This window comes from Pinus tabuliformis, chromosome Q (assembly GCF_031772625.1).
Source record: "Pinus tabuliformis cultivar Carrire ecotype Pingquan chromosome Q, CPIR1, whole genome shotgun sequence".
Lineage (NCBI taxonomy): Eukaryota > Viridiplantae > Streptophyta > Pinopsida > Pinales > Pinaceae > Pinus > Pinus tabuliformis.
The window spans coordinates 1,021,331,120-1,021,475,298 of record NC_142296.1 but is presented as its reverse complement, the minus strand read 5'-3'; the positions used below and the strand labels follow the sequence as shown (position 1 = coordinate 1,021,475,298).

At 38.9% G+C, this 144,179-nt stretch overlaps 1 pseudogene; it reads left to right on the top strand.

Moving 5' to 3' along the window:
* The first annotated feature begins 7,016 nt into the window (after positions 1 to 7,016).
* Positions 7,017 to 7,124, top strand: LOC149222974 (large ribosomal subunit protein eL39z/eL39x pseudogene; annotated as a pseudogene).
* The last annotated feature ends 137,055 nt before the right edge of the window (positions 7,125 to 144,179 follow it).

Here is a 144,179-nt window from a genome sequence, read left to right as displayed (position 1 = left end):
ATATGAGAAGGACATAAATGAATTTTTAATTTGGTTACCTAGTTATGTCACATTTGAGAAAATAAAGGTTTCCTACATGCACACACAACAAATTAAAACTTATCAATATTCTACCATGTAAAGTCTTAAAAATGGTTTCTTCTAATGCTTATGAAATAGAACTTCCAAGTAACATTAGGATTATCCAATATTTAGTGTTGTATATTTTTATCCTTGGATGGAAGAAACAACTACCAAAGATAGCTTAGAAGGAGATTGAAGCAATATTGGACCAAAAGGTAGAAAAAAGAACCAGAGGCAAAGAATACTTTCAATACTTGGTTAAGTGGAAGAATTAACCATCATAGGATGCTACTTGGATGACAACAATAGAAGTTTCCAAGTATGGTACAAGTATTGAAGAGCTTATGAGTAATTATTTTCTTCCCCAAGAACCTGATGCAGGAGCATCTTATCAATTCAACTCATGAATTAATAAAGGAAGTTGGTTTCCTCAAAATTTCATTTACTAAAGGATGTGGGTTTCCTCAAATTTTCATTTCAATTGTAATATTTAGTGTTTTCCATTTTGTAATAGTTTTATAATTCTCTATGGTTAGGAGGTTTCGATGTATATCAATTAGTTTTCCATGTAATGGAACAAAATAGAAAAACTAGGAGATTGTTAGATAATTTAGGAAAAACAATGAATTTGTTAGTACGAGAGTAATTTATGTATGAATTCTTTAATGTAATCAATTATAGAGATGGGAGAGAGGGAGTGTGTGTGTGTGTGTGTGTGTGGAGATATTAGAGAAAAAGAAATATGAGCAAGATCCTAAAGAAATTGACAGAGCATTTATCAAAACATGTAAGCATTCTTCATTTAATCGATATCTAAATTTATATATTTCCTTTGTATTTCCTGGTTGGTCAATTGAATAGTGTTATTTTAATAAATTGTTTTTATATTTTTAATTGTTTGATTATCAATATTATTGAAAGATATCTGATTTAGAGCAAATAAATAGTCAAGGTTCCAAGTAGAGGTTATGACCATCATCTTCCAACCTATTAGAAACAATATTTTTGGTTAAAGGTTCCCAGTGGGTAAATTGGTGTTATTAAAAAAATCCATAAAACATCATTTTGCCAATTTTTGGTGTGAACCTATAAATTTACATGCTTGAGTGATGGAAATATTATCATCGAATTTCATCTATCTTATCATTGTCCAAACCTTCGGTGATGAGGTTCCACCACAAAGTTCCACATTGGCCTCGACAATTTGCAACAATTTTCTTTGCATTCAACTTTGGTAAAATTTAGGTATGATAATCCTTTCATGCCAACTAATGAAAAGGTTGAACATAAAATTTGGCGACAATTTTCTCCATCATTACCAGACCTCAAACCTCCAATCTCAAGGTTCCAAGGCAAGCAACTAACCTGTCCCTTATTGTTTTGCAAGGAATTCCTTTATTATTTATTTTTCTGAAGTTTTGATATTTGGTGCTTATTTTTTTCAACTAACTAAAATAAGGTGATGGGATTATTCTCGTCAAAAAGCATTTCATCTACCAAGCTGATATCATATTGGTGTTTTATTTATTTGATTCAATAATAATGGCAGAAGTGTCCTCAGACACGTAATTTTATTAATCAGAAAAAAAAAAACAATTACATAATTGATTTTGCAAGAGTTTACACCCGAACAACACAAACACTCTTGCAATGAGCTATATATAAGCTCCATGTCCTAACTACCTCTAATTATGGATCACTTATTAAATAACAAGTGTCCATTTACAATAAATGCTATTCAAACCAACTAGCTAACTAATCTCCTAAGATAGAGCCTAAGATACGACACATTTGGAGAGTCATATCTAGTTACAATAATTTGCTAATTCTAAAAGTCTCCATTAAATAATTAAACATTCTAGAATAATAATTATTAATTTAATATCTTAAATTAATAATTATTTTATTCTAATTTTATAACCTATGATAAAATTGTATTTTTGGATCATCTAACATTCCCCCCTATGATCCAAAGATACATTACAATAGATACCAAGTTCATCCCTGAACTTAGTAAATTTTATTCTGCCAAGCGGTTTCGTGAAAATGTTGGAGATCTGATCTTCGGAAGGACAATAAACTGGCTTGAGGACATCTTTGGCAATGAGAGATCTGATATGATGATACTTGGTGTCCACATGCTTTGTCTTTGAATGAAAAACTGGGTTCTTGGCAAGTTTGATGGCCGACTGGCTGTCAATGAATAACGATGTAGTTTCTGCCTGAGAAATGCCCAAGTCCTGCAAAATTCGGCGCAACCAAACAATTTCACATGCTGCTTCCCATGCTGAAATGTACTCTGCTTCTGCTGAAGAAGTGGCCACTGTAGCTTGTTTCTTACAACTCCAAGATACTGTTGCTAACCCCATGTTCATTAAATAACCTGATGTTGATGCTCAATCATCAATACTCCCAGCAAAGTCGGCATCAGAATATCCACCAAGTAAAAAAAATTTAGTCTTTGTGTAAAGAAGACCAAAATCTTTTGTTCCTTGGATATATCGAAGAACTCTTTTGGCTGCATTCCAGTGGCTGTCTCGTGGTTCCTGCATAAAACGTGAAAGAATACTGACTGCATAAGATAGATCAGGACGAGTATTTGTCAAATAAATCAAGCTGCCAATCAACTGTCTGTAAGTTGTACTATCCACCTTTCCCCCCCTTCAAATTTTGAAAGTTTCAAGTTTTGCTCCATGGGGGTAAGAACGGGCTTGCAATCCTGCATGCCAAAACGCTGAAGAACCTCTGCTGCATACTTACTCTGAGAAATGAAAATATGATGTGGACGTTGGAAGACTTCAACTCCAAGATAGTAGTGAAGTAATCCCAAATCTGTCATCTTAAAACCTGCATGTAACTCCTTTTTCACCTGTGCAATATGATCATCATGGTTGCCAGTAATGATCAAATCATCTACATACATAACAAGAATTACTAGATATTTTCCCTGTTGTCGCACATACAAAGTATCATCAGATTCACTTCGTTGAAAACCAACTTTCTTTAGGTAGTCATCCATCTTTGCATACCAAGCTCAGGGAGCTTGTTTTAATCCATATAAAGCCTTGATCAATTTGCAGACTTTATGTTCTTGTCCTTCAACTTCAAATCCTGGTGGTTGGGTCATATACACTTCCTCCTGTAAATCTCCGTTGAGAAAAGCACTTTTCACATCCATTTGATGAAATTTCCATCCTTTCTGAGCGGCCAATGCAAGTGTTAATAAGATGGTGTTCCATTTAGCTGTAGGAGCAAAAGTTTCCTCATAATCAATGCCTTCCTGCTGCGCAAAACCTTTTGCGACAAGTCGTGCTTTATACTTTTCAAGTTCTCCCTTTTGATTATACTTAATTCTGTAAACCCATTTGCATCCTATGGGTTTAACATTTGCTGGACAATCAACAAGTTTCCAAGTGTTGTTATCAATTACTGCTTGATATTCTTCAACCATAGCCTGTTGCCATTCTTTATGTTTTACTTCTTCTTTGTATGTGGAAGGTTCAGTAAAATCATTTGCTATCAAGGCAAAATTGCCTTCACTTCTATGTGCCCTTCTGGTGCCTGTTTTATTCTGCTCATCAGGCTTTACATCTTTCAAAAGTTGAACTGCCCATTTTGGTAGTTGGTGCTCACTTGTTTGTGCTTCTGTAAAGTCTCCATCATTGTAAAGAGGATTAATATAAACTGATGTTCGTCGTTCAGGTGAAGAATGTGGAGAATCACTGTCAGAAGAACTGCTGCTGCTTGGAGATGCAGATGAACTGCTAGAAGACCCAGATGATGTTGTTGATGTAGATGGACTGGATGACTCATCTTCAGAGGAAGGAAAATCAAGTTCATACCAATTTGGTGAAGTTGGTTGACTTTGCATTTTTCCATTTCTTTTACTTCTCTTAGTTTCTAACTTGTGAAGAAGATTTTCAATTTCTTCAGCACTCTTACTTTCAGTTTCATCAAAAATGGCATCCCTGCTCACAATGAATTTTCCATTGGTCAAAAGTCGATACCCTTTCTTCTCATCAGAATAGCCAATCATTATGCATTTTAAACTTCTTGAGTCAAGCTTAGTTCATTTTTCTTTCGGAACTAAGGCATAACACACTAACCCAAAAACTCTAAGATGTTTAACTCGAGGTTTGAAACCAAACCAAGCTTCATAAGGTGTAATTCCATCTAAAGAAGCAGTTGGAGATCTGTTTCTTAAGTAGACAAATGTATGTATTACTTCTGCCCAATATGTTGGACTTAACCTCTTGAAAGTTAACATGGATCTCGCCATTCCTAACAAAGTACGATTCATTCTTTTGACTACTCCATTTTGCTGTGGAGTGTAAACATTAGTAAGATGTCGTCTTATGCCATTTTCACTGCAATAAGTTTTGAATTCATTTGAAGTGAATTCTCCCCCATTATCTGTCCTGAGAGTACCTATCTTTTCTTTGACTTCATTTTCAACAAGTTGGCGAAAAATTTTAAACTTATCAAATGCTTCTGACTTGTTCTTCAAAAAATAAACCCAAGTCATTCTGCTGAAATCATCAATGAATAGTAAGAAATATTTGCATCCACCAAAGGAAGTTTGTAGTGGTCCACAAACATCACTGTGAACTAGTTGTAGCCGCCTGTTTGCACGCCATGAACTTGTTGGAAAACTTTCTCGATTTTGTTTGCCATAAATGCAAGCTTCACGTTTTGAATTTTCCCTTTTGAAAGTGGGAAGTCCTTTAACCATTCCTTGTTTCGTCAATTGAGAAAGACTCTCAAAATTCAAATGTCCATATCTTACATGCCATAGTCTTATAGGTGAAATACCTGTAGTCACTACCCCTGCAAAATCAGAATGCCTTGGAATAACTGTCCCTTTCATCCGTAACAGTTTTCCATCTTCATAACCTGTCATGACTGTTTTCAAGTTCCGTTTCACTGAATTAATCTTCACTAAACCATCTTCCATAATCACCTGATGTCCCGCTTGTCGAATCGTGACTAAAGAGAGCAAATTTTTCTTAAAACTGGGTACATACCATACATTGGAAATCATTTTTTCTCCAATGCCAGGGAGAAAAAATTTTACTACTCCTTTTCCATAAGGAGTATGTTTTGTATCATCAGAAAGAAAGATGGAATTAAGTTGGCAATCTTGAAAATTCCAGAAAAAATCACGTCGACAAGTCATGTGCTAAGTGGCCCCGGAATCCAAGATCCAGGCATCTTCATAGTCACTTCTAAGATGGGATGAAAGTTGTGATGCTGGTGAGGAAGTAAAAACATATTCTGAGTTATCTTCATCTTGATCATTGGCAAATTGTGCTGAATGTTGCTGAAAATTGGGAATTTTATTAAGTGAAGTTCGATAATCTTCAGCATAATGGCCAACTTTGTTACATCTTCGACACACAATTTGACTTAAGTCTCTTCCTCTTCCTGAAGATTGTCCTCTGCCTCTGCTTTGACTTCTATTTTGAGATTGTCCTCTACCTTGATTATTATATCCTTGTCCTTGAAAATTGCCTCTTCCTTGGTTGTTTCCTCTACCTTGAAAATTATTTCGTCCTCCTCTGTTAAAATTGTTTCCTTTGCTTTGGCTTCGACCTCGATTATGTGCTACTTGATTCTGATTCCATCTGCCTCTTCCTCGAGAACTATCTGCTGATGACTTACTAGTGCTGGCCTCTGTGAGAAAAATATCTTCACCAACTTTCTTCTTCTTCCCAAAAGTTTTATCATGTTGAGTTAACATTTCACAGAGTTCATCAAACTTTAATTTCTCTAATTTCCCAGTTACTTGTAAAGTCTCCAAAAAATGCGTATAGGAAGAAGGAAGCCCAACAATTACAATTGTGACCATAAAGCTAACATCAATTGTGGGAAAACCAGCATTAATAATTTCTTGCCTGATATTCTTAAGTCTTGAGATATATTCAAGAACATCACCGCCTTCAGTTAATTTTTGTTGCAACAATTTTAATTGTAGATCGACTTCCTTTGATTCAGGCTGAGTATCAAAGAGGTCTTTAAAATTTTTCAAAGCAGTCCATGCATCTATAGCATTTTCTATATGGACATACATTTCATCATTCACAGAAAATTTAATAAGAGCTAAGGCTTTAGCATTCTTGATTTCCCATTTTGCTAGTGCAGCTGCATCTGTGGGTTTATTTGGCTTAACATCTCCATCACATATTCCCTGCCATAATTAATGAGTGTGCTTTCGATGAGACGATGCCATGTTTTATAAGATTTGGTGCCTTCTAGTTTGTCGGAATCAGAAAACAAATTAATCAATTTAGACATTGTAGCGTTAAGACTTCACACCACGAATCAAGCTCCAAAAAACTCAAGATGCGCAACACACAACGCAAAAAACACGATCTATCGGGGCTTGGCCATGGACCCTCGAATAGTCGTCAAAACAGGAGAAAATTGACTGAGCTTTGCACTTGGCTCTAGTCAATATCTCAAATTTTTACAAGGCAACTTTCAAAATTTGACTTTTACAATGGTGCTTTTGCACAATCTGGTAAAAAAAAAGTTACCCCCCTCAAAGTAAAATTACTTTGAGTTACACTTATCTCCTTCAAAAAAAATTACAAAAAAAACTCCTTATTGCTCCAAAAAATTACAATTCACCTTATTACTCCACAAACAATAAATAAAAAATCACCAGATCTCTCCAAAATACAAATTTCCTTATTTCTCCACAAAATTAACGAAAAATCCTTATCACTCCATTAACATTACAAAATTAAAAATATCCCTTGTCTCTCCAGCAAAGACTTTTCATATTCACCTTTAAAAAAAAAATCCTGTCAAACGCCGGATCTTTTCACTTGACAAACGCTCGCTGGCTGGCACTGGAGCGCTGGCTACGCTGGAGTGCTGGCTGGATCTTTTACTTGTAAAATGCTGGATCTTTTTACCAAGTATTTCATTTGTTGACGCTGACTGTGAATATGAGGCAAAACAAGCCGTTTCCTCACTGGATCAGGATGAGGACTGACAACATCATCAAGTACAATGCAAAGCGCACGCATTGGCATAGAACAAAACTTGGCCTATGAGGCTGGAACAGTACATGTTACTTGAGTTTTTATTTGGAATGGATGTATTTTGGTACTGTAGAAATGCCAAGCGCAGGCATTAGCATAGAACAGGTTAAAACACCTACAGCGAAATTGTGTAACAGGCGGATCTGACAATCTTATCTAGCTGCCATTTGTACACCTGCGGAAGAGCCTACACATTGAATTTCAGAGCTGTTGATGTTCTCGAATGATGAATTCATGGCCAAAAACCGACCTCACGTCGTTCTCCTGGAGCAATTTGCGTCAATATTTAATTCCAAACAATAAGTTTCCCGTTAAAAAAGACTTTATTAATAATCCCTTGCAATAGAAACCGATATTTTCAAATACTGAGCTCGAAGATTTAATATATTCATATTGTTCCGTAAACACAAGCTCTGTGTGCTTGACGTGCAGAAGTGGAAGACTTTGACTGAAGCTCACGTGAATGTTAAGACAACAGATAACTATGGTTTGCGTATGTTGTGCATTGGATTCACAAAGAGGAGGCCCAATCAAGTCAAGCGAACATGCTATGCCCAAATGAGTCAAATAAGACAGATTGGTATGAAAATTTTCAGTTTCAGGAATCCCAGATCAGCACTTACACAGAAGGGTGATAATATACTCCCCTGGTAGGCCAGCAACATAGCAAGGGTCTATTGGCTCAAATTTGAATGGGAGAAATTCCAAAATATGATTCCTTTGAAGATTATGCTGTGAATTTTGTTAATGGCAGTAAATATGCGTCCGCTGCGCCAGCAAGCGCCTCAGTGAAGTCACCGCCAATAATCTGTTGATCAATTCAATGGAGTTTTCCAAGAACTTGTAGAGCTGGAATCTCCTCTTCACATCAGCTGCATTATTGGAGCTCTGATACCACAATAATGGCAGAAGTGTCCTCAGACACGTAATTTTATTAATCAGAAAAAAAACAATTACATAATTGATTTTGCAAGAGTTTACACCCGAACAACACAAACACTCTTGCAATGAGCTATATATAAGCTCCATGTCCTAACTACCTCTAATTATGGATCACTTATTAAATAACAAGTGTCCATTTACAATAAATGCTATTCAAACCAACTAGCTAACTAATCTCCTAAAATAGAGCCTAAGATACGACACATTTGGAGAGTCATATCTAGTTACAACAATATGCTAATTCTAAAAGTCTCCATTAAATAATTAAACATTCTAGAATAATAATTATTAATTTAATATCTTAAATTAATAATTATTTTATTCTAATTTTATAACCTATGATAAAATTGTATTTTTGGATCATCTAACAAATAATATAAGGTTGACCTCCCATTGATCCATACGATCAATAAAAAATACTATATAGAAAAAAAATCTAGTTTTTTGGTAGTCAATATATGTTAGTGTTGGGTCATGTGGGTTGAATTACATCCAACACCTAGGAGCTAAGGTCAAACGAAATTTTGTATTCATGTGGATTATATTATTGATCGCTCATTAGCACGAGAGTTATAAATTTTAGCATTTTACCAAATTGTCTGCTACAACTCTAGGAAAATAAACTAATAAAATTAAGGAGTTGATCCAAAGAGGGTGTGTTGCTCCAATTTCATCATTACAAAAGTTCAAGACTTCAAAAACTTAAAACAAATGCTAAGATGGATATCATTGTAAGTTAGTGGAAGGTGCGAGTGGCCACCAATATCCACTTGGATCAATCATACTGATTTAGGAAGCAATGATCCTTATTATTTCAAGTGCCTCCATTAGATGGGCCAATTATATTAAATGTAACTCTTGGTGAGCCACTTTCCTTAGTGAAGAAGTTGCCCATCTTTGACAACTCCATAGAGTTGTATGTTCTGCTAATAGGCGCCCTCCTCTTGCCATCAATGACCTAGTCTATTATAGCCTACTTAATGCAGTTATGGTTTAGTTTTATATGAGCCAAATGCTTAGCCAACTTCAAGGTGTCCAGTAGAAGTGGAAAATATGGTCGAGGTAGCTTCACATTAAATATTTATACAATAAGGGAAGGTATAATACTCAATTCAAAAATATTCTTACCCATATCCTTTGTGATGATATAAGACCCATTTTTGAGTGGTATGAGCTTGAGGATTCTCCATTAGAATGAGCTTCCAATGGGAATTTACAAATGCACATTCCAATGGAGAATCCCCATGCCTTTTGAAGGTTTTAATTACATGTAATACCATGGTATCAACACCACAAGCCACGAATATCAGGTGCCCAAAACCACCATCATTGACCTAACAACCTTTACTCTTTCACCAATCAATTTTACCTAACAATCCCCCATTTAAACTTGAGTAGTGAAATTCTCAAGATCCAATCCAAAAAACCTGTATGATCCTCCCCCATATCACCTAGGTCTATGTTAAGACTCTATCGGTAGGGATACGCAAGACTAACCTAGTCTCACAACCATATGCCCATTTACATGTAATTTACAAATTTCTATCTCAAAAAAAACGGTATTGTTGTTTGGGAATTTATGTTTCCATTTTCTCACTTTCACACACTTACTCACGATAGGTGCTCTCCTTATGCCACTTAAGCACAACCAACATCCTAATCTAGTTTGTGTTTATGATAGCCTTGTTCTTTGCCTCTATATCTTCCTGTTGAACCTGTTTTTTGAACTATCAATCTCATGTCATCTCCAAGCAAGTTGTCCATGCAGTTCCCTTTACCCCTTTGTGACTTGACCAAACACTATAGTTATTCCTTCACCAAGTACAAATTTCTCATTTTTTCCCCTTTATTTAGATTTGATAATAATTATATTGATGATCTTATTGGGATAATTAGTTTGTTGTACTAAATTCCTTTTCAGATTATGCCAAATGTGCTTAAGGATTCATGTTGCAAGTTTAAACATGAGTTTTTGAGTGCTTTTATGTAAATTTTATGTGCAAATTAACATAAACAAATAACTGAACATCAACATATAACAGACATAAACATCACCATAAATAGTATCACAACAGCACATGATGAAGGAGTTCACCCCTCCTAGGCTACGTCTCCTTGGTTCAGATTCCAATGGCTTGGCCCTCTCTATTATGCTCAAAAATGTGAATACACTAGTTTACAATGCTCAAAAAGCTCTGAAACTGGTTCCAATGGCTCCAGAATGCCCAAAAATGCTTGTGTAGTGATCTGAAAATGAGATATTAAATCAATATTAAGGTATTACAGACTCATGTGCAAGAATGCCTATATTATTTAGTGCAACAGATCAAAAAGATTGTGAATAATATAGACAATGAACATAATAAACACACACATCAACACAACAAATAATCAAGGAGTTCACCAGACTTCCTCGCTATGTCTCTTGGTCCAGCTTTCAGTGTTGACCTCTATATTATGTCTTCAAGAGCAAATGATTACAAGTGTGAGCTCGAATAGAGTCTCAACACAACAGTGACAAAACAATAGGGATTTACTCGAAATCCTCGAGTCTAAAAGAGTGCACGGACTCTCCCTCTTGCTCTCTGTCTTTTGCTTTCTCTTCCGCTCCTCTTCTCTGTCCCTCTTTGTCTACCCTAGAGTTGCTTTTAAGCCTCTCAACTGTGTCCGTTCATCTACATTCTTGGGCTTTCTAGCTCCCGGCCGCTGTCCGTTCAACTCCCTGTCGAGTGTTAAACCATCATTGTAAAACGCTTAAGGTATGGTGGCCACCTATTTTCAAACGGAAAGATTGGCGTGGTGAAAAATCCCAAAGAATTTCTTCTTTGTTTACATAGAGAAATACACAGGAGAAACTCTAAAATAGAGGAATCAGACGACTGTTATGCCTCGTCTGTTATTGGTCCTTTGGCATCCCACACCATAGATCTGTTCTCATCCGATTGTTCACATCCATCCTAATCATCCAACCTGCTCATGCATTCTGCACCGTTGATCTACGACCATTTGATCTGACAGCTGAAGTGCATTTCAGATGACTTACTTGCATGGAGATCACCCGCCTGAAAAAGCGGTTTTATCTCTCCTTGCTGCGTGCTACGTTTCAGTCAGTGTATGGGATCAGGCGGAGCCTGTCCAATACCACTTACCACCTGAAGCCCACCCAAAATACCATTTAACACGGAACCCAAATAACATAAAGTTGCATTCATAAATCCTTTTGGGTCCGTGTTTTATCACTGTAGCGCCATATGCCATGTCTCCTTTGTATTTCGGTTTTATAACGGAAATACACCAATACACAGAAAAAGCCCGACAAAACACTTTTATCTTGGAAATCAAATTTTATAGAGCCACATTTTTGAACCTTTTCGAGTCCGCCTTGATCGCTATCGTAAATTGCACGGGCTATGGGTCTTCACCCCTTTGTATTGTTGCGATGCGATATATTGCAATTGCATATCTTATGGTCTTCGGGCCTTTGGTAGGTCCTTCCCTTGGAAACCTGTGATGTGATGGTGTAATCGCAGCCATTGATCTGCGCACTCTATCAATGGTTCACGTTGTGTTTCCGATCGCAGTCGCATCTCCCCTCGGGTCGTCCCCAATACACTCCACCGATGCGATATCGCCAAACCCTCCGATGCGATCCGCCGATTTGATCTGGACCATTGATCGGTCCAATCAACCGAATCTGATTCAATGATACTTCAACCTTCACTGAACTCAGTTTTCCGCCATTCTTCATGGTTTTTCTTCTGCGATAATGTTTTTCGATAATATTAAAGACTTAGACTTAGAGGTTTTAGGATCCATTTTGGATCACGGCTTCCCACTGAAAAGCTTTTGGACCACCAAAAGTTTGTTTTTAGGCATCGATCAAGTGAGGATACAGTTCCCTCACTTGTCCAATTTCTATCCATCGTGCCTTGCTTGGATTTGAACCCTTGAGCCCTACTCTCAGGTACTCAACATCCCCTTGACGCATAGTCCTTACCTTCCTGTCCAGAACTGTGTCCTCCTGTAACTCATTGAGATACTCAGGCAACAAATCCTCAATAGAAGGCAACTGACTTTGCTCTTCAGGATCTTCAATCAATGAAGGTTCATACAATCTCAAGTTTTCTGCATTAACGACTGAATAGATCTGCATATAAGCTGGAAAATCAAGGCGAAAAGCATTTTCACCAATTTTATCAAGTATCTTGAAAGGTCCATACTGTATTGGTTTTATCTTCCTACCTTTGCCATGCATTCTGTCTTTGCTGATGTACAACCAAACTTGATCACCAACTTGAAAACTATTCTCAGCTCAATGCTTGTCATGTCTTGCCTTGTACTTGGCTTTACTTTCTTTCCAGCTGTTCCTGTACTTCCTGGTGAATTTCCTGGATTTGTTCAATGAACTTGGTTGCTTTGTCCACATCACTATGTCCATCAACTGCTATGTCTTTACCAAAGACAGAATCCAAGGGAGACTTTGGTATAAAACCAAAACAAGTCTCAAAAGGAGATCTCTGAGTAGATGAGTGCTTGGCATGGTTTTAAGCATGCTGCACATAACACAAATGCTCATCCCAAATCTTGGGATGCTTGCTGCAATAACCTCTAAGCAACTGGATCACTGTCCTATTGAACACTTTTGTCTGACCATTTGTTTGTGGATGAAATGTTGCACTCTTCTTCAACCTGGTGTCCATCAACTCCCATAGATTTGACCAAAACTTCCCAACAAAACGAGAATCTCGATCAGATACAATAGAAGTGGGTAACCCAAAATGAACCCATACATTCTGAAAGAACAACTTTTTTGTTTGTTCAGCTGTAACCTACTTGTTACATGGTATCAAAATACACATTTTACTGAACCTATCCACAACAACATACAAATAATCATGACCTTTCCTAGATTTTGGAAATCCCCCAACAAAATCCATGGAAACACTTTCCCAAGGACGAGAAGGAATTGGAAGTGGAGTGTACAAGCCTAATTTTCTATTATTGGGCTTGCTTGTAGCACACATAGTACACCCTTTGATATATCTAGAAACTGTCTCATGCATTCTTGGCCAATAACAGAGCCTTTGTAAGTGTGCAACTATTTTACTTACACCAAAATGACTTGATATGAGAGAAGTATGTACTCTGATTATGTTAACTCTTTCAGTTTGTGGAATGCATAACTTTCCCAAATGATATAAGAGTTGGTCCTTTACATAGTAATCCAATTCTTCTACTTGCTTGCCATGACTTAAAGTTGCATATACATCTTTAAAATTTACATCTTGAGCATATTGTTCAATGTAAATTTCATGCATTACTAAGTTATGCTTAAGTATAGTAGATGCATTTATGATTGGTCTTGATAACATGTCTGTGACCTTATTGTGTATGCCCTTCTTATATATGATGACAAGATGAAATTGCTGTAGGAAACCCATCCACCTATAATGTCTTGATTGTTGCAATTTAGTTTATGAGTGCAAATATTGAAGTGGTTGATGACATTTATGTATGATTGTTTCTTTACCCATTAGGTAATGTTTCCACTTTTTCACACTTTTTTACTAATGCATACAATTCTTTATCATATGTGGGATAATTAACTACTGCAGAAGTAAATGTCTCAGAATGATAGCATATGGGTTTTCCGTGTTGCATCAACACTGCTCCCATGGCATAGTCACTAGCATCTGTCTCAATCTTAAATGGATGTTGAAGATCTGGCAATGCTAGTACTGGTGCTGTACTGATTTTCTCTTTTAAGGTGTCGAAGGCTTTCTTTTGTTTGCCTCCCCACTGAAACAACTGTTTCGCTCCTGTCAAAGCATGTAATGGAGCTGTAATCAATGAAAATTTAGCAATTAACTTTCTCCAGTATTGTGTTTCCCCTAGGAAACTCCTAACCTCTGTAGCTGAATTAGGCCAGTTCACAATGACTTCAACCTTAGAGGGATCTATCTTCAATTCACCAGCCCCTACAATATAACCCAAATAATTTAAAGATGTTCTGCCAAATTCACATTTTGACAGTTTTACATAGAGATTTTATCTTTTTGAAACATCTAAAGTCTGCTTTACATGGTCTTCCCATGTCTTATTAAAAACAAGAATGTCATCTAAATAAACAATTACAAAATCATCAATAAATGGTCTGAGTACATCATTCATAACACACATAAATGTAGCAGGAGCATTAGTTAAGCCAAAAGACATAACCAACCATTCATATAGTCCTTGCTTTGTCTTGAAAGCAGTCTTCCATGCATCTTGTTCTGCAGCTCTAACCTGATGATAACCACTTTGCAAGTCTAACTTAGAAAAGTAAACTGCTTCTTTCAATTGATCTAATAGATCATCAATATGAGGAAGATGATAACGATTCTTGATCGTTATTTTATTTAGTGCTCTATAATCAATGCACATTCTCCACGAACCATCTTTCTTTCTCACTGGCACGATTGGAGATCCACATGGTGATGTGCTTGGTTGTATAAACCCTTTATCGAGCAACTCCTATACCTGCTTCTTTATCTCTGCATTCTTTAAAGCTAACAATCTGTACATTCCAATGTTAGGTAATGGAGCATCTTGCTGCAAATAAATATCATGTACTATTTCTCACTTGCGTGGCAGACCTTTAGGTTCTTGAAATAGAACATCATACTCTGAAACAACTTTAACTAAATTAGCTTTCTGTTTAGAATCACAACCTTCAAATGCATTGGATTTTTCAGTATCCTTTGCCTTTACAACAATTAGTAAAAACTGCTTACTTGAATTCACAATTCTTTTCATCTGCCCCGAGTTTATGAGAGAATAGTTATCTTTGAGTTTATGAGCTCTTACAAGATATTCTAATCCATCTTTAGTGAGTTGATATTTATTCTCAGCTCTATAGAAAATAACTTTCCTATCATACAAGTATGGACTTCCCAAAACAATACCACATATATCCAATGGAACTATATCTAATTCAACCTCATCTACAAATGTTGATCCAATAGAAAACCTAAGTTTACATTGTCTCATTACTTGTAGCTTTGCTTTATCACACACCCAACCTAATGGATATGGCTTGTCATGAGGTTTTGTTTTTAATCCCAACTTCTTCACAATTGTTTCAGAAATCAAATTTACTTGTGATACACTATCAAACAAAGTATCAATATTATTGTGCTTGGAAATTACTCTGATACAAAAAAGCTCATTTATTTCCCTCTCATTACTTTCATTACCAACAGATTGTGCAAAATTACTTATGGATGCTTCAGAATGTTTACCTTTAATACCCGTGGTTGTAACTGTTGTTTCATCGCTTGAATCTGATCCCAAGTCTCGTTAAATAGCAACAACATTCTTTTTCTTCTTTCCACCGAACTTCTTAGGTCTTTGTTCTGGATGAAAAAACCAGCAGTGTGCCTCATCGTGTCCTTCTTTCTTGCAATGGGTGCATGAAGGTTTATCCTTCTTTACAGTGTTTGCTTTCCTCTCCTTCCATTTCAATTTCTTCTTTTCCTTGCTCTTGCTTACATAATATTTAGATGATTTCCCAACCTCTGGGTTTACATTCTTACCTCTAGCTTCTAGATGTGTGGCTTGAACTGATACATCATCTAATATATTGGGATTAAACATGAGAATAATATGATTTAAATAGCTATGAAGACCACCTATATACTTCAATAAAGTCTCAAGTGAATCTAATGATATACCTAGAGTTAAAGCTCTCTTTCTGAATTCTTGAGTATAACCCTGTACACTCTGACCTTTCAACTGACAAAGAGTTTGCCAACTCATCATTGCCTGCTGCATGTAAGCTAAAGGATAGAATTGATTTTTTATAGCAGAAACAAATTCATTCTAGGTAGAAATGATTTTACCATGTTTTTGCAGATCATCTTGTGTCTTGCCTTCCCACCAAACTAGTGCAGTTCCTCCTAGTCAAAGGCTAGCTAGCTGAATCTTCTTCCTTTCTGAATCAACATTATGTACCCTACAATATACATCAATTTGTCTTATCCAATTATCTAGCTTTTCTACATTGAGTTCTCCATCATAAATTGGCAAATAAAACTTCACATCTAATTTGATTAAGGAAGTTTTCTTCTTCTTCTTAGAAGAGCTAGAAGATGATGAGGATGATGAAGGTGATGATGGAGGAGATGGTGGAGGAGGCATTTCCCCTTTCCCTTTGCCTTCTGGAGGGGCAACTAGAAAAGGTTCCTCTGCTCCTTTGTCTGGTTTGGGTGTTGAAGTGCTTTCACCTCGACCCTTCTTAAACTCCAGATACATCTCTTCCACCATAGCTCAGATTGTCATAAAACTTTCTATAAATTGAGATTCTGATCCCAATGGAGCTTCTTCTACCATTCTCCTCTAAGAATAGACTCTTCCAATCTCTGGATTAGCCTCAACAAGTTCTCCTTCTCCTAGTCTGAGCTTTAATCTAGTTAGCATTCAAAATCCAGCACAAGCTTGTCTAACCTTAACAAAAAAAATAAAAAAATGCAAAACCAAAAGCTATGATACCACTTAATTTGAAAATGAGATCTTAAATCAATATTAAGGTATTACAGACTCATGTGCAGGAATTCCTATATTATTTAGTGCAACGGATCGAAAATATTGCGAATAATATAGACAATGAACATAATAAACGCACACATCAACACAACAAATAATCAAGTAGTTCACCAGAATTCCTGGCTACGTCTCCTGGTCCAGCTTTCAATGTCGACCTCTGTATTATGTCTTCAAGAGTAGATGAATACAAGTGTGAGATCGAATAGAGTCTCAACACAAGAGTGACAAAACAACAGGGATTTACTCGAAATCCTCGAGTCTAAAAGAGTGCACGAACTCTCCCTCTTGTTCTCTGTCTTCTGCTTTCACTTCCGCTCCTCTTCTCTGTCCCTCTTTGCCTGCCCTAGAGTTGCTTTTAAGCCTCTCAACTCTGTCCGTTCATCTACATTCTTGGGATTTTTGGCTCCCATCCGCTGTCCGTTCAACTCCCTGTTAAGAATTAAACAATCATTGTAAAATGCTTAAGGTATGGTGGCCACCTATTTTCAAACGGAAAGACTGGCATGGTGAAAAAATACCAAAGAATTGCTTCTTTGTTTACATAGAGAAATACACAATAGAAACTCTAAAACAGAGGAATCAAACAGTTGTTATGCCTCGTCCGTTATCGGTCCTTTGACATCCCACGCTGTAGATCTGTTCTCATATGATGGTTCACATCCATCCGGTCATCCAACCTGGTTGTGCATTCTCCACCGTTGATCTATCGCCATTTGATCTGATGGCTGATGTGCATTTCGGATGACTTACTTGCGCGAAGATCACTTGCCCGAAAAAAGTGGTTTTCTATCTCCTTGCTGCGTGCTACGTGTCGGTCAGTGTATGGGATTAGGCGGAGCCCGTCTAATACCACTTACCACCTGAAGCCCGCTTGAAATACCATTTACCACGGAACCCAAATAACATAAAGTTGCATTCATAAATCCTTTCAGGTCCGTGTTTTATTGTTGTAGTGCCATATGCCATGGCTCCTTTGTATTTCGGTTTTATAACAAAAATACACCAATACACAGAAAAATATCGACAAAACACTTTTATCTCGGATCTCAAATTTTATAGATCCGCATTTATGAACCCTTTCGGGTCTGCCTTGATGGCTATGGCAAATCTCATGGGCTATGTGTCTTCGCCCCTTTGTATTGTTGCGATGCGATATATCACAATCGCATATCACATGGTCTTCGGGCCTTTGGTAAGTCCTTCCCTTGGAAACCTGCGATGTGATGGTGTAATCGCAACTATTGATCTGAACGCTCGATCAATGGTTTGCGCTGTGTTGCCGATCGCAGTCACATTTCCCCTCAGGTCGTCCCCATACACTCCGTTGATGCGATATTGCCGAACCCTTCGATGCGATCCGCCGATTTGATTTGGACTGTTGATTGGTTCGATCCAACAACTCTGATTAAACGATACTTCAACCTTCGCTTTACTCTATTTTCCACCCTTCTTCATGGTTTTTCTTCTGCGATAGTGTTTTCCGATAGTATTAAAGACTTAGACTTAGAGGTTTTAGGATCCATTTTGGATCATGTAGCCTCCTTCTGCTCTTGATTTGGTAAAAAACTGAAGAAGTTATGGCCTTTCCAAGTTTTATGCTAATCGCACTGCAAATTCCCCAAAATCTGGCACCATACTACAAATTTGCCCCAAAGAGCGTTAACGGAGTGATAATTTCGCTGATTTTCGGGTGAAATTGTCAGACACTTTAAAAGCCCTCTAACGCCTATGATTCAAAAATCATGGCCATATGGGGGCCACATGCCCAGGGCCAAGGCCAACGACCTGCCCCTGCTGGTCGGGCCGTCGCTCCTCTTCACCAGTCGTCGCATCGGTGGTGCATGCCCAAGAACTAGCCCCTCCCTCCGATTGGCATGGATATTGAATTTAAATATAAGTCAAAACCTATATAGGTTAAGACTCATTACAATTGTGAATTGGTGGAAGGCTTTTCTCGTTGCTAGGTGGTCGTGGGTTTGACCCCTCCTACTGCTGCTTGGACTCGACCCAAAATTTTGGTGGCCCTTGGGCTGCCACGTGGCGGCCTCTAGTTGGGCCACGTGTCGGCTCGTGGTTGGCCACCAATCCAACCAATCAAAAATAGTTGAATTGCACCAATGAGAATGTGCCACTTGGCACAACATGATTCACTGAGCCCATTAACCAGTCAAACTACCACATATACTTGCACAGTCAGCGCCATGTTAGCAGTACGGACTGCTAACTGGGCTGTCAAATTTTTACGAAAATTCGCTTGTTTGGGAAAACAAACAGAACATGATTCTGGGAGCATACGGTGTATGTTTCACGCGAAAGTAGTTGCATCATATTCAGGATTACGAGCACTAAGTGGTCATTCAGGTTCCACACTGATCCGATAACTTTAAATTTTGAGCTATTTTTTGAGCACCTGCTCAATCGATGATATAATAAAACAATTAAAAATAAGTGCACATATAGAAACAACACATTTAATTCTTTATGGAAAACCCAAATTGGAAAAAAACAATCGACAATAGATCTATTATCTTATGGCTTAAAAGTAGGCAATCCATCCAAATATCCTCGCCCTCACCAAGTGATCCTTTCACTCAAATCTAGCACATTCCATTGCAGAATCCCCAATCCTTTTAAAGGATTTAACTAGAAGTAATACCATAGGCTTGATACCATGGGCCACCAATACCGAGTGCCTAAAACCACCACTATTGTCCTAACAAACTTGAATATTTCATTGGTCAGGTTTACCTCATAATTTTGACATAGCTTGATAGCCAACTAGGGGTCAAGTTTGTCTCCTTCAACTCTAACTGGAGTTAAATATTTGGCCCTTCTATAGTCTTCGTTGAATTTCCCATGTGGATAACCCCACATGCATGAGTAATGGTGGCTGACATGGCATCCACTCATGCCATGGGGTCAAACATGGCAGCTCAAATTTTGAGTGGCATGATTATTACACCTTTTGGAAAGGTCTATGAGTGTAGAATGGTGTCACGAGGTCCTATGCTTAAGAGAGAAATTTTTACCCAAATAAAAACATCATTAAGGCATCAAAATGGGCCCATAAGGTTACAGATCCCAATTCTCCAAATTGTGTCTCGCTGCTAAAATTGATCCTCTAAGTTTATTCCTCTAATTATTCCATTTTGAAAGCATCAATATATATGACAAATTATTCCACTTTGAAAGCCTCGATATATATGAAAAATTATATAATGATCCAATTTGAAACATACCTCCCCATTTCGGAAAGATTTTGGGTACCAAAATCTTTTACTAAATTAGGTAAGCAAATATTTCCTCCACCTTTACTTAGAGTACCATTGTGCTTTCCTTGGAAGTCATCCCTTCAACCAAATCTTCCAAAGGTCACGATGCCCCTATCTTGTAGTTTTATACAGACTTCTATAAGTTGGCCACCATCTTCCCCACATCAAAATGTGTTACAACTTTAGAGGCATGAGACTCACTTATTAGTTGTAGTTTCTCACCTTTAAGTACAAATGTCTTTCCACCCTATAGAGTGACCCATTATGGAGATAATAGTCAATTGTGTTATCACTATAGTCTACATGAGTTTGGCTCTAGAATTGTTGAAACACCTTCTTGAAATCCTTAACAATTTTATATTATTCTCTATGTGCATCATGAGTGAAAGGATCCATGTGCATAAAAATTCACAAAGCTATGATTTTTTTATGTTGGTGGCCTTGAAAGCATGTCAACCAACTTGTTTGTGCTTCTCTTCTTATATTTGATGACTAAATGAAAATGTTATAAGAAACCCATCAACTTGTAATGTCTAGTCTATTGTAGCTTACTCTAGCCCTGCAAGTACTATAGTGGCCAACGATCTATGTGGATGATGGTCTCATTTCCCATTAATAGTGTTTCCACTTTTTTATAGCTTATACTAGAGCATCGAGTTCCTTATTGTAGGTAAGGTAGTAGAGGACTACCCCATAAAATAATTTGAGTGGTAGTATATAATCCTTCCTCCTTGCATCAAGACTACTCCCATTGCATACCCACTTCCATCCATCTCCACTTTGAAAGGGTGTTTCAAGTTTTCTAATGTAAGAATTGGTGCTTGGCCAATTACTTTTGTCAACTCTTCAAAGGCCTTCCATTTACCCTTCCTCCATTGGAGACTCTTTCCACTAATTTTTATCACATGGAGTGGCATGGCTATTGTTGAAAATGAAGCTATGAATCTCCTTAGTAATTTTCCTACCCTAAAAAGAATCTTGTCTTCTTAGACATTTGTAGGCACTAGCCTCTTCATGACAACATCCATATTTGTAGGATCTATCTTGAGCTCCCTTCCACCAATCATATACCTAAATAAACCAATGATTATTCAAATTATCGTTTCTTGAGATTTGTTGGTAGTCAATGCTTCTTCAAAGTCTCTAGCACCTACATCAAGAGTGAGATGTACTCCTCCCAAGTAGCAATATCAACTAGTATATAATCCAAATAAACACTAACAAATGACTCTAGATAAGAGTGTAGTATATCATCATCAATGTCACGAACAATGTTGATGCATTACATATACCAAATGGAATGACTAACCACTCACACAAACCTTGTATAGTTTTGAAGGGGGTCATACAAGTGTCATTTACTTTGACTCAAACTGGGTCATACCTTGATGTTAAATCTAGCTTGGTGAATTATTTAACTTATTGCAACTGATCCAATAGATCATTAATATTAGATAGGGGATTCTTGTTATTGAGCATAATTTTGTTTAATTTTATGTAATTGATGCACATACACCATATCATATCCTTATCTTGCACAATTATGATGGGTGACCCACAAGGTGATGTTCTTGGTTGAGTCACCCCTACTCCAACAACTACAACAACGGTTTCTTCACTTCGCTTTCTCTTGGAATGGACTATATGTACATCCCAATGTTTAGCAGTGGAAATTATAACAATAATTGGATTTTGTGCTCAACTTCCCTCTTGGGTGGTAGCCCTTTAGGATCATATAACACTTGTATGTTAGTAAAAACCCTTCCAGTTGTTATCCATGTTCTTTAGTACACCCCTCAAGTGATTCCTTTGCCCTTACTGGCTCCTCGATAGACTAATTTTCTCTTAAAAATAATAAAACATATTTATTGCTAGAACCAATCAATTTCTTGGCTTGGTTGGCACTTACTAGTGAAATATTTGACTTGCCTTTATGCACATTTATGATGAATAATTTCCCATCATTTATGAGATGGTATTGATTGGCTCTCCACATGAAGGTTGCATCTCACATATACATATAGGGACTCCCAAAAACAAATCTACATTGGAACTACATCATAGTCTACTTCATCAATAAAATCAACAATGATAGCAAATTTTATCCTATGTCGCTATTTTCTCACCATAACTTCTACATCCCTATTTCATCCCAGTGGATATGGGCTAGGATGATCTCAAACCTCCAATCCAAGTTTATTGACGAGATCTATATTTGTGAGATTATCTTGTGAACTTGAGTTGAATATGGCATTGATCTTGGTCTTCTTGACCAATATATAAATGTAGAAGAGCTTGGTCATCTCCTTCTCTTCCTAATGATGAAGGCTACTTAGGTTTACCTCCTTTTACATTGAGGTAAAGAAAATTGTCTCATCTAAATTGGAGCTACTTTCAAACTGATTGATCAAATTTGTGGTGATAATATTCTTTCTCTTCTCATCCTTCTTCTAATCCTTTCATTTCATCTTTGGATGTAATTTCCAACACTTATCCTCTATGTGGCCATCAATGTTAGCTACCTCTTTCAATCACAAATTTATAACACTCAGCTTTTGACATACAAATAGCCTTGAATAATATTTGTTTAGGTTGGTTCTTTAGCTTATTTTTCTAAATTGATCAATACTCTTTTCATCAACAATGACTCTCCTAATTTTGGAGTCTCTTTTGTTGCAAGTGAAATCACACTATATTTTTTTGCCTCTGCCACATGTGAACTTCTTTTACTTGGAGGATTATTCTCTAGATGTTCCTATGACAATGGTTCCAACTTACCACATCTATAACATCTGACTTGATAGTGTTTGCCTCTGCCTTTGGCTATTGAAGTATACCTTATTCCTATGAATTCATCTCTTCATGATTGACTTGATTGTCTTGAGCTTTGTTCTTCCTCTATTGAGTATTGAAATATTCCTTTTATACTATATTGTCCTCTTCCTCTTGCAAGACTCCTTCCTCTACTCTTTTGACTCTATTTTCTAGCTAACATTTCTTCTACCTTTAAGGCAACTTTTTATACATATTCTGCCATTTTTAGGGACAAGATACTAATCTCATTCTAGATATCAAACCTTAATCCATTAATATACTTAGCAACCTTTTCAACATCTTCTTTAACATGACCAACAATAATGTTTAATTCATAAAATTCTCTAGTATATTCATTCACTAACATAGAATTTTGTCTAAGATTATGCATTTGCTAGAAAATATATAACTTGTAGTCTTTAGGCATAAATTTACCTTTGGATTTAGCAACCATTCTATCCTAACCGTTAATATTGCACTTTCCTTTCTTGTTTTGATTTGCTTGTATTTCATCTCACCATAGGGATACATGATCTTTCAACCTTGTCAGTACATACTTTACTCTTTTCTCTTCATCCATATTCATAATCGAAATCCGTGTCCATAGCATTAATCCAATTCATCAACTCATTAATATTTAAATTAGCCTCATCCATGGGTAACTTCCACATTAGGTTTGGCACTTACTATGGTGATCATTCTCTGCATTGTCTCATCTATTTTTTCCTCACCTCCTTCTTCTTGATCAAAAGATTCTTCTTCATTCTGATTGTCATCTCCTGTGTCATATCCTCTTCTTTAAGAAGTTTCCATGGCCTCTAATCTTGCTCGAATGTGCCTCAAATCTTCTGATAGAATTGCATTTGCTACATGCCTCCCTTAGCCTATTTGTGCTCCTCTATGTTTGTGTGACATTTCTTATTTCTTCAAAATAATGTTGGCTCCAATACCAAAATAAGGATGGAATTCGAAAAACAGACCCTCTTTGGATCAAATCCTTAATTCCCTTAGTTTATTTTCGTATAGTTTCAGTAGATCTTTCGGTTGAATGCTAAAATTTCCAACTCTCATGCTGATGAGCGCCCATGTGAAAACCAAATTTTGTTTGACCTTAGCATTGAATTGTTGAAGATAATTCAATCCATAGGATCAAACACCATGACCTAATGTTAACATATATTAGCTACCAGAAAATTAGAATATATATCTATATCTATATATATATATATATATATTCTTTTTTTTTTCTCCATATAATAACTTTTATATCGACAATATGGGTTATTGGGAGGTCATCCTTATATTTAGACATCAGGGTCAACTAATATTAGAATACTGGGTCAAGCCTTATATCTAGGAATCAAAAAACAAAACTCCAATATGATATCAACCTGCTAAATGAAACCTTTATTGACGAGAAAACTCTCATCTCCTCGTTTCAGTTAGTTGACAACAATAACCACTGGATATCAAAACTAGGGAAAAATAAATAACAAATGAATTCTCTGCATAAGAGGGGTGGAATCTTGCCTCAGAACCTTGGCACTAGAAGTTTTAGGTTCAGTAAGATGGATGATAACTATCATTGAATTTTTGTTCCACCTTTTCTTTAGTTGATATGAAAGAGCTTGGAATATCAAAATTTTACCAAACTTGAATATGAATAAAATTGTTGCAAATCACCAATGTTGATGCAAAACTTTATAGTGGAACCTTTCCATTGGAGGTATAGATGTCGATAGGCTAGACATAAGTTGATGGTGTTATTTTCATCACTTGGTCATGTCAATTGATATAATTACACCAAAACTTGGGAAAATCAAGATTTTCACATTTTATGCCTTTTTTATATAACACCAATTTACAAACGGGTACCTTTAACCATGGAATTATATTTCTAGTAGGCTTGAAGCTAATGAATGGAACCTATGCATAGATTCTTGAATGGTTACTCACTCATAATCAAATATCTTTCACAAAACCCATAAATCAAACAATTAAAAATATAAAAACAATTTATTAGAAATACACCATTTGGTCAACCAACCAGGAAATATAAGGAAAATTGTGAACCTTAAATATTGATTAAATGAAGAATGATTATAGGTTTCGATAGATTTTCTTTGTTAACTTCTTCATGATCTCTCTAGGACTTGTTTTTCTTTGATCTCTCCACGCACTTTCTTTCTTATATATCTCTAATTTGATTACATTAAGTAATACATAAAATACTCGTGTACTAACAAATTCAATTTTTTTCCTAAATTATCTAACAATCTCTTAATTTAGCCAGTTTTTTCTATTAAAGGAAAAATAATTGATATACATAAAAAACTCCTAACCATAGAGATTTCTAGAACTATTACAACTTAGAAAACACTAAATATTACAATTGAAATGAAAATTTAAGGAAACCAACCTCCCCTAGCATATGGAATTTTGGGCAAACCAACTTCCTTTAGTAAATCACGAGTTGAATTGGTAAGATGCCTTATGCCATTTTGACATGTTTTAGAGGACCTTAATAAAAAAAATTGGCTATGTGATGAATTAAGGTTTCCAAGGCATGGCTAATCTTGAATTTAAATTGTTCTTCTCATTGAGATCTTTCCAACAAGATATTGTGTGCCCAAAAATGTTTATATGTGGAAGTTGCGGCCCTATGAAGTTGATGTATCAACTAGACTACTATGGGTCCATATTATTCTTACCACTTCATCTCCTAGTATTATGGTATGATTTTTACCTCTTAAGGTTTAGTTTTAAAAGGCCATTTCAACCGCTTGTAATGGGGTCTTCTTGTAAATGAGAGTAGTGACATCTCTTTCTTTACAGATAAGAAACCACCATTTTAACTAGTTACTTTTGTTTTGTATTTCACAATCCATTATAATTTAGTATATTAATAGAATTTGGTTCTCATTTTATCATTGTGCTCTCTTCAATATTTCTATATGTGTTTGTGTTTCCATTCATATTTCCACCTTTCATCTCATTCTCTATGCAATCTAGATTAGAAGGAGGGGTCATGCTTCTCCAGATAGGAGTGCATGATGTCTATAATGGACATCTTGACATTTTTATTAGACAAGGCTTAGATGATTGGATAAGGATTCAAAGGAGGATATTGAAAAGGTTGAACATTTACTCGAAGAAGAAGGCCTTGGAGAGATTCAAGTGGCTCAAGTGCCAACCCAAATTGTGATTTGGAAGTAATTCCAATACAATGGATGGGACATGGATCATTAATATTGATGAGGTCATGCATTACGAAGCAAATTCCTTGAAAATGATAAAAATCCAATGAATAACAATTCACTTCAAGAGGGAAACCTTCTTTTACAATGAATCAATGCACAAGACAAGATGAGATGATCCTGAAATTAGGTCTCCTTAGTATATATATAGAAGAGGAAGGGTACAATTACAAATAATTATTATAGATGGCCACATTAATATAAAAATAGAAATATAACTTAATATCTAAGGCTTTACATGGGTCTTTATGCATAACATGGGACTTTTTCTAAGTTTTAAAATGTCCCTCCCCTTCAAGCAATTGTTGTCCTCAACACTTAACTAATTGTTAGTGTTTCTTCGTGAATAACCCATCTTTAAATGTTACTGTTAGCTCTGCTACAGTTTCATTGTTTAAAGGTCAATATCAGATTGGACAATGCTGTTTTGGTTGCTATGGTGCTCGCAGCTGTTGGCTTCCTTTGCCCCTCGTTCTCCTTTTAAACTCTGTTTAATCCTGTGTGGTCTCTGAGCCCCGATTTCTCCGCTTTGTTTCCAAAATTTCTTCTTTCCCCCGCGGCCTTTGTTTTTCTTTTCAAACTATGTATAGCTCCTTTTCTTTAGGCCCCGGGCGCTAAACTTTTGAGCCTGCGCTCATGTGACCCACCCCTCCGTAACCCTTCACAACCCTTTTCCCGCACATTAAACATTGTGCATTTTCCCATTCATCCGATTGTCCATCGCTAGATCGATGGTAGTCGCAAGCCCTCTTCCCGTAACTTGCGCGTTAGTTAGGCAGCGGGGAAAGCGATTTCCCGCCGGACCTACATGCCACGTGGTGCCATATTACAGGATCGCTGCCCGCTATACGGAAACCGCCCGCCGATGATAAGCAGTGCGGGGAATACTGCCTGCCTCCCTAAACCGCCTTTGCATGTCGTTTAAACTCTGCGCAACTCTCATGTGCGATCACCGTTGGATCTGCCCGATGGTGATCCAACGGCCCTCATCGCATCTTCTTTGTCACCTCTCGATAGTTCCTCCCGCGCGATCTCCACCGTTGATTTTTATGATCCAACGACTAGGATTATTCCCGTTGTTTAACTCGCCTGTCCTGCCGATAATCCATGTCAGTTGATCTCAGCCGTTGATCTCAACGATCCAATGGATGAGATTTATCCCCGGCCTGCTCTTACTCCCGCCATGAAATCTCATTTCCCTTTGACTATCTCGAGCTTGCGAAGGAGGGAGGAAGCCATCATCTGGTATTTGCATAGTTAATATCTCAGCAACTGCATTAATCAACAGAATGGCCGAAGGACAAACAGGATGACCTTGAGCAGTGAAGAGCATTTATCAGGCATGGAGTTTAATCCATAATTCATTCCAGCTACCAGAGAAGGACATCAGACTATCTGAGAAGGCCGATTTGTCCATTAAAGCTCTGAGAATTGTAGCAGAGGCCCATTTCATATTGTAAATGCAGTTGGTGATCATTTATTGACACCTCCATGCTTAGTAGCAGAGATATTTTGTAAACCAACCTTTATATATATCTAGAAGACAAATGTAATAGGTTGATGAGTGGTTGATGAGTGTTATTTTACTGTAAGGTTCAACTTCTGGAGATTGTAACTGCTGTGATACCTGTAGCATCTGGTCTTAATTTTTAGCTAATGCAAGCTTCTTTTGTTGTTAATTGCTCACTGTCCACTTCTTCTTCTTGTTCTAGGTTGTGCCTGTCTTGCATTTATTCATGTGCTGTTAATGTTAGCATTAGAGGGGCTGTCATCCCACCTCTGTGTTAGGATTTACAATGTATCATTGAATTTGTATGCAGGTTTATGTTCTTTTAGTGCCAGAGAGCTGTCATCCTGTATGTGTATAGAAAATAGATTTACAGACCTTTTAACTAGTTGCAGCCGGCCATCACAGGATCCTGTGCATCTGCTGGTGCGGTCAGTCTTGTCCATTATCACCTTATCCTCAAAGTGTGAGTAATTGGTGGTCTAAAACCTTGTAGTATGGGGGTGTTCACCCATGTCTAGGGTCAAGCATAGTAGAAGTGGTTATCTGGCTTGAATATGCAACATTTCTTTCATTCATTCACCATTTTCCAACATTTTTGTTGAGTTTGTAATGTTCCCGAACATCTCTGAGATACAACCTAGGAGAGTTTCTTGGGGTGATAACGTTAATTGGCATCGTTGCTGGGGAGAGGAGAATCGAAACTCAACTTCCCTGGGAGAACGACACAACTTCAAACTTTGATGATAGACAAGGTTTGAACACATATTTTGGTTGTAATCATCTATCTGGCGACTCCATTGGTGGAAGACCATCATTTGGCGACTCCACATTGAAGTTCTAGCACAGCTAGTGAGGTGTGATCGAAGATATCTTCAAAAATCATCAGCCGAGCCATTGCCTGATTCTGAGAAGATTGTTCAGCAGAAGAAAATATTGCAGTAAGGAGCATCAGAATTAGGTAAGCCTTGAAATTTTTATGTATCTCTACCAGTGTAGAAATACCTTCAGAGATTCATACAGCTCCTTAGTCATTCATTTCCTTTTCGGACCTTAGTTGAAAGAAGCATCCATGCTGTCCATCATATTCATGTGTTTCTGTCATTATTTTCATTGATTCATTCCACTCAGTCCACCAGTATCCCTTTCGTATACCTCAGTCATGGCAGGCTAGAAAGCCCTCACAAAGATAGAAAGAATAGTTGCTACTAGGTATGGACGCTTGGTCTTGCCTTCCCCTTTGAATGCCATGCCTGTAGGAGATTATCAAGAATTTATGCCAAAGTTTACTGGTGCAGAAGGAATATCAGCTGAAGAGCACCTTGAATCTTTTTATAGCTATGTTGATAACCTGGATATCAATGAAGAGGATGTCTGGATGAGGGTTTTTGTTCAAAGCCTAGATGGGGAAGCTAGAAAATGGTTTAGAAATTTACCCCCTAGGTCTATTGTAGACATTGATGCTTTAGATGATGTATTTTTAAAGCACTGGGGAAATAATAAATATCTGATCTTTTATCATGATGAATTTCGGAACTTGCAGAGAGAAGATGGTGAGCTGCTGTCTGATTTCAACAAAAGATTTAATCATATGTATAGAAGAATGCCAGCTGAAATAAAACCCACCCCTACTTCTGCCATGATTACTTATTCTAATGCTTTCGATTCTTAGTTCTGCTTGTTGTTGAGAGAGAGGAAATGTGCTTCAATTGCTGACATGCAAGATGTAGCTTTTGAAGTTGAATCGAACTTTCTTGCTGCAGAAAGTCTCGAAGGTGATGCTGATAGGAGAAGATAGGGAGGAGAGCTCTCATCATCTTCAGATCTTAAGATCGATAAATTAGCCAAGATGATAGAGTCATTAGCCTCTGCAGTTTCTAGATTAGAGGCTGAGCAGTATTCTGAGGAAGCAAGAGCTCCTTGTACCTTTTCTCTTCCAAGTCAAGATCCATATAGAGGGACACATGAGCATTTGCAGAATTTGCAGAGAAATAGAGATGCAAACGAAAATCAAGGGGTGAGGTCCCTTGTACGGAATATAGTCATGGAAGAGGTGTAGCATGAGGAGGAGGCCCATGTTTTGGAAGGTGATCCTTTCTTAACAAGGGCTGCTTATGAGAAAGCAATATCCAAAGGCACTACTCCGCAATTTGTTGTAGCTGCAGAACAACAAGTTGACCAACAATGGCAGCCAACATCAGATCCTTCCAACCTCCAAGATATTGTGCCTGTAGCAAGCTCATCTTCAAATGGCTATGCATATCTGCCAATTCTCCAGCTTGCTTTGGTCCCCAGTCCTGTGATTAAAAAGGGACAAGAAAGCTCTCCATCATCTTTTGTTTCTTTGTTTGCTAAAAAACAATCCCTCCAAGTTGCCCCTTGAACACTGACGCAGAACAAAATTCCATGCTCAAGGCCGAAGCTGATCATCTCAGTCTTGATATTTTGAAATCTGCTCAGATGGCCTCCACACAGATTGAAAAGGCAGCCTATCAGATGACAGAGGAAGAGGATGTACAGTCTTGGAATCCCTCCTTGGATGAGGATTGTTCAAACAAAGATTTAGGAGCAGATGAGGTCTCTGTGTCCTCCACACATGAAAGCATTTCTACATCACTCATATATATTGTGCAGGCCACAGAAGACAAAAAAAAGTACACAACAACAGTGATTATTTAGCAGGTGTACAAAGGATCCTCTAAAGAACATCCAAGGAGGAAAATACACAGAAGGGAAGTGAAGGTTGATCCATTTCTACCCATCAAGCTCAAATGTGATAAATTGTTTGAGGTAGAGGATCAAATAAATCCTGTCTTGCTGATCTATGATGAACTGGATGACAGGCAGCAATTTTGTTGGCTCAGCAAATGGGCAATTTTTGAAGTTTAAGTTTTCAGGCTTTAATGATTGTAAGCAGTTTATTGTTCAGTTTTTAGTATATGCTTAGTTTTACTCCATGCCCAATGGACACTAGACAAATGCTTTTAAAGCTGAGGTTTGCATGAAGGCATTGGTCTGCAGTTCTTGAGACCTCGTAGGGAGGATCTCATCCCAGAAGGAGCCAGTGTTAGATATGCTACAGTTTCATTGTTTAAAGGTCAATATTAGATTGGAAAATGTTTTTTTGGTTGCTATGGTGCTCGCAGCTGTTGGCTTCCTTTGCCCCTCATTCTCCTTTTAAACTCTGTTTAATCCTATGTGGTTTCTGAGCCCGATTTCTCTGCTTTGTTTCCAAAAGTTCTTCTTTTCCCCACGGCCTTTGTTTTCCTTTTCAAACTCTGTATAGCGCCTTTTCTTTATGTCCCGGGCGCTAAAATTTTGAGCCTGCGCTCATGTGACCCACCCCTCTGTAACACTTCACATCCCTTTTCCCACACATTAAACATTGTGCATTTTCCCGTTCATCTGACCTTCCATCGCGAGATCAACGGTAGTTGCAAGCCCTCTTCCCGTAACTTGCGCGTCCGTTAGGTAGTGGGGAAAGTGGTTTCCTGTCGGACTTGCTTGCCATGCGGCGCCATATTACAAGATCGTTGCTCGCTATACGGAAACCGCCCACCGGTGATAAGCGGTGCGAGGAATACTGCCTGCCTCCCTAAATCGCCTTTCCTCGCCGTTTAAACTATGTGAAACTCTCGCGTGCGATCACCGTTGGATCTGCCTGATGGTGATCCAACAGCCCTCATCACATCTTCTTTGTCACCTCCCGATAGTTCCTCCCGCACGATCTTCACCGTTGATTTTTATGATCCAACGGCTGGGATTATTTCCGCTGTTTAACTTGCCTGTCCTCCCAATAATCCATGTTAGTTGATCGTAGCCGTTGATCTCTGCGATCCAATGGCTGAGATTTATCCCCGGCCTACTCTTACTCCCGCCATGAAATCTCATTTCCCTTTGACTGTCTCGAGCTCGCGAAGGAGGGAGGAAGCCATCATCCGGTATCTGCACAGTTAATATCTCAGCAACTGCATTAATCAATAGAATGGCTGAAGGACAAACAGGACGACCTCGAGCAGTGAAGAGAATTTATCAGGCATGGAGTTTAATCCATAATTCATTCCAGCTGCCAAAGAAGGACATCAGACTATCTGAGAAGGCCGATTTTTCCATTAAAGATCTGAGAATTGCAGCAGAGGCCCATTTCATATTGTAAATGCGGTTGGTGATCATTTATTGACACCTCCACGCTTAGTAGTAGAGATATTTTGTAAACCAACCTCTATATATATCCAGAAGACAAATGTAATAGGTTGATGAGTGGTTGATGAGTGTTATTTTGATGTAAGGTTCAACTTCTGGAGATTGTAACTGCTATGATACTTGCAGCATCTGGTCTTCATTTTCAACTAATGCAAGCTTCTTTTGCTGTTAATTGCTCACTATCCACTTCTTCTTCTTGTTCCAGGCTGTGCCTATCTTGCATTTATTCATGTGCTGTTAATGCTAGCATTAGAGGGGTTGTCATCCCACCTCTGTGTTAGGATTTAGCATGCATCATTGAATTTGTATGCAGGTTTCTGTTCTTTTAGTGCCAGAGAGATGTCATCCTGTCTATGTATTAGAAAACAGATTTACAAACCTTTTAATTGGTTGTAGCCGACCATCACAGGATCCTGTGCATCTGATGGTGTGGTCAGTCTTCTCCATTATCACCTTATCCTCAAACTATGAGTAATTGGTGGTCTAAAGCCTTGTAGTCTGGGGGTGTTCACCCATGTCTGGGGTCAAGCACAGTAGAAGTGGTTATCTGGCTTAAATATGCAGCATATCTTTCATTCATCCACCATTTTCCAACATTTTTGTTGAGTTTGTAATGTTCCCGAGCATCTCTGAGATACAACCTAGGAGAGTTTCATGGGGTGATAATAGTTACCTCTTCTACCGATAGATTCTTCTAGTTTATGAGGTTCTTAATGATCGCTTGATTTCACAACTACTTAATCTTTGTTTCAAATATATATATATATATATTTTTTTTTGTTTTGTTTTTTTTTTTTTTTCTAGTAAGTGTTTCCCTTCTTCATTAATTTGTCATGATTACCTTATTTAAGCAAGAAACGTGGAATACTAGATGTACACATGAAGATAGAAGCAACACCAATTTGTAAGCGATATTTCCAACCCTCTACATCGCATTATAGGGGCTATAATGATTGGGTGCTAATTTATTAATGTTGGGTGTGTGTTATTGTTGGGCAAATGATAGAATTATAATTTGATAGACATAAATTATCAACCAGGGGTAGGTAAGCTTGTGAGATTCTGTGCAAAATATATGCATGCTAATACCATAAGTGTTGTTGTAAGTAAAATCACACACACACACAGCTTCAAGAACTCTTTTCTTTATCAACACTTAGCAACAAAGGCTATGGAGTAGATAATTCATCTCCCTATAGCACCTAGAATTGTTGATGCAGATCCAGAAAAGATACAAACCCAAACAACAACAATTAACTCAATTCCTTCAAGAACTCTTTTCTTCATCAACACTTAGTAGCAATGGCTATGGAGTAGATAACTCATCTCTCTACAACACCTAGAATTGCTGATGCAGATCCAGAAAAGATACAAACCCAAACAACAACAATTAACTCAATTCACACTTTGCATAACAAAAATGAAAGCATATTCAATAATTCCAAATCATTCATCAAATGAGCTCACATTTAACCATCATTCACAAGCTGTTACAAATTAGAAAAGAGAACTGCAAACTATGTACCAATTCTAGTAATTAGTGACAAAAATAAATGGAAATAAAATAAATATGTAGCTACAGGACTTGTGAGTAAAGGGGGCCCTCCCTTACTCACAACCCCTTCAACTACGAAAAGAGTTACTCAATGAAATTCAGCAGAACATCAAGTATTATATTAATCTGGAAAATATACAGTCATACAGGTTTGATATATTCAATCTATCCTTCTTCTCTCCAGATCCTCTCCTAATCCCCATTCAAATAAACATAAAGTTCTTTTATACAAATACATGGGCATAACTTGCCTCAAGTTAGAAAATATAACACCCTATAGCTACTGACTAACAATAGCTGATAAAGATAGAAGAAATAAGCATGATGAGGTCGATCCATGACTGAAAGCATGGATCAAACAGATTTCGTGAAGCTGCAGGAATTGCCTCTTAATACGACCATCTGAAAAAGGAATGAAGATCTAGGCAGTTTCAATGGCAATTCTGAGGCGACCAATATGACAACATCCATATTAGTGTCTTTCTCAACAAAACCCATGTCTTCATTCTCCTCAAGGCTGATCGAAACATTCTTAACCATGGATATCGCTGTAGGAAAACGAGGTGGTTATAGGAAACCTCCGCATCTGTAGGAAATCGACAAACTTGCAGAGAAATTGCAGGAAATCAGGCGCAGTTACAGGAAATTGGAAATTGAAACAAATCTCTGCATCTACAAGAAATCGGTGATTGCAGGAAATCTCCGCATCTATAGGAAATCGACGACTACAGGAAATCTCCACATCTATAGGAAATCAGCAATTGCAGGAAATCGCAGAGTAGTTGCAGGAATCTTGGAACCGCTTCAAAAAATGGTTGATCTACACAAGATGTGGTCAACTTCTTTGACATTGTAGGTGATTCAATTAGATAACATTTTAACTTCAAAAATACTTAGGAATTAAAGTAAAATGATACATTTTAAAATAATTTGCATTCTTTCAAGTTCATAGCACCCTCTTGGTCAAAACACACAAAATGTAGTAAAAGAGGGTTTTTAAGGATAAGAAGGGTTCAAAATAAGGGGGTTAAGGCCTCAGAAATATTATAAAAAATGAGCAAAATTGGACTCAACATCTCCCCCACACCTAGTTTCTTGCATGTCCCTTATGCAAGCAAAAAAGTTCCTCTAGGAAGAAAATTCAATCCTTATTCTGGGCCACAGCTTCTGCAACAAGATGGTCTAGGTGTGCACTACTAGATTTTGCTTTCTATATTCTATTCCAGTACTCTTCATTCTTCTTCTACAAATGACCAATCTAAACTTGATGTTTCTTCATAATATGGCAAGCCTTCTGATGTTTTTGCTTTCCATTCTTCCACCTCTTTTTGCAATCGCAAGCTATTCTCCTTCAAGTTTTTATTTTTTTTGTCCGGAGCACCCGTTCAGAAATGGTGAGCTCATTAATTCCTTAGAGGTCCCCTCATCATCACGTTGTCCCTAGGAGAACTGTGGCAGACTTGGTTCCTCAGTCTTGATGGCTTGTGCCCTTTCCTTTGCAGGTTCTTTAATCACCAACTTTGTGACTTGGATCCTCATAAAGCATTCAACAGGTGCGAGGGTGCCCTTTCGGCTTCGGGTTTCGCCCAATAGTTTCCCCTGTTACTAAAACTAGGCAAAAATAATTCGAACCCAATGAAAACAAGAAGGTTTAATTCAAAAAGACTCAGGAGTAATGGGAAACTTTGAGTTATGGGGGAATGCGATCATTATTGTCATCATGATCTGTTCTGCCGAATAAACATTAGGAAGATAACATCATGCAAATTAGAATAATAGGTGGGAATGAGAATTTGTGTAAGATACCAACGGTCAAGGCCATATTTTCCATGAAGGTAGCCATGACTTAAATTCATGTAAATTTAAAATATTTAGTACCATTACTTTTCTACCCTAAGTATTCTGACGTCAAAACGTACCTTCGATCTTACCTTACAACTACCAATACATTTGATGACACCTGTACTTAATTTGAAATTATGAAGCACTTTGAAATCATATTAGATGAAAGATCATATAGTTACGTGGCCTCAAATAACAATGATGATAATTGGTGCTTCCAGATTCTGTAGAATATGCTCTACTTGAAATTTGTTCTTTAGGAAATAATTATTTTTTTGCTGCGGAAATGCTGCTGCTGGAATGTTCTACAAGAAGTCCATGTACAGGAAACCATATTCTCCCCCTCTTGTACAATTCACTACACACGAATAGATGTGCTGAGGTCGAATGTGTAGTGGACTCGCTAGATTACCAACCATTAAGGTCAACTGTTAACCAATGCGGGGCCCATCACCGATGATGAGAGTGAGGACCAAGGTACATCTGATGCATCCTATCAGGTGTGAATGTATGAGCTGGTGTCGAATCCATTGTAGGATCTAATAGTCAAGGACCCATAGTGATTCCCCATTGCGACTAGCGAGCTAACTTGTCATCAGGGCATACAAGCTTCAATGCATCAAAAGAATCTGATCTTGCACCAAGATAAGTTGTTGATGTCAATGGGCTAACATTGGTTGAAGGAGGGCCTTAGGAAATCCCACGTCAGTCCAACACGAGAAATCCATGATTAACTGAAAACAAAATTTATTGAAAGGATCCCAAAGGACCTACTGACTTGTAATTTTAACGAGCCCAGGGCAGTTCATGCTCACTAAATTTCAATTTTAGAGAGCCCGAAATACTGAAAAAGAAGACTCCAAGGGGGATCCTTTTCTGTAATTAGTCCATTGGGCCCAAAAAAAGGAATAAACCTGTACCCAACAGACATTCCTCTCATGGTTTAATGAGCATAAGAAGGAACAAAGTAAGCTCAGTTTATTGCAGCAGAAAATCAAGAAGAGGTAGTGAAAGGAATGACCCCCTTTCCCACCATTTCCAACTCTTTCTTCTTCAAAATCACTTTGATTTTTGTTGGGTCAACTTTAATTCCTACAGTAGAAACATGATAATCCAAGACAATGCCTTCAGTCATGATTATAAAACATTTTTCACTACTTAATGAAATATTAGTCTCTCTACATCTTTGCAAAACCTTCCTAAGATTAAGTAAAGCCTCTTCAAAAGTATCACTCACCACCGTAAGATCATCCATATAAACCTCTATGCAATCATATAAAAGATCAGAGAATATACCAAGTATCATATCCGTATCTGCATATTCCCAAGCAAATGTGTTTGAAAAATCTTTCAATATCTGAGTTAATCAATTTTCTTGTTCATAAGTTAGGGCAAAATTGATAATTAAAGTTTTTCCAGGAAAGATCTCAATTACCTTACTTCCACCTTCAGTCGTTGATTCTATAGGAAATACAGATAGGAGGGATGAATTTAATTCAACTGTTGTACTATGGTCTTGGAAGTTATGCTCATCAATGACATTTATCTCATGACTTGAATGCCCCTCTAAGTGCTGGAAAAAATCAGGGTTTGAAATAGAGCAATTAATTAAATTATCCCCAGTGTTTCCTTTAAGGCCCATAGCTTGGGCTATTGTCAAAACTGGTTGAATAATTTCTAAATTAAGTTCTTCCTCGGCGCAATGAATCTTTTCTGATTTCAAGAGGGGTTTAGCAGGGGGATATAGATTGATATGCTTAATTTTAACCTTATGAGTGATGGTCATGTTCCCCGACCTACACTTAATGAAGGCATCCGTTGTGGCCAACCAAGGTCTCCCTAAGATTAAAGGGTGCATCCCTAAATTAGTCTGTTGGGTCCCTATAATAATAGTGATTACCCCATTACTATTGTAGTTATACCCCTTATTAATATTGTTGTGGCCCTATTGCCCCCATATTGTTATTACTGTGCCCCATAGAATCCCTCTATTGTTATTTTTGTGGCTTTATATTATTACTGTTAGGTCGGCTGGGTTATATTGTGACTCCTTAGACTCCTATATATAGAAAGGAGGTTTTGTCATTTGAATCATCCAAGAATTGTTCATTTATGTAATGTAAAGGAGGTTTCCCCCTCGAAGAGGCTGAATTCTAAGGCGTTGATCTATCTTTTCTATCTTTTCTTGAGCTGGTTTCATAACATTTGGTATCAGAACTTTGGATTCTAGGGTTTCGCTGCTCCAAACAGGTCATCGTGGAATTTTGCTATAACCTTTTTTCTGCGATGTTTCAGAAGCTAAAAAAAAACCCATTTGAGAAGACATCGCGTTGAATCTCAGTTCCGAATTTCAGAGCTTTTTGCACTATATTTGCGGAGATATGATCTGAGGAAGTTGGTCTTTTTGCAGACTCCTGAATTACATTCCAAACAGGTGACCTGGGGAAAATCATCATAACTTTTTCCTTGAGCATTGGATTGAAATTTCGTAAGAAGGTAGAAAGAGGACAGACTATAGTTTCTTGTATATATTTTTCAGAGCCAAAGGATGAAACAGTGACTCGTGGCACATCGTACAAGTTCGCTCTACTGAACTAGTCTATAATCAGGTCACTGTGGGAGATTTCGCATAACTCTTCCTTGGAGAATCCAAATTGGATCAGATTGGTGGCATTGGAAAGAGGACACAGAGGGCTACCATAGGCTACAATTTCAGAATTGGATGATTTGAAAGTACAGAGATACATCAGAGGCAATATCGAGCTCCTACAAAGTGAAAAAAAGGTGTGTAGATTCTTTTAAATTTTTGCTTAAGAGTGGTTTGAAAATTTATTTTGAAGGAATTCAAAGGGCTAGTAAAGCATTATTATCGGTAACTGATGCCCCGAGGAAAGAAAATGCAAACACCTAGTAAGGAACCTGAAAGCTCTAGCATGACTCATGAAGAAGAAGAAGAAATGCTATATGATATATCAAAATTACAAGAACAAGTGCAACAAGTGTCACTTGCACAAAAAGCAACAGAATCTAAGATGGATGGTTTAAGGAAAGATGTAGAAGCTAAGATGGATGGTTTAAAGAAAGGTGTAGAAGCTGAGATGGATTGTTTAAAGAAAGGCGTAGAAGCTAAGATGGATGGCATGGAAGCTAAGGTGAATGGCATGGACGCTAAATTGATGGCATGGATGATAAGATGGAAGAATTGAAGATAAATATGAATAAATTGCTACAAGAAATGGTCACTAATGGTGAAAGGGTACTAAAGGAAACTTATGATGAGAACAAAAGAAATGTTAATCATGATTCCATAGACTTTAATGTTGGATCGAAGACTCACCATATTCCAAAAATCGATATGAGGAAGTTTGATGGCAAGGATCCTGCCACATGGATATTACAGATGGAGCAATTCTTCGATCTCAATAATGTGCAAAACACACAAAAGGTACGAATGGAAACTTTATATTTGGAACCAAATCAGTTTGTATGGTATCAATGGCTTTGCTCTCGTAAACAATTTATCACTTGGGCAATTTTTACTGAAGAATTGATAGCACATTATGAGGATACAAAAAGCAACACTTTTTTTAGCCAATTGATAAGTCTCAAACAAAATGGTTCAATAATGGAGCACATTGAGGAGTTCCAAAAATTGAACATAAGGGTAAAAGATATTCCAGAGGAGCATAGGATTGATGTGTTCATAGGGTCTTTAAAGGATAATATCCAACATGATGTTCGCCTTTGGGAACCTGATTCATTAGAGAAGGCATTCAGGTTAGCAAGAAAAATGGAAAGCAAAATTATGGCAACCAGGAAGCATACCACTCACAACTATAAAGACGGAAGTGTTGTTGCCCCTAGTCTTCCACAACCTATAAGGTTGACACCACAACAATTGGAAGAAAAAAGAGCAAAAGGGCTTTGTTACAGTTGTGATAGCAAATACACTAAAGGTCATAAGTGTGCTGAGAAGAAATTATTCTACATAGATTGTGAAGAGGAAGAAGAAAAGGAGCAAGAAAGGTCAAACGAAGAGGATATACTCCAGGAACAAAGCCTAGATGAAGAAAAAATAAATCCGACCATATCTTGTAATGCATTGGCGGGAATTACCACTCCTCAAACCATCAAGATAGAAGGACAAATCAAGAAGAAAAAGGTAATAGTGTTGATTGATTCAGGAAGCACCCACAATTTTATTCATTGTAAGGTAGCAAAAGAATTGAATTGCTTCCTATATCCAGCACCAGAGTGTCAAGTGATGATTGCAAATGGAGGAACAATAAATTGCTCTGGAAAGTGCCATAATATCAAGCTATCCATGGGAGAATATGTATTGACTAGCCCAATGCTTTCCATTCCAATGGGAGGTGCTGATGTTGTACTAGGAGTCCAATGGCTACAATCCTTGGGTACAATAGCTTTTAATTTTCAAGAACTTTTCATCAAATTTTCTACGGAAGGAAAGGAAGTTGAATTAAGGGGTATTGCAGGGAAACCAGGAAAGATAATCAGCTCTAATGGTATGACAAAGCTTCTAAAAAAGGAACAAAGAGGTGTAATTGCACAATTATGTTCGCTAGATGTTTCCACATCGGAATCATCTATTTCTCCAGATCTCCAAAAAGTCCTGGACAATCATTCCAAGGTATTTGAGACTCCCAAAGGTCTCCCACCTATGCGTGATCATGATCATGCTATTCATCTGATTCCAGGAAGTGTTCCTCCAAACATCAGGCCGTACAGATATCCCTATGTCCAAAAGAGTGAAATTGAACGTATGGTTGCAGAAATGCTAGAGGCTGGTATAATTCAACCGAGTCAAAGTTCTTTCTCTGCTCCAGTAGTATTGGTGCACAAGAAGGATGGATCATGGCGCATGTGTCCGGATTATAGGGAGCTCAACAAGCTCACTATTAAAGATAAGTTCCCCATTCCTGTCATTGATGAATTACTGGATGAATTGCATGGATCAATTTACTTCACCAAGTTGGATCTTCGTTCAGGATATCATCAAATCAGAATGAAGATTGAAGACATTCTGAAAACAACATTTAGAACTCATGAGGGTCATTATGAATTTTTGGTCATGCCTTTTGGCCTTACCAATGCACCTTCAACATTTCAGGGTTTGATGAATTCAATTTTCAAACCATTCCTTAGAAAATTTGTGTTAGTATTTTTTGATGATATACTAATCTACAGCAAGTCTTGGAAGGATCATGTTGAACATGTTGACAGGGTGCTACAACTATTGGAGGAGAAACAATTATATGCAAAAAGATCCAAATGTTTCTTTGGAGTCCAGGAGGTGGAATATCTGGGTCATATTGTATCTCATGAAGGAGTTAAGGTAGACCCTAGCAAAATTAAAGCCATTAAGGAATGGAAAATCCCCACATCCATAAAGCATCTGCGAGGATTTCTCGGGTTGACAGGGTATTATCGCAAGTTTGTTAAGAATTATGGGAGAATAGCAGCACCTCTAACAACATTATTGAAGAAAGATGCATTTTCATGGACTCCGAAAGCAACAAAGGCCTTTGAACATCTTAAAGAGGCAATGTGCCAAGCACCGGTCTTAGCTACACCGAACTTCACAAAAACCTTTATTGTGGAATGTGATGCTTCAGGAAATGGAATTGGTGCTGTTCTAATGCAAGATGAAAGACCCATTGCTTTTGAAAGTCGTCCAATCAAGGGAAAGTTTTTAAGCAAAGCTATTTATGAGAAGGAAATGTTGGCAATACTCCATGCACTTAAGAAATGGCGACCCTACCTAATGGGAAGACACTTCAAGGTAAAAACGGATCATGATAGCCTTAAATACTTTTTAGAACAAAGGTTATCCTCTGAAGAGCAACAAAAGTGGGTCACAAAGATGTTGGGTTATGACTTTGAAATCATCTACAAAAAAGGGAAGCAAAATGTGGTGGCAGATGCACTCTCAAGAAAGGATGAGGATGTGGAAGCATTGTTGTGCGCCATTTCTATTATCCAACCAGATTGGATAAACGAAGCAAGGGAGGAATGGAAGAATGACGAAGAAGTGTGGGCACTTATTTGAAAGTTACAACAAGATTCCAGTACGTCTGATACATTTAGCTGGCAAAATGATTCGTTATGGTACAAAGATCGCTTATACCTCTGTAAGAATTCCCAGCTAAAACAAAAGATTCTTATGGAATTGCACACTTCTCCCTTAGGAGGGCACTCAGGATTTTAAAAAACTTACCACAGGGTTAAGAAGGAATTTTTTTGGGATGGCCTTAAATCAGATATTCAAAAGTTTGTGGCGGAATGTTTGGTTTGCCAACAAAATAAAGTTGAAACAATTAAGACACCGGGTCTATTACAACCTTTATCCATTCCAAGCCAATGTTGGGAGGAGGTTTCAATGGATTTTATCACAGGTTTACCCAAGTCTGAGGGAAAGAGTGTCATCATGGTGGTAGTTGACAGACTTACCAAGTATGCACACTTTTGTGCATTATCACATCCATTTAAAGCCAGTACAGTTTCTACTGCATTTATGGAAACAATTCAAAAGCTACATGGAAACCCAAAGATTATTGTAAGTGACAGAGATCCCATTTTCACTGGAAATTTTTGGACAGAATTATTTTCTTGTCTTGGTACTCAGTTAGCTCATAGCTCATCTTATCATCCTCAATCTGATGGGAAAATTGAGATAGTAAACAAATGTTTGGAAGGATATCTTCGTTGCTTTGTATCTGATAAACAGACACAATGGGTCAAATGGTTGCCTCTGGCTGAATGGTGGTATAACACTTCCTTCCATACAACAACAAAAATGACCCCATTTATGGCACTTTATGGGTATCAACCACCATCCATCACATCATATTTAAGAGAAAATTCTAAGGTTCAGGCAGTGGAACATCACATCGAACATCAACAACAAGTCCTCCAACTCTTAAAGGATAACCTCGTGTTGGCACAAAATAGAATGAAACAACAGGCAGATCAACATCGCAGTGAAAGAAGTTTTGATGTAGGTGATTGGGTATTCCTACGGCTACAACCATATAAGCAAATGTCCCTCAAGCAAGCTAAGAAGGATAATAAATTATCACCAAAGTATTATGGTCCGTACAAGGTGTTGCAAAAGATTGGTACTATGGCATACAATTGGAGCTTCCTGCAGCTTCTCGATTGCACCTAGTTTTCCATGTTTCATGTTTAAAGAAGGTTATAGGTGACAAGCTCCCAGTTCAAACAATATTGCCAGAACTTGACGAGGAAGGAAAAATTATATTGGAACCGGAAGAAGTCACAGAAACAAGAACTTGACAGCTACGAAATCGATCAATTTCGGAGTATCTTATCAAGTGGAAGAACTTATCCGCTGAAGATTCCACATGGGAGGATGAGAATTTTATACAGAAGTATCCAGAACTACTCAAGCATTGAGGACAACACTTTTTTGAAGGAGAGGGGCATGTTGGGTCCCTATAATACTAGTGATTACCCCATTACTATTGTAGTTATACCCCTTATTAATATTTTTGTGCCCCTATTGCCCCCATATTGTTATTACTGTGCCCCATAGAATCCCTCTATTGTTATTTTTGTGGCTTTATATTATTATTGTTAGGTCGGCTGGGTTATATTGTGACTCCTTAGACTCCTATATATAGAAAGGAGGTTTTGTCATTTGAATCATCCAAGAATTGTTCATTTATGTAATGTAAAGGAGGTTTCCCCCTCGAAGAGGCTGAATTCTAAGGCATTGATCTATCTTTTCTATCTTTTCTTGAGCTGGTTTCATAACATAGTCCTAGGCTGAAGAAAACTAGGGTCTGCATATTTTTCAATGGAAAATTCGGTAGACACAAGGCTTGAAATTTTCCCACCTACTTGAATTGTAGAGGGTTATTTCTTTTGTCTCCCCAAATTTTTGATACATAGTTCCTTAAATATTTTAGCATAGATTGGGATATGCCTAATTGCTTGCAGTAACGAAAAGTTGATGCATAAATTTATTAACTTGGATACTAGATCAAATTCAGGTTGTTTTGTCATTTCTTCCACCCCCAACCTCTCAAGAAAAGGAGGCTAGACAGTTTGAGATAAGGAAGGTTCTTGTGATCTCAGAATTTTTTTTTTTTTTTTTTTTTTTTTTTTTTTTTTTTTTTTTTTTTTGTACATTTTCTATTTTAGGTGTATTAGGGGTTTCTTCCTCTATAATTTCTTCAATCTCTTCTGGTTGGGTCACCACTTTTCCTAACCTTATTTAATTTCCTGTAGAGACGCAAGAAACTCATGTATAGAAATTTCCTGTAGACGCCGAGGTGCAATGTAATCGGTAGGATAAGTGGGATAAATGGCCATTCCAATATTGTCAGTAGATTGGATACTAGCTAGGTAGGAAGTTGTTGATGTACCATTTGTTGTAAAGAAAAGTTTTGAGGGGAATAATTTGGTGTAGCAGGGTAAGGGAAATTCCCTTGTTGAGGCCATGGCTTCCACGATGTTAGAATGTTCCACATCCGATTCTGGTCATAAGGAAATTGAAAATGTTGTTGGAACATATCTATAGGACATAATTTTCATGGCCTTTGAGATGACATTGTAAATTCTGAATGAGCAGCAGCAAAGGATTTTCTTCCAGAGGAAGTTGTTGTGGGATTATTAGTCCACTTAGGATCAACTATCAAACCCTGTTGTAAACCTCTTGTTGGATTCCTTTGTTTCCTTTTCCTTATTCTTTACGAACTTCCTCTCCCTTACCAGTTTATTAGTGGACGAAGTGGTGCTCACATCACCACTAAAAATATTTGAAAATATTGGAACCTATTCATATATTATGCAAAAATTTAAAAAATTCTGCTTACCAAACAATCAGGACACATATTTGGTGAATTCTGATCTCTGCAGGTGTGTAGGCCTTAACCCAAGTCTTATCGCTTCAACTCCCCTAGTCTTGAAAAATTCAAACAAATGAAATCATACTAAAACACTTCCAGTATCATCCCTTAGTACCTCCCTGAAAATGACACCAAAATTTTGGGCAAATTATAGACTTACCAGGGGTAGGTAAGCTTGTGAGATGCTATGCAAAATATATGCAGGCTAATACCGTAAGTGTTGTTCCAAATCAAATCACACACACATAGCTTCAAGAACTCTTTTCTTTATCAACACTTAGCAACAAAGGCTATGGAGTAGATAATTCATCCCTATAGAACACCTAGAACTGCTGATGCAGATCCATAAAATATACAAACCCAAACAACAACAATTGACTCAATTCCTTCAAGAACTGTTTTCTTCATCAACACTTAGTAGCAATGGCTATGGAGTAGATAACTCATCTCTCTACAAGACTTAGAATTTCTGATGCAGATCCATAAAAGATACAAACCCAAACAACAACAATTAACTCAATTCACACTTTGCATAACATAAATGAAAGCATATTCAACAATTCCAAATGATTCATCAAATGAGATCACATTTAACCATCATTCACAAGCTTTTACAAATTAGAAAAGAGAACTAAAAACTATGTACTAATTCTAGTAATGAATGACAAAAATAAATGGAAATAAAATAAATCTGCAACTACAGGAGTTGTGAGTAAAGGGGGCCCTCCCTTACTCACAACCCCTTCAACTACGAAAGGAGTTACTTAATGAAATTCAGTAGAACATCAAGTATTATATTAATCTGGAAAATATACAGTCATACAGGTATGATATATTCAATCTATCCTTCTTCTCTCCAGATCCTCTCCTAATCCCCATCCAAATAAACATAAAGTTCTTTTATACAAATACATGGGCATAACTTGCCTCAAGTTAGAAAATATAACACCCTACAACTACTAACTAACAATAGCTGATAAAGATAGTAGAAATAAGCATGATGAGGTCGATCCATGATTGAAAGCATGGATCGAACAGATTTCATGAAGCTGCAGGAATTGCCTCTTAATACGGCCATCTGAAAAAGGAATGAAGATCTAGGTAGTTTCAATGGCAGTTCTGAGGCAACTAATAGGACATCATCCATATAGTGTCTTTCTCAACAAAACCCATGTCTTCATTATCCTCGAGGCTGTTTGGAACATTATCAACCATGGATATCGCTGCAGGAAATCGGGGCAGTTACAGGAAACCTCTGCGTCTATAGGAAATCGGTGAACTTGCAGGAAATTACGGATTAGTTGCAAGAAATTGGGCATGGTTACAGTAAATCTTTGCATCTACAGGAAATTGGCGATTGTAGGGAATCTCCGCATCTACAAGAAAACGATGATTGCAGGAAATCTCCGCATCTATAGGAAATCGACAACTGCAAGAAATCTCCAGATCTACAGGAAATCAAAAACTGCAAGAAATCGCAGAGTAGTTGCAAGAATCTTGGAAGTGCTTCAAAAAATGGTTGATCTGCGCAAGATGTGGTCAAGTTATTTGACATTGTAGGTGATTCGATTAGATAACATTTTAACTTCAAAAATACTTAGGAATTAAAGTAAAATGATACATTTTAGAATAATTTGCATTCTTTCAAGTTCACAACACCCTCTTGGTCAAAACACACAAAATGTAGTAAAAGAGGGTTTTTAAGGATAAGAAGGGTTCCAAATAAGGGGTTAAGGCCTCAAAAATATTATAAAAAATGAGCAAAATTGGGACTCAACAGTTATATTCTTTCCAATACTAGCGCAATGGTGGGGGGGGGGGGGTGGGGGATTGCCCCCCTTGCCGCCCCCCAGCACGAGGTCTAGGGTAGTGTCCTAGTATTTTTTTTGGGACCCTATATTAGGTGCGTAGACCTACCTATGGTTTTGTGCATGTGTTGTGCACATGGTTTTGGTCATGATGGGTTTTTTCCCATGCTATATTGTAGATCCAGTCAAGGGAACTACGATCATGTTCTAATCCAAGGTTAATGGATTGGGGTTTATGAATGCTTCAACATGTATATATATGTGTTATAACATTGAAAGGAATATAATGAAAAATCAATCTAGTAATCCTAGTTTTTGGATCCAGGGGAAATCTCTATGTATTTGTTTTATGTTCTTGCCATTGTATATTTTCTGTTTTTAAGAATTCATTTGCAGGTAATTTTTGTACAGGGTTAAAACCTACATTTGGTATTAGAGTTGTTTCAGCTTCAATGGGACACCTTTGTTGTTGAGGGGTTTTTCTCAGGCCTGCGGTAGACCCTGTTCAGTGGGAGATCTGCAGGATCAATTCTTGTGGTGAAAGAAGATGGCAAGCAACTGAAAGATAGAGATCGAAAAATTTAATGGTCAGAGTTTTGGGTTGTGGAAACTCAAAATGGAGGATCTGCTGGTGGATAAATATCAATGGATTGCGGTAGATCCAGGTATTAAACCAATGAAAATGTCAGCTAAAGACTGGGCGAAGTTGGGTCGGAAAGAAAAGAGCACAATACAGTTCTGTATCTCAGATTCAATATTGTTGAATATATAAGGGGAAGCTACGACAAAGGCTTTGTGGGACAAGTTAGGGACTTTGCACCAATCTAAGTCTCTGGTGAACAAATTGTTCCTACGAAAAAAGTTGTATAACCCGAGGATGAAAGATGGAGACTCGGTGATAGAGCATTTGAATGCCTTTAATACTGAGGTAGGCCATTTGTTATCTGTTGATATTAAAATTTTAGATGAAGATAAGTGCATCAGTTTGTTGTGTTCTCTACCAGATTTATGGGATAGTCTGGTTGTTGCAATAGGTAGCGATACAACTACCTTGAAGTTTGATGAAACAGTCTCATCCTTGTTGTCAGAGGAGACGAGATAGAAAAATATTGAGAGCTAGAATGGAGATGCCTTGTCTATACGAGGTCGGTCCCAGAACAGAAACAAAAATAAGTCCTTGAGTGGGAGATCTAAATTGAGAGGGAGACATAAATCTCCAGTAAAACATGTAAAGTTGTGCAGGAAATGTGGAAAGGAAGGGCACTTCAAAAAGGATTGTAGATCTAAAGCTCCTGAGAAAGGAAAGTGATCTGATCATGCTCCTTTTGTAGAGGCGAAAACCACCTCAGACGAAGGTGGGGATGTGTACTTGGCTTCTTCTTCAAGTACACATGTAGATCATGAGGCATGGTTGATTGACTCATGCGCATCCTTTCACTTCACTCCCCATAGGGAGTGGTTCTGCGAGTATGAGAAATATGGTGGTGGTGATGTATTCTTAGGGGATGACATGAAGGTTAGAATCGTCAGATGTGGAAAAGTCAAGTTGATTGCAAGGTGGAAGGATTAGAACACTTATGGGTGTTTTGCATATCCTTGCATTGGCTAGAATTCTGATTTCTATAAGCAAGATGGATGATGCAGGTGTAAAAACAGTGTTCGAGAAAGATACCTGCAAGATGGTTTGGGGAGCACTGGTATTGATGTGGGGAGTTTGGATTGGAACTCTGTACAAGCTTATGGGTAGTACTGTTATTGATGGGTGCAACTGTTCTGTGGTTCCTGAAAATGGAACATAAAATCTAGTGGTATCTGGAGAAAATACCATGGTATGACATCAAAGGCTTGGACATATTGGAGAGAAGGGCGTTCAAATACTTCATGGTAATGGTATGGTGGAAGGTATGTCAAATTTCTCTCTAGATTTTTATTTCTGTGAACATTGTGTATATGGGAAGCATAATCGGGTGAGTTTCCCCTCTGGTGCTAAGAGGGCGACAGGGATATTAGAGCTTGTGCATAGTGATGTGTTTTGACCTGTTTTGGTTCCATCACTGGGTAAGTTTGTGTACCATGTATCATTTAGAGACGACTTCTCAAGGAATACATGGATATATTTCCTCAGGAAGAAATCTGCAATCTTTGACAAGTTTAAATAATTTAAGGCTCCGGTGGAAAACCAGATAGAGAAGAAGATAAAGTTGCTGAGGACAGATAATGGTGGAGAGTTCTGCAAGAAGGAATTTGAAGAGTTTTGTAAGAAGTGTGGTATAGCACGATAAAACACTACTCCATACATACCCCAACAAAATGGATTTGCAAAAAGAATGAATAGGACATTGATGGAAAAGGAAAGAAGCATTCTCAGTGGTGCTAGTTTAGGACAAGAATTTTGGGCAGAGGTGATGGAGACTACATGTTACCTGGTTAATAGATCACCTTCATCAATGTTGGAGGATAAGTCTCCATGTGAGGTATGGACTGGTAAGAAACCCTCTCTTTCACTTGTAAGGGTATCTGGGTGTGATGCATATGTACATGTTCCAAAGGAGAAAAGAACCGAGTTTGATAGTAAATATGAAAGGTGCATCTTTATTGGGTATAAGGATGGTTTAAAAGTTTATAAGCTTTGGAACCCAGAAACAAGGAAGGTTGTGTACAATCAAGATGTGGTGTTTAGAGAGGTGAAATATGTTATTAAACATAAATTCCTACCAAAGGAACCTGAGAAGATAGAGTTTGAGCTAAAAGAGGAAGACTGAGACTCTACAACAGAATAGGAATTAGAAGATGAAGAGCTATAAAGTCCAATTGTGAGAAGATCAGTTCAAGAAAGAAGGAAACTAGAAAGGTATAGTCCATTTGATTTCTATTCAAATTTTGCTTTATCTATTACTGATGATGATCCCAAACTATCAGGTAGGAAATAGATTCAGACGATGGAAAACTATGGAAAGAGGCCATGATTGATGAAATGGCATATTTGGACAAAAATGAGGCTTGGGATCTGGTGGAGTTCCCAGCTGGAAGGAAACCCATTTGAAGAAAATGGGTGTTTAAGAAGAAGATGAATGCAGAAGGCAATGTGGAGAAATACAAAGCTCGGTTGGTAGAAAAAGGTTATTCCCAGGTGCGAAGAATTGTTTTCGGTGATATTTTTTCTCCTGTTTCTAAGGTAGCTTCTGTTAGATTACTTTTATCTGTTGTGTTTGCTTTTGATTTTGAGGTAGAACAAATGGATGTGAAGACAACATTTCTTCATGGGTATCTGGAAGAAGAGATCTACATGAAGAAACCTGGAGGCTTTGCGGTGAAGGGAAAGAAAGAACTTGTTTACAGGTTAAAAGAGTCTTTGTATGGGTTAAAATAATCACCAAGGATGTGGTATCAAAGATTTGATACCTTTATACAGAGACTTGGCTTCACTAGAAGCAAAGTGGATTACTTTGTGTATTTTAAATTAATTGGTGAACATGTTATTTATCTGGTCTTGTATGTGGATGAGATATTGCTGATTGGAAATGATAGAAATTATCTAGGAATTGAAGACCCAATTGTCCTCCAAATTCGACATGAAATATATTGGTGCTGTAAATATTTTGGGCATGGAAATTAAATGAGATCAGGCAAAGAGGAAGCTCTGGTTAAACCAGAGGAAGTATGTTGAGACAATAATGCAGAGGTTTTAGATGTAGGATAGTAAACCGGTGAAGGTTCTTATTCCTGTAGGTGTAAAGTTATATGTTGAACAGTGTCCCAAGACACAAGAAGAGGAAGAGGACATGTCCTGTGTTCTATATGCAAGTGCAGTCGATAGCTTGATGTATGAAATGGTATGTACTATACCAGACATTGCACATGCAGTGGGAGTATTGAGCATGTTTATGTCAAAACTAGGGAAGGAGCATTGGATAATAGTGAAGCGAGTTTTCAGGTATTTGCGTGGCACTAGTGATTATGGTTTGTGCTACCAAGGAACACTAGGATTGGAAATTTTTTTGGACATTCATGGCTTTGTTGATGCATACTGGGCTGGAGATATGGATCAAAGAATATCTATAAGTGGGTATAGTTTTAACCTATTTGGAGGTGCAATTAGTTGGATGAACAAGAGACAGTCTATAGTGGAACTTTCAACTATAGAAGCAGAATACATGGCAACCACTCATGCAATAAAGGAAGCAATTTGGTTGCAAAGATTGTGTTCAATTATGGGGTTGGTACAACGTGTTATAAGGATAGACTGTGACAACCAAAGTGCAATTTTCTTGGCAAAGAACCCTGCTTATCATTCAAAGACAGAGCACATTGATGTTCAGTATCATTTTGTGAGGGATATGGTTGAGGACAAAAAGGTGTTGCTGGTAAAGGTGAACACTTTGAAGAATTCTACAGATGCATTGACGAATTCTATGAGCACTGAGAAGTTTTCTTAGTGTAGAGAAACAATGGGCATTGCAGGGCTGGACCAATGACTAAGTTCTCATGTGACCCTCTGTGTGGAAAGAAAACAAGAAGTGGGAGAATGTTGGGTGTGTGTTATATTCTTTCCACGACTAGCCCCACGTGTGGACCTACCTATATTAGGTGGGAAGACCTACTTATGGTTTTGTGCATGGGTTTTGCACATGGTTTTGGTAATGATGGTTTTCTGCCCTTGGTATCTTATAGATCCGATCAAGGGAACTACGATTATGTTGTAATCCAGAGTTAATGGATTGGGGTTTGTGAATGCTTCGACACATATATATATGTGTTGTAACATTAAAAGGAATATAATGAAAAATCAATCTGGTAGTCCTAGTTTTGGGATCCAGGGGAAATACCCGTGTATTTGTTTTATGTTCCTGCCATTGTATAGTTTATGTTTTTAAGAATTCGTTTGCAGGTAATTTTTGTACAGGGTTAAATCCTACAATTTTCCATATTTTGTTGCATGAGGGACATTTGTTTATATGGCTGCAATCTAAAAAATACCCAATCCCCCACTTCAAATTCCTTGTGATGTTGATCTTCCTTTTATTTCAACTTATTTTTTGATATTACCAAGTTGTTCTTCGATAGTTTGAGAACCTCTTGTTGGTTCCCTTTATGTTCCTCCTCTACTTGAACCTTTGCAGTCCATTTCAAAAGTGATGTGATGAATGGAGCATGATATCCATAAAGTTCCATAAACAGGGACATTTTGGATGAAGTATGGAAGGATGTGTTGTACCACCATTATACCGAGGGAAACATCTTGATCTTCTATGTTTTTTATTAGATGCAAAGCAACACAGATTTTTTCCTAAACATTTATTCACAATCTCAATTTTCCTATTGGATTAAGGATGGTAAGGTGAGTTGTGAGCCAAATGAGTTCCCAAAATAGAAAAATAATTTAGTACAAAAATTTCCAATGAAAATTGGATCTCTATCACTTACAATATTATTGGGGATTCCATGTATATTTTAAATTGTTCTTATGAATGTTGCTACTATTATACATGATTTAAAACGATGAGAAAGAAAGAAAAAACCGACATACTTTTTGAGTAGATCTACTACTACGAATATGACATTATTTCCTTCAGATTTATGTAAACCTATAATAAATTCCTTTGAAACTTTTTCCCAACATTGACATTCTATAGATAATGGTTATAGGGGACTTGGGATCTTAATTATCTCTCCCTTATCTATTAGTAGACCACACATGCAATCAAATTTTTTTGCACACTAGTTTTAAATCTTTCATAGAAAAATTATTCTTGATCTTGTTGTAAGTTTTCAAGAACCCTAAATTTCCTTCTATAGGAAAAGTGTGCAATTACAAAAGGACCTTTCATTTGAGTTGGGAATTATTATACAAATATAGGTGATCTTGATACCATAATAGATCATTATTTCACACAAATTTATTGAATGCACTTGGGTCCTCTTGTAGTTGTTGAATGATCTTACATACCTTCTAATCATGATTCCATTTTATCCTTTCTTCTTCCACTCAATCAGATTATGGAGTAGAAATAACACATAGTAAACCCTCTATTTGTTCTTCTTTAATTTAGAATGGATTTTCCACCATATTATGTTTTCCTTTTTTGTATATAATTTCAAAGTCATAACTTAGCATCCTTGTAACTAATTTTTGTTTCTCTTCTAAATATAATCATTTCTCCAAGAAATATTTCAAACTATCATGATTTTATTTTACTTTGAAGTATATTCATATTAGGCAAGGGTGCCATTTTTAATTGCATATAGTATGGCAAACATTTCTTTTTTCTAAATGTGTTTGAGTAAATTACTTCATTTAAGTTGGCTTGTCACAAAGGTGAGCGCCTTCCTTATTGCATTAAAATTGCACCAATTCCATGGCTTTAGGCATCACATTCAACAATAAAGGTTTTTGTGAAGTCAAGTGTGACTAAGATAAGAGTTGAACATATAGCCTTCTTTAATATTTCAAAGACTTTGGTTAATTCTTGAGGCCAAGAAAGTGCTTCTCCCTTTAATAACTATTAGAAGTGTTTCTATTTGACCATAATTGTTGAAAAACTTACAATAAAATCATTTAAATCATCATACTCCTCTAAGTTTCTTCAATTTTTTTGGGATCTGTCATTCCATAATAGCTTTAATTTTGTTAGGGTTCACTTAGAGACATTCACGAGATATAATATGACCCAAATATTCCACTTCTTGAACCCTAAGGGCACACTTGGAAGGATTTGCATATACATGTTTCTCTTCCAATAGTTATAAAGCCTTACCAACACGTTGGACATGCTCTTACCAAGGTATGTTATGGATTAATATGTCATCAAAAGATACTGACACAAATTTTCTGAAGAAGGGTTCAAAACTAGAATTCATCAAGCTTTGAAATGTTGAAGGTGCATTAGTAAGTCTAAATGACAACCAAAACTTCATAATGACATTCATGTGTTTTGAAAGTTGTTTTGGGAATGTCTTCTTGCCTCATTTTGATTTCTGATATCTCATATGGAGATCCAACTCAACAAATAAAATTATTCCATGCAATTCATGCAATAATTCAACAATTACAAGAATAGGAAACTTATCTTTAATGGTTGTTTAATTGAGTTGTCTATAATTCATATACAAACACCATGAAACGTCCTTTTTTTGCAACCATCGCCTCTAGTGGAGAGAAATCAGTTTGGTTAGGTTGAATGATGCTAACCAGTTCTAACATTTGGTGAATCAAATGCTCAATATCACTCTTCTTTGCATATGTATAGCTATAAGGTCTAATATTAGGTGGTACTCTTCCAAGATGCAAATGAGCAATATGGTCATGATCTTGAGCAAGTGGAAGATCCTTAGGCATCTCTCCAAATACCTTATAATGATCATTGATAACTTTTTGGAGATCTATTGGACCAAAGGATATAGATGTTAACATACATTGAGAATAATTGTACAATTACAACAATGTGTCCCTTTTTGAGTAATTTTATCATGCTATTAGAGCTTATCACTTTAGAGGGTTTCCCTTGGATACTTCTAAGCTCAATTTTCTTTCCTTTTGAAGAAAATATCATGAAAGATATTGGAAATTAAGGGCATTGTTCCTAATGAGTACAAGCACATGACTACTAATAAAAAATCAACATCACCCATTTGGATTACAATCATGTGACTATCCAATAAATAAACCTTGGTATTAAGCTTAATACTATGACACTTCCATGAACATTTTGTGGTACCTCCATGTACAATTTTAACTTGAAACTCTAGTGTTGGAAATATAAAAAACATGAGGAGTTCTACTAATTTGTAATTGATGAAGCAATGGATACTACCCAAATCAATCAACACTACTAACTTTTTATTTTTGATGTGTCCTTCTATGTTGAGGGTTTGTGGAGTACTAGTGCCAACCAATGCATGGCAATATCTAAATTGATTAGTCTCTTCTAACTCTAGATCGTGTGACGGTTCTCATTCTTGGTGTTCTTTCTTATCACACTCTATGTAGAATAATTTATTCTCATTGCATTTATGTCCCTTGATGTACTTACTATCAGAACTGAAATATATTCACTTTTATCTTCTTTCATCCATTTTCTTGAGGCATCATCCTTGTTGGTTGAGGGAGGCTAGGAGAAGGAGCATGATGCTTTATATATTTGTTAGTGACCCTCTTCTAGTAGCCATATTTTTTCTTTCAACTTTTCTTAACAAGTTGAAAGCATGCTCTAGGGATTTAGGTTCAAAGAGATGCAGTTCATGTTGGATGCTTTTGTTTAAAGTTCCCATAAAGAGATCAAATAGTTTATCATCTAGAATATCCTTTACCATGAGACTTAGTTTTTTTAATTTTTTGAACGTGCTTTGCAGTTGGACCTATTTCTTGAAGATTTATCAACAAAATGAATAGTGTATTTCTCTTGATATCCCCATAATGTCCTATTGATTCATCTATAAAAATGAAGGAAGAGAAAATTGAATATTTTTTTCATTCACAAATCCATTGATACCATACAAATCGATCATGTTATAAATAGAAGGATGTAATATTTACCTTTAGAAAGGATGTCGCTTGGTGTAAATCAAACTCTTAATCCATTTGGAATATGCATGTTATAGGATATTTACCATCAAACATCTCAAATCGATGTTCAGAGTAAAGTTGTTACTTAGTGTTGAATCGAAGCCCTAATGAAGTGTATCTTTGAGTGATGAATAATCATGATTTTGAGATTTATTATTTGTGCTCTCCAAATGTGCATAACTCTCAACATAGGTGTTCTCCTTATTTTCATGATTTCCTTAGATATTCATATCACTTTTACAAAGGCTATGTAAGAAAAAGTTTCTATGGAATTCATGGATTTTTGTATTTCTTCCTTATTTTCATTCATGGATTTCTGTATTTGTTCCTTATTTTTCATTTGATATTCCATTTCATTTTTAAGGTATTCTCAAAAAATTGCTAAATCCACTTGTTTCAACATAATACGACTCATTTCATCAACTTGGTTCTCTAATTAGGTTAGTTCATTTTCTAAGTCTTCACTTTGTTTGGAAGCCATGCTTGAATTTTTATGAGTAGCAACAATATTTCTTGCAGAACCCATTTCTTGATGAGAAGATAATCATACTCCTCTTTATTACAAATCTTCAATTACCAAGAATATATCTGCCAATCAAAAGTTGTGTAGATTGTAATTTAAATACTTTCAAACCCTAATTTGGAGAATGTCTAAATGGATGACCTTTGTTCTAATATATTTATAAAATTTGAACCCTTATGAGTTTGAACTATTAACATATAATACTTTGATATAAATCCTCAAACTCCTAACATTTTCACGGTCTAAAACTTCACTAAAAAATTAATAGCAAAAATGCCAAAATGAGCCGTTTAAGAATACTTTCAAGACTATTCAATAATCCTTCCTAAAAAAGCATCACATAAAATATAGTGATTTAGTTAGAAATAAAATCAAAATGAATGTGTAAATAAAACATAGAATGAAACAATACAAATGTGACACCAACATATGCGGTTCAATTGATATGGGCTACATCCATGGTGAAATAGTCGATCCTTCCTTTTATTCCATCTAGCAAAATGAAGGGATACAACCTTAACACATTCACTACAACCTCCACTTCACTCTCTCTTAGTCTCCTCACTATCAATATTACAAAATTGCTATACAATTCCCTCATTAGAAGAGGGTTTCCTTTAAGGAAAAATACCTTAACAAAACTTCTACCATTAGATCTATGACATAATGATGAATATGAAATTATGCTATTTTACAAGGTAAATTTTCTAAAAAATTATCTTCAGGGGCATTGCCCTCGAATCCCTGTGAGGAGGGGCACCAAAGAATTGTTATTTCCCCCATCAACCCCTTGGTGAGAATAGTCACGGGGGGGATCACCCCTACACCCCCTATTGGGATCTAGGGTCTAAACGCGACCAAAAAATAAAACCTCTAAATTAGGAAGATAATCAAGCTCCAAAACTAACAAATTGAAAATTTGTTTTTTTTTGTTTTTTATCTATCTATATATATATATATATATATATATATATATATATATATATATATATATAATTTATGTTTATTTATTTATTTATATTTTATTTTGTTTTGTTTTGTTTTGTTTTATTTAATTTTTTAATTATATATATATATATATATATCTTTATTTTATTTTATTTATTTATTATTATTATTTTTTTTTTCCAGCTGTAATTTGCTATGTATTATCAGAATTTTCAGAATATTACTCTGAAACTTCTCCAAAATAGAGTTGTAGAGAAAATTTCAAGATGGATGTTTTAAAATTGTTTTTAAAATAAGTCACAAGCCATATGTTCAATAGCTTATATCTCTAAAAGTATAGTGAACCAAAACCTGAAATTTTTACCACCTATCTAGAAATTTCTATAAAATTATTTATAGTGAAAATTCCAAGATGACTCTTTTACAACTAATTTAAGGATTAGTCACAAAACCTATCATCAATAGGACATATTTCCAAAAGTATAATGAACTAGAACTTGAGATTTTGACTACCTATACCTTGATATTTCACCTCAGTCTCAAATTTTTTCTATTTGAAACTTCCTAAAATAATTATATTGAAAATGCTAAGATGTCTTGGTTGGTGGAGAAAAACCCTAAAATCATAAGATTTAATACCAAATATAATGAAGCAAACACCTTGAAAATGATAAAGAATCGTTGACTAACATCTAATTCGAGGGGGAAACCTCCTCTTACAATGAATCAATGCATATGACAAGTTGAGGCAGTTCTAAAACCGGGTCACCTTTGTACATACACACATAGTGGACAAAGGATACAATTACAATTAAAGGTTCTATCCATTTTAGGATTAATCACAAACCCTATCTTCCATAGGCATAATGAATTATAGCTTGAAATTTCAATCACATATACCTTGATATTTCACCTTATTCTCTTCAAAATTTTTCGATTTGAAACTTCCTAAAAAGGTTATAGTGAAAATACCAAGATATCTTGATTAATGCAGGAAAACCCTAGGATTGTTGGCTTTAATACCAAATACTATGAAGAAAATACCTTGAAAATGATAAGAAGTCAATGAATAACATCCAGTTCGAAGGGGAAACCTTCTTTTACAATGAATCAATGCATAAGGCAAGTTGTGATGATTCTACAACTGGGTCGCCTTTATGCAAACACACATAAATAAAGTAAAAAAGGTTCAATTACAATTAAAGGTTCTGGCCAACTACAATAATATAACAATATGAATATAACTCACAATCTAGGGCTTTACATGTAGTTTCATTTATGGCTTAACATTCTGAGGATTATGAGTAGTTTAATATTCTCATAATGACCATCCTAATGGCTAGGAGATTTAGTATGAAGGGAAATTGGGTTTAACATGTCACAAATATATCTGGGTGCAATGATTAAAATAACTGAATTTTTGCCATCTCCAAGAAAGGTAGGTTCTCTAAGCTAAGGTTTGGTTTTCTTGGGTTGATATGTGAAATTCTGCTTTAATTCTTGACAACCCATGGTGTTATAAGAGGTCACTATATGCTACTTGCACTGTATTTTAATGCTTTTTCCAAGTGGGCTTTCTTATCTTTTAGGTGGAATACACATTTAAGTGTGTCGTTAGAAGGGTAACCTTGTCTTGTGATTGAGTGCACTATATTAGTATGCCATGGAGACATTGAGATGGGCATTTGTTTCATGAGAACTTTTGTAGGAATAATTGGAGTAAGGAGGATACCTCTCCATCCCCATCTCATCAAGAGATTTCCAATGATATAAATTTTACCTCAATCTAACCTCTAGATTGAGAGTTATGCCCCTTTAAAGTTTGACCAATAAGGGAGTGCCACATGGAAACCAAAAATAATCCTCATGACTAGGGCTTAAACCTTTCACAATTTTCCCACTCGATGTGACTTAGGTCGATCATAGTGGCAACCCACATTAATTTCAACCCCCCACCTTCTAACAATTAACCGGGGGGGGGGGTTAATCACATTGTCACTTATGCAACTAAAAATCACATAACCCCCCCCACCCGATCCTTCTCCACGTGGCCACTACTCCACATCGATGACCCAGATCAAATGCGGGACCCCTTTGTTTTTCGACCGATAACGGGGGGGGTTAATCACATTGTCACTTATGCAACTAAAAATCACATAACCCCCCCCCCCCCCCCCCCCACCCGATCCTTCTCCACGTGGCCACTACTCCACATCGATGACCCAGATCAAATGCGGGGCCCCTTTGTTTTTCGATCGATAACGGGGGGGGTTATTTGTCATTTATATCTAAATGGTCCCTGCCACACCCACGTGCACATCATACATGGTGCCACCTTGGCATCCAGGTGAAGTCCTGATCCGGACTTAAACATGAACGCAACAAATTATAGAGATAACCATATACACAAAGATGCAGCCGAAATAATACTTCATTTCATTAATGGAAAATACTGAAATATGCTTACAACTAGAAATGGAAATAAACCAGCTAGAGCGATGGTAGCTTATCTCTGAGAAGAGATGTGTGGATACATGCCTCCGAACTATGTTACAATGAGGCTCGAAGGCCTATTTATTGTTGAGAAACAATGGAAAACCCTTCACATTCCAAAACCTAACCCTCGAAGATGAAACGCCAAATTGTGGGCCCTGTTTTTGGGTAAGTTGGTACATCAACTTCCCGGGGTCGCGAATTGGTCGTATTATCTCCATTTGACGCACATGATAGCCCGTTGGAAAGATCTCTCCGAGGACTACGACGAAAAAGATGATTTTTTGATAGAAAAATTGTTGGCGGTAGATTTCCAAAAAAACATCGTTTAGGGCCTCAAAATGGCTCCGAAAGTTTAGGACCCGAAAAACTGCTAAAAATAGTAAACTATGCTATTATTAAGGAAACTGAAAAAAACTGAAAGAAGCACTAGAGCGGATCCAAGTGAAATTAGCAGGTGGCCACAAATATCCACCTGGATCATTCCTCCCCCCTTAGGAAGCAATGGTCCCCATTGCGTTGAGTTCCTCCATGAGATGAGGGAACTTCTGCTGCACTTGGTCTCTAGTGAGCCACTTGCCCTGGTGAAGGAGTTTTCCTGCTTTGACAACTCGATACAGTTGGATATTTTGCTGGCGAATGTGCTTGATCTGTGTGTCCATGATCCTATCAGTTGCAGCTTTTTCCATGCAAGCTGGATTTAACTCTGTGGGTGTGAGTTGTTCTACAATGTCGGACGTGTTTAGTAATGGTGGAAAGTATGGCCGAAGGTGGTCGACATTGAACACCGGGTGCAGGCCAAGGAATGGGGAAATGTTGAGCTCAAATGCATTGTCTCCCGCAGCCTTGGTAATGGTGTAAGGACCATATCGGAGTGGTCTGAGTTTTTGATAGGCTCGGGTAAGGCGTTCCTTTTGCAAATGCAACCACACTTTGTCACCCACATGAAACTTGTGTGGCACCCGATGTTGATCATGTCGTTGCTTGTACTTAGCATTTGATTTCTCCAGAATTTCATGGACCTGCTGGCGAATATGTTGGATGTGCTCAATGAAGCTGTTTGCCTTATCTGTTTTGGATTGGACATGAGAAAAATCTATGTGAGTAGCTGCAAATGGCATGGCCACATCGATGGGACATAGTGGCTGGAATCCCAAGCCCACTTGAAAGGGGCTGTGGCCAGTCGAGCTGTGGAGAGCTCGGTTGTAGCTGTGCTAAACATAGGGGAGGCTCTCGTCCCATGTTTGTGGATGCTTTGAGTTGTACATGTGCAGAATGTGTACGATCATCCTGTTGACAACCTCTGTCTGACCATCAGTTTGAGGATGGAAGGCTGTGGACTTAGTGAGTTTGGTGTCCAGCGTCGACCAGAGACTGGACCAAAATGTACTGAGGAACCTTCTGTCTCGATCTGAGATGATAGACTGTTGGATCCCAAAGTGTACCCACACTCGTTCAAAGAAGAGTTTAGCAGTGGCTTCTGCTGTGATATTCTTCTTACAGGCCGCCATAATGGCCATCTTTGAGAACCTGTCGACGACCACAAAAACACAGTCATTTCCATGCTTAGTGGAAGGAAGGCCTGACATGTAATCCATGGAGATGGATTCCCAAGGCCGACTAGGGGTAGGTAGCGGGGTATAGAGGCCTTGCTTCTTGATGGTCGGTTTGGCAATGGCGCAGACAATGCATGATCCGATGTACTTCTCGACATCCTGTCGAAGATTCGGCCAATAGAAATACTTCTACATTACTGCCACCATTTTTTCAACCCCAAAATGCCCAACAGCTTGACTGTAGTGTGCTTCCAAAATCATCTTGGCATGCTCGCTTGAAGGAACACAAAGGTGACCCAGGTGGCATAACAGGCCATCCTGGAGGTGAAAATCTGGAACATGCTGACCCTCCAAGAGGGTCTGGTATGTGTGGCTGAATTCTGGGTTGCTTTTGTAGAGTAGTGGCCAATCAGAAGTCTCATGCCCACAAGAGTTGAGCACGGTGGTTAACGCCATGATCGGTGGTCGACTGAGGCAATCTGCAACATTATTAGTGCTGCCGTTATTATACTTGATATTCAAATGGAACTGTTACAGGTATGTGGACCACTTCTGATGGTGATCATTCTGCAATTTCGCTTGGGTCTGTATGAACTGCAGGGGTCGGTGGTCTGTGTGGATGACTGTTTCCTTCCCCAAAATGTAATGCTCCCATTTTCGGCAGGACTGCATAGTGGAATACATCTCTTTATCATAAGTGGGATACTTCCAGACTGTGTCTGAAAGTGTTTCACTGTGATATGCCACTGGATGCCTGTGTTGAGTAAGGACTGCCCCAATAGCATAGTCAGAGGCATCTGTCTCGACCTCAAATGGTTGTTGTAAATCTGGTAACGCGAGCACTGGTGCCGTGCAGAGGCGATCTTTCAACTCTGTGAATACCTTCTGTTGAGATTCAGACAAAAAGAAATTTTCTTTCTCTCCTCCCTTGGTGACTTGACTCAAAGGCCAAGTGATATGAGAAAACCCCAACACGAACCTGCGGTAGAAGTTGGCAAGACCTAGAAAGCTGCGGAGCTCTGTCAGAGTGGTTGGAGATGGCCAATCCCGAATGACTTGGATCTTGGTTGGATCCACATGCACCCATTGTTCATCAATAATGTATCCCAGATACTGAACCTGGGTCATGCCAAAAGTGCATTTCTCTAAATTGGCATATAGCTTGTGTTGTCGCAGTGTTTGGAGAACCTGTCGGATGTGGTGGAGGTGCTCTTCCCAACTCTGGTTGAAGATCAGAATGTCATCCAAGTATACCACTACAAATGAGTTGGTGAATGGCCGCAAGATGTCATCCATTAGCCTCATGAAGGTTGCAGGAGCATTCGTCAACCCGAAAGGCATAACCAACCATTCGAAAAGGCCCTCCTTGGCTTTGAAGGCAGTCTTCCACACATCAGAGGGTTTGATTGGTACCTGGTGATATCCTGACTTCAGATCGATCTTACTGAAATATTTTTCCCCCTTTAGTTGGTCCAAGAGGTCATCAATCCACGGGATCAGGTAACTATTACGGACAGTGATCTTGTTCAGCGCCCGATAGTCAATACAGAGTCTCCAATTCCCATCCTTCTTCTGTACCAACACAATTGGGCTGCCGCAAGGGGATGAACTCGGACGGATGTGGCCTTTCTACAGCAGCTCCTGAATCTGCCTCTTGATTTCATCGTTCTCCAGAACAGAGCGCCGATAAATTGGTCCATTGGGTAGTGGCACACCTGGGGTCAGATCGATGAAGTGCTTGACCTGACAGTGTAGAGGAACCCCTACGGGGGAGGTGAAGATGTCCTCGTACTCGTCCACGACCTTTTCCATCTGTAGTTATCGTGCAGAGGGGCCCTGTCTGGAGGTTGTGGCCACCGTCTTCTTCTTTCCTTGAGGGCATATCATCAGGAAAACAAATTTTCCAGTTTTGGAAATGAGCTTACTGCATTGTTTTGCAGTAATCAAAGAGATGGCAGTAGGCGGTGCTACCTCTGGTATCCCGTACAACTGATTTCCCAATGTAATAATAACAACACGAGGCCTCGATTCATATACAACATGTCGCTTCCACAAGTATGGCTGTCCTAATAATACATCACAAGCTTCAAGGGGAGCAATGTCACACAATACCTCATCTGTGAAGGGCTTAATGTTGTATGGAAGGTGACACTGTTGGCTCATGCAAAGATCCCGTCCTTGGTGCAGCCACCCGATGGTGTACGGTTGTGGATGTGCTGTGGTTGGTAATCCCAACCGCTTCACGACCTCTGCCAAAATGAGGTTCTTTTGGCTCCCACTGTCAACAATGAATTGTAGCGGGGAGCCCCTTACCCACATCTAGAAGTGGAAGAGACGCTCCTCCTCCTCTGGATCTTCGGGTTCATTTTTCTGGATCTTGGCAGTAGCAACAATGGCGTTGGGATCCACATCTATGATCTTCTTCCCTTTGTCATTCCACTTGCCGGGTTCTGACTCAGAGTCGGAACATGCATCTGATTCTGAAACCTTTAGCTCAGCCACCAGTGACTGCTTGGCCCGACACTCACTTGTGTTATGAGTGGAGCTCTTATGGAACTCACACCATTTTCCCGTGTCCTTTTTCGGCTTTGCAACACCGTTCTTTGCTTGTAGCTTTGGCGGGTTGTCTTGGGCTGCCCCGCCTTGGCTTTGTCCTTTGTTCTGTGGTTTAAGGGCACCTTTCCCTTGCTTTGGATTCGCAGATCCAAAGTCTCGCTTCTTTTGTTTAAACTTCTGCTCGATCTTGACGGCATATCAGTATGCTGTGCCGAGTGAGGAGATGTTCAGGAATTCTATTTCTTCCTGGATGTACTTGTGCAGACAGTCGCGGTATTTGAGTATCAAATGCTGCTCCGAATCCTTGATACCCAACTTCGTGCGAAGGGTATGGAAAAGATTGGTGAACTCCGGCACATCTTGATCCCTTCCCTGCCGCAGCGTGGTCCACTTTATGTATTCATCCTCATAGCTTCCAACATGGTAGTATTTCTCCTTAATGGCATCCCGGAATGAATTCCAGGTGGGTGCAGCTGAAAATAGTGAGCCTGTACTTTCATCCTTCTGCTCGCAGTAGGTTTCCCACCAGTCCTTGATGTGGGGGGCTGCTTTGAGAAGAGCGAAAACAATCTTTTCCCGACTCGAAAATTCATGAATGGAAAAATAACCCTCTAGCAGATTTAACCATTTATCTACAATATCTGCATCTATCTGACCCTTGAGTATTGGGATTTCAAAATTAACTTGTACCTTAAAGGGCGTGGCGTTTCCAGAGTAGCTGCTGGAAGCCAATGCGTCACTTTTGGGTAGCCACTGAAGGATTTGGGCAAAGCTGTCCATCATCACGTTCCGTTGTCGCTCGAGGGCTTCTTCGAGCAAGATTTTGATAGGATCTCCTGTTCCCTCATCTTTCTTCTCATTCGCCATGGGAGGCCGTCGGGATTTGCGAGGCTGGTCTTGAAAAGGTTCGACCATTTCAAGCCATAACTCCTTATATCCCGACCTCGTTGGGGACATGCAAATAAAAACAGAGAAAAAACAGACCGCTCTGATACCACTGATCCGGACCTAAACAGGAACACAACAAATTATAGAGATAACCATATACACAAAGATGCAGTGGAAATAATACTTCATTTCATTAATGGAAAATACTGAAATATGCTTACAACCAGAAATGGAAATAAACCAGCTAGAGCGATGGTAGCTTATCTCTGAGAAGAGATGTGTGGCTACATGCCTCTAAACTATGTTACAATGAGGCTCGAAGGCCTATTTATTGTTGAGAAATAATGGAAAACCCTTCACATTCCAAAACCTAACCCTCGAAGATGAAACGCCAAATTGTGGGCCCCGTTTTTGGGTAAGTTGGTACATCAACTTCCCGGGGTCGCGAATTGGTCGTATTATCTCCGTTTGACGCGCATGATAGCCCGTTGGAAAGATCTCTTCGAGGACTACGACGGAAAAGATGATTTTTTGATAGAAAAATTGTTGGCGGTAGATTTCCCAAAAAACATCGTTTAGGGCCTCAAAACAGCTCCGAAAGTTTAGGACCCGAAAAACTGCTAAAAATAGTAAACTGTGCTATAATTAAGGAAACTGAAAAAAAACTGAAAGAAGCACTAGAGGGGATCCAAGTGAAATTAGCGGGTGGCCACAAATATCCACCTGGATCAAGTCCTCATCATTAAGTCTCCACATCACCCTTTTGACCATGCCTTGCTAATGTCAAACTGATGTCACCCTACCATGTGGCATCATATGAAGGTGCCACGTGTCATCCAAAATTGGCCCCGTTGGCCATCCAAAAAGGCCATTTCTTCCTACCACATGTCATGTTGACTGTAAGCCACGTTAGCAATCCTTCCATGTGAACTATCCCATGTAGCTTCCATGTAACTCTTGCCATGTTGAATAATCGTGGACCCCACTGATTCTGACCTTCACATGTAAATTCTTTATTTTACATTATATCGTTTCACATGTAAATCTATTGTTCCCATGGTTTATCAATGAAAAATGATCTAGATTCATGGATGTGTTTGGATCCTTGCAAATATCCAACACTAAAACTATTTACGCTACCCTAGATATTCAACTTTGGTAACTTATCTAGGCTTTGCACAAGTTACCTCAAATTAGGCCCCACCCTAGATAGACCTCACCTTAACCCCTTCTTTCAAATTTATCCAAGTTCATCTGGATATCTGATTCCACCATGATATTGCACCATGTCCATGCTTTTAGATGTCTATATTCTCGAATGTTTTTGGATCACCTCAATTGCATCTAGTCTGGACAATCTTGAATACAAGGAAAATTTAAAAAACTTGTTCTGAATATCTAGATTTCGGGATATGTCTGGATCACTTAAATTGTATATAGCCTAGATACTCCCAGACGTAATGTAGTTTCCTACCTATTCACACCCATAATGACTTAAGGTTTTTACTGAAGCATTTTAGAGGGTTTGGCCAAGGTTCTCCTAGAAGACTGGCCCTACCCAAATCATCCATATTCTTAGGAATACGTTCACATATCTAGCACTTCCAAACCAATTGCTAACCATTAACAAAATTCATTCATAGAGATGCGAGTATACCTATTTTTAATTGCATAATTATTTAATTCACAGACGCCAAATACTCTTGATAACTATGGAATTTCACACACCATGACAATTTAATGGATTCATTAGACAACCATACATAATTAGGTAAGTAGCTTTGCAAATAAGGTTGTATATATATATATATATATATATATATATATATATATATATATATATATATATATGTAAGGATCTACAAGTCCCTAACACCAAGAGAATGATCGTGCAAACCATCTCATTGCAAATATAATTGAATACACATTACTTCATTAATAGTGTTGTTACACTCATTGTCATATAACATCAATATATAACATTCAAAGTGAATCAAGAACACATATAGATACAAGTAAGCAACGCATCTTATTAGTTGAATGACTAGCAACTGCGAGAGGGACTCCATCTCTTTTCCTAACTGTAGGCCAACTGCATTGCCATTCTTTCTTGCAATTAATCGCACCAAGCTAGATTCAGAGCCTAAGGAGTGAAGTGCTCAAGGGAAATTCACACCAGTCTAGTTAACAAATCACATGGGAATCCATAAAACAGTGCCTCCACCTAACACCCAGGAGTCCGTAGCACATAGTGTCTCCACCCAAACATACACTTCAGGGAATCTAGAGCAAACAATGCTTTGCCATATTAATCACAATAGGAATCCAAATCCTAAAGTATCTCCACCCGCTTCACCCATAAGGAATGTAGGGCCCATAGTGTCTCTACTTGTTACTCCCCTATGAGTCTGAAAACCATATCCCCACCTGGTAAATACCACGATAATCCAAAGAAATCAGTCTACATCCATTAAACACTAAGAGGAATCCTAAAGTACACAACGTCTCCACTTGCTAGCTAGGAATCTAGAGTCCACCATGACTCCTCTTCTTAATACCCCTCTTTTCCTTAACTCCATGCTCCTAAGTTCTTTCACACACAATGATATTATATATTCTCCTATGTTGTTGTTCTACCACCATGCTTGAAACTCATGCTTGTAAAATGTCTTCTCTCTATCTTCTAATGACTATATCCCCTTTTCCTTTTTCGATTTTCTATTATCTGTTGACTCGAGCCAAGTCATCCCACGAGAGTAGGACTGGATCATCCTCTTACTTAGGTGCACATATTCCATTTTAGTGCTTGTACCAACTTGCTTTTAATTCAATAGGGATATCGATGGAAATTAAATGTATAATTCAAAGTTTGGCTATTTCCCCAAGCAATTCCCAAGAAAATTCTCCACTCAAGGTTTGAATCTGTGTCCTCTTCTCAATCCAATAATTTTTTTTTTCATAATTATTTACAATTGCACATGAAAATATTTACATTGGAGGGAAAACATAAAAATTTATTACATACCCCACCCCCTTATAGGAACATTGTCCTCAATATCCTATACTTGAACATAGAATTTACAACGAGTTTTATATACACAACTGTTTTTACATTTACATTTTCTTACTCAATAAACAAAAATGGGTATGATACCCTCATTTGATCAACTATTTCCCAAGTGGCTTCATTTGGTCCAAGTGCCTCCACTTCACTTTTATTTTCTTAATTACTCAATTCTAGAGCTCGATGGCTCTTATCCATAATGCAATATGGTTTTGGTTGGAATTCTTACCACGTTCCACCTGTATCATAGACTGTTCAACAACATGATTAAAATCATGTACATACTTTTTAAACAAACTAATATTGAAAACATTATGTTCCTTCACTATAGGTGGCAATTATGCCAATTTGTAGGCCACTGGCCCCACTCTTTCAATAATTTGAAATGGTCCACAAAATTTTGGTGATAGATTTACGCAAGACCCAATTTTCAGTGAACTTTTCCTTGGTTTGATGTGAATATAAACATGTCCCCCCTCTTGGAACTCTTTGTCCATTCTCTGCTGATCTACATAACTCCTTTTCCTGCCTTGAGCTATTTTTAATTTTTTCTTGATAACAACTATTTCCTATTCCATTTGCTTCAACATATTAGGTCTAAGAAATACCTTTTTCACTAGATCATTCCAACTGATGGGTGTGTTACATTTCCTTCCATATAGAGCCTCAAAAGGACTCATTGTCAATATTGTTGGTAACCATTTTTGTAAGCAAATTCTTCCAAAGGAAGAAACTCTTCACACCTTATTGGTCGATGCATGACATACATGCTGAGCATGTCCTCTAGCACCATGTTGACTCTTTTAGTATGTCCATTTGTTTGAGGATGATACACTGTGTTGAAAGATAACTCTATCCCTAAACCAACAAAGAATGCTTTCCAAAACTTTGAGGTAAATTTTGCATCCCAATTTAAGATGATATTCTTGGGTATACAATCCAATCTAAATATATCCTTCATAAAAATATGATCAATATTGATTACCTTGTAAGTGGATTTAATAGCTATGAAATGAGCTACATTTCTTAGCTTATATACCACTACCATTCTGGAAACATGTTGCCTAGATGTTCTAAAAATCTAATGATGAATTCCATAGAAACGACTTCCCACTTCCATTCAAGAATGAGGATTGGATGCAACAATCCCGCTAGATCTATATATTCCAATTTCACTTGTTGGCACCCCAATCTAGTAATATATTGTCCACTAGGATGACCTGAATATGGTCTTTTATTAAATTCATCCAAGATGAGCTTCTTCAAGTTGCCCATGCAAGGTATGTACCACCTATCTTTGAATTTCAACAGTTCATTATTTTTGAGGGAATAATTCTTATCCAATGCCCTTTCTAGCTCTTGTTGCAAGAATTTTCTCATTTGCTCATAATGCTCATCCTGCTACATTACCTTTTTAATCTTTTCTTGGATGTCAACTTCACAAGTACTAATGGATGTCACATGAGCCACTTGTAGTCTTATGCTAAGTGAAAAATCTAGTTTGTTTTCCTTTCCTTTGATGTACTTGATTTCAAAAGCAAAAATCACTAATCATGTCTAGCCACCTTGCCTGTCTTGCATTGAACTTGGGTTTATCAAATAGATACCTTAGCCCTCCATGATCTAACATCAAAATAAATTTTCTTACCAACAAATAGCGTCTCCACATTTTTAATGCATGCATTATAGCTGCTAATTCCAGCCATGAATGATGTAATTTCTCTCATTCTCATTCAAATTCCTTGACTTCTAATAAATTACCTGTACCTCTTGCATGAGGAATCCACCAAGCCCTTCCTTGCAATCATCTATACAAAAAACATTTTTTTTTTTCAAATATGTTATCCTCAATTTTGGTGCATGCGTGAGAAGATGTTTTCACTGCTCAAAGATGACCACACATTCTGTTGTCCATTGGAATTCAATTCCTTTCTTTTGTAGTGTTGTTATTGCGTGCCTAATCTTTGAGAAATTCTAGACAAACCTTGTTTAATAAGTAGTCAATGCCATGAAGGATCTAACTTCTGTCACATTTTTAGGAGTAGGTCACTCCATAATGGCTTTGATCTTTTTTGGATCTATTGCCACTCCTTCCTTGGAAATAATATGTCCTAAATACTGGACTTATGATTGGAATAAATCATGCTTTCTAAGTTTAGCATAGAGCTCGTGCTTTGTTAGTAATTGCAACACTAGTGCTAAGTGTCTTTCATCATCCTCCTTGGTTTTGGAATAGACCAAAATGTCATCAACAATGGCCGACACAAACTTGTCCATGTATGGACTGAGAACATTATTCATTAAACACATAATTGTTACTGGAGCATATGTGAGTCCAAATAGTAGAAACACAAATTCATAGTGCCCATACTTGATTCTAAATGTCATCTTGATGAATATCCTCATCTTTGATTCATACCCGACGATACCCAAACCTCATGTAAATCTTTGAAAATATGGGTGTCCCTCTCAAGTGATCAAACAAGTCATCAAACCTTACCAAAGGGTACTTTTTATTTATGGAAGATTTATTTAATTTCCCATAGTCAATACAAAGTCTCAAAGTGTCATCTTTTTTATTTACAAATAATACAGGTGCTCCCTATGGTGGTACACTGGATTTGATGCATCCCTTATCTAACATTTCTTTTAATTGCAATTTTAATTACACCAACTATGGTGTACTCGTGTGATATGGGGCTCTTGACACTAGTGTTGTTCTTGGTAATAATTAGATTGAGAAATTGATTTCCCTTATTGGTAGAAATCCTAGGATTTCTTCCGGAAACACATGCTCAAATTACTTTAAAATTATATGTTCTTCCAAAATGTAGCTATCAATTTCTAACTCACTAGTCACTTGGACATTACACAATTCTCACCCTTTTCGGTCGCACTGCTTCATTTTTAGTGTTGATATTTGTTGCACAGCCACTGATTTTATTTTTCCTTGCAACATTACTTTTCCCCTTTGTCACTGAGACATTCAATTTATTTACTGAAGCAATCAATCTTGGTCTTATGGCTTGCTAGCCAATCCATCTCACCTAACACATCATATGAACTCAGTGGTAATAAATTCAAGTTTACATGTGTAGGTATGTTGTTTATCACTATTGGGAATAACTTCACCACATTCTTGATGCACCTTTTAGTCCTTGTTGCTAGTTGTACTATTCATGATTTTTCATGGGCTATATTCTTCAACACACATCTCCTTGAAATCTTGTGGATAACATAATTGAAATTAGAACCTGGGTTTATCAAAATTGAAATGGGATGGTTGTTGATCATACCTTCCATATCAATCACTAATGCTTGGTGATGGGTCTGCCTATTGTCTAACACAACGTAAATATCTGGCACACTCTGAGCCATATCCCTCATGATTCTTTCCTTTTGCGCATTGTATAGCCTTGGGCCATCCTTTGGTCATTAGGGAAAATCCCTCTTCCTGTGGTTTTCTCCACGATCCAAAACTACATTCAGAGCTCTCTCTTGAACCCATCGACTTCTGCTCTTGCAGGCTTAGTGAATCAATTGTTATCAATAGTAGTGGTTTTATGTTAAAACTCACCCTTGATGGAAGTAGAAATCTTCAGATGTCCTCTTCCTAGCTGATGTCCTACAAACTTTTGTCCTTTCCCTTTAAAACTAGGATATCCACTTCTTTTTCAATCAACCCTGAACTTAGACTTTTGCTTGGATTATTTATAGCAATACTTCATTTTCCTGATGGTATCTTCCAATGTTTTATGCTCATCAAATTCTATTCTTTCCTTGAATTTTTGTGGCAGTTCACTCAGGTACATCTCGATATTTACCTTCTCATCCTTAATGTAAGGCATGTACCTCACCAACTCCAAAAATTTGTTGGTATATTCATCAGTTGTTACTTGCCTTAATTTTTTCTCATGGATTTCCTTGACCTTGCTGTCATTGTACCTTTCATATATGTACCTTTCCTTGAAATACCTCTCAAATATCCTCTAGGAAAACTCTTTCTCTTTGATATCTTTTACAATTCTAAAATCTTCCCACAAGATATTAGCCTTTACCTTCAGGCTGAAGATGGCTATTATTTCCTTCATATTATTAGAGTAATCATGCACCCTGAAATACTTCTTCATTCCTAGCATCCATGCCTTTGCTTCCTCAACCTTCTTCACCTATCCATCAAATGTAGGAGGATTTTCCTTCCTAAATTCTTTTGAAATTAGATATTTTTTATTCATTTACTACCGATAATGTATTTTAGTTGTAGCACTAGACAACTACTCATGACTGCATGTCCTCCTCTCTAGAGTACTCGGTGGAGTTCCACCTCTCACTATGTCTTCACTTGCATACATAATACTTTTCTTAGATCTGCTCCATTCTGCACCATCGGTCCTCAATTAATGCTTCCAAGGTCCTGATGAACTCTATCTGTATCTATATTTCCCTAAGTATCTAACATCTAGTTCATTTTGTTTATGTCTTTGCAAATCTGAGAGGCTTTGCAATATGACTACATTTACTTCTGCTTTCTTTTCCTAAGCTCTCATAATATTTTAATTATCAACCTTGCAACTTCTTAATTCAGTCCTTAAACTTCTACGGGTGTCCACCCAGTTAAGGGAGCCAACCTCTTTCTTTTCTCCACCGACTCTTCTTCCTGACCATGCTAGGATCTATCAGTGTCATACTGCTTCATTTTGTTGTTCATTTCTTTTTGCTTTTGTTGTTCCTTGGTGTCTTCTTATGTGCTATTACATACACATAACTGTTAGCCAAAATTTATATAAATAACATATTTACCCATCACCTTGGAAAATATGCAATAAATATATGGATGCAAGGCTATTTGAAACACCAAATTTCAAGTTAGTATGCCAGTTAGAAAACAACTAACATATCAAAATATGTTATCTCTATCATTTCATAATTATGATATCAATAGTTGCATACGACATGCAATTCGTAAGAAAAATGTTACAAGCAACACACATTACGCACATAAACCAATTATTTATTTATTGTAATGAACCTCATTGAAACATTAAACATACGTTTTGTTTTACTAAGGTATGCATATTTCCTACCTTAAATAACTTTTTTTTACAATTGTCGTTTACAACTTCACAACCATTTACAACAATTGTTTGTTGTAAGAGTTTGAATTTTCTCTATACTCGTCTTTTGATTATAATATCTTGCTCCTAATTAGGTTTATTCCCTTATAATTCCAATTATTACATAAAGATATGCAAATGTATTCACCAAAATACATATTAATTTGTCGCACCAAGTATTCTTTTCATTCTATAAAAGGTTTCCAGCTATAACTCTTGACATCATGATCTCATCGCTTGTATATTTAGATGTTTCACTTTAACCATGCAAGGTTCTAATGAACCATTATAAATCCTTTTTGTTTGCATTATGAATCATAAAAATTTTGGTTTAATATTTCATATATCCTTAGTTGTATATGCAATTCGAACCCAAGCTCTCGTATTCACCTATTATTTTATCAACATCTTTCATATTGTTTCAAGGCATTGTGCTTTGACTCACGTTCCTTCCTAAAAATATTGTTTCAAGGCTCTTTCAGATTGTTTCAAGGCATTGTGTTGTGACTCACGTTCCTTCCTAAAAATATTGTTTCAAGGCATTGTGCTTTGACTCACGTTCCTTCCTAAAAATATATTTAATAATAGTCATGTACTAAGTCTTCTACCTTGCAATTGGATAAATAATGTTTCATCCTTATACACATATATATTTAACTAACATCGTGCCACAAATTGTTATCACCACATCCATTTATACATTAAAAGGCCTTTACAGTAGACATAATATGCGTCTACAATCCACAAAGCCCTTACTATATATTAAAAACCATTTGTATGTATCTTACATATGGTATAATTCAATGGAGACCTTCGAGATTGTTAAAAGACATGACATGCAAATGGGACTCCACATGTTGTCTTACCATTTTGACACAAATGTTATGATTAAACCCCACGATTGATGGTTAATAATGTTTTTGATCAAATCTACAATGAATAATGTTTTAGGGTTATCAATCATTTGAATGACTACCTGTCCAATGACATGTGAACTCATTCATTCACTTGTCTTTAGACTTTTCCTCATCTATAACCTTTGCCAATGTGTTTTTGAAAGGGCCCCTTTGGCTTCAACATCTTTGTAACCTTCTGAAAACGTTTTAAAGCCTCATTTTTCTAGGTAAAAACTTGGGGTTTGTTCTAACTAGCCTTCTGGACGATTTTCACGTGAATTTCATAATTATTAAGTTGAAACCCTAATACAATGCTCTTTATCCATTGGTGTAATTTACGTTTGGAGTTGTTTTATCAACTAGGTACTTAATTTCATCCAATGATACATTTGATTTAGTAGTAGTACAATTCTCAAAAGAGAACTTTCAACCTCGTAGCAAGTATTTTTAGTTGTTTGTTTCTCTATATAATTAATACCCTACCCTACACGGTTCTAATTTTTTTTTAAGAGTTATTTCAGGGTTTTTTGATTTTGCCATACAATATTTTGTTTGTAATTATCTTTCAATATATTATTGTTAGTCATAATTATGTTCGTAGAATAATAACCTTACATGATTAAATGATTGTCTGGAAACTTTCACAATTTTTCTCTGTCGGTGTTGCCACCAAGTTTCGCAAAATAATCATAAAACCTATTTAGATTTTTGGTATAATGGAAAATAAACTTTGTTAAATTATATTAAGCCTACGACCATAAATACGACATACAAGATTAGCTCATTATTCTTTTGTTTAGAAGTGTTTTCCTAAAATAGTCTTTAGGGTTTTCAGCCCACAAGTTTTTTTCTTCCAAACCTTGATATATTTTTATGAGATACATGTTCTTGTTTACTTCCTCCAAATTATTTATATAGGGTTCTTTAAAAATTAAAATTATAAGCCTAATGATTTTCCTTAAATTAATCAATGGGTTTCTTTTCTTTTGTTTATATGTTTTACAATTTTATAAAGTAAAACTTAGTTTACTCATGTCTTTGTTCTTACTTGTAGGGTTACTACGAGGGCACCTATATTCAAAGGTCTTATTCAGGTAAAGAACTTGCAACTTTTACTTCATTTTCTTCATTCAATAATTTAAGTTATTTAATTCTTTTGTATGTGTTATTGAATTTATATTTTCCTTCTATATATGTTACAACTAACTACCTTCGACATGGTTATTTTGAAACTTTTCTGTTGGGGACTCTGTTCACAATATTCTTATCACTCATGGAGATTTCAGTTGCATCACTCCCGTTTAAATGATCATGTATCCCCTTGGCCATGTCTCCAATATATCTCTATGTTCGAAGAGAAATGTCAGGGCTTCTTGTCTTCTACTTTCTAAGCTATAATTATTATTATAAAATTTTACTTCCCTTTTGGAAGATTATAGGCTTCAATGCATGGAATGTATTTATTTAAGGGTATTCACAACCCATAAACCAACATTGGTGGTAATGTATTATGGCAAGATTTCGACCCATACTACCTTTAAAGCAAATTTTTAGATATTTAGGTTAATATAATTCAGTTCAAGTCTAGTTCAATTTTTCTATGCATAAAGAAATTCTTGTCTTTCTTACAATGCTTTCAGTCATCATTTTTTTCAAACTGACTATAATTTAATCAGGTCTTTTGAGCCTTTGTATGGTATATGTATTTTGATAATATCTTGTTCTCCTAGTATTTCCAAAAAGAAATACATTTTTAACTTTTTAGATACCTAGAGACTATGTGTAGATATGCTTACACTTGTGAGTGTTGGTTATATATATATATATATATATATATATATATATATATATATATATATCTCCACTTCTTGTCTTTTTCTTCTTTCTCATAATAATAATATTTTGTATCTAAATACTATTGTGTCCACAATATTATTGACTCTTACACTATCAGAGTACATACTTTTTGTCCTTTGAACCTATTCTGTATGGATATTTGAACCAACATAATTTCATATAATTGTATTTGCAAATAAAAATACAATTTTAATTCTAAAATAAGCGAGTCCTATTCAATTACATATATGCTCTTACACAAGGATTACTATCCCTACATGCACTAAATATTCATTACAGAAAGTAATTCTCTTTTAATCTAACTAATTGATCTTTTTTGCACAAGTAACTAAAGCATATATAAATTCCTATAAAATTAAACATTTCATTAAGTATGCCATTAAGAAAAATATTCACATGAAAGAGGTTTAGGACAATGAATTAATGATACACGTATTGAAACTAACACTAAAGCTCAAGAAATCCACCCAACCTTTGACATTGTTCTTAATGTTCCCCCCCGAGCACTAAGTATGCAAGTTTTTCTTTCTGTCTCCCTTCTATCCTTTTATTTCCTCTCACCAGATTAGCTTTGCGTGACTCTCCTTAGCAATATCAGAAACAATGGATTATCCTCTTGGCATTCAATTGGTAGTTTCTAACTACCTCCATCTCACCCAACATGTGGCAGGTAGTTACTAGCCAATTTATGAGCTCCACTTCCCCACTCTCAAAGACAACCTCCTGTCTTGTAGGGAAGTTAATGATCAATTATTTCCATGATCATTAATAATATAATAATTTATATTATGTTCGTAAGAATTAATGAGTGTTAATTAATATCAATAATTAACTTGCAACCATAACTGATTCAGCTGGATGTAACTTCAACATCAATTTCAAGATATTTTATTTTATAAAAGGCATCATAAATACAACTTTATATTTAATCTCGATCAATTTTATCATATTGATTTTTTTTTTTCAAATAAGTATTTAAAAGTTAAATCACAACCATACTTAACCATATATAAAAATTGATAGCATAAACTCCAAGTTAGGGGATATCACATCTATTTATTTTTTATTTTTTGTCCAAGCCCATTCAGTCCAAGTGCCGAATTTGGGTGCTCTGATACCATGTTGTAGCACTCCCTCCCACCCCTTTTGACTTTTCCTATTTGATGGGAGGTGTTACCCTGAATTAACCTAACCTCCATGGTCTCATTATGAAGATAAATTTATACTTTTTTTCCTTTCCAAAATTAGCAGAATTAACTTTGGATCACGCTAATGCATCCAACTTGTCAAGATCTTTCTAATGATATAAGTTTTACCTCGATCTGAACTCCAGATCAAGAGTTATTCCCCTTTAAATTTTGACCAGTCAAAGAGTTCCATGTGGCAATCCCCAATAATCCTCATGGCTAGGGTTAAACTTAAAAGACTCTATTTGTCATCTTTACTCGCTTGACGTGACATAGGCATATCATGCTAGTAGACCACATTAATTGCGAGCCCCATGATTTACGATATTTAAGGAGGGGGGTCTGCACTTTTTTGCATATGTGACTAAACATCACACAATCCCCCCTACTCGATCCTTATCCATCTGGTCATCGCTCCACATTGACAACCTCATATTATTTCCGGGACCCCCTGTCTTCCAATAGAGAATGGGGGGGAGGGGAGGTTCACTATTTTTCGTTTATACAATAAGGGTCCCAACCAAACTCATGTGCACATCATACATGGCACCGTCTTGGTACCCATGTGAAATCCCTGTCACCCTGTTGGCTTAAGGGGGCTTAGACCCAGGTTCAGAGTTAGTTGCACTAACCAACAAAACCCTACACTATCGACCCTTCCGGCAACAACCCACATAGCACAGGATGGAATCTCACCCGAGACAATATTTGGGAATTCTAGAACTATGTTTCTGCATCCACAAGACAATGTGATATGTTTTTTTCCAAAATTATGGATTTTTCTTGACCTTCGTGAACCCTTAACCCTTAAAACTCGAAAATTACAGTATTTAAAAATTAGCAGATTTATGCCCTCCTCCGACTACACTAAACATGCATAACATCATATAAATAAACATATCTATGTCTTCACAAATCTAATAAGTATTTTTCCTTATTAATTGCATTCAACAGATCATAAATACAGTAATTCCAGAGATAAAGAGTAATACGCAGATACAAAGGTATTCCTTCAAAACAAGCCTTTATTATGCTCCATATATGCAATTATAGTTCTTTCCAACCCTGCACACATAGTTGCAGGGGCCTGCGCACTCGCTGCAGACTTACCAAGGTCTACGTGCACACAGTTGCAAGAGCCTTCCCCTTCGCCCAAGTACAAAATACATAAAAACATACTCAAATCATGCATTATTCTTCTATTCTTAGCTACCCCTATGACTTTTCTATGACTTCCTTTTATATTCTTCTCCATTACAATACCATGGTCTGCGAACCTTGGGCGGGTCTCAAAACAACTTGACTCTTAACAAACTAAGGGGCTTTGACCTTCTAAAAGCCCCTTTGACTCTTATCGAATTGCGCTACTCGCACTCTGCTCCTCAAAATGCAGAGACTTTACAATATTTAACAAAACTTTACAAAATTTGACCCAAGGGACCCTGTCCCAACACACCCTCCTGACCACACCTTGCTAAGGTTATACTAAACTTATGGTCATGTCACCCTACCATGTGACATCCCTGTCACCCTTCCTATTACAACTTGTCGATGTCATACTAAACTCATGGTCATGTCACCCTACCATGTGAGATCCTATGAAGCTGCCATTTGTCATCTAATAATGGCCCCCTTGTCCATCTGAAAAGGCCATTATCTGATTCCACCATGACAACACACCATGTCCATTCTTCTGGATGTCCAAATTCCCTGATATGTCCATATCAACTAAATTGCATCCAACCTTGACACTCCTGAATACAAAGTAAATTCCTACTTCGAATATCCAGATACCAGGATATGTTTGGTCACTTAAATCATATTTGGTTCATTCAATCGCTTATATAAGGCAATTTCCTTCCTATTCACACCCAAAATGACTTAAAGTTTTTCCTTAAGAATTTCAGGCGTTTTGGCCAAGGTTCTACTAGGAGCCTCTCCTTGCCTAAATGATCCATATTCATTGGAACACATTCACATATCTAGCAGAACCAAACCAATTGCTAACCATAAATAGAATTCATTTATAGAGATGTGAGCCTACCAGTTATTCATGACAAAATTCCTTAATTCACAGACAACAAAGTTTCTTGATAGTTATATCACTTAAACCATGGAATTTTAGATACCATGACAATTTAAATAAATTCATTAGACAATCATACATAATCAAGTAAGATATATATAAGTGTGTATATATATATATATATAGATAGATAGATATATATATAGGTATCTAAAAGTCACTCACATCATGAGAATGATCACATAAACCATTTGATTACAAATACATAGGAACACACATTCCTTCATTAACAATGTTGACAAACTCATTGTCATATAACAATAATATTTACCATTCAAAGTGTTACATGCATACATAGAGATACAAGTAAGCAACTGATCTTATTAATGAAAATATTGGAAACCAAGAGAGGGACTTTATCTCTTCTCCCAACAATAGGCCAACTGCATTGCCATTATTTCTTATAGTTAACCATCCCTAAGCCATATTCAAAGCCCCGGGAGTGCAGCTCTTAATGGAAATTCACACCAGTCTAGTTAACAACTCAAATGGGAATCCAAAGCACACAATGCCTCAACATGACATTTAGGAGTCTAGAGCACACAGTTTCTCCACCCACACATGCACTTTAGGGAATCTAGAGCATAGGGCACTCCACCCATTCAATCACCATAGGAATCCAAAACCCATAATATCTACAGCCTCTTCACCCTTCAAGAATCCAAGGCCCACAGTGTCTCCACTTGTTACGCCCAAAGGAATCCAAAGCACACCATGTCCCCACTTGGTAAGTACCACGAGAATCTAAAGAAATCGGTCTCCAACAATTAATAACAAGATAAATTCCAACGCAGATAATGTCTCCACTTTCTACGTAGGAATCTAGAGTCTACTATGATTCCCCTTCTAAATTTCCCACTTCTCCTTTACTCCACACTCTTGAGTTTTTCACATGTGCTGATCTTGTACAATCCCCTGTGTTGCTATGCTACCACAATGCTTAAAACTTTTGCTTGTCCAATATCTTCCCTTTATCTTCTACTAAGTGTATCCATTCTTCCTTTTTCCTTTTTTTTTGATTTTTTATTTCATGTTGACCAAATCCAAGTCATCCCATGATAGAAAAATTGTAACACCCTCCTCCCACATCTACCCAAGTAACCAGCCAACTGGGGTAAACATGTGACGAAGAGTTACTATGATATGGTTCAACTCCCTATGTAACAGTTAAGGAATTGGAACTGATGGAATGTAGACAACCTGACCTTCTACAAATGCAATAGAACCCCTAAGAGCCATCCAACCCATCTAGGTGACCATCCCTTGAGAAAAAATGACATTTTGTTGCCTTAAAGCCTTAGTTGCTCCCTTGACATGGGTATATATGCGAATGGGACCCTCCAGTCACTCCCACAACAAGGCATGCATGCGATTGGGGACTTTTCTAGGTAGTTCTGTGCCAACAACTCCGGATTCTGTGCCACTTTTTTAGGGCCATGACTCAGGTCACTGCACAAAACTCCATGAAACTTTTATAAATGAAAAGTAACATTGAAACAATGGTACAAATGCAAGTACTTGAACAAGGAATTGAATGGACCCCTACTAGCCATGACAAGAATTTCGTCAAACATGTTACAAATATGCATTCTATAGGTTTAAACAACATATCTGAGCATAGGGGTCTCATACTTATCTAAGAATCACTAAAAAGCATTTATGACTCGTCACAATAACTACATTACCATCTATTAAACCATATGTTCATTGTACATTCAATGATTAACCAAAACATGATGAGAGACATACATTATTACTGTTATAAATTCATAACCAACATAAATATCAAGGATTTAACAACCATATAAGCTACATATAAACAAGTATATTTACCCATAAAATACCAAGGAGAAAGAGAGATATTATTGATGAATGCAAAGGCCAACCAGGTTCAGGACTTCCACGTTCCACCTGCCATTAGATTGACTGAACCAAGTCTCTTTTCAGCGAATCAGCCCCATACCGTATTCCAAGCATGGATGTGGGTTCTCATAGAACAAATCCATCAAAATCAAACTAGGGATTCTAGAGGCCAAACTACCTCAACCCTCAACCAATGGTTCCACCTCTCGGCCGAACATCACGGTCCATCACCAGATTGGTCTCTACCCAAGCTATCCATGGCTCCAGATCATTTGTTCCAACCAAGCCTCTAGGACCAGTAATTCAACCCACAACTGCTGTCGGGTTCTAAAGCATTTGTCAAACCAAGGCTCCAATACTAATAAATCAACCCAAGATTTTACAGGGCTCCAGATCGTTTTTCCAACCAAGGCCCCAGGAACTAATAACTCAACCCACAACTAAAGAAACATGAGAACCAACCATAAAGAAAAAGGGAAAGACTCCCACAATGTAATGGCTATTCAGGAAATGGTAAGGCTAGGAAAAGCCACTGTCAATCCAAGCAATCCTCCATGCCAATGACAAATCATGACCAAGAAACCACATGCATATGCCATGCATGCCAAAACTAGTAAGGAAATCATACATGTAACTCGGTACCTGCAAGAAAAACCCATTGTAGCTGCTAATCTCGATGTCATTTTGCACTTTCCTACTCTTTCTTCTCCTTCTTGCCCCAAATACTAGGTATGCCACACTCCTCTAAGAGTTCTCCAAGAAAACTCTAAGTGCCCAAGAGTATGAGAGAGAGAATAAAATGAGAGCTCCAAAACTGAACTGATCAAAATCCATGAATTGATCCTCATAAGCATTTTTATTAATGAGGCCTCTATTTTCTTCATTTTCCATTATTTTCCTTCATTTTACTCCTCACATGCAACTTGTGACCTTTCACCTTCCTTTTCTCTCGATTTACATTATTTTCATAAATAAAATGCCAATTAATGCCTCTTTTCCTTTCCAAAGCCTTAGCCATTGCCTTTTCCAAATTCCATAGCGATAATAAACCAAATGAACACCCACACTAGGATGTTTTACCCAACATTAATCTTGAAAGACATGTGCCGTGACCATGGTTATTATTTTTCCTTTATTAACTTTTATTACATGGATTTTTCACTAGGGCCATTATAGACCTCTCCTCCCTTGGGGGAACACTATCATCGGTGTTTAATGACACCAATAACCAATAATTCTGCTGAAAGTAAAACATACTGCCCAAGGAGCTTTATAAATTAGCTCGTTGTAGTACTTACAATGATCAACTTACTGAGAAGCAAACCAACATGACAACATAAGAACATGACAACCATAATGACATGACACCCATACTGCTTACTGGAGATTTATAACAGAGCTTGTGGAAATATTTACATCCATATGTACATAAACCAATCATCTTTAATCAATGCATAACCTAATAGTACCATCCTTCTTCTTCACAAACAATACCGGTGCACTGCATGGCGATACACTAGTTGGCCTTATGTATCCCTTGTCAAGCATTTCCTTCAACTGCAACTTTAATTCTACCAACTCTGGAGTGCTCATCTTGTATGGTGCTGCCCATGGTACGAACTCAATAGAAAAGTCTACTTCCCTATGAGGTGACAACTCTGAAATCTCTGTGGGAAATACATCCTGAAAATATTGTAAAACTGGAACCTACTCAAGACATCTGCATCCTACACTTCCTTACCTTTATCACTAGAAATATGCACTGTGAATAACACACAGCCTTTCCTGCAAATGCGCTTTGTTTGCATAGCTGTCACCATCCTAACTGATGTTTCTTTATTCTTATCCTGTAATATTCTTTGTTCTCTATTATCATCCAAACACTCATTAACTTTGTTGTAACAATCCACCTTGGTCCTATGGAGATACAACTAGTCGATACCTAAAAGCATACTATATGATTCCAATGACAATACATTCAAATGTGCTGATGTACGCATGCCATTCAACTCAAATGCAAAATCTCTTACCTAATGATGAACTCACTTCTTTGTACCTGTAGCCAACTACACTAACCAAGACTCCGCATGTACTTCTTTATTCAAACCACACTTACACACTAGTTTATGATTAACATAACTATAATTAGATTAGGGTCAATCAAAATAGAAACAACTTGATCACAAATCTTAACATCCATCTCGATAATAGATGACTAGTGATCTGTCTGCATGTTATACAATGCTGCATAGATCCTAGGAACTTTGTCCAACATCCCTAACCGTCTGTGTCTCCTGGGCATTGTAAATCCATGGTTTATCACCTTGATGTTGTGGACAATCTCTTTGATGATGATCCTTGCCACAAGTCCAACACCATACAATATTATTATCATCACCCTTGTTCTGCTCAGACCGAAATTCCTATCCTATGTCAGATGCATTAAACTTCTTGTGCAGCGTTGCATTCTCTTTGTTACTTGTGTTTTGATGCCTTGCTTGTTTCTTGTCCCATTTCCATTTATTCTTATTATTATCCTTCAAATCTGGTTTAGTCTTAGATCTGCATTTTGATTACTCATAACAATGCTTTAGCTTCTGGATGGCCTCCTCCAATGATCTAGGCTCATCAAACTCAATCTTATACTTAAATGCTATCAACAACCCACTGATGAATCTCTGAATCTTGGCCTTCTCCTCCTTGAGGTAAGGCACATACCGCAACAACTCTAGAAATCTGCTAGTGTACTCCTCATGAGTCATAGTTCCCATCTTTAGCTCATAAAAACATTTTTCCCCGTCGTCATAGCACCTCTCTGATAGGTACTTCTTCCTGAATAGTCTCTCGAATTCACTCCTGGTCAAATCCTCCTCATAACTATCTATGAAGTTCTTTACATCTTCCCACCAAATATCTGCTTTACCTTTAACACTGAATGTAGCTATTCTGGCCTTCATGTTCTTTGAGTAATCATGTATCCTAAAGAACTTATTCATTCCAAGTAACCATGAATCTGCATCCTGTGATTTCTTCATTTGCCCATCAAAGGTAGGTGGCTTTGCTTTCCTGAACTCATCCAACAAATATCCTATATCACTCCTCCTGTAAGGATGATAATGATGATGACCATGATACCTATCAGAACCAAAACTAGAATAGTACTTGTGTCCATCACCTCTCTTGTCCAGTGTATCCAAGAACCTACCATCCCAAAATGTTTCATCTCTATCTGACCTGTGCCCACTGTGAGATCTCCTACCATATGCCCCATTAGTCCTATCCTCTTGTCCATAGTTGATCCGAAGTGGTCCTTGCCTCTGCAATTCTGACAGACTCTAAAGAATTACTACATTGACTTCTACTTGTTTCTCCTGTGCCTGCATGATTATGTCATTATCTTCTTTACAACTCCTTATTTCTTCCTTCAAACTCCTCAATGTGTCTGCTAAGTTAGAAGAGTGCCCAACACCATCCTGCTCATCTGATTCATAGGGAGAATCTCTGTAGCCACCATCTTGCTAGTTAGCTTTTATCTCTTCTTCATGCAAGGTATATTATTTCAGCTAAACCAAATCATAAACAAAGCAACGTACCTTAGCATAGTTCGGGGAGGTTATCTCGTCTACAAGACCAACCATATTAGCATAATATATACATATAAACATAATCATATCAACATTTATTCATCGGTTCAACCATTATCCAGTCATCAATGCATGAACATACCAACCAAATGTTATGACCTCATGCATGACAACTACAACCACATAAATGTATGCATAACTATATATAAGCACTCACACGCATAACCAACATACACTCATGGGGACCACATACGACAACAATACCTTCAACTTTCATATGTCGACACCATTGCAATCATGGCCAATGCCATGCATACAAAATAAGCACAAGGACCTATATGCAACCGACATGTACATATGACAACACATTCATCCAAGGGGAGTGGAAACTAGACATTACCCAAGGAGAATGGAACCATGCTTTGATACCACTCAGTAACACCATCCTCCCACATCTACCCAAGTAACTGACCAACCTAGGTAAACATGTGATGAAGAGTTACTATGGTATCGTTTATGTCAAAGTTAAGGAAGTGAAACCGATGGAACACAGACAACCTAACCTTCTACACATGCAACAGAACCCCCAAGAGCCATCCAACCCATCCAAGTGACCATCCCTTGAGACAAAACTGACATTTTTTTTCCTTAAAGCCTCATTGCTCCCTTGACATGGGAATGCATGTGACTAGGACCCTCCAGTCACTCCCACAACAAGGCATGCGTGCGACTAGGGACATTTCTAGGTAGTTCCTGTGTAACCGACTCCAGATTTTGTGCCACTTTTTCACGGCGAGGAAGCAGTTCACTGCCTAGAATTCCATGAAACTTTCAGAAATGAAAAGTAACATCGAAATAATGGTACAAATGAAAATACTTGAACAAGGACTTGAATGGACCCCTACTAGCCATGACAGACATTTCGTCAAACACGTCACAAATATGCATTCTATAGGTTTAAACAATAGATCTGAGCATAGGGGTCTCATACTTACCTGAGAATCACTAAGAAGCAGTGATGCCTCATCACAATAACTAAATTACCATATATTAAGCCATATGTTCATTTTACATTCAGTGATTAACCAAAACATGATGAGAGCCATACATTATTACTGTCATAAAATTCATTCATATATAGCCAATAGAAATATCAAGGATTTAACAACCATATAAGCCACATATAAACACGTATATTTACCTAAAAATTACCAAGGAGAAAGATAGCTCTTATTGATGAATTCAAAGGGCAACTTGGTTTGGGACTTCGACGTTCCACCTGACCATAGATTGGCTGAACCAAGTTTCTCTTCAACCAATCACCCCCATGCCATATTCAACAAGCATGAATGTGGGTTCTCGTAGAACAAATCCCTTAAAATAAAACTAGGGCTTCTACAGGCCAAATCGACTCAACCCAAAATTGTTGCCAGGCTCCAGAGCGTTTTTCAAATTAAGGCTCTAGGACTAGTAACTCAACCTACTAAGGGATCCAGAGCATTTCTCCAACCAAGGCTTCAGGACTAATAACTCATCCCAAGCTATTATAGGGCTCAAGAGTGTTCATCAAACCAAGGCTCTAGGAACTAATAACTCAACCCACAACCAAAGGAACATGAGAACCATCCATAAAGAAAAAGGGAAAAACTCCCACAATGGCATGGCTATCCAAGAAATGGCAAGGCTAGGCAAAACCACTATCAATCCAGGCAACCCTCCATGCCAATGACATATCATCACCAAGAAACCACATGCAGATTCCATGCCAAAATTAGTAAGGAAATCATAAATGCAACTTGGTACCTGCAAGAAAAACCGTTTGTAGCTATTGATCCTGATGTCATCTTGTGCTTTCCTGCTCTTTATTTGCCTTCTTTCTCCAAATACCAAGTATGCCACACTCCTCCAAGAGTGCTCCAAGAAAAATCTAAGTGTCCAAGAGTATGAGAGAGAAAGAGAATAGAATGAGAGCTCCAAAATTGAACTGATCAAAAGCCATGAACTGATCCTCAAAAGCTTTTTTTATTAATGAAGCCTCTATTTTCTTCATTTTCAATTATTTTCCTTCATTTTCCTCCTCACATGCAGCCTGTGACCTTTCACCTTCCTTTTCTCCTAATTTCCATTATTTTCATAAATAAAATGCCAATTAATGCTTGTTTTCCTTTCCAAAGCCTTAACCATTGCCTTTTCCAATTTCCATAGCCATAATAAAGCAAATGAACACCCACACTAGGATTTTTTCCCAACATTCAACCTGGAATACGTGTCTCGTGACCATGGTTATTATTTTTCCTTTATTAACTTTTATTACATGGATTTTTAACCAGGGTTGGTACAAAAAATGGCTTATCCTCTTGCTCAGATGCCCATACACCATTTTAATGCTTGTACTAGTTTTCTTTTAATTCAACACGGATATGGGTGACAACTAAATGCATAATTCAAAGTTTGGCTATTTCCCTAAGCAAATCCCAGGTGACTCCTCCTCTCAAGCTTTGAATATGTGTCCTCTTCTTAGTCCAATCATTTTTATATCTTTCACAATTATTTACAATTGTACATGAAAATATTTACATAAGGAGGAAACCAAAAAGGGATGTTACACTCATGAGTACGACCAATAGGGAAAAAGACAAAAACAAGAGGAGGAGGAAGCATTTACTAAAGAGAGGGAAGGGTTAACGAGAAGTCCCTAGTGGATTCACCAAAATGTATCATGAGGATAGAATCAGTATACCCTAAGGTGGAAGTGGAAAATTGATGTGCTACATAGCTTTAGGGAAAATCAAGAAACCATAAGGGAGAAGAGGAGAGGAAGAAAAGAGGAGAAATGAAAGCTCATAGATTAATTAGGGTATTAATATTAATTCTTTCTCTAGATTGTAGATTAATCAATGTTTCCAACAAATAAATAATGGAAATTACAATAATGAAATGTTGATTCCCAAATCTCCTTTAGTGTGTTAATTAAACAAAGTGCTAGAAATGAAAGAGAGGAAAAATGGGAATGAGCATTGTTGTAAGTGTTGAAATTTATTGTATTGAACATGAGAGTTGTGTCAAGCCTCAGATATATTTTTCCACCTCCTAAAGGAATTTACACACAAAACTTGATCTTGCAAAACAAACTTGTATACATCTCCTATATAATTCAATTTATAACATTAGATCCACCACATAAATGAGATACTAGTGAACTAATGAATACTGACCTAGATTTTCCTCAAAAGGGTTTAATACCTCCCTTGCCTTCATTGTGTTGGCACCTCTCTTGAGGTTTTAGGGTTGAATTTTCCAAGGTGTGAGAGGATAGAGCCTTTGAAGTTGCCCTAGGATGAAACGAAAAGCTTGTAAGGTTCAAGACAAACTAATATCAATAGATTTATATTGAGGCATTGGAGAAAGAAACTACAAGTGGCCCAAGATTGTAAAAGGTCAATTACTAAGCTAGATAAATCTTTGGTTCCAATTTGAGTGAATCCCTACAAGATAGGGTTTCAAAGATAGAAAATTCAAGGAGTTCAAGGTAGATTTAAGACAAATTGAACGGTATAAATAGAAAAGCAAACAATTTTAAAGCATAGGTTATGTTACACTACTTGTGGAAGAGAATAACCTATATGAAAAATTAAAACTACACAATTTGGTCATGTACCATGAGTGTATGAAACCATACCATGGGTATTTTACCAAAAAGAGTCTCTGTTCGATGAGAAATGAGATAAACTTGCAATACAACTAAGAATGCCATGGTTTAGTTAAGGCCTTTATATGAATACATGTTAAGGAACAGTCAACTCATTTTCAACTTTATAATAGAAAATCGAAATGGATTTGGGTCATTATGGACCCATAATGAAGCATCCTAAGTAGCAATGGACCTAACCAAATGCTTTCATCCCATAATGGACCCAAAGAGTAAGGAATTACCGAAAATGATTTCCCTCAAGGATCCAAATGGGTAGTGCCCTGCTCTAGTTGACTAGCTTTTACATTATCTTAAACTTGATATACCCTTATGGCACATACATTATTTTTTGAAGACCTCAAGTTGAGGATATAGTTATTCATACTATTATTATTAGTGGATGTGATGATAATTGTGATGCACTAGATTGATATTCATTAGGGGAATTTTGTGGTCTAAAATGGGCCTCCTAAGAAAAATGTACACCCAAAATAAACTTTATAAGGACCAATAAGATTGAAGATGATGATGTCAACATTGGGGGACGATTCACCATTTTTGGAGTAAAAAAGTAAACAAAAATAATAATAATAAAACTACTTTTTCAACTCTTATTTTCATCTGATCTCCCTAAGGTATTACTCAAATTTCAAGTGGGAGTACTTGATGGATGCAAAATTTGATTCCTTATCCAAGGTGTACCCATTTTGCATACTTTCGATGGACCCTATGACACGAAAAATGAGAAATACATGAAAAAACGTGATTGCAATCACGTTTTTCATGTATTTCTCATTTTTTATGTAGTAGAGTCCATCAAAAGTATGCAACATGTGTACTCCTTGGATGAGGAATAAAATTTTGTATCCAATGAGTGTTTCTGCTCGAAATTTTACTAAACCCATAGGGAGATAAGTTGAAAATACGAGTTGAAAAAATAGTTTTTTCTTTTTTCCCTCTAAAATTTGATGATGTAATCTTATCTTATTTGATTATTTCCACTACTATTTTATAATTTCCTTATGAGGCCCATTTTAGACCTCAAAATTCCCCTAATGATTCTTGGTTGGTAAGATGATTGTGATGTACTTATTTGATGATTATGTGTAATAATGATGAATATTTCATTATATGTTGTCACATTTATATATTCTAATGACTATTTATCTGGTTTAAGTTAGTGTTATGTTGAATATTATTGCATGCATAGTCATGATGATTTCGATATTGATATTCTAACATGTGTAAATATGTCAATGACTAACCTTACGAGCAAATATTACTGATGGCTATTTCAGTGTGGTAGGAGGCCACCAAGATGCACATGCATGTGATGAGTCAACAACCTTCGATTCAATAAATTGCATGTTAGTGATACTAGAGTTTAATTTTTAAACAATATTTTGCGATGATTTCTAATGTCACATTAATGGCTGCATGAATATCTCAGTTGCTTGGTTGAATGAATCACATGTTGATCTAAAGATGATCTGAGGTTGTCATTGATGTCAACCCAAGCAGCACCAAGGATGACCCTGAACTTCCATGGCACATTGGGCATCATTATTCATGATTTCGCGTCTCATAACCATCATAGGAATACTCTACTCAAAAATATCTTTCTATCGGTATATAGCTCTCCTCGTAATTCCTCACAGTTTGTAAGTTATTCAAGATTGAAGTTAGTAACCCTAATTAGTGGGTTAAAACCCCATGGGTTTGTGGCATGGAATTTATCATTTATTTTTGTTGTTGAATAGTCAATACTTAATAATTTTTTAAGCTCCAAAATCCCTCCAACATTCTCTATAGAATCCCTTCTCAACTCTATAAAAGGAAATCTCATATATCCTCCAAAAGGTGTGAACATGACATTTTCGCTATAACATTATTTCCGCGAAGTCTTAGATGCTGAACCTAAAACCCATTTGAGCCGAAATATTGATGAATGTCGTGACAATCCTCTAGAGACTGCAGACTTGAAAATCCTCCAGAAGAATCCTCGAAGCCACAGAACAAATGAACATGAAAGAAGAAGAAGACTGATAATTGTGCTCTCTCTCTCAAGGCTCAAAACAACAAAGATGTGTGGTATTTTGGTAGCGGTTTCTCAATGCATATCACTAGAGATAGAGAGAAATTTGTATCTCTGAAAGAGAAGAAGGGTGGAACTGTTTCCTTTGGAAATGATGGATATTCAAATGTTATAGGATCAGGTACCATCAGTCTTGGAAGCAAAGATGCTCTAGCCAAGAATGTTCTATTGGTTGAAAACGTGAATCATAATATTCTCAGTGTTGGACAAATGTGTGATCAAGGACACACGATGCTATTCAACTCCATAAAATGCGAAATAAGGAAAGGCAGGTATGGTAAAATTGTGGCTACAGCAAGTCGACTCCAAATGACATATATGTTCTGGATGAAGCAACTAAAGCATGTCTACTAGCTAAAGAAGATGAAAGCTGGTTATGGCACAAATGAATGCGTCACATAAAATTTGACAATCTTGTCAGGATAAGCAAAAAGGAAGCAGTACAAGAAATGCCAAAAATCTAAAAACCTTCCAACACATTATGTGAGGCTTGTCATATGACAAGCAGACAAAATTTGGATTTAAAACAAAATAACACTTTGCATCACATCCATTGGAATTGATACATACTGATCTATATGGTCCTACAAGAACAAAAGGCTTAGATGGAAAGTTATATTTCATGTTAATGATAGATGACTATACCAGGATGACAATTGTCAGCTTCCTAAAGAAAAAAACTGAAGCATTTGAGTGCTTTAAGATCTACAAGGAGTTGGTCGAAAATGAAACTGATTTGAAAATAAAGTGTCCAAGATCAGGTAATGGCGGAGAATTCACTTCCAAATTAATTCAACAATACTGTGATGAAAATGGAATAAAAAGACAAATTTCAACAACACGAACACCTCAACAAAATGGAGTTGCTGAAAGAAAGAATAGAACCGTACACGAAATGGGTAGAACAATGCCGAAGGACTCAAAATTGGATGAAAAATTCCGGGTTCAAGCAATTGATATGACAATCTTCATTATCAACAGAAGTCTTCTCAGAAATAATTGCAACAAGACCCCATATGAATTACGGAAAGGAAAACCATCTAATGTAAAATATTTCAGAATCTTCGGAAGCAAATGTTATATCAAAAGAGAAGATCAAAATTTGGGTATGTTTGAATCACGTGTTGATGAAGGTATCTTTGTTGGTTACTCAAGCAAAAGAAAGGCCTATAAATGATATAATCTAAGACGAAAATAAATAGTGGAGATCATAAATGTTACATTTGACGAAGATGGTGTTCTAACGAATAATGATGAGGATCTAGAATCTTTGAAACTTGAGACAGAGACTGAAAAAAGTATAGATAAAATTCTAGAACAAGAAGAAACTATCAACTAGGAAGAAGTAAATAATGATAAAAATATATACAAGAACAACAACAAGAAGCTCCTCCAAAGAGAACAAAAGAATGGATTCAAAAGAACCATCCATCAAATCAAATCATTGGTGACATAAGTGAATGAATTGGAACAAGAAAAGGTCGAAAACATCGTTCATCACAACAAACTCACATTTCTTTTATAGCAACCATTGAGCCTAGTAGTTTTGAGGAAGCTAGCCAGAATGAACATTGCGTAGCAGCTATGAATCAAGAATTGGATCAAATCGAGAAGAATAACACCTAACAATTAGTTCCACGACCAAAAGATAAAATTGTCATTGGGACTAAATGCGTGTTCAGGAACAAATTGAATGAAGATGGACATGTTACCAGAAAAAAAGCAAGATTGGTTGCAAAGGCTATGCACAAGTGGAAGGAATTGATTTCGACGAAACATTTGCACCAGCTGCCAGAATAGATGCCATCCGAATGTTTCTCGCCTATGCATGTTCAAGAAAAATAAAATTCTACCAAACGGATGTTAAGTCAACATTTCATAATGGCGAATTAGAAGAAGAAGTTTACATTGAACAGCCTGAAGGTTTTCTACTATCAGAAAAAGAAGACTATGTTTGCAGGTTAAAGAAGGCTCTGTATGGTCTCAAGTATGTTCCCAAAGCATGGTATGCTTGTCTTGATGGATATCTATGTCAACAAGGGTTCAAAAAAGCTATTGCTGATAGAAATATTTACGTACAAATAGATAAATATAATTAAACAATCATTGAGGTATATGTGGATGATATAATATTTGGTAGCAATGATGATCAACTAAGTAAGAAATTTTCTACAAAGATGCAAAGTGAGTTCGATATGTATTTACTTTGTGAGTTGACATACTTCTTAGGGCTTCAAATATCTCAGAAAGGGAAATGAATATTTATATGTCAAGCCAAGTACATCAAGGAAATTCTCAAGAGATTCAAAATGGAAGACTGCAAACCCGTCCTTACTCTGATGGTAACGGGTTGCAAATTGAGCATAGATGACTCATCTAAGGATGTGGATAAGAGGTTGTACAAATCTATGATTGGTAGTCTTCTATATGTAACAACCTTCCGACCAGATGTTATCCAAGCAGTTGGACAAGTAGCAAGATTCCAAGCAGCACCGAAAGAATCACATATTATTGTTATCAAAAGAATTCTTCGATATCTAAAGGGCATAAGAGAATATGGCTTGTGGTATCCCAAGGGAAAAAATCTCATTATTCAAGCCTTTACAGATGCAAATTGGCTGGGAAACATTGATGATCGTAAGAGTACTAGTGGAAAAACATTCTATATAGGTGGTTGTTTCATATCCTGGTTGAGCAAAAAGAAAACCTCAATCTCGTTATCTACTACAAAAGCAGAATACATTGCAGCGACAACTTGTTGTACTCAAGTCCTTTGGATGAAACAAACTTTGCAACATCTTCAAGTACAATTTAGTGAGCCTATTCGCATCTTCTGTGATAACACCAGCGCCATCAACATCTCCAAGAATCTTGTCATGCATTAAAAAACAAAACACATTCCGATAAAATATCATTTTGTTAGAGAAAAGGTTGCTGAAAAGAATATCAAACTTGAATATGTTGGTACAAAAGAACAAATCACTGATATCTTCACTAAACCTTTACCTTGTGAAGCATTTGAATATCTTTGCCAGAAGCTTGGGATTCTCCCAAGTTCTCATTAGATATTCCTTATTTAGAAAATAAAGGGGGAGTGGAAGTGTTTACAGGTCCGCAAGATGGTTGTTTGTTAGGGGGAGTTACTCTTTTCCATTGATGTCAAAGGGGGAGAGAAGGTAGTAGGAAGAGGTGCCCTAATCGCAGGGGGAGTACTTGTGTTTCCATCAATGCCAAAGGGCAAGATTGTTGATCTAAAGATGATCTGAGGTTGTCATTGATGTCAGCCCAAGCAACACCAAGGATGACCCTGAAATTCCATGGCACATTGGGAATAATCATTCATGTTTTCTCGTCTCATAATCATTATACGAATACTCTACTCAAAAATATCTTTATATCGGTATATAGCTCTCCTCGTAATTCCTCACGGTTTGTAAGTTATTCAATATTGAAGTTAGTAACCCCAATTAGTAGGATAAAACCCATGGGGTTGGGCATGCCATTTATCATTGATTTTGGTCATTGAATAGTCAATAATTAATAATTTTTTAAGCTCCTAAAATCCCTCCAACATTCTCTATAGAAGCCCCTCTCAACTCTATAAAAAGAAATCTCATATATCCTCCAAAAGGTATGATCGTGGCATTGTCACTATAACTTTATTTCTGCGAAGTCTTAGATTCTAAAATTAAAACCCATTTGAGCCAAAATCCCAATGAATTTCGTGACCGAATTTGTGATCTTGGTTCGCTATATTTTGGGAGATATGATTTGTAGAATTTAGGGTTTTTGTAGGTTCCTTAATTTCATCTCAAAGAGGTGACCTTGAGAAAATCGTCAGTACTCTCTCTTTGAGAAATGGATTAGAATTATATAAAAAGTGGCAGATAGTGCACGGATTTTAGTTTTATTTATATCAATTTCAGACCCAAAAGAGGAAACAATGACACATGGCATGCCATACAAGTTTGCTCTACTGAACTAGTCTATAATTAGGTCATTGTGGGAGATTGGGCATAACTTTGCCTTGAAGAATCCAAATCGGGTCAGACCTGTGGCATTGGAAAGAAGACTCAGAGGGATACTAGAGGACAAAATATCACATATTGGGGATCTGAAATCACATAGACACATCAGATTCAATATAGTGCTCCTAGAAGGCAAGAAAAAAAACCTAGATCAAGTGCTGTCAAGGGTTGCAAAGGACTAGACTTTCTAGGGCAGCAAAGTGCAAGGTGCGAAAAAATGATGCATCAGAGGTAAGCTCTAGGTAAGTATCTTCTGTATATGCATGTTAATCTATTAATTGCATTAGGTTATTTGTATTCTAATTTGTTGTTTTTGTGTAGCACTGACATATGCTCTGTAGGATGAGGTAAGTTTTTCTATTATCATGTCATGGGTATTTCCTTGAAGACCTTTTGCAGGTATTATATATCCATCAAGAGAATACACAATGCATAATATAATGTTCTGAAGAGTGAGAAAGGGTAGCATGACAAGAGCATCAATCAAGGTTCATAACAACAACAATAAGTTCACCACATGAAGTCTTCAACTGGGCAGCACTGCATACAACCATTGTAAAAGTATCATTGTACAGAGTCATTGTAAAAGCATCATTGTAAAATTTGTACAAGTGTCTATCTGCCAAGAGTTGAAGAGGTAGCGTCGGGAGGTCTAGGATCATCATTAGGTGTTTGTGTCATAGTTGGGGTTATGGTCTAGTGCGTCTTCTTCTTCTACATCATTCTATATCATTGTAAAGTGGACCATTTTCCCTGGTATGAGAGTCCATTATTCTTTTATTCTTCTATAGGATGGTAGGGTGGTGCTAGGCTGGTGCATGAAGTCACCAACAGGTTCAAGCCTGTGAAAACTTCAGGGTGGTAGTGTGGTGCTAGGGTGAGTTGTAGCTCATTGGGTGTTGGGGCATCCATGGAGTTGACTAATGAAGAATCTTGGGCGTTGGAGCGTCCATCTAGTGGGAGCTGGAGAAGAATGTATTTCTAGATTCTAGGAATTTCAAGCTTTCTTTTCAATTGGAGTTGAATATTAAAGAATTATTAGAAAAGCGTTCCGGTGGTTTTTGTCCCGGAGGGGGTTTCCACCTTAAAAACTGTGTGCATTTTTGTTCCTTTTGTTTACTTCTATCATTGTACAAACACCGATAATAATTGAAGATTAACTAATGCCCTGAAAGATTAATAATAATACTAATTGAAAGGAATATTGATTCACGCCCGCCCGCCGCCCCCCCCCCCCCCCCATAGTATTTCGAACATCACACGTGGGTGATGGGGTTGTACATGATATATATTATTTCATGGGAGGGGTGGGACAACATCCGTGATTCCACCTTCTAGCACTCGTATAGTGAATTAGGCTGGAAGGTATTGGGATTCCTTCGCTTTGAAGTTCATGATGCCATGAGGGTAGACCTTGAATTCTATCACTCATGAGGATTTATTAAGGGGTTACACATTGAGGTGGATTCCTTGATCATCAACACCATTAGTCTCACAATAGGTGACACAAGAGATGATAGTGATCTCCATAGTCATGCCCATGTTCTTCTCCTTAGTCATGGATGCCAAAAGGGAAAGCAACGGGTCACCCTTGGAATTTTGAGAAAAAATTCTCGAAGGGCATGGCCAATTTGGCACCATTATCATCAGGGAAATTTGAGAGGTAAATGATGGTTCATGCTCATGCATTTATAAGAACTAAACACGATATAAATAAGAAGGTATTAAGGACACTTTAAATTAGAAGTTAAAAGCATTGGGAATGAGAGAATAGGTGTGGATGTAAAAGCTAAATTAGATAAATAATGCTACCAACCATCCTCACACTTGAAAAACCTTTAAAAAATAAACAAATCCTAAGTATCTAGACTATGCTAAAAGCAATGTGAAAAAAGGGGACATAAAGTCAAAATAGAAATATTAATTGAATGACAATTTACTTTCAATAAGAAAAGGGAGCTATGCATGAAATTAGAGAATATTAATTTAAAATTTGAGAAAAGAGTTTCATGAGAGAACCTCCATGTGGTAAAGATAATAACACAAAAATATCTAAGATTTTAACTTGAGAAAAATTAGGGGGTATTTGGGGGACAAGAATATGAAACCTACCTATTGACTTAAGCTAATGGACACAAAATGGAGAGTCTAAATTGGGATCAAGGGACAACTAGGAGAAGACATAGAGAAACATGTGTCAGTGATGGTAAATAACTTTTTAATAAGAAATTAAGAAAATAATTTCATTAGAGCTTTGGTGAGGGGATGACACATGGGAATAAATAAAATAATTGTCTTACATGAAGTGCCAAGTGTTACTATTGAAACTTTCTATCAAAGGAGCAAGTTATGAGAAAAGGACTTTTGAGCACCTGACCGTTGGATAAATGTCCTAATGATAATTTGGATTTTGAGTGACTATTGAGATATGTTGTGAATTTGGTGAAAATAAAGATCTTGTGTGTGGGAACCTCTTGGTCTTGAGGGCTCTTCTCCACTTGCTAGTAAATTTGTCTTCCATACAACCCCATTGCAACTTGGGTGTTTGCCGGGAAGAAGGGTACCAAAGTAAAGGTTGGGAGGTCAGTAAGCGAGTTATTGAAATTTAGTTGGGTTGTAGGAATTCAATAAGTTTGTGAGAATTATGTTAAGAGAACGTGGGAAATCAATAATCAAAGTTTAAAATCTCAATTCCTTGGTGAATGCCATTTTTGTCTTATTGAATTGATCACTGATGATGTATCTTCTTATGTTTGATGTAACTTTTGATGTGCAACCTTTTTCTTTTCAATTGTAATTATTAATGTATGTAATACTTACATGGTGTATTTTATCTAATAATATTTATTTCATAAAAAAATTTGGTTAAATTCCATGGTTACTTGGGAGGGGTCCTACAAAATGAAGCAAATTCATGTCCAAGGACTAAAGAAAAAGAGAAGGAAAGTGGTAAAAAAACCCCACTTAAGCACTAGACATCCCTACGAGGTCACATATCTAAGCTAAGAGAAAGGGGATTGAAGGAAGGTGGTTCAACACATAAGAAAAGTAAAGAGATATTGATGCTATCATAAGTAAGTTATGTACAACAATCATACAAGAGTAGATCGTATTTTGATACTCGAGGAGGATAAATGTATGTGAACAAGAAAGTGTAAAATCCATATGCTACAATACTAAATAAAATAAAAATTAACACAAAACATAATTGTTTTTGGTTAAGGACAAACTATATTAAGAATTAAAATAAATGTTAAAACAATACACCATGGTCACATTATGATTAGCACCCTATAGTCATGGGGAGTAGGGACTTATAATTCTTCTTATTTTCATAAATGATATAATTGTTTTGGAAAACAAACCCTCTAATCTTAAGAAGAAACTTAGAAGTTTTAAATATTTTTTTGTTAGCATTGGATATTTAGATAAGGCAAAGGGTTTGATAATCAATTCAAGGCAAATCACTTCCATAATCATTTTATATGATAATAACATCTTGGAGGTAGCTTTTTGATACAACTATCTTGGAGTTGACCTTCATCACAAGTTCTTGAATGGAACTATGGTATGAAAAGAAGGACTAATGAAGGTTGAAAACCTATTTTTGTCTTGCGAACAATAATTAACCTTTTTTTGGAAAGAAGAGAAGAAACTCATATTTGATATGCTTATTGATCTAGCTATCCTATATAGTTGTGAAGTTTTGAGTTGTAGTATTTTTCTAGAAATTTGGAGAAAAAAAAAAAATAGAATTGTTTTACAATAAATAGTCTAAAGATTAAAAGCAATGCACCTTATCCATTCTCTCTTGGAGGTTGGACTACCACTCATTGAGAATGAGCTTATGATCAAATACTCATTGCACAAGTACAAACTCATCAACATGAAGATTGAAAGGCTTCTTAGTATTGCTTCAATACTAGTAAAAGTCACTCAAGACTTAAAGAGAAGAGACACTAAAAATGTGTTTGCTTGGTTGAACCATTGGATAATATTAATACCATTAAAAATACTCTCACAACTAAATTTAAAGAGAAATTATGGTGTAATAAAGAAATTGAAAATAAAAAGAAAATTATGAAATATAAAGAGACATTAAACCCATTTTTAAAAAAATATTGTTTAATATAAACCATTTTTAAAAAATACTCTTATTAAAATAAGAATATAAAAGAAAATGAAAATGAAAATAAAACACTATACCTAGTTTATAATGAAATTGTTAATTCAATATTATTAAAAATATGTGGTTTAAATTGAGAGGGGAGTAGATTATGTACACCTTCGTAAACTTTAGCAAACATTGGGTTGTAGCTCCTAGAGACAACCATTGGGTTCAGGAAAGGGTCAATACCTAAGGCATCTTAGAGGAGTGCTTTGAGGATTTGCTGATATTTCATGTTACACTCTATATTTAATATAATTGGAATTAGATTGATTCGGAACTTGGTTCAATTACCCTTCATCAAGGTAGACTTAAACATACACATATATATGTAAGCAGATATCACTCATCCCAAGGATAAATGTCCTGATATGGTGGCAACGCATAGTAAAATGCAGCTTAATATTTGTCATTGCAGTAAAAATGGAGAGAGAGAAAGTAAGGAAGGAATTCAATGCAGAGGGCTGGATAACCCAGAATCCTAAGCAACGAATCTGATGAGCCCCATAAATGGGTAACTATATGGGCTCATTTTGCCTATTGTTTCCATTTAATCCACCATTCTCCATATTTTTGTGCATGTTTTTGAATATATTTATGTCAGTTGAGTGAATGGGGATAGTCACTTTGCCACATAGTCTAATGAGTGTTTATTGCAGATTTTTGGACAATTTTTGGACAAGGACCAAGCATTTATGAGCAGATTAGCAACCAAACTCGAGGAAACAGGGTTGAGGACTTATAGGAGGGGTGTCTCCTACATTAATGACCCCTTCCTCAAGTTCTCCAACAACATCTCGGAGTTCAAAGGTCACCACATCGATGATTCCAAGGGGCAGCTGAGCAACTCAAGTGGGGCTGCTGTTATCTCCAGTTTTAGGCAGCCGAGTTCCTTAAGTTTAGGAGGACTGTTGGGGGTCCTCACTTGTATAAATAAGAAGGCTTTAGGCCTTAGTAGGTTAGCCATTTCATAGTCTATTTTCGCACTTTTGTGCAGTGTTGTACTCAGCTCATTTTCGAGCTCCTTTTGCAGATAGTTTTGTGATGTAACTATTATTTTTTTGATCAATGAAGATGAATCCAGCTTTGAACCAGCACTGATCCTTTCTAGAGGGCTGAAACTCTTGGTTTAGGGCCCAACCCAAGCTGCCCAACACCTCCTTTGTATATTTATATGTTTTTTTCTTGCATTCATAAGCTGATTTCTGTTGTTTAGGATTAATCTTGCTTTGGAAAAATAGGTTGCTTTTGATGATTAAATTAGTTGTTCTTGCTTCAAGTTGTTTAAGTAATTTGCTATAGTAACAAAGAAAGATCCAAAAAGGGCTACCAGCAGGCCTTGATCCCCTTTCTCCCTCCTTGGGACCATGAATTGAGGACAAGGCACTACTGCTGCCACCAAAAACACTATTTTTTTTCTTTCATGCAATTGCTAGTGTGATGTTTTGAGTTGGAGAAGCTGATATTTGCTTGGATTCACATGCTTAGACCATTTCTTGTTCATTTACCATGGATTTCTCACATAGTTTCCTATTCATAAAATTCTGTTCAACACTTTTCTGTTTTTAGGTCAGATTTTAGGTCAAATTAGGAAAACTCTGTTTTTTCGGTTCTTGGATCAGTTCTAAGAAGTAGGTGTGCAGCTCACTTGAAAAACATTCTATCTTGTCATCCTTCCACAACACAACTTGTACTAGCTCACCTTTCACAAAATCCTTCACTCGTTCACCACATTTCGCCAAATTGTCCTAATTTTTGCATTCCTTCACAAAGTCGCTTTCTTACCCTTTGAACCAATCCAACCATCTCTTTCATTACTGATATTTATCAGCAGAGTCCTAGACCCTTCAATACCTTCATCCAACCTTCATTTCCTTTTTCCCACCATTTTTCCACCTTCAAACCTCCAAAAATCACTTTCGGCCTCTTCCTGTAGATCCCCTGCAGCCTCCTATAGAAGTTCATGCGAGTGATTTTTCGAAGTCTGATCGCAATGGAAATCTCTAGAAGGGTACTGTTGTGGGGAAAAATGCCTATGCAGGACGATCCTATCCACCTAAGGTGTGACAGTGCCTCAGCAACAAACAGAGACAGCTATTCTAGTATTCTTCCTTTATGAATTAAGAATGAAGAGAGAGATGGATGTACTAACCGGTGTCTTCCGTTTGTCCCTCGATCTGGCTTCTCTTCTCTTGGAGAGTTCTCAGCTACTTGCCTTCTCGCTCGCCCAACTTCAAGAGGTTTCTGCAAGATCACAAGGAGAGAACACTACATAAGACATGGATTCATATTCATAACTAGTTCAGGATTAGAAATAAACTAAACATACTAATGCAATCATACATCAAAGATACATCAGTATATAGGAGAAACCAAGATAGCTTTATTGATGAATAACAAGGTTCAGGAAGAGATACAACCCAGAGGGCTCCAATCCAGCATCTCCTTCCCAGCAAATGGAATTCCTATCTTCACCCCCTTCAAAGCATTAAGCACACAATGATTCCAATCTCAAACCAACAGCAATTCTTTGCAATAACAAAATTCCAGCCTCTAGATCTCATGGAGGAGAGATCCATATATAGATGTTTGGAGAGAGGATGAGTCAGCTTGAGATCTGACTAGTGTCCTCTCCCTCTGTCAGTTCTTGATTCCACTTGGAGGTTCTTGCTTCCACTTGGAGATTTGGAACCTCTTACTCATCACCAGTCGAATTCCCTGAGGCAAGTGTCATTGAGGAAGATTCTGGAAGCTTCCTGGGATTTGACACCTCGTAGAATGAACTTGCCACATGTCAACTCTCGCTCAGCGCAGGTAGCTAGTGTTGCCTTTGACATTCAGCGCAGGTAGCCAGTGTTGGCTTTGACATTCAGCGCAAACAGCTAGTGGAGCCACTGAATTGATCCTGAATTGACTTGTTTTTGAGCAGTTTCTGGTGGAGAACTTCTGTGAATTGCTGTGGTTTGTTAGCCTTGTTCCTCTAGGGGTAGGAAAAACATGTTTAGGGCTTTGGATCCCTTAGATTATGGACATTTCATGCTCAATGCTGTAAGGCACAAAAATGTCTATAACAGTTGCCCCCTAAAGTATGAGGCCGTTTATCGCGTGAAATGCTTTATCAGGGGGATCCGAAGTTCATCCAATGCTGGGAGGAGACCTGTAATAAGATACAATACAATAAATTATTTTTCATACTGCTTTCATGATCTAGCTGAGGCGGGCATTCCCATGCTCAGCTTTATAAATTCATTTTTCTGTACATAGAACAGACAATCGTCTGATGGTAGACTGATAATTTTGATGAAATTATCATCCTTTGAGTAGGATGATTATCTGCTGCAATGATGTACATGTCAATGTCTTTATCTTTCCTGAATATATATCGCAATCCGGATGGATGAAACTTGATCCGGGGTCTTCAAACTCGTTCGATCTTCACTCTAAGTACAAGTCGATCCATGTGAGAAATGTTCTGAAGTCGAACATGGAAAGACCTCGCTTGATTACCGGTCAATGAGGTAAACCGTTAACAAGCGCGAGAGGAATCGCCGATAATGATAATGACCCTCAAGGTACTGCAGTACAATTCACGTGGTGTGAATAAAGGACTTGGCGTCGAACACCACGCAAAATCTTTCGGTCGAAGGTCATTAATGTATACCTGTCGCCGGAAGTGAGAAACTTGCCATTGAGGCATGCAAGCTTCAAAGTACTGAAGGGGTTGTTCCTAGATCAACTTCTTGGATAATGAGCTGATGTCGACAAGAAGCGATCCGTCAAAGGAGGGCCTTAATGAATCCCACATCAATGACACGGAACAGAGCTAATGATTTTGATGGAGGTGAAAACGATCTGTGACATATGATTCAGGGTGGCAGTCATGAAAGGATGAAGGATAATGTATGGCAGTGGATGGGACACGGTTGACTTTTCTGAACGACTTCTCTTGAACATATGGCGACACTGATGCGATGGATCGGTAGCATTACCCCAAATATGGATGGTATGGTGAGACCATGGATGTGACCGGTGAATGAAACAACCCAACCCGATTGTGGTACGGAGGAAACGTGTCATGTTCAAGAGCGACTTGCTACCATCAAAGTTTTCTTTAGTTTCTCCTAATTTTTCCCTAGTCATTGCTGACCAGTACCTCTTTATTTTTGTCAAGCTTGAGGAGGATAACATATGCTTGTTCTATAACCTGCCCTTCGGGCAAGCCCATCGCTATGTTTTAACGAGCCTAGCGATAGTGAAACTCGTTCTCGTCTAAAGACAAGTTTGTCGCTATTAATGATTTTAACGAGTCTAACGACAAAGATAACTCGGTTCTTTTCATTTTTAGAGAGTCTGAAAAGATACATAAAGTTAACTCCAAAAGTCCTTTTTCGTCATCTAATCCCTTAAGTCCGAAAAAGTATAAAACAATACAGAAGGGATGAGTTTTTGATAGTTTTAACGAGCCGAACAAAACAAGCGCTCGATATTTTTGTGCAATAATCCATCAGGTCCAAAAAGATTAAAATCTAGAGGAGGGATAGCACTTCCTGTCCCTTTAACGAGCTGGAAGGCCAAGGACTCGGCAATATTTTCATATTTTACGAGTCAGATGAAAAGAGCTTAAAGAAGACTCGTCTTTTGAGGAACGAGTGATGAAACAGGTTAGCAGCTGATTCCAGGTACAGGTTGGAATTTTCCAATCACGGCAGTGTCACAAGGATGGCTAGTGAAGTCACTCTTCGCAGCTGTTCCTCAAAATAGGTAAACAAACATATGGAGGTGAACGATCGGCCAATGGAAAAGTGGAGGTGACGGTGCAAACACGGCCAAGGCTTTAATGGCTAATGATATTACATTCACAGCGGTTATTTACTGGGTAGTTCATTTTTTAACGAGCTTAAACGCGGGTGGAAACATTTGCTCGATCTTACGTTTATTTTTTAACGAGCATGAACTATATGCTAAAACTGCTCAGATCTTGCGTTTATTTTTTAACGAGCATGAACTATGTGCTAAAACTGCTCGAATCTTATGTGGTCAAATTTTCGATTCTTTACCATAACTAGCTTTGCCCTTTTCAAAGATAGTACTGTATCCTCAATTGCTGCATCAAACTAGTTAGAAATGAATAACATTTGTTTGAAAATGAGATTAGAACCCTAATATTTTGCTTTGAACTACGTAAAAAGCAATTACAAAGTGTTTTTACCTCTCATTTTACCATTTCATTTGAACTTGGTTTGTTGGAGCTTTGGAGGTGCCTCTTCCCCCTTGATTTTCACCAGCTGATTCCGGGAGATTCTGCGGACGATTTTCGGCGCCGTCTGGACCAGGTAGGAGCTAAACCCTAGCTCTTTCTTTTCATGGTTTCCTTTTTCCATTCTGTGCCTGTTTTCCTGTTCCCTCGAGCCCCTGGGGTTTTGTTAGGGCGCTCTGCCATCAGCGCAGGTAGTTCACTCGAAACCTGCGTTGAATGTCAAGCTGCATGAAGGCAGTTTGACCTTCAACGCAGGTGGAACACTAGCCAGTTGCGTTGGGCATAGAAAAACAGTTTTGTTGCACAATTTTTGATGAAAATTTTGCCAGTTTCTCATCAAATCCAGGATCTTAGTCTTTCTCTTGTTTGTTTTGCAGGGACCTTTGAGCAAAATGACCCTTACATGGCGAGAACGAGAACATGAAGAAGAGGACATGATTGCCCTCCACGATCCTGTCACGGTGAACGCGCTGTGGAACTGTGGCCTGCTGAAGTTCTTTCGTATCTCTAGTATGAGAGCACAGATCTCCTTACTGCAGTATATGCTTGATGCTTGGGATCCTATCAACCAAGTATTCCAGATTAGGGGTAAATCCATCCCCTTGACCATAGTAGACATTTACTTCTTGACTGGGTTGTCAAGGCGGGGTGCCCCCATTTCTTTGTCAGGTTCGGCCCGAGGGAATGACTCCGTGAGAGATTATGTCCGCCAGTATTGCAGGGAAGGATCTCAGCCGAGCAGAGACGGCAAGGTCGTTATCTGTGAGATTGCTGACAGATCTCTCAGGTCCATTCTGTATACTATTGGTAGGATGGCCGGTAGTGCATCCCTTCATGTTGCCAACAGATTCTATGTGCAGCACGCCTTGGAGTGCCTCTAACCGAAAGTATTCAACTGGTGTGATGCAGTACTTCTTCAGATGAAAAGTCAGTTGACCAAGGTAAAGGACGGGAAGCTGAAGAACTTTGGATTTGGTTCTATTTTGACTGCCTTTGCCTTGGAGAAGATACCACTGATGCAACCTCAGTATATTGCACTCGACTTGCCTTCTCCTACCGAGCCACGCATGTAGAGATGGGTTGATCACATGTCTAGGCATGCTGGTCAATCTCAGATTTCTTTCACTGATATCTTCTTCAGGTGGTTCGAGCGCCAGGAGATGGTCTATTCCGAGTATCCATATGTTGGTATGGATTTCCGAGGTGATCCGGACTTGGTGCTGCCAGATGGCGAACAGTGGGGAGCTATTGGTAAAATCTTCGACCATATCACTGTTTACTGTTTTTATTTATAATGTCCTTGTGCTTTATTCTATCAAGACTTTAATCAAACTCTTGTGTGCATGCAGATGTTGGTCCTGTTCGTCCAGCAGTTTGCCCGAGAGCGCCAGTCGTTGCCCCAGCAGGGGAGACTGCTGGGAGGGTTATTCTTCGTGACCTTGATGTGGCTGAGACCCTTACAGCTATGCAGGAGCAGGTTGAGAGCCTTACTCTCGGCATTCCGGATGTGCGGATCGACGAGTTACCTTTACAGTTGCAGCGGCATACTACTGGTGTGCCTAGACGATGGACTCGTCTCTTACGCATGATTGCACAGGCCGTGACGTGCTATCATGAGCATCACTAGGCTAGGGTGCCCCCTAGCATTTTTGAGTTTTTGGGTCATGCGACCAATTTTGTCTTGGTTACAAAACATTATGTGTAAACGATAAACAACTTATATATATATTTTGATTTTCGGGTTTTATTCTGGTTGAGTTATATGATCCACTGGTACAACATTGATGATGCATTTCTTTTTATAAATGTCGCAAATGTCTATCTAACACATAGTTTGCTAATGAGTCGGTTAATGTGTTTAAGTTTCTGGAAATATGCTGGTATTGAATTAAATCAAACTGTCTTTCCAAAATCTTAACCCTTAGAAACATACGATAAATGGCTGGATTGCGGACGGAATATATACCGTTGAGTTGTAGTATCACGAGTTGTGAGTCTAGCCTGACGATTAGTCGGCGTATACCATGGGTGATGGCATCAGAGAGTAGTTCTATCAATGCGCTATACTCAGCGATGTTATTCGTTGATTGACCAATACATACACCTCTGAAACTTACTAACTCGTCGCTTGGATAAAAAATGGCCCAGGCTGCGGAGGACAGGTTCCGCGAACTACGACTCGCTCCGTCGGCATATCCAACACATGTCTCCAGAAGGTTTGACATCTGCAATGATTGTAAAAAGGTGGATCATTCGACCAAAACAAACACTTTAGCGAAAAAAAATACAACAAAAGCATATAGGTTACTATTTAAGCATAGTAACGCTTGAGGTACAACCCATTGCAGGGTTGCGCCAATGGAATTCCATCATAATCCATTAACTCGTAGGCTCCTTTTCCTAACACTCATTTAACAATATAGGGTCCCATCCATAAAGAATTAAACTTACCTGCTCCCAATTTATCGGATTCTTGGTCATAAAGCAAGACCAAGTCACCTTCTGAGAAGACGCGGGGTTTGACATTTTTGTCGAACTGCGCCTTAACTCGTTTCTTATGGGCTTCGTTAGCCAAAGCGGCATCATGACGGGTTTCATCCAATTAGATTAATTCCAAGAAATGGGCCTCTTCTTCTGAAGTTTCGGGGAGGAGATCAATTGCGAGTTTAAGAGACGAGATTTCACACTGGATTGGCAAGACTGCTTCCAGGCCATACACCAGTTGGAAATGTGTGAACCTGATCGCATTCCTTACCGATGTTCGGTAAGCCCACAAGGCTGAGTACAGGATTAGGTGCCACCTTCTTTTGTGAACCCCGATCATCCTTTGCAACATACGCTTCAGGACCTTGTTGATTGCTTCAACTTGTCCGTTGGCTTGCGGATAATATGGGGTAGAGCTGTCGTGAGATAGCCCTAGCTTGGCAGCTAATTCAACCATCATGTGATTGCGAAAATGCGATCCATGATCTGTAACTATAGCTTGTGGTACGCCGAACCTGGCGACTACATGATTGAAAAAGAAAAGGGCAGCTGTTTCACCAGTGTTATCTAATGTAGGCATCACCTCGGCCCATTTGGTAAAATAGTCAACGACGACTATGATATACCCATGCCCCTCGGTCGAGGTGGGGTTACATGTCATGAAATCGATGCCCCATTTGGTGAAAGGCCCAACAACAACTATTGGCTGTAAAGGTGCGGGTGGTCTTCTGGTTTTGCTATCAAAAATTTGACAAGCATGGCAACTTCTGACTGCGGTTATGCAATCTTTGAACATGGTTGGCCAGAAGTATCCTGCTCGTAAGATTTTTTGTGCTGTAGCATATCCAGATTGATGCCCCCCACACGCGCCTGAATGACACTCATTCAGGGCTTTTTTGGCCTCTTCATGGGTCAGGCACCTCCTCAGAACTGTATCGATACCACGACGATAAAGCGTATCACCGACGATCATGTAGTCTTTTGCTTGGTATCGTATACATTTCTGTTCTGAGTGAGAGGTGTCAGGCCTGAATTTTTGGGTTTGGAGATAAATTATTATATCTCCATACCACTCATTTCTTGCAGATATCAGAAACAAACTTTCGTCCATGATTGATTCTTCGGATGTTTCATCGTTGGACAACGATGGGAGATCGCACAATAATTCTGCGAATACTAAAGCTTTCTTTGATTTGGATTTTACAAATTCCAGATCAAACTCTTGAAGGATCGCTATCCATTTTGAATATTTTCTCCCCAGCAACTGTCGCGACAATATATAAGTCATGGGGTTGCAATCTGATAAAATGGTAGTTTTCCGAAAGAGGACATAATGTCGAAATCTTTGTATCGCTTGAACAACAGTGAGTGCTAGCTTTTCAACATAAGAATATTTTCTTTCCGTATCATTCAAGTTTTTACTTAAATAATATATAGGATGTTCAATTCCATCGACTTCTTGAACTAAAACCATCGCAATGGTTGTATCTGCTGCAGCCAGATACAGGTTAAAATATCTTTCATAGTCCGGGGCATACATTAATGATGCTTTTACTAGAGAATCTTTCAGAGCATCAAAGGAAGCTTGCGCTACCTGATCCCAGACAAAAGGTATATCCTTTTTCAAAAGACGAGTATAACCTTTAGCAAGTTCTGCGTAATTTGGAATGAACCTCCTCAGAAAGTTTGCTTTCCCTTGGAGTTTCTGAATCTGAAGCAAATTTGAAGGTGGAGGCAAATTAATGATTGCCTAAACCTTGCAAGGGTCGAGACAAATCCCATCCTTAGAGACTACAAAGCCAAGTAAATGACCAGAACCGACGCAAAATACACATTTGTGCGGATTGAGTCTTATCTTGTAGTGTCGGCAACGTAGAAATATTGCTCTTAAATGCTGCGGATGATCAGTCCGCTTCCGCGAATGAGCCAGAAGGTCGTCGAGATATGGTTGAACGATGTTCTTGATGTCATGGAAGGCATAATTCATTGCCCTCTAAATGTCGCCCCTGCGTTCTTTAAACCAAAGGGTAATTTTCGATAAGCGAATGTGCCCCACGGACAAATGAATGCAGTCTTTGACTGGTCCTGTGGGCGGATATTTATTTGATTATACCCGGAAAATCCATCCATGAATGAAAAGATTTCGCATCTAGCGCATTCATCAATTATCTGGTCGATGAAGGGTGTAGGGTAGTTGTCTTTCGGACAAGCTTGGTTTACATCCCTATAATCGACACACACTCTAATTGTCCCTTGTTTCTTCATAACAGGGACAATATTCGATACCCAATCGGTTAGAGGAACCGGGTAGATGAAACCAGCATGGAGAAGCTTTTCAACTTCTGCTTTTATGGCAACAACTTTCTTGGGGTGCACCTGCCGAAGCCGTTGTCTTACTGTTTTGACATCAGGATACATCTTAATTTCATGTTCAATGATACTCGAGTCAATGCCTGGCATTTCATCATATGACCAAGCAAATACATCTCTGAATTCGCGAAAAAGAGCGTTATATATTTCCAGTTCTGAAGGAGAACAACCTTTGCTGACATAAATATTCTCTACAACATTTGTTTTAGTCGAGATATTTATGGCTATAGTCTCTTCAATATTGGATAGGTTTCGCTCGGAATCCACCGTATTTACAGTATTTGATAGGAATTCAAAAACTGAAGGGTGATAAAGGTCATGTTGAGTATCTTCTTCATATTCTGGAAGAAGGGAACGATGGTGGCAATCATTCCATGGTGCCCCCTCAATCAACATTGATTGTAGGATTCCTTCGTCAGTCCCATGCACTTTCAACCAAGGATCTAATGGGGTACCATATTCTGTAGACCTATCTACCCAAACGCTTGATGAGCGTTGACTTGGGTCCGCCTCCCATGCCCGAAACATTGATTGCTACAATATTTCTATAGGGCTTGGGGGCAAAACCATTGCAAGGTCCATGTCGATATCATCTTCTGAGATCTTCGTAGAAGATATCATGTTGCAGACTCCTACCAACGCTACTTCTCCTATATAGATTGGAGGAGGAAGTGCGAAAGTTCCCATTAATGTGGGGTCTTTCAGTAGGCCTACTCCGATATCTTGAAGTGAATGGTTGCTTCCATGGATCATGGGAATGCTTCCTATAACTTGTGAACCATTAGGGAGGAAGTCTTGTTGGTCGACGATCATAATCCCTCCTTGAAAAGGGAATGCGATCTTCCTAAAATAAGTCGACACTACAGCTGCCATGGCATATATCCATGGTCTTCCCAGTAGGATGTTGTAATCAAGATTCCCATCGATGACTTCAACATCTATTTCTACTGTTTTCCCCCCCAGTTCAACCTTCAAGTTATTTAGGATACCGCACGGGGTATAGGTCCTTTCGTCGAATGCTTTCAATGTCGTTGAAGATCGCGACAAGGTCAGAGACCCTAAAGTTTTCCAGCAACTCATCGACATAATACATGTAGATGCCCCCTCATCAATGATTGTTCGGTGAACAGTTTTGTTGAGGGCTTTCACTTGAATAAGGAAAGCTAGTTGAGATGGTAACTGAGGATCGTATCCTTTGTGGTCGAAGGATACAAGATTGGAATCCTTAGGATCAACCCCACCAATAGCCGATAACAAAGCCTGCCTTTGGGATGGACAATTTTGTAGTACTTCAAGAGTCGACATAGCGAATGGCGATTGGGCCAAATCTTCCACTATGTTATAATGCTGCGCCGCTCTGGCGCGAGGATTAAATGTCGACTTGTGTACTACTCCCTTTGGTGGTTTTATTGTTAATTCACGAATGATGGGTGGTACAACTTCTGTCGAAGTTGTTGTCGAACTACTTGGTTGATCTTTACCTTTGTCGTTTGACAGCTGCGGATTCCCGTAATCTTTGTTCCTTGTCGAAATCAAAGCATCATTTTGTTGCTTGGAGATCGACAACATTAGCACTTGCGACGGGGAAGCATTTCCACTATCAACCAGATTTTGACCTGGATTGGGAAACGGATCAGTTAACACAACTGAGGTTTTCGGACTCTTGAAGAATCTTCTTATCTCATCTTTGTACGGACACTCTCCTGTCCGATGATTCTCATCACATATTTGACATGGATATTTTTGTTTCCCTTTCCCAGGAGGGTTAGAAAAAGTTTTTTCAGGGGATGACTTGCCCTGTTTCTTCTTCTTCCCTTTGTTTTGCTTCTTCTTGCTTCCTGGTTGATTGGTTTCTTTACCTTTATCTGCTGATACGACATTTACTTCTGAAGCAAGAATTTCTTCTTTTGCATTTTGATCTGAAGTCTTACGGGCTTTCTTAGACGAAGCCTTTGTCGATTTCGCGTTTGTCGTGCCAATCACACCATCGCCGACATGAGAGTCACTATTTGATTTAGGAGGAGGAGGAATTCAGAATTCCGGTCTAGGGGCGTCAGGTATTTTGTCGTAGAGCGTGCCAGACTGAGTGTATACTAAGTCTAGATATTGTGCACGAGCAATAACTTGCTCCTCCGTTACGACTCCCCCCTTGGCCACATCTTCCGTTATGGCAGGAAGTAACGACTTGATAAACCATTCAGCTAATAACTGATTGGGAACGTACGTTTTTACCATCCTACGACGACGACGCCACTCATGTATATGATCAGATATGTGAGTGGCTGTTGTCTGCTTGAAGTTGGTTAAGATTTCCGTTCCCGTTTCATACCTTATTGGTAATTGAAAATGGGTTAAGAAAGTCGTGGCTAGGGAGCTGAAATTGTCGAAAGAGGCTCTAGGTAATTCAATATACCATTTTTCCGCTGGACCCGTTAACGTCCTCTGGAAAAGGCGAAGCCTTATCGAATCATCGTTTAGGGTGTGTTACACAGTAATTTGTCACCATCCCTGTTACTCCTCTTGTCGTACCTTGGAGGACCCATCCCGGGAGTTATAAGAAGTGACAAAGTCTAAAAACACTTGCATTATGTTCCCCTGAGTATGTACTCCATGTTCCCTGAAGACATCTTCTGCAGATTATCCCTAAAAAGTGCCCTTTTTCAATTGGCGCAAGTCCACAGTATCCTACCCACGCCAATGATGGAGATCCTCAAAAGAGGGCGCGACCATTGGCGCTCTGTCTTAGAGCAACAGTCGCGCCAACCAAATTTAGTCGTGCTTTTTGCCTTAACGCACGTCCGACTGTTGTTTCCTTCATTACATGGAGCTTTTCTGAGGATAAAAAAAAATCTTTTGTCGAGCTTTATCCATATTTATGGCTTTTGCTAATCCGCGAAAGGTGTCCCGGTTCATTGTATCCTCCTCCCTTCTTCATCTATATAAGCTTGTCATTATGCATTGGACAAGCTAGTGTTACTGCTAGTGATTTAGTGATTGAGTGATAGTAGTGATGATTATTGGTCATGGAGTGTTAGATGTTGAGTTCTTGAGTTCTTGGAGGAATGCTAGTGAGTGCTAGAGAGGTTATGCTATTGGAGAGGAGATGCATGGCAAGACACATATAGTTATTCGCCCAGCCAGGAGAAGGGTCGACGTCAGAACAATGGTTGTAACTTTTCCTGTTTATTAATTGATGAGCGACTGCTATTATAGTTCCAATCTCATTATCTATCATGGTGATGTATTGATTTATTTCCTTTCTGACTGAAATATAGTTGTGCCTTGGTAGTTTTTATGTTGGTATCTGTCTCTTCCTTTACATGTGCAGGTGTTTGTTTGTGATCTGTTGGAGCAAGGGAGCGAGGATATCAACTCTGCTTCAATCATAGCGTTGGACTCCAGGTTAGTCTTCTTGATTCACCTTTGATGCATAACTAGGAACTTGCGTAGCAGCGTGGTTTGTTTGTGGCTAGTTCTGTTATAGGCTAGTGGGATCGCCTCTGTCCGCAGAGGGGATTTACCTGACCAACAAATTGGCGACTCCGCTGGGGAATAACTATTTGATTTTTGTCTTGCATGTTAATTTTCTTCTGCTTGCTTGAGTGAATGAGCTTCCTGAGTCAGTTTTGAGTTTATTCTTTACTGTTTGACCCATCTGAGCACTGTCAACCCGACCTGAGGTCGTATCATTTATTTTTCTAGTTGGCAAGCTTAATTGGCGCGGTTATTTCTCTGACAGTCGCGCTAGTTGGCGCATGTTTCTCAAAAGAAACTCGCGCCAATCCTGTGGTAGCGCAAGTTGCAGGCTGACAGTCGCGCCAGCTCTGTAAATTTTGCCTGTGTGTGGGTGGAAAGCTCATTCAGTCTCTTTATATATCTCTTTCAGCCTCTGGAACTGTGTTGAACCTCTGCTTGACTGGTCTTAGCCTGTATCCCTCAGCTGTTTGCTCATTTCTATTGATTTTCGTCTCAACCCTAGGATATCTAGTGACTTTGAATGTCTAGCCTTCTGTGGGAAGTTTCAATCTCTTGATTATCCAGTCAACTTGTTGGTTGTGTTCTGCACCTATCTAGTGCTTTGTTAAAGCTTGATCTTTTATACTCTGAATACTTCACTTCTAGCCTCGTTGGAGTTCACTAGTCTTTGTGTTTTTCCTTGCTTGCATGGTTCATTTTAGTGTTTCAGAATTAGTTCTATTTCATTGATTGAACTTGGATTGTGTATATCTCTTAGAATTTGTTTACATGCATCATGCCATCTTAAAGGAAAGAAAAAACAAAAAATCTCTTGCATCATAGTAGTTAGCATTTATTATTATTTGTTGCTATTAAAAAGAAAAAGACAAAATTTTGTTTCTTGTTATTAGCTGCATTAGGATCTTTGTTGTTTGTTGTAGTGATCATTTCGTTTGTGAAAAAGATCTCAACCCTCCTGTAGATAGAATTCATCGAATCAAATGATTTAATTTTGGCATATAGTTTGCATGTAAGAAGTCTTTGAGACATCACATACGGTAGGACCAAAAAACTGAAACATAATCAAAGATAAACTTTAAAATGAACTCAATGAACATAACAACGCATTGGAACATAACGCAAACACTCTAGAGGTCTAGGTTAGAGACGTGTTCCGGCGTCTTTAAACCTGGTAGTTTATCGTCGAGTGGTTGGGTGATTCCTCCACGGTGAAACGATAGCTGCCAATACGGACTGTGCTCCCACGTACCGTCGAGTATATATTGGGAGACCCCTATAGGAATAAAGCCTTTATCCATAGGAAGCCGTGTCAGCTGCCCTACGATTCGCAATGCAGTGAACACATCATTCACGAAGATCGACCACCCGTACCCTAAAAAGTATTATGTGGTTTTGCGAAAAGTTTGGCACACCCTCTACCAAGAATTCCAGAGCAGTCACTTTTGATCCTTTTCGGACTCCCTAAACGAAAAGGTGCCTGTGAGCGTCTTGTCACTTCGTGCTCATTAAATATTCGAAGGAGACTAGAGTCATCTTTTATCCTTTTCTCAACTCTTAAAAAATGAAAAGGTTAAGTTCAGTGTCTTAAAAATTATTGGCCACGATAACATTACCCAATTAGGTTTTGTTTGCGTTAGCTTGAGTAGGGTTATTTCTCATTCAATGGCAGCCTTTCCGGTTCCCACCGGCCAAGGTGTTCCTCCAGATGGGAACCCTCGCCCATTTCTTTCTGTTGGAAATGTTGGTGTTCAGTATATCGCAACATTGTCTTTGCCTGGGTTGACCATTGGTTTACCCGTATGGTTGTTTTCAAACTCGGTGGTCTCAAGTGTGATGACTCCTGTCCCACCACCACCTCCTCCACCCGAACAACACCATGTCGATTCTAAGGTGGACCCCTTCCCTTCTTCGCCTATTGCTACGTCCTCATCTTCTACTTCGCCTGGTGAAACCTTGGATTTCACTAACCAGGTGGCTAAGAAGAAGAAGAAGAAGACCAAAAAGAAGAAGTCTCCTAAGGGAAACGTCGTATCTACCACGAAGCTATCAGAAGTGGAACCACCTTCTGCTCCTCCGCGGAAGCTTCGGTCTCCTTGTCGATTATGCAAAGGGTACCATTTTCTTTCTGATTGTCCTGGCATTCCCAGGATCCTAGATATATGGTCTCATGACCCGACTCGCCCCTTGCTGTCGCAAACCGACGATACCTTACTAGTTGGTAACAGAAAAGGGAAGGTTCGTTTCCCTTGCCGACTTTGTGAAGGTAATCATCTCCTTCGCCTTTGTCAACTTATGGATGAAGCTTCCCGTCTTTTGGCAAGTCTGTCGGATCCCTTACCCCAACTACCCGCTGGATATCAACGTCTTTTTACAACTGCAGAACGTCTCTCCACTAACCAAGTGATCAAACATGATTCCTCTTTGGTCCAGCTTTCTCTTCCTGAACCTACATGTGCTCCGCCTGCTCCAGACCAGTCCCTGGTCGGGAAAAGTGATTTATGTTCATCATCTACGCACCACTTGATCATCAAAGATGAACCACCTGAGTTCAAACCAAACGAAAGTCCATAGTTCCAGCTTACAAGTGACCCGGTCTTTCAAAAGGTCCAGCTTACAAGTGACCCGGTTTTACCTACAGAAGTTCCATCCTTAGATGCTCTTACACCTGAATCCAAACCAGACAAAAGTCAAAAGGTCCGGCTTACAAGTGACCCGGTTTTGCTTTCAGAATTTCCAACCCTAGATGATCCTACATCTGAATCCAAACCAGACAACAGTCAAATGGTCCAGATTACAAGTGACCCGGTTTCGCCTTCAGAAGTTACCTCCTCAGATGATGTTATCACTACCAAGAATGAAGAACCCACCGTCCAAATTCTATTCATTGACATAGACATTAATGATCAGGTGAGCGTCCCTCTCATTCCTTCACACCAGGAAGAAAGTCCATTAGAATCATATCCGGCTGTCTATCCAGTCCCACCTCCAAGCAACCTAGTTGTTTCCTTTAATTGGGATCAACTAGTCAATCCTCGGTTACCAGCCTCTATACCATTTCGAATTATAGTCCAAGTCTATCGCATGGTTATGGCTGGCACGATTATTGATGAGGGATCTCCTGTGAGTATCCTTTCTTCAACAGCTTGGGAAGCACTTGGTTCCCCACTACTTCTGCCTGAGATGAGAAACCTTATAGGTTTCCATCGAGAAATCACTCGACCTTTAGGAATTCTTCCCAATGTACCTATCACGTTAGAAGGGAAGACTATCCAAATGGGTCTCATGGTAGTCCAAGGTCCGTTAGATTACAATTTACTCCTTGGACGAGACTATATTTATCCCATACGTGCTATTGTGTCCTCAATCTTCAGAGTGATGTGTTTTCCGCATGAAGGAAGAACGATCAAAGTCGTAGACCAACTTTCATTCCCCGGTTCACACTTCACATATAGTCATCTGCCATTCCTAAATGGTCTTATTTCCATAGGAAATGCCCCAGCACCCACCCCGTCATTCTGATGACGGCGGCTCACCCGGGCGCGTGACTGAAGCCCGGGGGGCATGCATCCTCCTTCAAAATCGAGTCTTTCCAAGTAAACCTTCATTCCATCCACTCCGTGAATGCCATGAAGCTTGGGGGGCATGTACCTCGATTTGTATGATCATGCTGGGGGCATCCAACAAAAAATTTTAACAAGCAAAGTTCTCCATGGTTCAAGCTTGTGTAAAAATGAACCCATTTACATCCCGTGATTGCCTTTTATCCGCTAAATCCTGCTAGATGAGCCTTGGTTGTTTCATTCCATCGCCACCATCTTTTTTGGACGATCATATGCTTTCACTTGGTTGTTTCTCCTTTCCTGAGGAACCGCAGCGATGAGTGGTTTTATTAGCCAACCTCGTAACCTTTACGTGTTTCAAGTGAGTTCCACCATTACCGGAACCAGTTGCTATCCCTTATACCACTCGTTCCTTCAGGACGAGTCGCCTTTATGCTCTTTTCTGACTCGTAAAATATGAAAAGATTGCCGAGTATTTTTCCCTTTTTGACTCGTTAAAGAAAATAAAAATGGAGGTCCGCTTTCAGCTCTTTTCTGACCATTTAAAGAGGAAAAGATTGCCGAGTCGCTCCTCTTGACTCGTTAAATGGTGATAAGGGGCGGTCGTTTTAAGTTCTTTTTGTCGACCGTTAAAACATAAAAAGATTACCAGGTTTTTGTCGTTTCAAACTCGTTAGTGGTTATGAAACGACGTGGTTTTGACCGCTTTTTTACTTTTTCAGGTCGAAGTCACTAATCATGAAAAGTACTCCTCGATCGTAATGATCGGGCGGTTCTTTCGGGTATTATTTTATACTTTTTCGGGCCCGAGAGACACAACTTTACGAAAAAGGACATCCCTGGAGTTTCCTTTTCTGCTGTCTTTTCAAACTCTCTAAACATGAAAAGACGTCGAGCTCTTCCTTTGTCAGACTCGTTAAAACTTAATGACATCGGATTTTGTCACAACACAATCATATGCTATCCCCATCAAGCTTGTTAAAAATAACTGGGGTACTCGCCAGAAATGGCGGGGGGAAAAGAAAATTTTGAACCATAATTATTACCGTAACGGCAATATGTCGCTCTTGAACATGGCACTTTTTGCTTTCGTGTCCGGGGTGGGGATATTTCATCTCATATCTTTCACTTGCTTCCATGGACTTGGATACCCTATTTGACCTCTCATTCACTCATTGCCTCGTCATCATGACCTTTGATACATTGATGTCAAATACTGCCAATTCCGTTAATGTGCCGCCGATATGTTCAAGAGAAGTTGACCTCTGCAAAACAACCTCCCTCTGATAGTTCGCACAATCTTGATTCACAACCTCATCTCTCTATCTCGTGTGGATGATGTGGGAAACATTATGGCCCACCTTCGATCAAGGTCACTCCCTGTCGACTTCAACTCATTATCCAGGGAATTGATCTAGAGACTCCTTTCCGGTGCCTTGGAGCCTGCATGCCTCAATGGCAGGTTCTTCGTGTTCGACGCGAGGTTTTCATCATTGGCCTCCGATCGAATGATTCTACGGGTGTTCGACTTCAGACCATTGATTCACACGCCGTAGATTGTACCTATAGTACCTTGAGGGCCATTGTCATTATTGGTGGTACCTCTCGCATCTGTTAACAGTTTCCATTATTGACTGGTAATCAGACGATGTTCATGCATGTTCGACTTCAGCTCATATATTCACATGCTTGGACTTGTACTCTTGTTCGGGTCGAGATGGAGCGCAAGACCCTGGATTGTGTCTGTTGCAATCCAGGCGTGATTCTTGGTACTTGACTCATTCACTAGATGGCTGCGACCATACTTGAGTCAGTTCATTGATCCTAACCAGATGGCTGCATCCATACTATGGATCCAGATTATTTATGTACTCTCTTATGGATGGCTGCGACCATACCACAAACATCATGTAATTGAACTATCAGTCATGTCTCTTAATACAGCTCCTCGGCGGCAATAAATATATGTGCTCTTATGTGTTCTTATGTGTGTTCTTGTAAAGCATTTCACCCCTCTCCACCTCTCGGACTTCATCCTTTAGGGGGCATCTGTTACACAGTAATTTGTCACCATCCCTGTTACTCCTCTTGTCGTACCTTGGAGGACCCATCCCGGGAGTTATAAGAAGTGAAAAAGTCTAAAAACACTTGCATTATGTTCCCCTGAGTATGTACTCCATGTTCCCTGAAGACATCTTCTGCAGATTATCCCTAAAAAGTGCCCTTTTTCCATTGGCGCAAGTCCACAGTATCCTACCCGCGCAAATGATGGAGATCCTCAAAAGAGGGCGCGACCATTGGCGCTATGTCTTAGAGCAACAGTCGCGCCAACCAAATTTAGTCGTGCTTTTTGCCTTAACGCACGTCCGACTGTTGTTTCCTTCATTACATGGAGCTTTTCTGAGGATAAAAAAAAGTCTTTTGTCGAGCTTTATCCATCTTTATGGCTTTTGCTAATCCGCGAAAGGTGTCCCGGTTCATTGTATCCTCCTCCCTTATTCATCTATATAAGCTTGTCATTATGCATTGGACATGCTAGTGTTAGTGCTAGTGATTTAGTGATTGAGTGATAGTAGTGATGATTATTGGTCATGGAGTGTTAGATGTTGAGTTCTTGAGTTCTTGGAGGAATGCTAGTGAGTGCTAGAGAGGTTATGCTGCTGGAGAGGAGATGCATGGCAAGACACATATAGTTATTCGCCCAGCCAGGAGAAGGGTCGACGTCAGAACAATGGTTGTAACTTTTCCTGTTTATTAATTGATGAGCGACTGCTATTATAGTTCCAATCTCATTATCTATCATGGTGATGTATTGATTTATTTCCTTTCTGACTGAAATATAGTTGTGCCTTGGTAGTTTTTATGTTGGTATCTGTCTCTTCCTTTACATGTGCAGGTGTTTGTTTGTGATCTGTTGGAGCAAGGGAGCAAGGATATCAACTCTGCTTCAATCATAGCGTTGGACTCCAGGTTAGTCTTCTTGATTCACCTTTGATGCATAACTAGGAACTTGCGTAGCAGCGTGGTTTTTTTGTGGCTAGTTCTGTTATAGGCTAGTGGGATCGCCTCTGTCCGCAGAGGGGATTTACCTGACCAACAAATTGGCGACTCCGCTGGGGAATAACTATTTGATTTTTGTCTTGCATGTTAATTTTCTTCTGCTTGCTTGAGTGAATGAGCTTCCTGAGTCAGTTTTGAGTTTATTCTTTACTGTTTGACCCATCTGAGCACTGTCAACCCGACCTGAGGTCGTATCATTTATTTTTCTAGTTGGCAAGCTTAATTGGCGCGGTTATTTCTCTGATAGTCACGCCAGTTGGCGCATGTTGCTCAAAAACAACTCGCGCCAATCCTGTGGTAGCGCAAGTTGCAGGCTGACAGTCGCGCCAGCTCTATAAATTTTGCCTGTGTGTGGGTGGAAAGCTCATTCAGTCTCTTTATATATCTCTTTCAGCCTCTGGAACTGTGTTGAACCTCTGCTTGACTGGTCTTAGCCTGTATCCCTCAGCTGTTTGCTCATTTCTATTGATTTTCGTCTCAACCCTAGGATATCTAGTGACTTTGCATGTCTAGCCTTCTGTGGGAAGTTTCGATCTCTTGATTATCCAGTCAACTTGTTGGTTGTGTTCTGCACCTATCCAGTGCTTTGTTAAAGCTTGATCTTCTATACTCTGAATACTTCACTTCTAGCCTCGTTGGAGTTCACTAGTCTTTGTGTTTTTCCTTGCTTGCATGGTTCATTTTAGTGTTTCAGAATTGGTTCTATTTCATTGACTGAACTTGGATTGTGTATATCTCTTAGAATTTGTTTACATGCATCATGCCATCTTAAAGGAAAGAAAAAACAAAAAATCTCTTGCATCATAGTAGTTAGCATTTATTATTATTTGTTGCTATTAAAAAGAAAAACACAAAATTTTGTTTCTTGTTATTAGCTGCATTAGGATCTTTGTTGTTTGTTGTAGTGATCATTTCGTTTGTGAAAAAGATCTCAACCCTCCTGTATATAGAATTCATCGAATCAAATGATTTAATTTTGGCATATAGTTTGCATGTAAGAAGTTTTTGAGACATCACATACGGTAGGACCAAAAAACTGAAACATAATCAAAGATAAACTTTAAAATGAACTCAATGAACATAACAACGCATTGGAACATAACGCAAACACTCTAGAGGTCTAGGTTAGAGACGTGTTCCGGCGTCTTTAAACCTGGTAGTTTATCGTCGAGTGGTTGGGTGATTCCTCCACGGTGAAACGATAGCTGCCAATACGGACTGTGCTCCCACGTACCGTCGAGTATATATTGAGAGACCCCTATAGGAATAAAGCCTTTATCCATAGGAAGCCGTGTCAGCCGCCCTACGATTCGCAATGCAGTGAACACAGCATTCACGAAGATCGACCACCCGTACCCTAAAAAGTATTATGTGGTTTTGCGAAAAGTTTGGCACACCCTCTACCTAGAATTCCAGAGCAGTCACTTTTGATCCTTTTCGGAATCCCTAAACGAAAAGGTGCCTGTGAGCGTCTTGTCACTTCGTGCTCATTAAATATTCGAAGGAGACTAGAGTCATCTTTTATCCTTTTCTCGACTCTTTAAAAATGAAAAGGTTAAGTTCAGTGTCTTAAAAATTATTGGCCACGATAACATTACCCAATTAGATTTTGTTTGCGTTAGCTTGAGTAGGGTTATTTCTCGTTCAATGTCAGCCTTTCCGGTTCCCACCGGCCAAGGTGTTCCTCCAGATGGGAACCCTCGCCCATTTCTTTCTGTTGGAAATGTTGGTGTTCAGTATATCGCAACATTGTCTTTGCCTGGGTTGACCATTGGTTTACCCGTATGGTTGTTTTCAAACTCGGTGGTCTCAAGTGTGATGAATCCTGTCCCACCACCACCTCCTCCACCCGAACAACACCATGTCGATTCTAAGGTGGACCCCTTCCCTTCTTTGCCTATTGCTGCGTCCTCATCTTCTACTTCGCCTGGTGAAACCTTGGATTTCACTAACCAGGTGGCTAAGAAGAAGAAGAAGAAGACCAAAAAGAAGAAGTCTCCTAAGGGAAAGGTCGTATCTACCACGACGCTATCAGAAGTGGAACCACCTTCTGCTCCTCCGCGGAAGGTTCAGTCTCCTTGTCGATTATGCAAAGGGTACCATTTTCTTTCTGATTGTCCTGGCATTCGCAGGATCCTAGATATATGGTCTCGTGACCCGACTCGCCCCTTGCTGTCGCAAACCGACGATACCTTACTAGTTGGTAACAGAAAAGGGAAGGTTCATTTCCCTTGCCGACTTTGTGAAGGTAATCATCTCCTTCGCCTTTGTCCACTTATGGATGAAGCTTCCCGTCTTTTGGCAAGTCTGTCGGATACCTTACCCCAACTACCCACTGGATATCAGCGTCTTTTTACAACTACAGAACGTCTCTCCACTAACCAAGTGATCAAACATGATTCCTCTTTGGTCCAGCTTTCTCTTCCTGAACCTACATGTGCTCCGCCTGCTCCAGACCAGTCCCTGGTCGGAACAAGTGATTTATGTTCATCATCTACGCACCACTTGATCATCAAAGATGAACCACCTGAGTTCAAACCAAACGAAAGTCCACAGTTCCAGCTTACAAGTGACCCGGTCTTTCAAAAGGTCCAGCTTACAAGTGACCCGGTTTTACCTACAGAAGTTCCATCCTTAGATGCTCTTACACCTGAATCCAAACCAGACAAAAGTCAAAAGGTCCGGCTTACAAGTGACCCGGTTTTGCTTTCAGAATTTCCAACCCTAGATGATCCTACATCTGAATCCAAACCAGACAACAGTCAAACGGTCCGGATTACAAGTGACCCAGTTTCGCCTTCAGAAGTTACCTCCTCAAATGATGTTATCACTACCAAGAATGAAGAACCCACCGTCCAAATTCTATTCATTGACATAGACATTAATGATCAGGTGAGCGTCCCTCTCATTCCTTCACACCAGGAAGAAAGTCCATTAGAATCATATCCGGCTGTCTATCCAGTCCCACCTCCAAGCAACCTAGTTGTTTCCTTTAATTGGGATCAACTAGTCAATCCTCGGTTACCAGCCTCTATACCATTTCGAATTATAGTCCAAGTCTATCGCATGGTTATGGCTGGCACGATTATTGATGAGGGATCTCCTGTGAGTATCCTTTCTTCAACAGCTTGGGAAGCACTTGGTTCCCCACTGCTTCTGCCTAAGATGAGAAACCTTATAGGTTTCCATCGAGAAATCACTCGACCTTTAGGAATTCTTCCCAATGTACCTATCACGTTAGAAGGGAAGACTATCCAAATGGGTCTCATGGTAGTCCAAGGTCCGTTAGATTACAATTTACTCCTTGGACGAGACTATATTTATCGCATACGTGCTATTGTGTCCTCAATCTTCAGAGTGATGTGTTTTCCGCATGAAGGAAGAACGATCAAAGTCGTAGACCAACTTTCATTCCCCGGTTCACACTTCACATATAGTCATCTACCATTCCTAAATGGTCTTATTTCCACAGGAAATGCCCTAGCACCCACCCCATCATTCTGATGACGGCGGCTCACCCGGGCGCGTGACTGAAGCCCGGGGGGCATGCATCCTCCTTCAAAATCGAGTCTTTCCAAGTAAACCTTCATTCCATCCACTCCGTGAATGCCATGAAGCTTGGGGGGCATGTACCTCGATTTGTATGATCATGCTGGGGGCATGCAACAAAACATTTTAACAAGCAAAGTTCTCCATGGTTCAAGCTTGTGTAAAAATGAACCCATTTACATCCCGTGATTGCCTTTCATCCGCTAAATCCTGCTAGATGAGCCTTGGTTGTTTCATTCCATCGCCACCATCTTTTTTGGCCGATCATATGCTTTCACTTGGTTGTTTCTCCTTTCCTGAGGAACCGCAGCGATGAGTGGTTTTATTAGCCAGCCTCTTAACCTTTACGTGTTTCAAGTGAGTTCCACCATTACCGGAACCAGTTAGTATCCCTTATACCACTCGTTCCTTCAGGACGAGTCGCCTTTATGCTCTTTTCTGACTCGTAAAATATGAAAAGATTGCCGAGTATTTTTCCCTTTTTGACTCGTTAAAGAAAATAAAAATGGAGGTCCGCTTTCAGCTCTTTTCTGACCATTTAAAGAGGAAAATATTGCCGAGTCGCTCCTCTTGACTCGTTAAATGGTGATAAGGGGCGGTCGTTTTAAGTTCTTTTTGTCGACCGTTAAAACATAAAAAGATTACCGGGTTTTTGTCGTTTCAAACTCATTAGTGGTTACGAAACGACGTGGTTTTGACCTCTTTTTTACTTTTTCAGGTTGAAGGCACTAATCATGAAAAGTACTCCTCGATCGTAATGATCGGGCGGTTCTTTCGGGTATTATTTTATACTTTTTCGGGCCCGAGAGACACAACTTTACGAAAAAGGACATCCCTGGAGTTTCCTTTTCTGCTGTCTTTTCAAACTCTCTAAACATGAAAAGACGTCGAGCTCTTCCTTTGTCAGACTCGTTAAAACTTAATGACATCGGATTTTGTCACAACACAAGCATATGCTATCCCCATCAAGCTTGTTAAAAATAACTGGGGTACTCGCCAGAAATGGCGGGGGGAAAAGAAAATTTTGAACCATAGTTATTACCGTAACGGCAGTATGTCGCTCTTGAACATGGCACTTTTTGCTTTCGTGTCCGGGGTGGGGATATTTCATCTCATATCTTTCACTTGCTTCCATGGACTTGGATACCCTATTTGACCTCTCATTCACACATTGCCTTGTCATCATGACCTTTGATACATTGATGTCAAATACTGCCAATTCCATTAATGTGCCGCCGATATGTTCAAGAGAAGTTGACCTCTGCAAAACAACCTCCCTCTGATAGTTCGCACAATCTTGATTCACAACCTCATCTCTCTATCTCGTGTCGATGATGTGGGAAACATTATGGCCCACCTTCGATCAAGGTCACTCCCTGTCGACTTCAACTCATTATCCATGGAATTGATCTAGAGACTCCTTTCCGGTGCCTTGGAGCCTACATGCCTCAATGGCAGGTTCTTCGTGTTCGACGCGAGGTTTTCATCATTGGCCTCCGATCGAATGATTCTACGGGTGTTCGACTTTAGACCAGTGATTCACACGCCGTAGATTGTACCTATAGTACCTTGAGGGCCATTGTCATTATTGGTGGTACCTCTCGCATCTGTTAACAGTTTCCATTATTGACTGGTAATCAGACGATGTTCATGCATGTTCGACTTAAGCTCATATATTCACATGCTTGGACTTGTACTCTTGTTCAGGTCGAGATGGAGCGCAAGACCCTGGATTGTGTCTGTTGTAATCCAGGCGTGATTCTTGGTACTTGACTCATTCACTGGATGGCTGCGACCATACTTGAGTCAGTTCATTGATCCTAACCAGATGGCTGTGTCCATACTATGGATCCAGATTATTTATGTACTCTCTTATGGATGGCTGCGACCATACCACGTACATCATGTAATTGAACTATCAGTCATGTCTCTTAATACAGCTCCTCGGCGGCAATAACTATATGTGCTCTTATGTGTTCTTATGTGTGTTCTTGTAAAGCATTTCACCCCTCTCCACCTCTCGGACTTCATGCTTTAGGGGGCATCTGTTACACAGTAATTTGTCACCATCCCTGTTACTCCTCTTGTCGTACCTTGGAGGACCCATCCCGGGAGTTATAAGAAGTGACAAAGTCTAAAAACACTTGCATTATGTTCCCCTGAGTATGTACTCCATGTTCCCTGAAGACATCTTCTGCAGATTATCCCTAAAAAGTGCCCTTTTTCCATTGGCGCAAGTCCACAGTATCCTACCCGCGCCAATGATGGATATCCTCAAAAGAGGGCGCGACCATTGGCGCTTTGTCTTAGAGCAACATTCGCGCCAACCAAATTTAGTCGTGCTTTTTGCCTTAACGCACGTCCGACTGTTGTTTCCTTCATTACATGGAGCTTTTCTGAGGATAAAAAAAATTCTTTTGTCGAGCTTTATCCATCTTTATGGCTTTTGCTAATCTGCGAAAGGTGTCCTGGTTCATTGTATCCTCCTCCCTTCTTCATCTATATAAGCTTGTCATTATGCATTGGACAAGCTAGTGTTAGTGCTAGTGATTTAGTGATTGAGTGATAGTAGTGATGATTATTGGTCATGGAGTGTTAGATGTTGAGTTCTTGAGTTCTTGGAGGAATTCTAGTGAGTGCTAGAGAGGATATGCTGCTGGAGAGGAGATGCATGGCAAGACACATATAGTTATTCGCCCAGCCAGGAGAAGGGTCGACGTCAGAACAATGGTTGTAACTTTTCCTATTTATTAATTGATGAGCGACTGCTATTATAGTTCCAATCTCATTATCTATCATGGTGATGTATTGATTTATTTCCTTTCTGACTGAAATATAGTTGTGCCTTGGTAGTTTTTATGTTGGTATCTGTCTCTTCCATTACATGTGCAGGTGTTTGTTTGTGATCTGTTGGAGCAAGGGAGCGAGGATATCAACTCTGCTTCAATCATAGCGTTGGACTCCAGGTTAGTCTTCTTGATTCACCTTTGATGCATAACTAGGAACTTGCGTAGCAGCGTGGTTTGTTTGTGGCTAGTTCTGTTATAGGCTAGTGGGATCGCCTCTGTCCGCAGAGGGGATTTACCTGACCAACAAATTGGCGACTCCGCTGGGGAATAACTATTTGATTTTTGTCTTGCATGTTAATTTTCTTCTGCTTGCTTGAGTGAATGAGCTTCCTGAGTCAGTTTTGAGTTTATTCTTTACTGTTTGACCCATCTGAGCACTGTCAACCCGACCTGAGGTCGTATCATTTATTTTTCTAGTTGGCAAACTTAATTGGCGCGGTTATTTCTCTGACAGTCGCGCCAGTTGGCGCATGTTGCTCAAAAGCAACTCGCGCCAATCCTGTGGTAGCGCAAGTTGCAGGCTGATAGTCGCGCCAGCTCTTTAAATTTTGCCTGTGTGTGGGTGGAAAGCTCATTCAGTCTCTTTATATATCTCTTTCAGCCTCTGGAACTGTGTTGAACCTCTGCTTGACTGGTCTTAGCCTGTATCCCTCAGCTGTTTGCTCATTTCTATTGATTTTCGTCTCAACCCTAGGATATCTAGTGACTTTGCATGTCTAGCCTTCTGTGGGAAGTTTCGATCTCTTGATTATCCAGTCAACTTGTTGGTTGTGTTCTGCACCTATCTAGTGCTTTGTTAAAGCTTGATCTTCTATACTCTGAATACTTCACTTCTAGCCTCGTTGGAGTTCACTAGTCTTTGTGTTTTTCCTTGCTTGCATGGTTCATTTTAGTGTTTCAGAATTGGTTCTATTTCATTGACTGAACTTGGATTGTGTATATCTCTTAGAATTTGTTTACATGCATCATGCCATCTTAAAGGAATGAAAAAACAAAAAATCTCTTGCATCATAGTAGTTAGCATTTATTATTATTTGTTGCTATTAAAAAGAAAAAGACAAAATTTTGTTTCTTGTTATTAGCTGCATTAGGATCTTTGTTGTTTGTTGTAGTGATCATTTCGTTTGTGAAAAAGATATCAACCCTCCTGTAGATAGAATTCATCGAATCAAATGATTTAATTTTGGCATATAGTTTGCATGTAAGAAGTTTTTGAGACATCACATACGGTAGGACCAAAAAACTGAAACATAATCAAAGATAAACTTTAAAATGAACTCAATGAACATAACAACGCATTGGAACATAACGCAAACACTCTAGAGGTCTAGGTTAGAGATGTGTTCCGGCGTCTTTAAACCTGGTAGTTTATCGTCGAGTGGTTGGGTGATTCCTCCACGGTGAAACGATAGCTGCCAATACGGACTGTGCTCCCACGTACCGTCGAGTATATATTGGGAGACCCCTATAGGAATAAAGCCTTTATCCATAGGAAGCCGTGTCAGCCGCCCTACGATTCGCAATGCAGTGAACACAACATTCACGAAGATCGACCACCCGTACCCTAAAAAGTATTATGTGGTTTTGCGAAAAGTTTGGCACACCCTCTACCTAGAATTCCAGAGCAGTCACTTTTGATCCTTTTCGGACTCCCTAAACGAAAAGGTGCCTGTGAGCGTCTTGTCACTTCGTGCTCATTAAATATTCGAAGGAGACTAGAGTCATCTTTTATCCTTTTCTCGACTCTTAAAAAATGAAAAGGTTAAGTTCAGTGTCTTAAAAATTATTGGCCACGATAACATTACCCAATTAGATTTTGTTTGCGTTAGCTTGAGTAGGGTTATTTCTCGTTCAATGGCAGCCTTTCTGGTTCCCACCGGCCAAGGTGTTCCTCCAGATGGGAACCCTCGCCCATTTCTTTCTATTGGAAATGTTGGTGTTCAGTATATCGCAACATTTTCTTTGCCTGGGTTGACCATTGGTTTACCCGTATGGTTGTTTTCAAACTCGGTGGTCTCAAGTGTGATGACTCTTGTCCCACCACCACCTCCTCCACCCGAACAACACCATGTCGATTCTAAGGTGGACCCCTTCCCTTCTTCGCCTATTGCTGCGTCCTCATCTTCTACTTCGCCTGGTGAAACCTTGGATTTCACTAACCAGGTGGCTAAGAAGAAGAAGAAGAAGACCAAAAAGAAGAAGTCTCCTAAGGGAAAGGTCGTATCTACCACGAAGCTATCAGAAGTGGAACCACCTTCTGCTCCTCCGCGGAAGCTTCGGTCTCCTTGTCGATTATGCAAAGGGGACCATTTTCTTTCTGATTGTCCTGGCATTCCCAGGATCCTAGATATATGGTCTCGTGACCTGACTCGCCCCTTGCTGTCGCAAACCGACGATACCTTACTAGTTGGTAACAGAAAAGGGAAGGTTCGTTTCCCTTGCCGACTTTGTGAAGGTAATCATTTCCTTCGCCTTTGTCCACTTATGGATGAAGCTTCCCGTCTTTTGGCAAGTCTGTCGGATCCCTTACCCCAACTACCCGTTGGATATCAGCGTCTTTTTACAACTGCAGAACGTCTCTCCACTAACCAAGTGATCAAACATGATTCCTCTTTGGTCCAGCTTTCTCTTCCTGAACCTACATGTGCTCCGCCTGCTCCAGACCAGTCCCTGGTCGGAACAAGTGATTTATGTTCATCATCTACGCACCACTTGATCATCAAAGATGAACCACCTGAGTTCAAACCAAACGAAAGTCCACAGTTCCAGCTTACAAGTGACCCGGTCTTTCAAAAGGTCCAGCTTACAAGTGACCCGGTTTTACCTACAGAAGTTCCATCCTTAGATGCTCTTACACCTGAATCCAAACCAGACAAAAGTCAAAAGGTCCGGCTTACAAGTGACCCGGTTTTGCTTTCAGAATTTCCAACCCTAGATGATCCTACATCTGAATCCAAACCAGACAACAGTCAAACGGTCCGGATTACAAGTGACCCGGTTTCGCCTTCAGAAGTTACCTCCTCAGATGATGTTATCACTACCAAGAATGAAGAACCCACCGTCCAAATTCTATTCATTGACATAGACATTAATGATCAGGTGAGTGTCCCTCTCATTCCTTCACACCAGGAAGAAAGTCCATTAGAATTATATCCGGCTATCTATCCAGTCCCACCTCCAAGCAACCTAGTTGTTTCCTTTAATTGGGATCAACTAGTCTATCCTCGGTTACCAGCCTCTATACCATTTCGAATTATAGTCCAAGTCTATCGCATGGTTATGGTTGGCACGATTATTGATGAGGGATCTCCTGTGAGTATCCTTTCTTCAACAGCTTGGGAAGCACTTGGTTCCCCACTGCTTCTGCCTGAGATGAGAAACATTATAGGTTTCCATCGAGAAATCACTCGACCTTTAGGAATTCTTCCCAATGTACCTATCACGTTAGAAGGGAAGACTATCCAAATGGGTCTCATGGTAGTCCAAGGTCCGTTAGATTACAATTTACTCCTTGGACGAGACTATATTTATCGCATACGTGCTATTGTGTCCTCAATCTTCAGAGTGATGTGTTTTCCGCATGAAGGAAGAACGATCAAAGTCGTAGACCAACTTTCATTCCCCGGTTCACACTTCACATATAGTCATCTGCCATTCCTAAATGGTCTTATTTCCACAGGAAATTCCCCAGCACCCACCCCGTCATTCTGATGACGGCGGCTCACCCGGGCGCGTGACTGAAGCCCGGGGGGCATGCATCCTCCTTCAAAATCGAGTCTTTCCAAGTAAACCTTCATTCCATACACTCCGTGAATGCCATGAAGCTTGGGGGGCATGTACCTCGATTTGTATGATCATGCTGGGGGCATGCAACAAAAAATTTTAACAAGCAAAGTTCTCCATGGTTCAAGCTTGTGTAAAAATGAACCCATTTACATCCCGTGATTGCCTTTTATCCACTAAATCCTGCTAGATGAGCCTTGGTTGTTTCATTCCATCGCCACCATCTTTTTTGGACGATCATATGCTTTCACTTGGTTGTTTCTCCTTTCCTGAGGAACCGCAGCGATGAGTGGTTTTATTAGCCAGCCTCTTAACCTTTACGTGTTTCAAGTGAGTTCCACCATTACCGGAACCAGTTGCTATCCCTTATACCACTCGTTCCTTCAGGATGAGTCGCCTTTACGCTCTTTTCTGACTCGTAAAATATGAAAAGATTGCCGAGTATTTTTCCCTTTTTGACTCGTTAAAGAAAATAAAAATGGAGGTCCGCTTTCAGCTCTTTTCTGACCATTTAAAGAGGAAAAGATTGCCGAGTCGCTCCTCTTGACTCGTTAAATGGTGATAAGGGGCGGTCGTTTTAAGTTCTTTTTGTCGACCGTTAAAACATAAAAAGATTACCGGGTTTTTGTCGTTTCAAACTCGTTAGTGGTTACGAAACGACGTGGTTTTGACCGCTTTTTTACTTTTTCAGGTCGAAGTCACTAATCATGAAAAGTACTCCTCGATCGTAATGATCGGGCGGTTCTTTCGGGTATTATTTTATACTTTTTCGGGCCCGAGAGACACAACTTTACGAAAAAGGACATCCCTGGAGTTTCCTTTTCTGCTGTCTTTTCAAACTCTCTAAACATGAAAAGACGTCAAGCTCTTCCTTTGTCAGACTCGTTAAAACTTAATGACATCGGATTTTGTCACAACACAAGCATATGCTATCCCCATCAAGCTTGTTAAAAATAACTGGGGTACTCGCAGAAATGGCGGGGGGAAAAGAAAATTTTGAACCATAATTATTACCGTAACGGCAGTATGTCGCTCTTGAACATGGCACTTTTTGCTTTTGTGTCCGGGGTGGGGATATTTCATCTCATATCTTTCACTTGCTTCCATGGACTTGGATACCCTATTTGACCTCTCATTCACTCATTGCCTCGTCATCATGACCTTTGATACATTGATGTCAAATACTGCCAATTCCGTTAATGTGCCGCCGATATGTTCAAGAGAAGTTGACCTCTGCAAAACAACCTCCCTCTGATAGTTCGCACAATCTTGATTCACAACCTCATCTCTCTATCTCGTGTTGATGATGTGGGAAACATTATGGCCCACCTTCGATCAAGGTCACTCCCTGTCGACTTCAACTCATTATCCAGGGAATTGATCTAGAGACTCCTTTCCGGTGCCTTGGAGCCTGCATGCCTCAATGGCAGGTTCTTCGTGTTCGACGCGAGGTTTTCATCATTGGCCTCCGATCGAATGATTCTACGGGTGTTCGACTTCAGACCATTGATTCACACGCCGTAGATTGTACCTATAGTACCTTGAGGGCCATTGTCATTATTGGTGGTACCTCTCGCATCTGTTAACAGTTTCCATTATTGACTGGTAATCAGACGATGTTCATGCATGTTCGACTTCAGCTCATATATTCACATGCTTGGACTTGTACTCTTGTTCGGGTCGAGATGGAGCGCAAGACCCTGGATTGTGTCTGTTGTAATCCAGGCGTGATTCTTGGTACTTGACTCATTCACTGGATGGCTGCGACCATACTTGAGTCAATTCATTGATCCTAACCAGATGGCTGCGTCCATACTATGGATCCAGATTATTTATGTACTCTCTTATGGATGGCTGCGACCATACCACGTACATCATGTAATTGAACTATCAGTCATGTCTCTTAATACAGCTCCTCGGCGGCAATAACTATATGTGCTCTTATGTGTTCTTATGTGTGTTCTTGTAAAGCATTTCACCCCTCTCCACCTCTCGGACTTCATGCTTTAGGGGGCATCTGTTACACAGTAATTTGTCACCATGCCTGTTACTCCTCTTGTCGTACCTTGGAGGACCCATCCCGGGAGTTATAAGAAGTGACAAAGTCTAAAAACACTTGCATTATGTTCCCCTGAGTATGTACTCCATGTTCCCTGAAGACATCTTCTGCAGATTATCCCTAAAAAGTGCCCTTTTTCCATTGGCGCAAGTCCACAGTATCCTACCCGCGCCAATGATGGAGATCCTCAAAAGAGGGCACAACCATTGGCGCTCTGTCTTAGAGCAACAGTCGCGCCAACCAAATTTAGTCGTGCTTTTTGCCTTAACGCACGTCCGACTGTTGTTTCCTTCATTACATGGAGCTTTTCTGAGGATAAAAAAGTCTTTTGTCGAGCTTTATCCATCTTTATGGCTTTTGCTAATCCACGAAAGGTGTCCCGGTTCATTGTATCCTCCTCCCTTCTTCATCTATATAAGCTTGTCATTATGCATTGGACAAGCTAGTGTTAGTGCTAGTGATTTAGTGATTGAGTGATAGTAGTGATGATTATTGGTCATGGAGTGTTAGATGTTGAGTTCTTGAGTTCTTGGAGGAATGCTAGTGAGTGCTAGAGAGGTTATGCTGCCGGAGAGGAGATGCATGGCAAGACACATATAGTTATTCGCCCAGCCAGGAGAAGGGTCGACGTTAGAACAATGGTTGTAACTTTTCCTGTTTATTAATTGATGAGCGACTGCTATTATAGTTCCAATCTCATTATCTATCACGGTGATGTATTGATTTATTTCCTTTCTGACTGAAATATAGTTGTGCCTTGGTAGTTTTTATGTTGGTATCTGTCTCTTCCTTTGCATGTGCAGGTGTTCGTTTGTGATCTGTTGGAGCAAGGGAGCGAGGATATCAACTCTGCTTCAATCATAGCGTTGGACTCCAGGTTAGTCTTCTTGATTCACCTTTGATGCATAACTAGGAACTTGCGTAGCAGCGTGGTTTGTTTGTGGCTAGTTCTGTTATAGGCTAGTGGGATCGCCTCTGTCCGCAGAGGGGATTTACCTTACCAACAGGGTGTTTGATGAACACCACAGATGAAAAGTCATCACGTGATTCGATGGGTCTTCATCTGGATTTCCATTGAATTTAGGAATGTCAGATGGAAGTTTGTGAGGAATCGCTGGCCACCAAGGGGAGTAAGCAATCGGATCGTTGGTTAACCGGTGTAAATCGGGTAACTTTAAAGTTGCCACGAATGGTAACTATTGATTCAGGTTAGGTGAAGCATACCCAGGGTACGATGGAATTGCCTGAGCAGTGGGCCTTTCCATACCAGCATAATGTAATTGATGTTGGTATGACTGATACGGTTGGTGGGCTTGACCACTGTAAAACGGTTGATTTTGACCGTTTTGAATGTATGGTTGTCCACTGTTCGCAAAGATCTGCTGCTCAGAACCTTGGTAAACTTGCTGGAATTGTGGTTGTTGGTATTGCACCAGCCACGGTTGTGAAGCCATGTTCTGCTGTGCTATACTAACTGTTGGACCAAGGTGTGGGGTAATTGTACCTATTTGGACCTGTGTCGCCCCACCAGTAGGCGATTGTGGTTGAGTCGCAGGGTCAAGGGGCTGTTGCATTACAACCTGAGAAATCTGAGGTTGACATACAACAGGCAACGCTTGAACTTGTGACACTGTCACAATAGCCGGTGTGGTCGGGATGTTCGACATAGGTACACACTGTTGCATAGAATATACAACCCTTGGTTGTTGAGGTAGCATAGGTACCCAACCACTTGATGTAACTCCAGTATAACCTGAATACTGTTGCGAACTCCCGTATGGATACCCTCCCGGAGGGGGTAATCAAAGGGCATACTGCCCCCCATACGGTAGCAATCCGGAACTCAAGGGGATTGTTTGTCCTTGGGGACTGGATTGCCCGAATTGACCTCCAAATGGATCAATCTGGCGAGTTTCAACATAAGAGTTGCCGGATATTATTCCGGAGGAACAAACTGGAATAGACCACATTGTCGAAATAGTCCCTGGGTGGACTCCTTCTAGCGGTTGTGAGCTAGTTGGGACAGATGGTATGCCGACAAACATTGTCGGAGTGACGGCAGGGGGTTCTGCTGTCGCCGTGTCGTTCGACACAGCCCTAGATGTTGACGGTTGTTCAGACATTTTGAGTCTATCCAAGAGATTACCTAGCGATTCTACAGGAACTTCCACTCGTGGTAGACTAATTTCTGATGAAGGAAATAGAGTGACCCCGACTCCAAAATTTGTTGGAGTACTTGCTTGCGGATCTTCTACAATTTCCTCTATTGCAATCAAACCAGGTGGAAGAGGAAGACCATAAGGTCCGTAAAATATTTCTGGTGCCGAAGAAGGGATTGAATCAACAACGACAGATGTTTGAAGAACAATACTCTCTGGACCGGTTACAGATGGAACTGGTTCAGTAACACAAGTGTTTGTTCTCAGACTAGGATCAGTATCACTGTCCCTCTGTGATTGTTGAACTTCTTCTGTAGAGGCAGGGTTTCTAGAAATGTTTAGAGTAATCGGAATCCCAGATGTTGTTGGAACACTTGTTCTAACTTTGATAGGAGATTTCGAACCGGTTAAACGAGTTCGCTTTGTCCGTACTGTTTTCGATTCCGGAGACAAAGACGATTGACTCGTAAACCTCCGCGAACGACGGGGTTTCAATTGACTTTCTTCCACGATTTCGGATTACTCGATCAACCAAAATACAAAAGGGGAAAGTGTGTTTCCGAATTAAATGAATTTTTAGACGCTTTTAGACACAACTTGCTTTTTCAATTTTAAAGAGTCGAGAAAAAGCTAAAGATGACTCTAGTCTCCTTCGTTGTTTTAACGAGCCCGAAGTGACAAATGCTCGGATGGGCTTTTTCCGTTATAGAGTCTGAAAAAGGCCAAAAGGAACTGCTCTGGAGTTCTAGGCAGAGGGTGTGCCAAACTTTTCGCAAAACCGCAGAATACTTTTTAGGGTACGGGCAGTCGATCTTCCTGAATGCTGTGTTCAGTGCATTGCGATTAGTAGGGTGGCCGACACGGCTTCCTAAGGATAAAGGTTTTATGCCTCTAGGGGTCTCCCAATATATACGTGACGGTACGTGGGAGCACAATCCGTACTGGCGCTATCGTCCCTCAGGAGGAATCACCCACCATCAACGAGATCGACAGTCACCAGGCTTTACGACGCCGGAACACGTCTCTAGCCTAGACCTCTATGTTGTGCGTTATGTTGCAAAGCGTTGTTAAGTTCATTCAATTTATTTTAGGTTGATCTTTTTAGAAGTTTTCCTTTTGAGGTTCACCACGAGATGTATGATACAATTCCTAAATGTAGTCTAAAGATGATAATCAAGCTTTATATCTTTTCAACTTTGAAAATCCTAGCTACTAAGGGAAAAGAAAGACACTATCTTTTCTCAAAGAGCAATCAACACACTCTAATGCACTTTTCCTAAATCAAACATGCAAACTATCAAGATGCAAATGCACAATGCAAGTGTTTGTTTTCCGCTTTCTTAGTATTGATGCCTACAAAGAAAGCTTTTTGTACAACTTTGAATTTGCTTTTAAATGACAAATACAAACAAGTTTTCTTTTTCGAAATCAGAGAGGGTAGAAGAGATTACAACACTTAATGATTCTCAAAATGAATACTTGTTTCGACACTTAAAAGAGACAAACTCAAACCAAATGCAAAAGTAAATGTATAATCAACTGCAAACAGCCAATGAACTCTCTCCTAAGATCACAATCAACAGATCTGAATCAAGGGCTATAGGATGATTATTTCACTCATGCAAAGGAAAACTGCAAATGATGCCACAAACACATAAAAACACTCACAGTCTTTTTGTACAAAAGGAGGCGGAATTTAAGCAGAGAAAAGGAGTTATCAGACTGGTACCTATGCTGGTTACAGGCTGCAAAAATCAGAGATCAAAACAAGGCAAAACAGAGCAGAGAACCCCAGCTGCACAAGGCCAAACTGGTTCAGCGCAACCTCAACACAGGGGTTTTGACATTCAGCGCAGGTAGCCTTCACGGGACCTGCGTTGAAATGCAAAACCTCTTCATAGCTGTCGCGTTGAAGGAGAAACTCTCGTTTCTCACTGGGTTCTAGGTCACAGATTGCTATTTAATCTACTGTTTCAGGCCAAATAAAAGCAACAAGCAAGGTACAATCAAAGGGATGCTTTGAGGGAGTACTAAGATCTATCACAAAGGATCATCAAATCATTTGTGAGTCCATTGTTCAGATCATAGACAAGTCCAGTGATTGGATCAAAGCAGCAACTGTCTACTTTGCATCTGGGAATAGCAGATGCAGTTCGATTGTTGCTGTCAAGTCTATGAAACAAACAATGATAGAAAAACAAATAAAATGACTAAACAGATCTCCCCAGCGGAGTCGCCAATTTGTTGTGGGGAAAAATGCCTATGCAGGACGATCCTATCCACCTAAGGTGTGACAGTGCCTTAGCAACAAACAGAGACAGCTATTCTAGTATTCTTCCTTTATGAATTAAGAATGAAGAGAGAGATGGATGGACTAACCGGTGTCTTCCGTTTGTCCCTCGATCCGGCTTCTCTTCTCTTGGAGAGTTCTCAGCTACTTGCCTTCTCGCTCGCCCAGCTTCAAGAGGTTTCTACAAGATCACAAGGAGAGAACACTACACAAGACATGGATTCATATTCATAACTAGTTCAGGATTAGAAATAAACTAAACATACTAATGCAATCATACATCAAAGATACATCAGTATATAGGAGAAACCAAGATAGCTTTATTGATGAATAACAAGGTTCAGGAAGAGATACAACCCAGAGGGCTCCAATCCAGCATCTCCTTCCCAGCAAATGAAATTCCTATCTTCACCCCCTTCAAAGCATTAAGCACACAATGATTCCAATCTCAAACCAACAACAATTCTTTGCAATAACAAAATTCCAGCCTCTAGATCTCATGGAGGAGAGATCCATATATAGATGTTTGGAGAGAGGATGAGTCAGCTTGAGATCTGACTAGTGTCCTCTCCCTCTGTCAGTTCTTGATTCCACTTGGAGGTTCTTGCTTCCACTTGGAGATTTGGAACCTCTTACTCATCACCAGTCGAATTCCCTGAGGCAAGTGTCATTGAGGAAGATTCTGGAAGTTTCCTGGGATTTGACACCTCGTGGAATGAACTTGCCACATGTCAACTCTCGCTCAGCGCAGGTAGCCAGTGTTTCCTTTGACATTCAGCGCAGGTAGCCAGTGTTGGCTTTGACATTCAGTGCAAAAAGCTAGTGGAGCCACTGAATTGATCCTGAATTGACTTGTTTTTGAGCAGTTTCTGGTGGAGAACTTCTGTGAATTGCTGTGGTTTGTTAGCCTTGTTCCTCTAGGGGTAGGAACAACATGTTTAGGGCTTTGGATCCCTTAGATTATGGACATTTCATGCTCAATGCTGTAAGGCACAAAAATGTCTATAACAGGTACTAGGGACTTCTTAGGACCCCTCCACATCTTCCTCAACATCTGCCAAAGCGAACTCCATTTTCCTTTGCCACCAAACCACTGCACAGTCATAATTAGTCAAATCACAAGCATAATAAATCCACATAAAAATACTCAAAATTGCAAAAAGATGATTTCTTTCCATTTATCTTCAGAAGTAGCTTGAATAAATGCAATTTACCTTTTCAGTAATCAATGGCACCCATTCCAGTAGTTTCCATCTCTTTTCTTACATGATTAGGGTTTGAGTTCCATTTCAGTTTTCATTCTCTTTCTGCAAGTAGAATAGCCCTCGTAGAATTAGTCTTCTACCATCACAGTAAAAGCTTCTTCTGAGAACTCATAGAAGTTGGCTTAAGCTCCTAGCGAACTTGTTCTAGCCTATCAAGTGACAACCGCAGTAAGAGCTAGTACTTGTGCATACAACACTGTCGCTTCCAAGTTTGTTACGAACTACTGGGTTGATAAAAGTAAAGAAGGGAGCCCTAGGAGTTGTAGCATTATTGCTGCAATACTGGAGCTCACCACTCTTTTTGGCGCTGTTGCTGGGGAAGCGTCAGAGTATTTGTGATTACTGCTTTTTTTCTATTTTATACTACAACATTCTGCTAAGTAGTTTATTTCAGCAAGAGTAGAGTAGTTGTTGCATTTCAATTCTGCGATTCCATTTCTGCAAAAATAGATTAGACATTTCCTGCTTTCATTTCAATTCTGCAATTTCATTTTAGCAAGCATAGATCAGACATTTCTTGTTTTCATTTCAATTCTGCAATTTAATTTTAGCAAAAGTAGATTAGATATCTCCTGCTTTCATTTCAATTCTGTAATTTTCATTTCAGCAAGGTTTTTTTAGTTAGCTACAATTTGTTGTTCAATCCATTTCAGTTTTTGTAGGTACAAGCAGAAAAAGAAACACAAAAATTCAAAAAAGAGATTTCCTTTCATGCCTCGTAGGAACAGAGACAATTCAGGAAAATTCCTACCCAACACCCCCAACACATCACTGAGTCACCCTTCTCTCTTCTTTGGTGGCAGTGATCCAGAAGATCTTATAGGTGAACCTCCAGAGATATATGAAGATCCTATAACAGAAGAAGAGCGAGAAAACATTCCTCTTGAGACCATGGTTGGAAACAGAAATGTTAGAGGGAATGGGGAAAGAATAGAAGGTACCTTTCCTATCCAGTAGACCAATAGGGACACAAAAATGAAAAACATAAGTCCTTCAACCTTACCTCACTTCTATGGCCTAACCATTGAAAATCCTGGTACTTTCTTGTTTGAATTTGTTGTTCTCTTTTGAACCTATGACTATGCAGAAGATGATCAGAATTTGAAGTTGTTTCCTTCTACTCTCAAGGATGCAGCCTTGCACTGGTTCATGGGGTTACCTGGAGAAAATATCACAACTTGGGCTCAGATGTAGCAAGCCTTCAACAACAAATACCGGGACTATTGCAGGTCAAAGGAAACCAAGGAAGAAATCTTCTGTATGACCATGGGTAGTGATGAATCTTTAGAAGACTATGAAGAGAGGTTTCAACTCAGTTATAAAGGGCCAGGTGCACACTTGACCCTGAATCTCTGAATTTGGTTCTGCTCAGAGGAGTCCCTGAAGACCTTCTAGATACCCTCCATTTGTTGGCTAGGGGGGGCATCTATCAAATACCCTATGATGACATAAAAACTATGTTTAGAAACCATTCCAGGTCAGCTAGGAAGAGAGGTAGGGGAAGTCAACCATTAACCAGCACATCCTCATCCAGCTCATCCCTTAGAAATGAACTTGAAGATTTCAAGAGCGAGGTGAGGTAGACTCTTGCCATGCACATGGATACCTTACATATTAAAAGGAAACAAAAGGAAGCCGAGAGAGCTCTGGCCATATTCTGTCCCAGGTGCATGAGAAAGCACCCTAGGAACGAATGCCACTGCACTCTATAGAAGTGTGTGTAGTCTGTGAGCAAGACCATCCTACAAATGGGTGCTGTTCCTTGCTTGGAATCAAAGCTGCATATCAAGGGGCTGAGGGAGCCACTGAACCACTCTATTTCCTTAACCAAAGGAGGCCACATGGGCCCAAACCTTACCAGTAGGGAATGCAAGGGACCTCCCAGAGCTATTACAACCCCAATCAAGCCACTTCCATGCCTTCTTGGGGTCCCCCTACTCATCCTTCCTAGTCCACACCCCCTCCTTGGTCATATCCTCCTCAATACCAGGCTCCTCTAGCCGCTCATTCATTTCATCCTTTTGCTCAGCCACAACCTCAGTGGAGTGCACCTCATTCCCCCGCTCTTTTTCCTCCACCACCTGCTCAACTACAACCATTACCTCCTACTCCTCCAAGACAACCCCAGATACTTGCTCAACCGAACCCGAACCCCAACAACAAACAGGACCAACAGGTATATAGTGTGGAAACATCCTGTCCAACCTATGCTGTGGATATTCAAGAGATTAACCTACGATCTAGGAAGGTTCTCCCAGATAGCCAACCCCCTCCTAAGGAAGATGAGGGAGAAAAACGGGAAAGTGAATGCAAGGTCATTCCACCCTTTCTTGAGAGACTAACTGGAACCACCCAACCGACCCCAGAAGAAACTAAACTTCTGGGAGAACTGAAACAGTTATGTGTAAAAATACCCCTTCTCCAAGCCATAAAGGATGTGCCTATATACAACAAGATGATCAAGGAAAAGTGCTTCAAACACCCAGGTAGGCAAAAGAGAGATTCCCCAACTATCAATGTCATAGGACAACTGTCCAATCTGATGTTGGGGCAGGTAATTTGTCTGAAATATCTAGACCCTAGGAGTCTTGTAGTCGATGTCCACATCAATGGCACCATAATCCCCAATACCTTGATTGATCTAGGGGTTGCCATTAATGTGATGACAAGGGACACTATGCTCAAGCTCAACCTTCAAGGTTCCTTAAGAAAAACCTCAACAGTACTGTAGTTAGCAGACCACTCCCCCGTGACCCCTGAGGGGATTATGGAAAATGTCATGGTCTCTATTGATTCCTGGGAGTACCCTGCTGATTTCCTGGTTCTCCAACCAAAGGCAAAGCTCAATGGGTATCCTCTCATCCTGGGAAGACCTTGGTTGGCTACTGCAGATGCCTACATCAGCTGCCGAGCTAGGAACATGACAATCAAGAATGGGCATATGTCCAAGCAGCTAGTCCTCTATCCTCCTGCCCAACCTCTGCTGGAACATGATTTACCCCTCTGGTTGGAGGAGGAAGATGAGGATGAAGTCTATTCCACACCATTGTGTACAGTAGAAACTACCATGGGGGGTCCACAAACCGAGGATGATCTTATTGAGAACTTGATCCAGAATCCACCCCCCAGTGTGTTGCCCTTAGAAGAGCTGGTGGAAGAAACCCAAGCTAATCCTCTAGTTGATCTCTGTGTGGTTGATCCGACCTCCCACCAAGTCAAGAACGTGGAATTTGGCCCAGAAAAAACTTTGAAGATCAACTGATCCTTGTCCACCTCTCAGGAGAAATAACTGTGTATCTTATTGAAGAATCACTTGGATGCTTTTACTTGGAGTTATAAGGAGATGAAGAGAGTCCACCCTTTCGTTTGTACTCATCACATTTACAATAAGGAAGATTGTAAACCAGTTAGATAGCCTCAAAGGAGGATGAATCCAGCCCTTAAGGACATTGTCAAAGAAGAACTGCAAAAGTTGCTGGAGGCAGGATTCATCTACCCCATCTCTAACAGCGAATGGGTTTCTCCTTTGGTGCCAGTGCCAAAGAAAATGAGAAGTGGAGAATATGTGTAGATTATTAGGAATTGAACAAGGCCACCAAGAAGGACCATTTCCCTTTGCCTTTCATAGATCAAATGTTAGATGGCTTGGCAGGGAAGAAGTTCTTCTCCTTCCTAGATGGGTTTAACGGGTACAACTAGATCCAAATCAGCCCGGAAGACTAGGATAAGACCACTTTCACTTGTCCATGGGGTACTTTTGCATACTGGGTCCTTCCTTTTGGGTTGTGCAATGCTCCCGCCACTTTCCAGAGAGCAGTACTGAGCATATTTGCTGAACTGGTTCATGATTCAGTGGAGATCTATATGGATGAATTTACCCCTTATGGTTCTAACTTCCAGGAAGTTTTGACTAACCTGGGAAAATATTTAGCCAAGTGTATTGAAATGAACCTGTCCCTCAGTCCTGAAAAATGCAAATTCCTGATGACTGAAGGGACTGTGCTAGGTCATACAATTTATCAGCAAGGATTACAGGTGGACCCCAACAAGATTGCTATCATCCAAAGGGTCCCACCTCCTCAAAAGGTAAGAGATGTTCGGAGTTTTCTAGGCTTAGCAGGGTATTATAGAAGATTCATTAAGGATTTTAGCAAGCTAGCCTCTCCATTGTTTGGTCTTTTGGGGAAATATGTTGAGTTTATATGGACTGACAATTGTCAGGAGGCTCTAGATGCCTTGAAAGGTAAGCTGGTAACTGCCCCAATCTTGAGAGGTCCAAATTGGGCCCTACCTTTCCACATTCACACAGATGCCTCAAACAAAGCGATAGGAGCAGCCTTAGGGAAAGTTGAAGAGAAGCTGCCTTATGCCATATATTTTGTCAGTAAAAACCTGTCTAAGGCAGAATTAAACTACACTGTAACTGAAAAGGAGCTCCTAGCTGTAGTCCATTCCCTAAATAAGTTCAGACACTACATCACTGGTTATCAAACATTCGTACACACTGATCATGCTACAATTAGGTATTTGATGAATAAACCAGATGTAAATGCTCGTATCATTAGATGGTTACTTTTATTGCAGCAATTTGATTTGACTATTGTTGATAAGCCAGGTAAGGAAAATGTTGTTGCTGATTTTCTGTCTAGACTAGATCTGCCTGCAGGTGAAGAAGGAATGGTGGATGATCAAATGCCAGATGAACACTTATTTGCTATTTCAGTACTCTCTCCATGGTTCGCTGATATAGAAAATTACTTGGTTTCAACACAGTTTTTGCCACACATGTCTTCAAAAGAGAAGAGCAAGATCGTGAGGAAAAGCACCCAATTCACTTGGATTGGGGGCAACCTTTTCAAACTTGGCCCAGATCAGATTTTGAGGCAATGTGTCAGGGAAGAGGAAGTCTTTGACACCCTCTTAACCTGTCATGATGGACCTTGTGGGGGCAACTTTCCAGCAAAGAGGATTACTTTCAAAATTGTGTAGGCAGGTTACTATTGGCCCACTCTTCATAAAGATGTCAGGAGATACATTAGCCAATGTGACTGATGTCAAAGGATGGGGAAACCGAATCCAAGGGATGAGATGCCCCTACAACCTCAAGTGACTTTTGAGCCATTTGAGAAGTGGGGCATGGAATTTGTGGGTCCTATCAACCCTTCTTCAAAACAGAAATCTTACATCATTGTGTGTACTGGTTATCTAACAAAATGGGCAAAAACAAAGGTGATCAAAGCAACAACAGAAGAAAAAGTAGTTGAGTTTTTAAGGGAAAATATCTTCTACAAGTTTGGCTACCCAAGAGAGTTAGTTACAGATCAAGGGAGTCAGTTTACCTCCAATTTGGTTGAAGACCTGCTCACACACCACAAGATTAAGCACATAACTTCCACCCCTTATCATCCACAAGAAAATGGATAGGTGGAAATCACCAATAGAGATTTGGAAGGAATTTTGACTAAGGTAGTGAGCAGCAGCAGAAAAGATTGGGCAGATCGATTGGTTGAGGCCACCTGGGCCTATAACACCACGTGGAAAACCACCACAGGGTTTACACCCTATGAGCTGGTCTATGGGAAGAAGGCTCTGCTGTTAATAGAATTTAAATATAACACATTAAGGATGGCAGCTCAGCTGGACCTAGATCTTAGCCATGCACAAAAGGAAAGACTGATTCAGCTAAATGGATTGGATGAACAAAGAATGCAGGCCCTACTCCACTCAGAGGTAGTCCAACTTTAGAGAAAAATATGGCATGACAGACACCTCAAAGAAAAACAATTCCAGCAAGGAGATTGGGCGCTGCTGTATGATTCAAGATATAAGGATTTCAAGAGAAAACTGAGGAAAAGATGGCTGGGACCCTATACAGTAGAAAAATGCAATGAAAACGGTTCAGTCCTTATCTGGACCATAGATGAAGAAGCCATCCCTATGCTCGTTAATGGGCATAGATTGAAGTTAGGAAGCCCCTTTCCAAGCAGTAGTTCATTGAGAATGTGGGACAAACAGTGTTGGTAGTGGAGCAGGTTCCTGTCTGCACTCCACCCACACCCTGAACAAAAAAAATAGGAAAAACAGGGAAAAAAAAGAAAGAGGAATAAGTTATCCCTGGGCGAAAACCTCTTGGAGGCACCCAGGGCAGGCAATGAGGGTGAAAACCTCTTGGAGGCGCCCCAACTGTCTCAAAAAAAAAGAAAAAAGAAAAAACACAGAAAAAAGAAAAACCTAACTTCTTTTGGATGAATTGCAGGTTGTAGGAGGGCCACATAAGCGAGAAAGATAGGACCAGGCTGCACGCACCCTTCATAGTCCATCCCTCCATCACTGTTATCCTTTTCTAGGCCTCAGTCTTATTTGTTCTAAAGATTTCACATCCTATAGGAAACTTTGTGTATTCTACAGGAGGATCTTGTAGAAATTACAGAAAGGCCAAAATCAATTTTAGAGAAGAAACCGAGGGTTGGAAATTCATCTAGAAGGCCTGTGAACCTCCCTACCACCACCCATCCACCTAACTCTCCATGTCATCTCTACACACCCACATTTCCACTCGGTTTTTCCTTTCCTTGCACAGACAAAATACATAAATTCTGTTTTTTTTCCACTTTGACAACACAAAAGAAAATGACAAATAAAGTAGCAGCATTCTTTTAGCTTATTCTTACCTGATACCTTCCAGATGCTATGTCTTCCATTTAGAACCTTTGTTAGCTATATTTTTAAGCTTGCTCAAGCATCAGCGTGAATTTCAGAAGGAGAAGCAACTACAGGAAATCCTATAGGATTCTTGTAGCAACTGATCCCTTTGAAAAGCAAACTTCAGAGACAAGATCAATGTAGCAGGATGTATGCAGCACATAAGGAGCAGATCTTAATCAAGGAATCATCAGCATAAGATGAAGGCTGAGCATGTAGAGCACCAACAACAATAGCAGCGAGGAAAGGAGGTGCCAGAATCCGAAGTATGCATAGCACAACAACGACTATGTAGGAAAGTGGCTAAACCTATTCCTCGATTGCATGAAGATCTATTTCAAAACTGCATGAGCTATGGGAATGGTCACGATTGAGTGGACTCAGTGGCTAGCTAACTGGCCACCCTCATTCAGTTCACACACCTTCATGGAATTTAGTTAAGCCACGTCCAAATTCAAACTACCGATTAGATACGTAGTCAGCACGTGTGGCATGTCAACTCGGGAAGAAAACATTCAAAACTGGTAGTGGTGGGGGCGTATAACGGGAGTAAGGGAGGTGATGGCGATCAGGTAGCATGAGGAACCATAATGACATTGGCATAGGACCAACGGTCCAGATGGGGATAATGTACCCATCCGGCCACCTCATCTCCTCACCGTGGATTACGCCAATAGTTAAGTACAGTGCGGTCTAAGCCTCCACCACCCTTTGGTTCATTTTCATGTTACGAAGCTCTCGACTGTAGTGCTCATCTACCACCTTCAGAGTAGTGAACCAGTAGTTTCTGCCAGTTTTTCAAAACCTTCCCGCCTATCGGGTTCTACAGGAGCACTACTGCATTCTACAAGAGCAGGAACACCTTCTAGAGGAAGATTTTTACAGGGAAAACAGAGAGCAACTCTGCAGCCAAAAAATCAGAATTCTTGTCAAATTCGAGCTGGGAATGAGATAGGCTCGAAAACCTGCTCTGCATACGATATGCTTAGATAAGGTGGTAGCTTAAAACTAGAGTAGTGGGTGAAGAGAAACGAAGAAAGAGAAATTCAAAAGTCTGCGGTGTTTTTTCTAAAGTTCTACACAGTCTCTTCGTTCCCTTCTCTGTGTTCAAAATTTTCCTTTCTCTTCCTCACATTCTGCTGTAAAAAAAGGGAGGATGCAGTCATAGAAATCAAACCTGGGGAGGAAACGAACATTGCAAGTCTATTTACTCTGTGAAAAAACCATTGTTTTATATAGTCCCTATTCTGTCAGCGTATTGATTTCTTCCAAGAACCAAGAAGCAAATTCAGGTTGAGAATAGTTTGGAGAAAGGGAGAATTGCAAATTGGTGTTGTGAAGAAGGAGCACATGGAAATTCCTCCTACAGTTCAGAAAAAACAAAACTCAGCTGTCCCTCTATTTCTGATTTTGGAAATTGTTGTTTTTTCTCCTCACCTAAGCACTTCAGAAACCACTAAACACCATGCCAGGAGGTTTTATGAGGAAGGAGCCTTTGAACTCCAACCAATTGCATGAGCACCCTGAGGTGGTGGCCCTCTTCACCAGGGCAAATTGGATGATTTTCTTTGAAAGAATACATGGATATGATGATGAGGTGACTGAAGAATTTTTTATGTCCTTACGACCCCATTCGAAAACACATGCTATAGTCAGTTTTAGGGGTCTGACCCTAGAACTTACACCTGATTTTATTAGTCAAATCACAGGTCTTCCACTTGGGCTCCCTTGGAGCAAGGAGGAAAAAGCATTGGGACAGGTTGCCAAGAAGACATTTTTTCAACCTGGGGAGCATCTTGTAGAGGATAAAAATGGGATCTAAAGGACAAGCTTACCTCCTCCATGGAGTGAAGTTAGCTACCAAATAATGAAATATATCACTTGTGAAGGAAGGCTCAGTATAATCTATGGTTATCACTTTAGGTTATTACATGAATTGAGGTATGGGATGGACCTACCTCCAGTTAGAAAACTCAGTCTCCCATATTTCCTCCTCCAGTATTTAATAGAATGTAGCACCAAGCTGAATGCATAGGTCCCAAACTAGCTGGCACACCATGGTATCATTAAATTATTAGTGGAAGATGCCCTACACACATACACCATCCCCATAGCTTGGGAAATTTTCAGGAATATGTCCAGAGAAGATGACATCAAAACTTTGACTAAGGACATCAGCCCATCTAGCAGTGAGGAGGAGGAAGAGAAAGAGGAAATTGAGGAAGAAATGCATGAGGAGACACAAAATATTCAAATAGAGGAAGAGCAGGAAACAGAGGAGGAGCAGAAAGAAGAGGAGAAACTTGACAAACCCACTGTAATACCTAAGGCAGAAAAGAAAACAGCCTCAAAGACAGAGAATA